This window comes from Lynx canadensis, chromosome D1 (assembly GCF_007474595.2).
Source record: "Lynx canadensis isolate LIC74 chromosome D1, mLynCan4.pri.v2, whole genome shotgun sequence".
NCBI classification, from domain to species: Eukaryota; Metazoa; Chordata; class Mammalia; order Carnivora; family Felidae; genus Lynx; species Lynx canadensis.
In genome coordinates this window covers 66,401,233-66,511,337 of record NC_044312.2, presented here as the reverse complement: position 1 = coordinate 66,511,337, position 110,105 = coordinate 66,401,233, and the positions used below count along the sequence as shown (strand labels likewise).

The 110,105-nt window shown below is 40.4% G+C and overlaps 1 protein-coding gene across 1 annotated transcript; it reads right to left on the bottom strand.

Annotated features, from left to right (window-relative positions):
• Window positions 1–1,221: 1,221 nt before the first annotated feature.
• On the bottom strand, window positions 1,222–80,319 carry SWAP70 (switching B cell complex subunit SWAP70). Its single transcript, XM_030331652.1, is given in 15 exon segments — window positions 1,222–2,439; window positions 2,765–2,861; window positions 3,831–4,029; window positions 9,865–10,031; window positions 11,622–11,729; window positions 17,998–18,029; window positions 18,032–18,088; window positions 18,091–18,177; window positions 20,335–20,403; window positions 20,406–20,442; window positions 21,578–21,724; window positions 23,888–24,115; window positions 39,067–39,240; window positions 53,776–53,916; window positions 80,137–80,319. Coding segments are annotated over 15 exon segments (1,749 nt in total). The 5' UTR covers window positions 80,236–80,319; the 3' UTR covers window positions 1,222–2,332.
• Window positions 80,320–110,105: the final 29,786 nt, after the last annotated feature.

Here is a 110,105-nt window from a genome sequence, read left to right as displayed (position 1 = left end):
GCAGTGCCTCTTCCTCACGTCCACATGGCCTCATGTTAACCTGATCCTCGCTCCATGAGGCATCTGTGCTTTGCTGACACTCCTCTGAAGGTACAAGAGGCTCTGCCAAGTGGAACAGGCACCAGTACAAGGTGTGACACCAGCTGGGCAGTAGATCTGAATGCTCATTTCTTAGCAGCCGCTGAATGGTTCTGATGGACCCTCCCTCTTGTGAAAAGAAAATCAAGGTTGTGACAATCTTCCTATTTCACACTTCAGCAACCTGCCTCACAAAGACTTTAAAACACATTCAAAGCAATTCCCTTTAGATCTGTGTTTAAAAATGCAAATTTGTAATTTCTGAAGCACAGCGCCCCCACACAGGCTGTGCCAAAGCTCCTGCCCTCCGCTATCCGCCAGTTCACAGAGCAAGCGGCCTCTTTCCCTCCCATTTCTACCAAAGAGGTCAACTCCTGAGACTCCGTAAGGGGAAACCCTGACCCCTACTATTGTGTTCTGGACAACAGAATTTGCCTTTCCTGAGCAGGTTTTCTCAACCTTGACACTACAGACATCTCTGTCCAGATGACTCTTGGTTACAGGGAACTGTCCCATGAATTGTAGGATGTTCGGCAGCATCTCTGGCCCTCTACCCACTAGATGCCAGTAGCACTCCCAGTTGTAACAACCAAAAATGTGATCAGATATTGCCAAATGTCCCCTGGTGGGCAAAATCGTCCCCTGTTGAGAACCACTACAGTACAGAAAGATGTTTAAAAACACCAGCCAGTGTGCTGTCTCCCTCTAGAAGGGAAAGAGCATGGGTCGCCTTAGTCCACCCTAGATATTTTAATCTTGGCAACCATGTGAGACTAAAACAAAAAACCACACTGTTTACTCTGGTAAAACTGAAACAAAAACTAAAAGGCATAAAAAGAAAATTCGGGAAAGCAGAGTTAACAGGATTCAGAGGTAACAGCAACAATGAGGGAGAAATCATCATCGTAAATTCCCGTCTGTGAATGCACACATCTGCCATGGTTTCCCACATGAGTGACTCAAGCACCAAACACAAAGCCATAGCTAACGTCATCACTGCACTGGTTCGGGGGTCCAAGCTCCAAACTGTGTTTGCAGGAAGCATCCCTAAACTCAAGTCCATCTCGTTATATGAAAATACACAAATGTACCCTACTGTTCTATTAAATCAGACAGTTTAAAATGCATGCTGTTCTGGTATTTTTATTTTCTTACTCAGTCCATTTTACTAGAAAAAAAACAAACATACAAAACATTTTTAATATATCTTAGAAAATTAGCAAAAAAATTAAAGTTCAGCATATTACATTGTACAACATTTAGGTAAGAATGTTTGAAAATTATAAATATTTGTTCCCTCTCAACATAGGACATCATAAAAATACATTCTTAAAACTTTTTTCATGTATAATTCCTATAAATGATCATATCCATATTTATCAAGGAAAAGGCCTAATCATGACAAACTTCCATATACTCCTGGAGTTTTCTGTACAGTAACTACAAAAGAAAAAGCAAGGGGTCTGGCAGCACGTTGACCCTTAAAACCTTTTTAAACATTAGGAAGAATTCAGTTAGTATCAAATTATCATTCCAAATGGGATTTACTGAGTTCATCTCTGCGCTGATTCCTAAGTATCTATCTTAGCCAAAGCCTCTTTAATAAGGTGTTTGCCTCCTTGAGCTTAGTGCCACTGCAGCCGGGAAGTAACTCAGCAGCACTGCATTCAGCAGAAACTTCTGCACAACTGCATCCATGGACTGCGCCCTCTTAGCGGAGGCAAGATCCACACGTGGCCAGGGACCGCTCTGTGGGAGCAGCTGGTCAAAAGTATCCATGGCAACCAGCATGCCAAGGCAAGCAGACTGGCCATGCACTCAAAGAAGGAAACATGCTGCCACAGGAAAGGAATGACCCCAGTCACTCAGGTTCTGATTATCCAGTAATCCTGACCCCACACCCCCATGCACCTCAACATCAGCAGCTGATGGCGGCCACGGCGCGGTTTGCATGCTGCCTCAATCCCACAAGGACCTGAGAGAACTAAAGGGAATTTTCAGAAGCTAAAGTTTTCAAAGAGTAAATAAAAAGCTTGATAGTGTCGACTTTTTTTTTTTTTCAGGTAAGCCCTTATTTTCAGGAAGATAAATAAGAAGCCTTCCTTAGTATATTGGCCTGAGAGAAGGCACTGAAGAAAGAATGGTTAGAAGCAGCAAAGCCAGTTCCTTTGTCTTTAGCATCAAGCTTTCCAGCTACACCCGGAATCTGCACAATGGACGGGACTCCTGCCAGCTCGTCGCTCGGGTCACTTGGTCACTCTGTGTTCTTCTTTCCTTTCCAGTTCTTCTCTCTCTCTTCCAGTTCTGCCTGGGTGAAAGCTGCGGGGCCCCAGTTAGTGATCAGGTGAGGGTTTTTTGAACCTAAGGAACAAACACACATTAAATATTCTTCACATTCTTCAATGAACATTACCATTTTTCCAGATAAAATAGTAACTTTCTACTTGATTTCTTCTCTGAGGAATATCCATAAATGTCACACCAGCCAAAACAACTAGAAGATGTATGCAAGGGAATCAACTGAGCCTTCTTATCTAGTACAGAGCAAGTTATTCAAGAGAAATGGGCCCTAAACAGTGTGATTTCTGTATATTTGGGCTCAAGAGGATTTTTAGCACAATTTAAACACACAAATAAAACAAGAATAAATTGGATAAATATCTTACTACTTCAAAGAGCGTGTTACCTGGCTCTATCAATCGAATTAATCCTTCATGCTGGGCCACTTTGTCCTTCCAGCTCTTGGTCTTACTAGTTGCCATCTCCAGCTTCTTCTTAACTCCCTGAAACAAAGGTAGATGTTAAACTATGCAAACACACAGGCAGTTTAAGACCAAATAAAAATGCTTGGGCACTTACTCTGTTCTTGTGGATTATCCCATGAAATCCAGCCACTCGAAGAGGCAAGAACTATTAATCACCCCCATTTTACAGATGTGGAAACCAGGATGCAGAGAGCTTGGGTAACGTGCCCAAGGTCACCCAAAGGACCTAATGACACGGCTACACATGAATGCGTAAGATCCTTGTGTACGCATTACGGCTCACCACCCTCGGCCCCAAATCCAGTCTTGCACATGACACCAGGGTGACTCTCCTCACCAGCTGGCACGACTTCAGTTTTGTCAGTAAAGGGCACTGAAGGGTCACTGGAAGAAGGGGCTCTGCTCCCAGGTCCCACTGTGCTCTTCTCAGCAGCTCCTGTGACATGTGGGGCATCCACAGTGCTCACGCCAGTGGATTTTAGTGTCATTGCCCTGTGGGCTGCTTCCCCCAGTCCCCAGAGGACAGCTTCCCAGTCACGGCTTTTCTGCTGTCTGTGGGGCCAAGGCCATGCCCTCTCCAAGGTCTAGATCACAGCAATGCGCAGAAGGGGCGAAGAGCAGATGTGTTCCCTTCCTGGGTGCTCTGCCTCAGTCTCAGAGGCAGGGGCTGCTTCATGTACGTGCCATTCCTGTATTCGTAGAGTCTTCTTTACTGCTTCGTAGGTAATCCCCTGTTATAGTTAATAATTGTTTATATTAAACTTTCCCTGTTCAAATTACTGTGTGCCTCTTGACTGGACTTTACCTGATACACCTCACCACCTGTAAAAACTGCTTCTTACAGCTAAGCAGATACTGTTATTTCTAAATGTTTTTTTAAGTTTTGACTTTAATTCCAGTTAACAAACAATGTTACGTTAGTTTCAGGTGCTTCGATGTTTGTTTTTAAAATTTTAAATGGGCGTTTGCAGGGATCAGTTGGATTACCTCATACTGCTCAAGCGCTTGTTTCCGCTCTAGCTCAAGTTGCTCCAGCTGTTCCCTGGCTTCCTGAAGGGCCCGCTCTTTCAGGACACGCTGATTCTCCAGCTCCTGTTTCTCCGCTTCAGTTGTCTGAATGGCCTGCTGCTGCTCCAGGTGCCACTTTTCCAGTTCAGCCCTCTTGGAAGACTCTTCCTCCAGCAACCTGCAAGGTGGGGAGCTCAGGACCAAACCTGCGCAGGCTTCCATGCCCGACCCAGCGGATGACGGAGCCACCGAGAGCAGCAGACAAGACCTGATGTCATCTAATCCACCTCCCTCATTTTGCAAGTTGGAAACTAGGGGCCACAGAGGCCCTTATTCACAGCGCTGGCAAGGTGCCCCATGTGTCCTGCCCTGCTCCTCTCTGTTTCACCCTTTTTTGAAAAAATAAAATAAAATAAAATGACATTTATGAAAGGTTTAATGTGCCACAACTGGGCCAAGAGCTAAGTGTATTTTCCCAATCAATCCTCACAGTAAACTTAAGTGCTATCAACATTCACACTTCAACGATGAAGAAAGTGAGACACAAAAGTTAAATGACCTGTACCACATCATTTGACTGGCAGGTGGTAGGGCCAAGTTTTGAAATTTGCCTGGTTGCTACAACATTAAAATATTTCTCATCTGGGGGTGCCTGGGTGGCTCAGTCGGTTGAGCGTCTGACTTCGGCTCAGGTCATGATTTCACGGTACGTGGGTTCGAGCCCTGCGTCGGGCTCTGTGCTGACCACTTGCTCAGAGCCCGGAGGCTGCTTCAGATTCTGTGTCTGCTTCTCTCTGCCCCTCCCCTGCTCGTGCTCTGTCTCACTCTGTCTCTTCAAAAATTAAATAAATGAAAAAAAAATTAAAATTAAAAACATTTCTCATCTAGTACAAACATACTACCAAGGAAAAAGGTAACAAACTAATGATAATGAAAATGAGGGGGAAAGGAGCCAACAAAAGGCAGAATAAAACAGATACCACTTACTGAACAATTACTACATGTCAGATACCTGACTTCATTATTGCTAACCCCCCATCAATTCTGCAAGGTATTTATCATCCCTCCAGATGAAGCAATAAAAATTCAGGGTATTTAAAAGTATGTCGCACAGGTAGTGGTGAATTTTTTTTTTTATTTTTTTTAACATGTATTTATTGTTGAGAGACAGGGAGAGCATGAGCAGGGGAGAGGCAGAGAGAGAGGAGACACAGAATCTGAAGCAGGCTCCAGGCTCCCAGCTGACAGCACAGAGCCCGATGCAGGGCTCAAACCCACGAACCACGAGAGCATGACCTGAGCCAAAGTCGGACGCTTAACCAAATGAGCCACCCAGGCACCCCGGTAGTAGTGAATTTTAACCAAGGTTTGTGTGACTCTAAAATGTTATCTTGAATAACAGGCTACCTATCTAAGAATATCCAGTTACACAGGCATTTAAATAAAACTAACATACAGCCCAAACCTATACCCAAAGTATAGACAATGTACTTAGATGCCAGCCCAGGACAGGACACATCTCTAGTGGCTTGACCATCAGTATGCTCTTCTAAAACCAATGACTGAAGCCATAAAGTAACAGAATAGACACCCCTTATATCACGACTCCCAACTCCTCCACCCCCGGCCCCCACCACTGAAGAATTCCCTCTACAACATCCTGCAACGTGGTTATCCTACTGTGCTCAAATACTCTGTGGGATGGGCCACTCACTGCTTCAGGAATCAGGCGAGTTCACAGTGGGTTCACAAACGGGCACCCTCAATCCTTCGAAAGTTCCACCTCAACTAGGAAGAGCTTTCCCACCCACTATCCCTAGTTCTACGCAGGACCATCCACTCCCTCCTTAGATGTTTCCTGGAGTGTGATACCCACAACTGAACACAACACTGCAAATGTGGTCTGGCCATGTTTTTTCACTCACTCAGTGTGTATATTGTGCACCTTTGTGTGCTTTTCTAGACACTGGGGATACAACAGTGAACAAGACTGGAAAAGCCTGTTTCTTCATCCTAGGGGTGAGAGTATGAAGGGGGAATGGACATTTGCAGGTGTTCAGGCTGCCCAGTCGGAATCCCCTCCATGTGTCCAAGGAATCTGCCACAGGAGGCATCTTGATGGGAAGTAGGGCCCACCTCCCACTACATAAGCCACAGGCCCAACCCCTGCCCTCCTGCCCTGTGGCAGCCAGGGCACAGTGGAAGCCCGAGCTGGGCTTGGCTAAGCAGATGCCCTTCCTGGAGCTCCGACCCTGAAGCAACTGATGCAAAGCAGAGACAGTGGAGAATTTATCTTGCCGGTGGCGGCAACAGCCAGTGCTGCATGACAGCAGAAGCAATGGTGACTCCCAACACACAGTGCCAATGCTGACATCAGCGGCATCCTGGGTGGACTCTCCCCTTGGCCTGGTTTGGGCTGTGGTTTGGGCTGCTCAGCTTCCCTTGGTCCATGCCTGTGTTCAGGCCTGGCCACCTGCCTTTCTTTGCAATTGGTGAACTATTCAAGAACCTTTCAATTAACTATTTTATTGCTCTGGGAAACCCCAGTTCGTTTCTGTGGTTTCCAAATAAGACCCCTGAACAAAGACTAACTACTCTGTCCCTCGGTTTCCTCATTTATAAAAAAGGGATAGAAACTACATCCACCATCAAAGGTTTGTGGATGCATCAGTTGTGATAGTGCATGTAAGGTACCTAGAACTGTGCCGACCACATCTAGGTGCTGGATAAATATCAGCTTGTGTTATTATAGTAGGACTGATACCTCATTTGCTCCGAATACTTCGTATTCACTAACACTACCTGAGAGTGTATGGGGTTTTTGGCAATCGTATCCCAGGAAAGTAATACCATGAATCTTCTCAAAGTCTCCTGGATCCAAGACTCCTGTTGTTACTTTAAAGCTATCTCCTGGGGCACCTGGGTGGCTCAGTGGGTTAAGCATCCGACTTCGGCTCAGGTCATTATCTCCCAGTTCATGAGTTCGAGCCCTGCGTTGGGCTCTGTGCTGACAGCTCAGAGCCTGGAGCCTGCTTTGGATTCTGTGTCTCCCTCTCTCTCTGCCCCTCCCCTGCTCACGCTCTGTCTCGCTCTCAAAAATAAAATAAACATTAAAAAAAATTTTTTTGAACTATCTCCTTGGTCTAAAACCATCAGTCCAGCCTGTCAATAGATCTTTTTGAATGCTTATTTTGACATTCTATACATTATACATCTTCCTCATCTGCAAAGGAAATAAAGGAACAGAAACCAACACACTGAGTAACTACCAAATACCAGACATTACACTAAATACTGTGCATGCAGTTCCTCCTCTAATCTTCACAACAACCCTGCAAGGTAGGCAACTATCCATAATTCTATAGATAAGGAACTGAAGGCTCTAAGTGGTGAAGTGACTTTTCAAAAATTACAGCTAGAAAGTACCAGAACTAAGAATCAAACTCAGATCTCACTCCACAGCTTGGTCCCTAATTGGTTTCAAATATATGAAAAAGTAGTATCACATAGAAGAGTAGCCTCTATTAGTAGAACTTGGATTCATTCATTCATTCATTCATTCATTCATTCAAAAAATATCCCTTGGTCTCTCACTATGTGCCAGGCACTGCATTAGTTGCTGGGAATACAGACATAACTTAACAGATCTAAAAATGTAGTGGGTAAAAGTTATAATGGGGCAGATTATGGCTAAGCCCCAAGAACTTTCCAATAATTGAGTTGTCCAAATATTAAACGGTTTTCTTCCGAGGTCCCATTTAGAAGACTCTAGACAACCTTCAATATTACACATCAAAATAACAACAACTACAATTTAATTAAAAAATATATATACAGGGTGCCTGGATGGCTCAGTGTAGTTAAGCGTCTAACTCTTGATCTCAGCTCAGGTCATGTTCTCACAGTTTGTGGGATAGAGCCCCACATCGGGCTCTGCACAGACAGCACAGAGCCTGCTTGGGATTCTCTCTCTTCCTCTCTCTCTCTGCCTGTCTCTCAAAATAAATAATAAACTTAAAAAAAAAAAAATCATGTGCCCTAGATGGCTTAAGTCAAAGTTCTTGTATTTAAACAATTTACTACAAAACATATCTCTGAGGAAACTTCAAACACTGACAGAGAAATGACTATCTTCTAGAAGAACAATGAGATACCAAATATTCTGAGAATGACTTGCTATTGCTTAAAGAAAGGTCAGGAAAGTTAACTAAAAAGCCCTCTACAAACGCCCTCAACCTAAGATTATGATTCAGTTCAGCAGTGCTAGACATAAATGTATTACTCAACTCCATGATGCTTTCCTTTGATTTTCAACCCAGGAAGGCCTACCCAGAGGAGTGGGAGCAAGAAGAAAAGCCCCCTCTGACAATCTGACAAAATGTCCCTCTGAATCAGGTCCAGCTTCTGTGACTTCAGGAAAGAGGCAAATCCACCTCACGTAAAAATGACCAAATTTTATTCATCTCAAGTTCCAAAAACTAAGATGAAAAACAAATTCAGAATTCAGTAAATTTAGTAAAATTCACAAAATGGCCTTTGCACACCAAGTTCTCTAATTTCAACTTACTGGAGCAGAGATGCATGTATTGGTTATATTTGTATTCCAAAGGTTGAAACCATTTTGCAATTTACTTAAATCAGATTATACAAAATAATTAGCCCAAGCTTTTTAAATAACAATACCCATGCCTGGCTCCTATCCAAAGATAATTTGATTCAACAAATCCAGGACACTGATTAAGAAATACTATACTAGCTTCAATGACCCAAAATTGTCTCTCACTCAAAACATCACTCATTCTACAAACTCAAAATAATACTTTAATAAATTTCTAGAACAGGGGCGCCTGGATGGCTCAGTTGGTTAAGCATCCGACTCTTGATTTCTGCTCAGGTAGTGACCTCACGGTTCATGAGTTCGAGCCCCGCATTGGACTCTGCACTGACAGTACAGAGCTTTCTCTCCCTCTGTCTCCACCCCTCCCTCACTCGCTTTCTCACTTTCTCTCTCTCTCTCAAAATAAACAAAAAAAAAGACTTGAGGAGTCTGGGTGGCTCAGTGGGTTGAGCATCCAACTTCAGCTCAGGTCATGATCTCACAGTTTGTGGGTTCAAGACCCACTCAGAATTGAGATGAATTCTCAGACACCATGCTAATGTTGTGGGGGTTGGGAGTGGGGGGGACCCTCCATCCCATCACATTAAAATTAAGAACCATAAAAGACATCCCCTGACAACACATCTTAAAGAAAGCAAATGGGGAAACAAGTTAGAAACTGAAAGAAGATAGCTCAAATTTTCCCTTTGGGGTTTTTATTCTACTGTGTCCTCCCTGCTGCCATGAACACCACAAATTGACAGTTCTCACCTGAGATCATGACTATCATAAATAATAAACCTGACTTTTAAAGCTCTGAGGAAAAGAAGAATCTAGCTTTCAAGAACTTCTAAAACTGAGGTGCCTGGCTGGTTCAGTCAGTAGAGTGTGGGATTCTTGATCTCAGGGTCATGAGTTCAAGCTCTGTATTGGGCACAGAGCTTACCAAAATAAGAAACTTCTAAAACTAAGGTTTCAAGTAATAATTATTTAAGGAATGTCACCAATCCTGAATGACCAGATGGAAACTGCTTAATTCCTCATTATCCCTCGAAAGTAGCTGTAACTCTGGCCTGAAACAGGCCTCCACACAGTGGCCCTCTCTGGTCTGGAACGTGTTGAGGAAGGTTCTCACCAGAGATGCTCCTGGGTCCATGGACATTCTCATTCTAGACATGGACATTCTCACCAAACAGATCCACCAGACTGCTCTAAAATAGATAGAAGGCCTGTCGATAGCCCCAGAAGCAAGGGCCTTCCAGTGCCATAGATGGAGAATAAACAACTCAACACGCCCAGCCTCCAAGGTCTCTCCAAAATAGCAGAGACACTCCTCCCTCTTCACCAGGATGTTAGTCATTCCTAGAAATTCCTAGAAAAGTACATAAAGGCACAGTATACAAACTGATCTGGCACCTGGCCTGAAGCTTCCGCACAGTCTCTTCATCTTGCCGGGCCTGTCTCTCATCCTCGAGAGCCTCCTGCAGCTTTAGGTACATGTCTTCCAGCTCCTGTACTCGCTGCAAATACTGTTCCAGTTCAGAGGACTTCTGAGCAACCTGTTCTTCCATCTGCTGTCTGATCTGATGATATAAAAGGGTCATGTTTAAACTCAGGTTAACTTCACCCTCAGGGAAACTCTCCCACTCCTAACACCACAGCCTACCTTGCAGCTCGGCAGGGTGGGCAGGGCCCTGTCCTTCGCTCCTGGAACTGAAGATGGAGGAAGGAGGGCACCACACCCAGTACCAACACTAAGACCCAAGTCCAGGACACACACCCCAAGTCCAGGACGCAAAGTACACCCCAGATGCTGTGTTCCTGCCCTCTCTGAGTTTCTATCCCTTCCACTCTACACGTTAAGATTCAAGAGTCAAGAAAAAAATCATTCCCCTGTATAATTTCTCCTTAAATTCCTTTTTGTTATAAAGCCACAACCTCTTTACCCACAATCTTCTCTAAAAGGAATGAACCTCTGTCCAGTCAGAAGAGCCCAAGGGTTACAATAAAGGGGAAAGGAAAGACAGACCTGCAGAGTCCTTGGTGCTTCCCTGGCTGCCTTGAGGCCCCTCCACTCCTGCCCTAGGGCACCTCCAGTCCTGGGGGGCCTCACGCAGCTACGTTAGTGCCCTAACAACTCAATGGTTTCTCCCTTCTGTATTAAAGTTTTGAATCTCTGCCTTAAAAATTGAAAGACAAGGACATCCAAATGTAACAGCACACACATTAGTGTATGTGTCTGCGGTTTATAAAATATTCACACTTGCTCACATCATCCTAAGAGTCATGACAGATCACATGACAATGCCTCCAATTTAAAGAAGAGAAAACTAATGCTCAGAAGAAGGAGCAGAGAGGGAAAAAACCCAGACGTTCTGGCTGTGCACACAGCAACTCCTTCGTATCACATCTGCCCCGCTTGTGCACTTTCTCTCATAAAACAAACATGTCTGTTTCAACTCTAAGCAACAAAAAGTTACTTAAAAAAACATCATGAGCAGCTATTTAATGGGCACTGGACTCAGTACCCTCCCACAAATTACAACTCTGTGTAAGAAGACCTGTGTTCTAATTAACTATCTAACCACCTAGGGCAACCTGACTCTTGGATGTCTTGGGGGATGGGAACCTCTAAGATGAATCAGAGCTGCCAAGAGCAGCAGACCAGAATTCCTATATTCTCATGATTTCAGAACCCCCCCCCCCACTTTGCTCGTTACAGAAGAGAAAGGTCATGAAACCCATGCTTACTTTTCCCCCTAGCTATTTATTTTCCAAGCCAGGCCTTTCTGAGAAGGAAAATAGGATGCTGTTAATAATTATATCAGGATGGCAAGGACTGTCCCAGGCAAACCAAGAGATACAGTCACCCTAATCACAGTAGTTATCACCCTATTCCATGAATTTCTATTCTGGGGTCCTAAAAGCAAGATTTATGTCTTTTACCTTTATATCCTGGCATGATGCCTAGCACATAGAAGGTGCTCAATAAAACCATAATGAACAAACACAGAACTTCCCCCAATAGCCCACTGCATGTCTATATAGCATAGCCCAGCTGACAAGATGGCCTCACTCCAGTCTCCCAGGCCTTGACCCCTCCCCCTTCACCCAGAAAGAACCACTGTGAGCTAATGCAGCAGTGTTCCCAGGTTCCCAGCTGTAGCACTCACAAGCTTCTCTCGCTCCAGCTCTGTGCTGAACCTCGCCTGTAGTTCCACTTGAGTCTGAAGGCGTTTCTTTTCTTCTTCTGCTGCACGAGACGCTGCTTCTTCCAGTTTCTATCCAATCAAAACCCACCCAGAGAAAAGCAGTAAGTAGGGGCGCCTGGGTGGCTCAGTCGGTTGAGCGTCCAGCTTCGGCTCAGGTCATGATCTCACGGTTCGTGAGTTCAAGCCCCGTGTCGGGCTCTGCACTGACAGCTCAGAGCCTGGAGCCTGTTTCAGATTCTGTCTCCCTCTCGCTCTGCCCTGACTCTGCTTGTGCTCTGTCTCTCTGTCTCTAAAATAAATAAACATTAAAAAAAAAAAAATTAAAAAAAAAAAAGCAGTAAGTATTAGAGTGGAGGTGTATTAGGAAAGAGAAATGGCCACACCTAAGTACATGGGAAAAGCAAAACATTCTTAATGTTCAATCAAGCTAGAATAAAAACCTTTAGATCCACTGGAATTCCATTCCAACAATTTTCCCAGTGAACATACAGAATGAATTAGGTAAATGAATGACTTGTTAAGTCTGAACAACATTTTGCAAAAAAATTTTGTATAGTCATGGAGTTAAATTCACTTACAAATGCATTCGTGAGGTTCAACATCTATTTCTTCAGCTCCTTCTACAGTTTTGTCATCTCACACGTTACTCCTTTAAAACTTTTACCAGAGCTTGACTTCCAGAGGGTGGCAGTGAGGAGCTCCATGGACCCATTTCCCAGCAAAACACCCATAACTGGTGAAAATAATTTCAAAAAACCCCCGAAAAACAACCATTTAAAGTCTCCAGAAATTAAACCAATTGCATATAGCAAATGGAGAAGATTTATCCAAAAAAATGAGGCAAGCCTAGAAGACCAGAGGGTACCACCTCTACCTGGTGATGGGCTCAGAAAGCAGGGGTATCACACCCAGAAAAGCAGACCACTAGTTTCTGCCACCAGCTCCAGAGCATTGGCACAGAGGTTTGCCTAGGCAGAGATCTGGAGCTCTCCCCAAAAGAAATGACATTATTTAAAACAGATGTGTGGAAGTTCAAACTTAAAGATGCTCTTGAAAACAATGGAGATTTTAAGGAATAAAGAGGAGGCTCATAGCTCCAAGAGACCAACAAACTGTAAACCACACACCAGGTGGAAGTTTAACAGAGAGAACCAGTTACAGAAAGTAAAGAGCCCTCATGTAATAGGAATAAGTCTCAAAGACTACATATGGGCTTGAATTTAAATAATATCAGACTGTGGAGCAAGTTAGGCCCCAAGCCCTTGTTGAAAACAATAGGGCTCTAACAGCTAGATAGGATAGCAACAGAGGCATACAGGTTAACAGAGCGATTAGAGAAAGAAACACACAAAGAGAACCTTAACATCATGGTCACCTCAGGGTATCTCGTACATGCCCAAGGCTGTGCCTCTGATGAAGACCGTCAGAGGCTTCACAGTGTGAAGAAACAGACCTCATTGAAACAGCCTAGCCAAGTCAGGAGACAAATGAATAAGCAACAACAGGCCCCAGGGGGAGGGGAGAAATCTATATACAGAGTTGCTACAATATATTGTCTAAAATGTCCAGTTTTCCAAATGGAAAGATATTTCACGCTCGTGGGTTGGAAGAAGAAATATCGTTTAAAATGTCCATACCACCCAAAACAATCTACAAATTTAATGTAATCCCTATCAAAATTCCAACAGCATTTTTCACAATACTACAAGAATAATGTTAAAATTTGTATGGAATCACAAAAGAAGTGGTTTGAAAAAGAAGAAGAAAACTGGAGGTATCACAATCCCAGATTTCAGGATATACCACACAAAGCTGTAGTAATCAAAACAGTATGGTATTGGCATTAAAAACAGACACATAGATCAACAAAACAGAACAGGAAACTCAGAAATAAACCCACAATTATATGGTCAATTAATCTAAAACAAAGGAGGCAAGAATATGCAATGGGAAAAAGTCTCTTCAACAAATGGTGTTGGGAAAACTGGACAGCAATATGCCAAAGAATGAAACTGGACCACTTTCTTACACCAAACACAATAATAAACACACAATAGATTAAAGACCTAAACATGAGACCTGAGACCATAAAAATCGTGGAAGAGAGGGCACAGACAGTAATTTCTCTGACACTGGTCATAGCAACATTTTTCTAGATACATCTCCTGAAGCAAGGGAAACAAAAGCAAAAATAAACTATTGGGACTACATCAAAATAGAAAGCTTCTGCACAGCACAGGAAACAATCCACACAACTAAAAGAGAGCCTACTGAATGGGAGAAGATAGTTGCAAATGATATATCTGATAAGTGGCTCATATCCAAAATATATAAAGAACTGACACAACATCAAAAAAAAAAGCAAATAAGTAAAAATGGGCAGAAGACATGAACAGACATTTCTCCAATGAAAACATACAGATGGCTAACAGACACATGAAAAGATGCTCAACATCACTCATCATCGGGGAAATGAAATCAAAACCAAAATGAGACATCACCTCACACCTGTCAGAATGGTTAAAATAAAAAACACAAGAAACAAGTATTGGCAAGGATGTGGAGGAAAGGGAACCCTTGTGCACTGCTGGTGGGAATGCAAACTGGTGCAGCCACTTTGGAAAAGAGTATGCAGCTTCCTCAGAAACCTAAGCACAGAATTACCATGCCCAAAGAATACAAAAACACTAAGTCAGAAATATACATGCACATCTCTGTTTATTGCAGCATTATTTACAATAGCAAGATATGGAAACAACCCAAATGCCCATCAACAAATGAATAGATAAAGAAGTGGTATGTGTGTATGTACACATACACACACAATGGAATAGTACTCAGCCATGAAAAAGAATGAAATCTTGCCATTTGCAATGTGGATGGATCTAGAGGATCTAGTACAATGGTAGGTAAAATAGAGAAAGACTAATAACATGATTTCAGTTATATGTAAAAATTTAAGAAACAAAACAATGGAAATAAGAGAGAAAAAAAGACTCTTAAATATAGAGAACAAACTGATGGTTACCAGAGAGGAGGTGGTGGGGGAAGGGTGAAATAGGTGGAAGGGATTAAGAGTACACTCATTGTGATGAGCACTGAGTAATGTGTGGAATTGTTGAATTGCTAAACACTTGAAACTAATATGACACTATATGTTAATTATACTGGAACTTAAAAAATAATTTTTTTAAATAAATATTAAAAATAATAATAGGGGGCGCCTGGGTGGCGCAGTCGGTTAAGCTTCCGACTTCAGCCAGGTCACGATCTCGCGGTCCGTGAGTTCGAGCCCCGTGTCGGGCTCTGGGCTGATGGCTCGGAGCCTGGAGCCTGTTTCCGATTCTGTGTCTCCCTCTCTCTCTGCCCCTCCCCCGTTCATGCTCTGTCTCTCTCTGTCCCCAAAAATAAATAAAAAACGTTTGAAAAAAAAATTTTTTAAATAATAATAAAATAAATGTCCAGGGAAAAAAGCGGGCAATAGAAGGGGCCCTGGTGGTGGATTTAGCAAAGATTTCATAAAAGTTTTATGTTCAAAGAACTCAAGGAACCAAGCTTAAGGAAGTAATAGAAGGTATAACAATACCCTATCAAATAGAGATTATCAATAAAAAGATATAAATTATAAAATAACCAACTGGAAATATGGAGTTTAAAAGCATGATAACTAAATGAAAACTTCACTAGATGTTTTCACCTTACATATTTGGGCTGCAAGAAGAATCAAAGATCAATTGATAGAAATGCAATTTGAAGAACAGAGAGAAAAGGAATGAAGAAAAATGAACAGAGCCTCAGAGAAATGTGGACACTATTAAGCGTACCAACATTCACATAATGAGAGTTTCCAAAGAAGAGGGAAGAGAGAAAGGAACAGGAAAAAATGTTTAAAGAAATAATGGCTGAAAACTTTCCCAATTTGATGGAAAACATTAACCGACAAATCCAAGAATTCAACAGATTCGAGGATAAACACAAAGAGATATACACCACACCCATCATAATAAACCTGTAGAAAGACAAAGTAAAAAAGAAAATCCTGAAAGCAACAGGAAAAAAATGATTCATCACACACAAGAAAACATCAATAAAATTGACAGATGACTTCTCGTCAAAAACACGTAACTGTTCTGGGCAAAGTACTGTAAACAGAAGTGACACTTCTGAGCTGGAGTAGTTAACTGCCAAACCCTTGAACACTTTTTCCTCTGTTACAGTGATTAGTAAGATTTGAAATAGTAGCTGTTGCATCAGCCTGGATTTCATAATTGTAAGTGTATATACTCTGCTCCAGCAATCCCATTTCTGAGAATTTATTCTAAACACATACAGTAAAACCTTGGATTGCGAGTAACTTGTTCTGCAGTGTTCCACAACACAAGCAAACATTTCTAATAAATTTATTGACAAATGAGCAACGTCTTGCAATACAAGTAGTATGTGATGCCGAACATCACATGATCATAAATGAGTCAATGGTTCTTGAAATTCACTTTGAGAAACAAGTGTTTGTATTACAAGCATGTTTCTGGAACAAATTATACTCACAAACCAAGGTTTTACTGAATTATTAGAACGTGTATAAAAATGATACAGGTACAAAATAATTCCCTGTAGCATTGCCTATTTAATCAAAAGAGTAAAATAACCCAAATGTTCATCAACAGGGGACTGGCATTGTTTTCTAAATTTCTCTTTCTGATAGTCCATTATTAATGTGTATAGACGTTACAGAATTTTGCATATTTTTTATTCTACAACTTTACTGAATTTATTAGTTCTAACAGTTTTTGATGGAGTTAATAGTTTTTTTCTATATATATATCATGTCATCTGCAAATAGTGACAATTTTACTTTTTACTTTCCAATTTGCAGATCTTTTCTTCTTTTTCTTGTCTAATTGCTCTGGCTAGGCCTTCAAATACTATGCTGAATGAAAGTGGTGAGAGTAGGTGTCTTTCTCTTATTCCTGAGCTTAGAGGAAAAGCTTATGATGTTAGGTATGGGCTTTGTATGCATTTATTATTTGAGATACATTCTCCCCACACCTGCTTTGTTGAGAGTTTTTAACATAAGTCAATGTTGAATTTGTCAAATGCTTTTCTGCAACTATTGAGATGATCATATGATTTTTATCTTTCATTTTTATAATGTAGTATATCGTACTTATTAGCAAACAAGATTAAAAAATGTGAAATGAGACATAAAAAAATAAAATATTGGGGAGGGGAAAATAAAAATGTTGAGCTTGAGAATGGGATCAAACTTAAGTTATCAACTTAAAATAGTGTTACAAATATAAGTTGTTATATGTAAGCTTCATGGTAATCACAAGGCAAAAACCTATTTTAAATATGCAAAAGATAAAGAGAAGGGATATAAACATAGCACTAAAAGAAGTCATCAAACCATAAAAGAGGAGAGCAAGAGAAAAAAGGAACAGAGAAGAACTACAAAAACAGCCAGAGAACAATCAACAAAATGGCAGCAAGTACCTATCAATAATTAATGTAAATACACTAAACTCTCCAATCAAAAGACAGAGTGACTGAATAGGGTTTAAAAAAAATTTTTTTTAATGTTTGTTTATTTTTGAGAGAGAGACAGAGTGTGAGCAGGGGAGGGGCAGAGAGAGAGAGACACACACAGAATCCGAATACAAAGCAGGCTCCAAGCTCTGAGCTGTCAGCACAGAGCCTGACATAGGGCTTGAACTCATGAACCACAAGATCATGAGTTCAGACACTTACCAGACTGTTAACAGTCAGACACTTAACAGACTGAGCCACCCAGGAGTCCCCAAAAGTATTAAAAAATTCTTTGTGAGTCTATTCAGAGGATATCAGCACAAAGTGTGGCATTTCCATGGACTGCAAAGGGAGAACCCCAACAGAAATGAGGGGGCTTATACTGTGAGCATCTCCCATACTCCAGGGCATAGGTGCTACATAGGAGGACACAAAAGGGTCTCTGATCTTGTCGTTAGCAGGTGTTCACTGATGGAAGGCAGACAGGCTCAAGTGCCCATACACTGGGGACCCACTACCACCCCAGACCCATGATATAACTGAGCAACAAGGTTTCCCAATGAACATCAATTATTCTTGTTGTTTTCTGGTCAATGAAATGTCTTGCTGACCTGAGATCCTCATACTTCCAAGGCTGGAAAAACCAGATTATCTCACTTAGTAACCCAGACACACTTCCTAAGAAAACAATTAACAAAAAAATCTCTCTAAAATTGCATGAACCTGGTCTTGGTAGAACCAAAGCTTGTAAGTAGGAAGCTGTGGCTCCTGCAATGAAACAGAGCGCCCTCCCTCAGCCCATTCCCACCTTCCTCACGGTCTCCAGCTCCTGCTGCTTATTTCGTTGGCAGTCTGGAGCTCCTTCATCTGTCGCTCCAGTTCCTCCTGTTCAGCAGCAGCTTCTTCCGGAGTTCTTTCCGACGTTGGCGGGCTTCTTTATGTGGTGGGGGGCTGCCCAACTTCAACAGATGGATAGTAGAGTGAATGGCTATAAAAAGTGTAAGATAAAAAACGGAATATACTGTTTATTCTTTGTAAGCCTAACATAAACATGGCACATTGGGAAGAAAACCAGAGACCCAGTGTAGATTCTGATTCTGCCACTGAGAAATGGTGTGACCTTGAGCAAGCCACATAACCTGCTGCAGAATCAATTTCCTCATCTCTAAAATGAAAGAGATGATTTCTAGAGTCCCTTCCAGCTCTTAAATTCCGTAACTGTACATCTGTGCTTAAAAAGATACTTGATTCGGGAATATCACACACATTTGAAGAACTTCAAATACTTTCAATTAATTCCCTTCTCTCTATTTCTCAAAAGGCCAAATAAGAACAAGACATAGTTAGGGTTGAGATTATTAGTTCCTGATATCTGACTTGCTACCTGCTGGGTTTAGTCTGCCCCTTATCTATGCCTTATGAAACCATCTCCTTATACACTCCCTTCCTGAGATGGTAATAATAGCTACCAGTTATTGAATAGTTGCTATATGTATACCTTTTATATGCATTATCTAATTTTTACATATTTTCCTGATTGTTTGAATTATTTAAATTTAATTTTTTGAACAGCTAATACTCTCACATTGTTCAAATTCAAAAGCATAAAAAGATCTACAGGAAAAGTCTCCCTCCTATTCTTATCCCTAAGTACTGGGTTCCCCTCTCCACTACCAACTAATGTTAACAATTTCTTCTGCATCTTTCCAGAGATATTTTAAGCATATGCAAATAAGGAGGTATATATATACGTTCCACCTTCCTTTGACATAATACACCCTTCTGAGCCTTGGTTTTTTTCACTTAATTTATCTTGGAGAGATTTCCATTATCAGTACATCAAACATTAAACATAATGTACCTAACTCCACTGTGTTACTGTACCATAATTTATTCAACCATTTCACAATTAATGGATACTTAGGCTGTTTGCAATCTATCACAAACATTTCTGCAATGATGTGTCTTTTTTAAAATGTGCAAGTATAGGGGCACGTGGGTGGCTCAGTCGGTTAAGCATCCAACTTCAGCTCAGGTCATAATCTCACAGTTTGTGAGTTCGAGCCCCACGTCGGGCTCTGTGCTGAGAGCTCAGAGGCTGGAGCCTGCTTCAGATTCTGTGTCTCCCTCTCTCTCTCTCTGCCCCTCCTCCGCTAGCACTCTCTCTCTCTCTCAAAAATAAATAAGTATTCTAAAAACATTTTTAATGTGCAAGTATATCTTCATTATCTAATTATTAGCCCTCACAAAAACCTTGAGAGGTAGGTACTATTATCCCTATTCTACAGAAGAGGAAAAACAGCTACAAAATTCCTAACTCAATTCAAGTGACCAGAAAAAGGACTTAAACCTAGGTGCGCTTGCCTCAAAACCTTAAACCACATCGAAATGACCACAACTTTCACCATAACAGTATTTTACTTATGTCCAAGAATACCATATTCGGAATCCCTTTTCATGATTTAAAAAAAAAAAAAAATCTCATTGGAAGGCCTGGGGGGCTCAGTCAGTTAAGCATCCAACTCTTGGTTTCAACTCAGGTCATAATCTCACAGTTTGTGAGTTCGAGCCCCACGTCCGGCTCTACACTGACAGCGTGGAGCCTGCTTGGGATTCTCCCTCTCCCTCCCTCTCTCTCTCTCTGTCCATCTCCCACTTGTGCTCTCTCTCTGAAAATAAATAAATAAGCTTTTAAAAAAGTTATTAAATCAAAAGTTTGTGTTCTTGAGATAATTATTTAAAACTAGTGATTTCTTGTGAAAATAACAAATCTTGAAAATTATTGGAAATATTCAAAAGCGACTGTATTATTCCTGTTTTCTGTATTATTAAAAATTCATGATCATCACTTTAAAATTCTTCATAGTCCTTAAAATGGGAAATTCCATTATCTTTAAATAATAAAAGTAAAAAAAAGAAACCCTAAAATGTATAGTTTATAATTTTCCCACAAGTTCATTATACAAATGAAATTGATGAAAAATTGGGACTTCCTTTCACTTTATTTTTCTTTCAGTTACTATGCTGCATGTAGAAATAACCTACAAATGAGGGAACAATGCCTCATGAGATTAAAATGAGATTTTAAAAATACAAAGTCAGAGCTCTCAAGTTATATCATGACAAATAATAAAAATTGCCTTACCCTGAATCCACTCCTGTTTCTTCTTCTTATCTGAGGCACTGATTTCAAAGGTTTTATCAAAACATTTATGAGAAAAAGGCATTTCTTCCCATCTTTGTCAGGCAAGGACTAACAAAGAAAGCAAAATTAGTTATTTTTAATTTTATTTCTAAGCATTGAAATTAAGTTCAATCTGAACTATTTACACAAATCTTGCTGAAATTCAACATCAATAAAAAAAGTCCATAAGAGCATATTTCTAATTTACAAAATGCTGTCCTCTAGGCAACATTACCTATGGTAATAAATAACCCTGATTAGCATACTTCATCTGGACTAGGAGAACCACCAACACCTGATAGGGACACTATGCTTTGGCTTTCCTAAGCACAATGACTCTTGTACGTGAGCACATCCTTTATAGGAACCCTGGAAGGTATACCCACGTATTGACTCCAATGGGCTATGAGACTTCTAAGCCAGGGTGATTCCCACATCTGCCTGATGCAGATCCACTCTCTTTGACCTGGGATGTTACTGCTAGCAAGCTGTAGCTCCTCTCCTATATCCTTATAAGTAGACTGGTATGGCCTATGATAACCTTGTGAGTATCCATGTGTAGTTGAATCTAAGAAGACCGCTTAGTGGGCAGTACAAACCCAGAGGCATTAATATATCTATACTATTTCATCCATCAAAATACACTGTCATTTATGAGTGAGATGTTAGGTATTTTAAATGTTCTTCAAGAAATACAAATATGGTGATAGTTTAGATATAAATTAAAACTCAAATTACTGTTCTTGAAGACTTCACTTCTTTACCAAATTAATATCTGGGAATAAAGTGTACTGAAAGTCACCCAAAATACTCAAAGGTAATGCTCCCATTTTCATTAGTTTTATTTACTATACTCAAAATGGCCCAGATGTCATGGTATATTCATGATTTCAAACACTGTCTTACTGAATAATTTTGTGCTCTTTTTTATGACTCCATTTTATTCAATAAATGATTCCTTAAACGTACAAACAAATCTGATTTAATCCCTATACTTTTTCCGTAAGATAGAAGATAAATTCACATTACAAAAAACTTTTGTCAGTTATCTCTGGTTTTTGGTTCAGAAACTATGGCAACTGTATGCCTATGTTATTTTAGAAATGTAAATTTTAAGATTCTTTCAAGACTCTAAAGTCTAGAAGGAATATAAAACACTTGGGCAGCAGGGGGCAGCAACAGAAAGAAGTAACAGTAGACTGACCTCCACACAGCAGTTTTCATCCAAGAGAATGTCTCCTTTCTTATCTTTCAGATCTTCACCCACATAATAAGAAATTATGTTGGGTTTTAGTACAAACCAGCGTTCAGTCCAGTTTTTCCGTCTATGGCCTTTTTTCATCATGTAACCCTATGAAAGATTAAATTTTATATAAATATCTGTTCTTTTTCTTATAAGAGCTGATATCTCTTCCTGAATACATGAATATCAGTGGTTCTTGACCTCTGGAGATCATGAACCCACTGAGGACCTATGAAGGCCAGGGGCACTATACCCAGTCAAATTCATGCTAATACATGCACACAAAAGTTTGCACAGAATTCTGGGCATGCAGAGACAACCCCTCTAACTCCACCCCATGCTACATACAGAGAGTAGCCTTAGGACTCCTGGTGCTAAAAACATTGTGATTTTTTAGAATTCCTTATCTTTTAGGGATACCTATTGAAATATTTATAGATAAAATGAAATATCTGGGATTTGTTTCAAGATACAGGAGAGGCAAAAGTAGGAGGGTAGGATTAACTATGTGTTGGTAGTTACTGGGGCTGGGTGAATGGTTTATGGGGGTTCATTTACTATTCTGTCTATTCTGATTAACACACACACACACACACACACACCCTAACAGTGATTCTCAGCAACTAAAACCTCAATCAATGAAAATATTAAAGTTGGCCAAATATATCTTTCATCCAATCACCTTCTGGCACCAACCTACCCTTCCTACCTGACCTCTCACTATTCTGGAGGATGAACTCCTCCAGATGAGCAGAAAGGAAAAGAACTGGACCAAGTAGTTAGGATTCTAGCTTCTACACTTGCACTTCTATACTTTCTTCCCACAAATCAGTCACAAAGGTATATAACTCATATTTTACTTCAGCAAAATTATAATTATAGGCCAAAGCCCTTCAGGGTTGTCTGAGAATAGATGAATTTTAAATAGTAAATGTACAAGTGCTGATACCCTATAGCAGACTATTCATTGTCATTATATAATATAAGCTTGACTGTATCGTTTGGTTATTATACCAAGTTCTAATCATATTACTTGTTCAGCTTCCTCATCCTTGGACATTTAAGCAAAAGCTATCTCATATTGAAATTCATCTGTAGTCCAATTATCCTGCCATCCTGGTGGGCCTAGAAGTCCTCTTTGGACACAGACCATGTCTCACATCTCTTTGTAGCACCAAAAACCTATACAAATGAAACCTCAATTAATGTTTCTTGATGGGTTCAATTAGGGAAAAAGAGCAAAGACACAACTTCACCTACTGAGCAAATAAAGGACCAAAGTAAGGAAATCCCAAATTGGAATTATTATTCAGTATAATAATGTAAAAAATATGAAAGAGCCGCTAAAAAAAAAAAAAAAAAACATGTAAATTCTATTTAACAATCATTAAGCATTCCATATTTATATCAGATGCTATGTAGGTCATAATCTAACAAGATAAATGCAACTTTGCTATATAAAGGTATTTACTCCAAAAATAAGGGTATTTTTCTAATTTTATAAAAATATATAGGGGTGTCGGGGTGGTTCAGTCGGCTAAGCATCTGACTTCAGCTGGGGTCACAATCCCACAGTTTGTGAGTTCGAGCCCTGCATCAGGCTCTCTGCTGTCAGTACAGAGCCCGCTTCAGATCCTCTGTCCCCCTCTCTCTCTGCCCCTACCCAGCTGGTTCTCTCTCTCTCTCAAAATAAAGAAATAAACTTAAAAAAAAAATAAAAAAATTAAAATATGTAATCATATGCATACATTCATGTATAGAATCTAGTAGTAAATCCAATCAACAAGAAAGGAATAAAGAATAAAATAAAATTTACAGGAATCCCACAATCCAGGAGTAATCACTTTTAACATTTTGGTGAGCATCCTTCCAGATAGCCCTACACATATATATCACATTACATGAAAGGGATTACAATATACTTCCTGTTCAACAACCTGTTTTTTTTTCTCTGAACAACATGCCATGAGGATCTCTCAGATCAACAAGTATGGATGTACACGTGACATGAAAGTACTTTAAAGATAGTTTGGAAATGTGGTCATTTAAACAATTCTTTCAAAATAGCAACTTCCCGATGCTTAAGTATACTTCAAAATTGTATCAGTAATTTTTTTTTAAGCCTAATACAAGACTGGGAAAATAAGAAACTTTATTCTTGTTCTAAATCAGTATAAAGGTATAAATGACTTATACTCAAATGAAAATGTCTTATTTCAAACATGTCAAAGTCTAAAGGTAAGGAGAAACACAGTGTTCCAGGACTCTTACCTGTTTCAACACATCTAATATAAGCTCATTAAAGACTTCATTAATTGCCATGGACACCGTCTGCCGATCCATGCCTTTGCTAAACTGTCCATTTCCAATAAGTTCAATCAGTTCCCACACAGAAAGACCATCTTTACTGTCATCAAAGTTGATTTTATAATGTTCAAATTGTTCCTGTTGCCAACCTCCTCCCATAGCTTCTGTAAGTTTCTTAAGCAGGTATTCAATCTATAAAAAGAAAAATTTTTAATTATTAATTCCTAGTAAAAAAAATAATAACTTTTAAACTTAGGTATGTATCCATGTTATTTACACTGATAAGGTCAACTTAGGAAATGTTCCTTTTTAGTTTCAAAATTATATCTTTAAAAAATCATGATATTATCAGAGGAAAGGTATAGATAAAATGCCACTAGTCCTGTATTAACCTTATAGAATAAGGACCAAAAACTGAGGGGCACCTGGGTGGCTTAGTTGGCTAAGCATCCAGCTTTGGCTCAAGTCATGATCTCACAGTTCATGAATTTGAACTCCCAAGTCGAGCTCTGTGCTGACAGCTCAGAGCCTGGAGCCTACTTCAGATTCTGTGTCTCCCTCTCTCTGCCCCTCCCCCACTCGTGCTCTGTCTCTCTTGCTCTCTCAAAAATAAAATAAACATTACAAAAAAATTTTTGAAGGAATCAAAAACTTATAACCCTCTAATAGTATAGTATATTTGTATACTATAGCAGAACTAAAGCAAACTGTACACATACACTTAATTGATGTGGTTTGACTACTCTCTGTTGGATAAATACTTAAATAGAATATCGATCTTACTGAATTAATATGCAAGTATTAATTAAATAAGCATCTCAAATTAGTATTTACAACTTAGTCCCCAATTTATAAATTTCCCACATAAGCCAATTATTTGAAATTTATGATGCTTCCTCCCATTATAACATTGACAATGTTGGAAACAATGGCCAAATTCCTACCCTGGGCTGAAAAAGCTTATTAAATCCTGAAAAACATACCTTTGTGTAGAACAGTAGAAAATATTGCTATTCAAATAACAGCAGGTAAACAAAACAGGCAATAATACTCACTGAATGAGAAACTGCTATCTTTTGGAAAGCCTGGGTTTCCTACAATGCTATCAAAGTCAACACATCCAAAAATGAATGCGTCACCTCTACCTTCCAAATGGCTTTCCCTTCTATTATTGATTTCAGTTGGGAACAACACCATTCACCCATGCCAATCCTTGTTCCCTATTCCTTTATTCCAAATCAGTGATAAAATCCTACTGTTTCACTTCCCCAGATCAGTGCTTTTCAAACTGTAGGTTATAACCCAACACAAAATCAACTTATTACATAGTCACCAGCATCTTCTTTAATTGAATGAAAATATTTGAGTTTACTCACAATAAAGACAAATGTTTTGTGGTTAGTTTGGTGTTGTGGGTATGCCTATGTGTGCTGGTCATGAAGTAATATCTTCCTATGGGTTATAGTCAAGAGAGAATGAAAAACTTTTTCCCAGACAATTCTCAAACCCATCCCCTCCTACTCCATCTACCTTGTTCAGGCCTCCCAGTTGGCATCCTTGCCTCCAGCATTGTTCCCTTGTATCTATATTCTGCCAGAGAAATTTTTTCAAAACATAACCTGAGCCTATCACCTCTCTCTATATTTTTTTATGTTTGTTTATTTATTTATTTTTGAGAAAGAGAGAAAGAGAGATAGAGAGTGAGCAAGGGAGGAGCAGAGAGAGACAGAGAGACAGAGAGACAGAGAGAGAGAGACAGAATCCCAAGCAGGCTCCGTGCTGTCAGCAAGAACCCAATGCAGGGCTCAAACTCATGAACCGTGAGATCGCGACATGAGCTGAAACCAAGCGCTGGATGCTTAACCAACTGAGCCACCCAGGCACCCCTCACCTCCCTCTTTAAATCCTGTCCTGGTTCTCTATCACCTCAAAGATAAAGGCCAAGTTCTCCTGTGTCCCTTGGTGACCACCATTCCTCCCTCCCATTTACTATCTCTAACATGTCTTCCACTATGCCCACTGCAGATTTTACACACTTCACTAATACCACAGATCAGGGGTCTCGAGCTTCTTCTGTAAAGGGTTAGGTAGTAAATATTTGAGGCTTTGTGCATCTCTATTATAAGTTACTCTTTGTTTGGGTTTGTTTTTTACAATGCTTTAAAAATGTAAAAACTCTTCTTAGCACATGGGCTAAACAAAAACAGGCTACGGGCTACATTCAGCAGTGAGCCATAGCCATAGTTTGCCAATACCTGTCATAGATTATAAGTTTACCCATTTAACATACTTGTTTATGCTTCTATGCCTTTCCCCACCGTGTCCTCTCTGTCTTGAATACCTCTCCTCATTTCTGCACCAAGCTAAATGGTATTCGTTCAAATTCTGTGTCGTCTAGGATATTCCTATTCAAAGTGAGGTATGAACAGCAGCATCAGCATCACCTAGGTTGTTAGAAATGAAGAATCTTGGACCCCACCAAAGACCCAAAAATCAAAATCTGCATTTTAACAAGAACCCAGGTACTTCCATATGTACATTAAAGTTTGAGAAAGCACTACTCTAGTAAAACTGCTCTGACCAACCCTAATCCAAGTTAGGTGTTCTTTTTTTTTTCCCCCCCAAAATTATTTTGAGAGAGAGAGACAGAGGATGAGCACAAGCAGGGGAGGGGAAAAGAGAGAGGAAAACAGAGAATCCCAGGCAGGCTCCATCCTGTCAGTGCAGAACCCAATATGGGGCTTGAACCCACAAACAGTGAGATCATGACCTGAGCTGAAATGAAGAGTCAGATGCTTACTCAACCTAGCCACCCAGGCACCCCCAGGTCAGTTGTTCTTCTATGTCACTCCACTTAGCATATTGTACTGAAATTATCTCTTAATCATTTGGATTCCCACCATTTTCTGAATTCCTTATAGACGGGACCATGTCCCACCTATCTTTGAATATCCAGAACTTAGCACCATACCTAGAATGTGGTAAAGCTCAATTACTGTTTATTAAACTGAAATAAACTAAGCTAAGCCTCAATTTTCTCATCTATGAAACGGGCATAACAACACTTATCATATAGTACTACTATGGGGATAAAATGAGACAAATACTGATTATTTTGCACAGTGTCTGACATGGTAGGTACTCCATCAATGTTATTTCCTTTTGTATTCAGTGGTGCATTATTCAAACATTTTTTTTTTTAATTTTTTTTTTCAACGTTTATTTATTTTTTTGGGACAGAGAGAGACAGAGCATGAACGGGGGAGGGGCAGAGAGAGGGAGACACAGAATCGGAAACAGGCTCCAGGCTCTGAGCCGTCAGCCCAGAGCCCGACGCGGGGCTCGAACTCACGGACCGCGAGATCGTGACCTGGCTGAAGTCGGACGCTTAACCGACTGCGCCACCCAGGCGCCCCTATTCAAACATTTTAAATGACATTTAATTTTTTTATTATTTTTTTAAATTTAAATCCAAGTTAGTTAACATGTAGTGTAATAATAATTTCAGGAATAGAATTCAGTGATTCATCACTTACATTTAACACCCAGTGCTCATCCCAACAAGCATCCTCCTTAATGCCCCTCACCCATTTAGCTCTCCCCCCACCAGCCAACACCCCACCAGCAACCCTCAATTTGTTCTCTGTATTCAAGAGTCTCTTATGGTTTGTCTCCCCCTCTGTTTTTATATTATTTTTGCTTCCCTTCCCTTATGTTCATCTGTTTTGTATCTTAAATTCCACATTATGAATGAAATCATATGGTATGTGTCTTTCTCTGACTTACACATTCTAGTTCCATCCACATTGTTGCAAATGGCAAGATTCCATTCTTTTTGATCACCAAGTAATCATCCCTTGTGTATATATACCACATCTTCTTTATCCATTCATCAGTCGATGGACATTTGGGCTCTTTCCATACTTTGGCTATTGTTGATAGTGCTGCTATAAACATTGGGGTACATGTGCCCCTTCAAATCAGCACTCCTGTGTCGTTTGGTTAAATACCTAGTAGTGCAATTGCTGGGTTGTAGGGTAGTTCTATTTTTAATTTTTTGAGGAATCTCCAAATTGTTTTCCAGAGCGGCTGCACCAGTTTGCATTCCCACCAGCACTGCAAAAGGGTTCCTCTTTCTCCGCATCCTTGCCAACATCTGTCATTGCCTGAGTTACTAATTTTAGCCATTCTGACAGGTGTGAGGTGGAATCTCACTGTGGTTTTGATTTGTATTTCCCTGATGATACGTGATGTTGAGCATTTTTTCATGTGTCTGTTAGCCATCCGGATGTCGACTTTGGATAAGTGTCTATTCATGTCTTCTGCCCATTTCTTCACTGGATTATTGGTTTTTTGGGTGTTGAGTTCAATAAGTTCTTTATAAATTTTGGATACTAACCCTTTCTCCAATGTCATTTGCAAATATCTTCTCCCATTCTGTCAGTTGCCTTTTAGTTTTGCTGATTGTTTCCTTTGCTGTGCAGAAGCTTTTTACCTTAATGAAGTCCCAATAGTTAATTTTTGCTTTTGTTTCTCTTGCCTTTGGAGACATGTCAAGTAAGAAGTTGCTGCAGCCAAAGTCAAAGAAGTTGTTGCCTGTTTTCTCCTCTAGGATTTTGATGGCTTCCTGTGTTATGTTTAGGTCTTTCATACATTGAGTTTATTTTTGTGTCTGGTGTAAGAAAGTAGTCAGGTTCATTCTTCTGCATGTTGCTGTCCAGTTTTCCCAGCACCATGTGTTGATGAGACTGTCTTTTTCCCTTTGGATATTCTTTCCTGCTTTGTCAAAGATTAGTTGGCCATATGTTTGTGGGTCCATTTCTGGGTTCTCTGTTCTATTCCTTTGATCTACGTGTTTGTTCTTGTGCCAGTACTATACTGTCTTGATGATTACAGTTTTGTCATACAGCTTGAAGTACAGAACTGTGATGCCTCCAGCTTTGGTTTTCTTTTTCAAGATTGCTTTAGCTATTTGGGGTCTTTGCTGGTTCTATACAAATTTTAGGATTGTTTGTTCTACCTCTGTGAAGAATGCTGATATTATTTTGACAGGGATTGCTAAAATTACATTTGAGAGAGGCACCTGGGTGGCTCAGTCAGTTAAGCATCCAACTCTTGGCTTTGGCTCGAGTCATAATCGCAGGGTCTTGGGATTAAGCCCCACATCGGGCTCTGACTGAGCATGGAGACTGCTTAAGATTCATTCATTCATTCATTCATCCTGTCCTCCCCACCCCCTCAGGATTCCTGGGTGGCTCAGCCGGTTAAGTGTCCAACTTCAGTTCAGGTAATGATATCATGGTTTGTGAATTCGAATCCTGAAATCAGGCTCTATGCTGTCAACACCAAACCTGCTTTGAATCCTCTGTCCCCCTCTGTTTGCTCCTCCCCACCCCTCTAAAAAAAATAAACATTAAAAAAAAAAGATTCTCTCTCTAATAAAAATAATAATACCAAAAAATTAAAATGTAAAAATAAATAAAAGAATGTTACCTATAATTTCCACTGCATAAAGACTCTGTAAATATTTTGACAAATATGAGGAAAACACAGAAATAGTAAGTCTAACTTGTTATAGATAAGATTGTGAGTTAATTTTTCTTTCTCTCCTTTGCACTTCTACTAATTTGGTTATAAAGCTGTTTGTGAAATAACATATTTTAGCAGAAAAAGAATGCCAACAATAGCAAAAACATGCTTGCAAAGAAATGTACATCCACAAAATATCACAACGTCAAAAAATATCAAGAGTTCTAGTAATTAAATTTGATGAGACACTATAAAGTCTTCTAATATGGAAATTATCTAATCTCCTAAATCAAGTATATAGTAAGTAGTCAACAAATATTTACTTGTTGGAGAAAAACACACTTAGGTCTTTCCTTTCCCTTGTTGGAGATATAACATCTACTGTTATCAGATATTATTATTTTCTTGGTTTTTAAATAGAAGTAACAAGGATCAGGGGTGCCTGGGTGGCTCAGTCAGTTAAGGGTTTGACTTTACCTCAGGTCATGATCTCACGGTTTGTGAGTTCAAATCCCACGTGAGGCTCTGTGCGGACAGCTTGGTGCCTGGAGCCTGCTTCAGATTCTGTGTCTCCCTCTCTCTCTGCCCCTCCCCCGCTCGCAATCTGTCTCTCTCTCAAGAATAAATAAACATTAAAAAGATTTAAAAAAAAAAAGAAGAAGAACAAGTAACAAGGATCAGGGCACCTGACTGGCTCAGCTGGTAGAGCATGTGACTCCTTATATCAGGGTTGTGAGTTCAAGACCCATGCTGGGCATAGAGCTTACTTTAAAAAACAAAAACATAGGGGGCGCCTGGGTGGCGCAGTCGGTTAAGCGTCCGACTTCAGCCAGGTCACGATCTCGCGGTCCGTGGGTTCGAGCCCCGTGTCAGGCTCTGGGCTGATGGCTCAGAGCCTGGAGCCTGTTTCCCATTCTGTGTCTCCCTCTCTCTCTGCCCCTCCCCCGTTCATGCTCTGTCTCTCTCTGTCCCAAAAATAAATAAATGTTGAAAAAAAAATTTTTTTTTAAATAAAAAAAAAAACAAAAACAAAAACATAGGATGCCTGCATGTCTCCACTGGATGAATGTGTCTCAGTTGGTTGAACATCAGATGCTTAACTTTGGCTCAGGTCATGATCTCACAGATTGTGAGATTGAGCCCTGCGGAGGGCTGGGCACTGATAGCACAGAACCTGCTTGGGATTCTCTCTCCCCTTTCTCTCTCTCTCTCTCTGTTCCTCCCCTGCTCTTGTGCATGCTCTCACGTGCTTGCTCACTCTCTCTCTCAAAATAAATAAACTTTAAATAAAAATGAAAAAAAAAAAAACAATTTCATTTGTGCCTAGCTGGTTCAGTAATTACAGCATGTAACTTTTAATCTTGAAGTTGTAAATTCAAGCCCCAACTTGGGTGTAGAGATTTCTTAAAAATAAAATCTTTAAAGAAAAAAAAAAGATGTAGTAACAGGGATAGTCACTGGAGGAGAGAGAAAGAAAATGGTAAAGATTAGAGAGAAAGAAGAAAAAAGGACAGAATGTACCAAAAAAAAGGAAAAAAGATTAAAGACAAGAAGAGACTAAAGAGAGACAAGAGAGAAAAAGAAAGTTAAAAAGGACATTAAGATGAATAATTGCCCAAAGTAAAATAACTTAAAGGCATTAACATGCACAGAAGTTCAATCTCCCTAATGCAGTAAAAAGAAGGGCCCATGCTGTCTGATCACAAGGTGGGATAAAGGCAGTACAAGCACAAGTAGAAGTGTTAGTAGTAAGGCCAACAGAAGCATATGCATGTGGTCACGTGGATAGGCATGACAAAATGGTGCATTGGACTGACCATTCATACTATAAATCGGGAAACAGCCTTAGCTTTTCTTCATCTACTGTGAATATACATCCACTGTGAATATACCCAAGTCCCTCCCACTCCAAGCTTCAGTTTCTCTTGTATATCCAATGGTCTTTAATAATGTTAGTAACTGAGAGTACCTGTTAGTAGCAAACTCAGCTCTAGAGGCAGCTTCCTTGGTTCATCCTAAACCTTTATGAAGGTGCGCACTCCCAAACCCTCCTGAGTTTGTCATCCGCACCCAGCAACTGCTCAGCATTCCCAGTGATTGTCCCAAATAATCTAGACTTATTTCCTGCTGACTTTCAACACAATCATATACTTATCATTACCAAATAATTTAAGGATCTCTTAATTCATTATATTGGGCCAGGAAGAGACAAACATTCCCACTCTCAACTATTCAATTACACTAAATAATAAATCACGTGCTGCCGGGTTAGTCTCGAGTGGCCTGCATCAATTCTAAAAGCTCATTCAGTTTCAGGAAGCAGCTTACTTCCTCCTTCCAAGCAAGTTTCACCAAAAATAACAAAAGAATAAACTTTCAAGCTGCATGTGATTTTCAAGGGCTTTGGCTCCAAAAATCATGTTGTTAAAAGCTCTTTCCCTGTCATCATTAAAAAAGGGCCTTTACTGGTTTAATAACAATTTAGGTTTTATTTCATTCACTAAGGATCTCTTAAAACTATTTCAGTTTTGATATTTAATTGCATCAAAGCAATTCTTCCAAATAAGTCCACAACAGACACATCCTGTTTTGTCCTTGGCTCTGCGGAAAATGAATGCTAATGAAAAAAACTATACAGACACACATTTCCAGGAATATCATTTGACAAAAATTAAGGAACCATCTTAAATGGGAACATACTATTTCTTGAATTATGCATGGTGTAAGTCACTTAAACATTTATTTAATATTTTTGATACTACTTTCTGGGTCATGGGAAACTGAATCAAAATCAAACATTTATACCACTTATGTTACTCATATAACTACCACTGTTACTTATATCTTATATAGCATTAATCAAAACTAGAGAATAAAATCTCAGTTAAAAACATTCTGGACTCAAACAAAATACAAATAATTATTATGGTAGATGGATGACTGGAAACATAAAAATTACCTTAAACTTATAAAACCTAAAAACTGTTGGTAAAATTACAAATTAAACTCATATATGCACTCATGACAAATTAAGACATTACACTTCAAAATTTATTTTTAAAATTTATCTATCTTTACATTAAATTTTACTAAAACCTCTAAGTCTAAAACTAGTTCAAAATATGGGGCTTTTTTAATGTTATTAAAGTATTTAGGAAGGAAACAAAATGTAACAGAGAATGACCACCTTAAGAAATATTATGACTCTAGTATTTTCCATAAAATAGTGTGATCTTGAGTTTACAGTGCTTCATCCAAGGACAGGAGTTGTGCTAAGAGCTTAATACATAGCCATATTTTAACAGGAGGCTGGTTCAGCAGCCAGACAAAGCAATTCCACATAAATCTGTCCTGATGATTCTTTCTCCAAATAAGTACTTCTGGCCACAAAGAAAGGATCTATAAAACTAACTCTAATTCTAAATCTAAGCAGAAGAAATGCTGAGAGGGTTAAAGATGTCAAAACAGAGTAATAAGTCCAAACAATAACATGACAAGGTATGCTGCCTGGCTATTCTAAACAGAGGCTATTCCCTTCTGGAATGAGATTAATTTGTTTAGAAGAAACACAACCAAAGACATTCCTAACAGCCTGCAGAGCCTTGGCAGGGCTCTAGAGTACAGAAGTGGATACAGTCATGGTACACCTCAAGGCTCATGTGGGTCCCAGTTCTTCAGGCCACCTGAAGCAGTTTCTTAGGCAGAGCAATCAGGAAGCTAGTGCTGACCAGCTCCCTTCATAGCCCATGGCTCAACAATGATTTAAAGCCAATGGCAAGTCCTCCATATCAAGCAAGTGCCCCCTTGAGGAACAAGGTAAGTTTCCTTAGTTACTAAGGAAATTTCTAACACTGAAATCAGGACAAGATCAATTTCAAGTCTACCATGAATATTTTAGTGATGGTAAGAGCCCAAACATCACAGGTAAGAGACCCACTCCACCTCCAATTCCAAAGAAAACACAAATAAACTTAGAACACTAAGCGTAACTACAAAATGTTTTAAAAGACAACACTGGAGATTTTATTAGCATAATTCTTCCAAGCAACAGCTAGGTTTTTAAAATACCACCAGAGGGTACCTGGGTGGCCCAGTTGGTTAAGCATCAACTTCGGCTCAGGTCACGATTTCACAGTTCATGAGTTCGAGGCCCGTGTAGGGCTTTGTGATGACAGCTCAGAGCCTGAAGCCTGCTTTAGATGCTGTGTCTCCCTCTCTCGGTCCCTCCCCCACTCACATTCTGTCGCTTTCTCTCTCAAAAATAAACATCAAAAACATTTTTTAGGGGCTTCTGGGTGGCTCAGTCTGTTAAGCGTCTGACTTCAGGTCACGATCTCACAGTTCGTGGGTTCGAGCCCCACATCGGGCTCGTGCTGACAGCTCAGAGCCTGGAGCCTGCTTCAGATTATGTGTCTCCCTCTCTCTGCCCCTCCCCTGCTCACGCTCTGTCTCTCTCTGTCTCTCAAAAATAAAAAATAAATGTTAAAAAAAAATTTTTTTAATTTTTTTTAGGGTGCCTGGGCGCCTGGGTCAGTTGAGCGTCCAACTTCAGTTCAGGTCATGACCTCACAGTTTGTGAGTTCACGTCCCACGTTGGGCTCTGCTGACAGCTCAGAACCTAGAGACTTCTTCGGATTCTGTGTCCCCCTCTCTCTCTGCCCCTTTCCTGCTCATGATCTGTCTCTCTCTGTCTCTCAAAAATAAACATTAAAAAAAAATTTTTTTTTTACTTTTAAATACCATCAATACATCTTTTTCAACACCTATCAATATTCCACTCCTTCTATATGTCTCTGTATTAAGCTAGACAATTTTCATGGACAAGACTCCATAACACATTTTATTCTTCATATCCCCCCCTTTTTTTTTAATGTTTATTTATTTTTGAGACAGAGAGAGAAAGAGCATGAACGGGGGAGGGGCAGAGAGAGAGGGAGACACAGAATCTGAAACAGGCTCCAGGCTCTAAGCCATCAGCCCAGAGCCCGACACGGGGCTCGAACTCAAGGACCACAAGATCGTAACCTGAGCTGAAGTCAGACGCTTAACTGACTGAGCCACCCAGGCACCCCACTTCATATCCCCTTTAACATTGACACACTATCACATCATTATTGTTACTAAGCACTAAAAAACTGTTCCCACCACTACGTAAAACTGTGTTCTACTTGATTTCCAATGACCACCTAATTGGTAAATCCAAGGGCAACTTCTCACGTATCGCCCTCTAATTTTTCTGTAGCATCTAATGCTAGTAACTACTTTTCTGCTTCTTAGAACTTTTTCTTTCTATGGCACTCATGACTCAATACTCTCCCAGTTCTCCTCCTACCTTATAGACTATTCAATTCAGCTTCCTGTACCAAAACTACTTCCTCTTCCTGTTACAGAAACAGTCCCAAGGTTCCGTCCTAAGCCCTCACTTCTCCCACAGTGGTTTCTTCCTCCTTGATCTAACCTACTCCCATAGCTTCCCCATCTCTGTCTCCAGCCCTAACTTCTCACAAACTCTAGAAGTGTAATTCCAGTTGAATACAGGACAGCTCCACAAGTATGTCCCACTTAAAATACCAATGTACCCAACCCATCATCAGACACCATATCTCCAACTTATTCATCATCCTGTCATTCACACATAGACACTATTTAGTGAGCACTCATCATGGGGCCAGACATTATGTTAAATGCTTCACATATATCAACTATTTTAGTCCTCACAAGAGTCCAATGAATGAAGTAGCTGTCCCCATTTTACAGATGGGGAAACCCAAACAAAGAGATGAGTTAATCTCTTCAAAGTCACATAGTTAAAATGTGGTACAGTCAGGATTTAAAGCAGGCAGTCTGATTTCAAAGATCATGCTTTAAACAACTACACTCTATTACCTCCCGATTGCCCAGGCCTGAAACCTGCCTATAGGCCTACACCAGGCACTATGAACTTTTAGCCCTGTCACCTCTAGGTCCTTCCCATCTGATCTTCTTTTCCATTCTCACTAACATCACTATACTTCGGTCCCCATATGCCACTTACCTTCTCTCAACTTCCCATCTCACATCTCTCCATATTTCATCTATTTATTTGACACTCTCTTGCTTAAAAATCATCAGTGGCTCAGGGTGCCTGGGTGACTCTGTCAGTTAAACATCTAACTCATGATTTAGGCTCAGATCATGATCTCACCACGGTTGTAGGATCAAGCCCCATATCAGGCTCTGCGCTGACTGTAGAGCCCACTTGGGGTTCTCTCTCTCCCTCTCTCTCTGCCCTTGCCCCACTCTCTCTCTCTCTCTCTCTCTCTCAAAATAAATAAATAAATATTTTAAAAAATCATCAGTGGCTCACAGCTCCCCATTGCCTACAGGATAAAGTCAAAACTCCTTCTAGCCTCATCTACCACCATTCTTCTTCCTTCTAGCATATTCCAGTTAGACAGGGCATGTGTCATTCTTTTTGACTGCCTAGCAACGAACCCCCTTCTTACATCTAGGCAATTCCCTACCTCCCAATACAGACAATAAAAATGCAAATGGACCCTTTCCAGGACTCCTTTGCAACTATCTCATGGTACCTGACAAAGGCCATACCAATTACATGTGTTATCCTCTGACTATGAACTGAAAAGTGGGCACAGAGAATTCTCTCTGGTAGCAAAAACAGTTGCAAGAAGATCAGAGTTCCTGGGCTGCACCAAATGTTCAGGGCCAGAGGTTTTCCATGGCACAAGTACAATACCCACCCCCTGGTGGCAGCAGTTTTTCCTCCAGTGAGGAACTGGAGTGACCAGGATAGTTCCAGAATGATAGCATTCAAACCTGGTCTCAGCCATCATGACAATTCTGTGAGCTACCCAATATCCTTTTTAAAAATTCCTTTTTGGGGGTACCTGGGTGGCTCAGTCAGTTAAGCAACTGACTTTGGCTTAGGTCGTGATCTCACGGTTTGTGAGTCTAAGCCCCGCACTGGGCTCTGTGCTTGACAGCTCAGAGCCTGGAGCATGCTTTGGATTCTGTGTCTCCCTCTCTCTCTGCCCCTGCCCCACTCACACTCTGTCTCTCTCTCTCAAAAATAAACATTTAAAAAATTAAAAAAAAAAAAGAACATGCCCTTTGCTTTTACAATTTTGTTCACTCATATAATTTTGCCCACTGTTTCTTCCACCCAGAATTCTTCTCCATTAATCAAAATTCTTCCCATCTTTTAAGGCCCAGCACAAGTGCTAATTTCCCCATAAACTTAAGAGCTAATACTAAATGAGCACTTTCAGGGCCAGGCATTCTCCTCATCTGATCTTCACAAGAAGAGTAAGAGGTAGATACTAGCATTAGTCTTATTTTATAGTTGAGGAAACTGAAGCAAAAACAAATGAAGTATATTGCCCAAAGTCATAGAGCTAGTGAACAGTGATAGAGCTAGAAGTCAAATCCAGGAAATCTGACTCCAGACCCCTGCCCTTAACCAGGGAACAGCAAAAGCCAGTCCACAAGTCAACTCTAGCCCAGCAGCCAAATCTGGCTCATGGCATGTTTGTATACATCCATGATCTAAGACCATTTCCTGCATTTTTAAGTAGTTGGGAGGAAAAAAAAAAAAAATTTCATGATCCATGAACATCACACAAAATTCACATTTCAAAGTCCAGCAATATTTGAAGTACAGCAACAAACATAGTGTCTGTGGCTGCTTTCACACCATAACAGCAGATTTAAGTAGCTGCAACAGAGACAGGATGGCCTAAAGGGCCACAAAGCCTCAAATATTTATTGTTTGGCCCTTTATGGAAAAAATTTAAGACCTTACTTTTAACTACTACATTGTCTGTTAAAAAGCTTTCCTTGATCCCTTACTTCCCCCAAGCTAGAATAAATCTATCCCTTCTCTGTATTTGTATGCCCTTTGCATCTCTCTTGTAACAGGTAGTCTATTTTGCTTTAAATTACATTTGACTTATTTTTTTCCTTGAGCAGACTACAAACTCCTTGAAGGCAGGAAGTAATCTTTTGCACTTTGCATTACTCTTGGTGCCTTGCCTATTGTTGGCAGTCAATAAATGCTTGCTGGCTTTAAATAAAATTTTGTAGTGTGCACTTTTAAACAAATTTTCCTAACATGAATATGAATCACAGAAATCACAGACTAGACTCTCTATTGGCAGGATGGGTAACAATAGGCCTCAATCACTGCTGATAGCTATCTAAATTGGTACAACCTTTCCAAAGGGTAATTCTACCTGTTCATCAAATACCTTGAAAGTGTGTTTTGGGGGTGCCTGGGTGGTTCAGTTGGGTAAGCATCCAACTTTGGCTCAGGTCATGATCGTGCAGTTCGTGAGTTCGAGTCTCACGTCAGGCTCTGTGCTGACAGCTCAGAGCCTAGAGCCTGCTTCGGATTTTGTGTCTCCCTCTCTCAAAAATAGACATTAAAAAAAATTTTTTTTAAGTGTGTTTTTTAGGACTCAGAGTTCCACTGTTGGAAATCTGTTCTAAGGAAATAAACAGACTTACATGCAAAAATGCAATAATAGTGGTCATAGGAGTTAACACATTTACTGAGTACCTATTACATACCAGATATTGAGCTAAGTCCTTTAAATGCAGAACCTCTATTTAGCCCTATTTTATTTTTTAAAGGTTTTTAATTTTTGTTTTGTTTTGTTTTTGAGAGAAAGCAGGGGATGGGCAGAGAGAGAGGGGGAAAGAATACCAAGCAGGCTCTGTGCCATCAGCACAGAACCCCATGCAGGGCTCAATCTCATGAATTGTGAGATCATGACCTGAGACGAAATCAAGAGTCAGACGCTTAACCAACCGAGCCACCCAGGTGTCCCAGCGCTATTTTATAGATAGGAAATTAAATCTCAAGAGGTTAAATAATTTGTCAAAAGTTAAGGAATGACAGGTTGTTGTTTTGTTTTTGTTTTTTTTTTTTAAGGGGAGAACTATAGCTAATTGTAATTCTTCATATTAGTCTTTTTATATTTATTACTGTAATAAGCATGTATTACATATATAATTTTTTAAGGCAGTAAGATAGCACAGAAATCTTACTCCTGTATTTTTTTTTTTCCTTTGGAAGCTAGGGAAAATAAGTCAGAACAGAACAAGCAAAATATTCTTGTTCATTTACTTTGGAAAGAACAATAAAAAGTCACCATCCTGGACTTTGAAACGAGAACAGTATTTCCTCACATAAAAACAGCCTTGAGAACAACATTGTGGATCCTATGTGTTTCCCAGATAGTATCACTCAGCCAATTTTGCCCTGCTTTCCTAAAATGCCATACTAGTTTGCCAATATGTAAGGAAACAAAAAATTATGTTGTGACTTGTACTGAATAAAAATTCTTTGGATATGAGGATGGATTCATTCATAACTATAGCAATTTGGAGAGGAAAAGTCCCACCCTATCTACAAATCTCCAGGGGTTATTACATGACCCCAAATCACTAAGTCTTGGACTTTCTTGGATTCAAGCTGTTTTGCCTCTGGTCCAAAAACACTAGTCCAAGATCTCCCTCTGTATCTACACAATTTGAATTAAAACAATACTTCCAAGCTAGATCTATTAAATGCTATGATGGCCATGTAAGAACTTCCCAGAGCCACACCTTACCTCTTCTGGCACAATAATTAATGGATACTTGTCCTCAGATAAAAAGTTGAAAATAACCCATACTTTAAATGCATCTTCTTCTGTAATGAGCAAGGGGCTCTTGGTGAGGTTTTTTTTGACACAGAGGGTCCAACACATCCTATTGAACTCAATCTTGTCAAAGTTGTCTTGGACCTAAAAAAGAATGAGTTAAAATTTCAATGAAAAATATCCAATGAAGGAGGAAAAATTCCAAAATAAGCAGAATATAAGCCAAGTAAAACAGATACAGGCTTCCATTCTAATCAATCCAATTAACTAATAATCCAATTAATGAATAGACATTTTCTATTTTTTTTTTAAACGTTTATTTATTTTTGAGACAGGGAGAGACACAGCATGAACAGGGGAGGGTCAGAGAGAGGGAGACACAGAATCTATCTGAAGCAGGCTCCAGGCTCTGAGCTGTCAGCACAGAGCCCGACGCGGGGCTAGAACTCACGGACTGCGAGATCATGACCTGAGCCGAAGTCAGCCGCTTAACCAACTGAGCCACCCAGGCGCCCCGACATCTTCTAATTTCATTTGCTTGTGTACCACACTTTCAAAGGCCCAATTAAGAATGTTATAGTTAGCCTGACACTAAAGCAATATCTATCTGCCCATATCACTCACTTGGCACATAAAATACTAGCTTGTTGAATAGTTATTTTTTCACATGTACACACTATCTTCTAAATAAAACTACCAACCCTGGTACAGAGGAGTGGAGAGTGTCAATTACTCAGTATGAGCCACATACTGATATCTCATCTTTACCCACATAGTCAAAGAAGATATTTTTTTTTGGAAAAAACTTAAACTGAAATTCTAAAAAGACAGTTTGCCCTTCAGTCATTCAATCATGCAATCAACATTCCCTCAGGATCTACTATAAGCCAAGTACTATGTTACAAATTAAGGATATAAAGATGAAGAAGAACTTGGTCTCTGCTCACAAAATATTCACAGTTTATTAGGGAAAACAGATATGCAAATAGACAAATTCTAATATAACACCATGTGTAATTCAATAGTTTTTCACTCATTCAAAAGATAAAATTTAGATAGTAATTATGATCTGCCAGAGACAATGCAAAGATACTTAATGTAGTAGTAGCCCATGTCTCCAAGGAATGACAAGACAATTACAATACAGTGTGATAAGTACTATAATAGAAATAAGCAGAGGGTTCTGTGGGAACACTGAGGAACTAACCCATCTTAAGAACTAGGGGAAGATTTGCAGAAAAAGTAACATGACAACAGAGTGGAATTCAAAGGATCATTAAAAGTCAGTTTATAGTCACTATGGAAAACCATATGCAGGATCCTCAAAAAATTAAAAATAGGACTGCCATACAATCCAGCAATTCCACTTCTGGAAATATAATAATATATATATTATAATATACATAATAATCCAATGGTAACAAAAACACTAACTCAGGTAAATATCTGTACTCCCATGTTCACAGCAACATTATTCTCAATAGCCCAGACATGGAAACAACCTAAGTATCCATTGATAGATGAATGGATAAAGAAATTGTAATACACACACACACACACACACACACACACACACATATATATATAATGGAATATTATTTAGCCATAAAAAATAAGGAAATCCTACAATTTGCAACAACACGGATGGAACTTGAAGGCACTACGCTAAGTGAAATAAGTCAGAGAAAGACAAATATTGTATGATCTCACTTGTATGTGGAATCTAAAAAAAAAAAAAACTCATAGAAAAAGAGATCAGACTTGTGGTTACCAGGAGCAGGTGGTGGGGGGAGGGAGAACTGGAACAAGGTGGTCTAAAGATACAAACTTCCAGTTATAAAATAAACAAGTAGAAGGGAGGTAATATACAACATAATGACTATAGCTAACACTGCTGTATGACATAGAAAAGTTGTTAAGGATATAATACATCCTAAGAGTTCCCACCATAAGGAGAAAATGTTTCCCCTTTATTTTTTTCTTCCTTCTTTTCTTTTTATTGTATGTGTATGAAATGATGGATGTTAGCTGAACCTATTATGGTAATTATTTCACAATATATGTAAATCAAACCATCCTGTGAGGCTTAAAGTTATTCTGTGATGCAAGTTAATTATTTCTCAATAAAACTGGGGGAAAACAAAATGTAAACAGTTCAAGAATGGGGTAAGGAGAGTTCTAGGTAGAACAATGTGAGAAAGCCCAGAGGTGGAGACAACCATGGTCAGTTCAGAAGTATTGTAGAAGTTTAATGTGAATGGAGCACTTGGTGCTAAAGAGTGGTATGATTCAAGGCTATTTTGTAAGTGCAAATAACAGAAAACACCCTGGGTTCCTTTAAACATAAAAAGAATTCATCGAAAAAACAATGGGTAACCTCAAAGATCCAACACAAGGGATGGAAAATCTAGGCTCTGAAACTAAGTCATTACCGATGTAGGCTAGTCAGTCCAAATCACAGCTGAAACTATGCATGGTAAGAGTATAGTACAGACACCACTGCCAATGTAACAAGAGGCCATCACTGCTGCCACTGACCCAGTCTTTGATCCTCTGTGTCACTCATGAGTGTCTGAACTTTTCAATATCTGAGATGTGAGACAGGTCCTTCCCCCACCAAGCACTGTGCAATTTCCTAAACATAAGAGTTCAGATACTGGGCAGACAAAAAATGATAAGTGACCCCTGCATGGAGCACAGCTAAAGACGAGGCGAGAGAGAGAAGTGAAGGCCAGATCATAAAGAGCCTTATAATCCATATTAAGGAGTTAGGATTTATCTGTACTGAAAGAGTGGATAGGAGCACCATATACAGCCTGCATTTTAAAAGCCATATTCTGCGGGGCGCCTGGGTGGCGCAGTCGGTTAAGCGTCCGACTTCAGCCAGGTCACGATCTCGCCGTCCGTGAGTTCAAGCCCCGCGTCAGGCTCTGGGCTGATGGCTCAGAGCCTGGAGCCTGTTTCCGATTCTGTGTCTCCCTCTCTCTCTGCCCCTCCCCCGTTCATCCTCTGTCTCTCTCTGTCCCAAAAATAAATAAACGTTGGAAAAAAAAAAAATTAAAAAAAAAAAAAAAGCCATATTCTGGGACAATAAGTAAGATGTACTAAAGAAGGCAGAGTGGCTGGCAGGACAATATGTGCAAAGCATTTCTGTTTGGAGAGATAGAAACAAAGCGTTATGTGTACCATAAGGAAGAAGTCACTAGCTGACTACACGGAGAAATTTCTCTTGATCCCTGACTAGGACGTGTGGTTGGCACACCAGTTCCCCAGGAGTAGGACGATATCCTTTGTGCTCTGCCTGCAGTACCCTGTCTCAGTCTGACACCATTTCTCACACCACAATCATACACAATTGATCCCTTGAAGGGAAAGCAGTAGTTGCTGCTGCAGCATCTTTTTTTTTCCTTTTTCTTTTTTAACACCACTTATGAGGACTTAGCATATGCTTGGCATTTTATATGCAGTTGCTTTCTTAAACTTGATATTAGCCTTGTAAGGCTAAATATTGCCCCTATTTTACAGATCAGGAAATAGAGGTGCAGAAATATTGAGTACTTTTACCAAGTTCACATGGCTTATAAATATCAGGAAACAGAAGTTCAGAAAAATTGAATACCAAGTTCATGTAGCTGGTAAATATCAAAACTAGCATTTAAATCAAGGTTCAAATGCTGTCTCTTTCCACTATGCTAAACTGCTTATAGAACTCAACAGATGGAGGACATCTATATAATGTAAGACACCTCTATAGGACTAGTTTCACAGGCCACCACCATCAACTCTATCCACCTGCACCCCTAAAAAACACTAAGGGGAAATGACATGTACACAAAAGCATATAGGCTTACCTGAGGAACAAGAAGTGATTCTATGTGGATTATGTGATGAATTATAGGATTCCTGAGGGGGAGTGCCTAGATTTATGGCTAGAAAAGCAAACATAGACCAAATCACAAACAGCTTCATAATTTTAAGAAACAGTCCATAAGAAACTCCCAATTGAAAGGTTTTAGAGCAGAGAATGAGTAGGTCATCTACTGCTCAGATTAGTACTTTGCAGAAAAGATGGTATTTGAAGCGGATCTTGAAGTATATTGAAGAGTATGAGGATAAGTAACACAAAAGACAGGAAAAGAAATGGCATAAGCAAAGGTATGGCAGAAACATCACACCAACCAAGTCTGGGAAACAGATACAGGATGAAGGAGACAAAAGCAAGACAGAAGGAAAGATAAAGTTTTCAATTATGAGCATCTTCAACCTGTCTAGTAAGACATTCAGATGGAGGTGTCCAAAGACAAAGAAGTGGAACTGTAGCGAATGAGGAGAGGCAGACTTGTCAGTCAACTGCCTGCTGATGATGACTGAAGCCATGATGGTCAAGTGAGATCACTGACAGAAAACATAAATCAAGAAAAGAGATGGGATCAAAAAACAGAACATCAGGGGATACAGACATTACAAAACTAGAGGAGGAAGAGGAATTATGATGACCGAAAGAACAAAGTGGCAGGAGAACCACAAAGATATGAAAATTGAGTGAGGAAACAGTTAAGGAAGTTTGATCAATAGTGCCATGCTACAGAGATTAAAAAGGAGTTAAGAACAGACCACTGGTTTTCCAATTTAGGGGTTACTAGTTACCTTCAAGAGAGCCAAGAAGTTTGGGTAAAAATCAGATTGCAATGGCATTAGAAACCAAACAAATTTTCCATAAATTTTCCCAGGAAATAAGTAGTGGCTTTTTTTTTAAATCAAATTCACTGTATATTACTTAATTTTAATAAGTTGTCTGTTGGCTTATTCCTTCTCTAAAATATAATGGCACTATTCTTTAGTTTAATCATGCTCAATGGTAAAAGCATACTAAATGATGGCATTTACATCTTTTTAAAAAAATACAAAATGAGATCATGTATGAAAAGCTCACAGCTAACATCATACTCAACAGTGAAAAACAGTTTTTCCTCTAAGATCAGAACAAGGCAAGGATGCCCACTCTCACCACTTCTATTCAACACAATACTGGAAGTCTTAGCCAGAGCAATTAGACAAAAAAAGGAAAAAAGAAATGTAAAGCATCCAAATTAGAACGGAAAAAGTAAAATTATCTGCCAATAACATGCTCTTTCTTTTATGTAGAAAGCTCTAAAGATTCCACAAAGAAAACCTTTTAGAACTAATAAATTTGGCAAAGTTGCAGAACACTCAGAAATCAGTTGGCAAAGTTGCAGGATACTCAAAAATCAGTTGTGTTTCAATACACTAACAATAAACAATCTAAAAAAGAAAATTTTAAAATCCCATTTAGTAGAGCATCAAAAAGAATTAAATACTTAGGAATAAACTTAACCAAGAAGGCAAAAGACTTGTACATTGCAAACCACAAAATGTTACTGAAAAAAATTAAAAATGATATTAATAAATGGAAAGACCTCCAGTGTTGATGGGCTGGAAGACTTAATATTGTTAAAACGTCCATACTACCCAAAGCAATGTACAGATTCGGTTCAATCCCCATCAAAATCCCTGTGGCATTTTTTTTTTTTTTTTTTTGCAGGAACAGAAAACATCATCCTGAAATTCATATGGAATCTCAAAGGACCATGAATACCAAAATAATCTTAAGAAGAACAAAACTGGAAGCTTTATACTTCCTAATTTCAAAACATATTACAAAGCTACAGTAATCGAAACAGTATGTATGATACTTAGCATAAAGAGAGACATATAGACCAACAAAACAGAGAGCCCAGAAATAAACCCTTATATATGTGGTCAAATGATCTTTAACAAGGATGCCAAGACTACACATTGAGGAAAAGATAGTCTCTTCAACAAATGGTGCTAGGAAAACTGAATATCCATACGCAGAAGAAAATGGACCCTTACCTTACACCATACATAAAAATTAATGCAAAAGGGAGTAAAAATCTAAATGTAAGACCTAAAACTATAAAACTAGAAGAAAACTAGGGGAAGAGCTTCATGACATTGGAATACACAATGTTCTCTTAGATAGGACATTAAAAGCCACAGGCAACAAAGCAAAAATAGAGAATCAACTACATCAAACTTAAAAACTTCTGCATACAATGACAACAATCAACAGAGTTGTACAATGGTGAACCAGTCCTTGCTACCCCAGAAGTTACACTCTAAGAGGCATATCAGGTATCAAAAAATAGAGCAACAAAACAACCATCTATATGATGAAAATGTGCTAAATGCTACAATGGGAAAACACATTACAGAGCAGCAGGTTAGCTCTGGGAAGGGCAGGGTGCAACCTGGAGAACCCTCCCTAAGGAAGTGAGGATCAAGCTGAGACCTAAAAGATGAACAGGAGTTAGATGCATGTTTTGGGTAGAGGAAGCCTTACAGAAGAAGAGGCAACATGTCTGAAGGCTCTGTGGCAGGAACAGTCTTGGTAATATGAGGAACAGAAAGAAGGCCAACACAACTGCAGAGAAGGGGACAATAAGGGGAGAGGAAGAAAAGGAGGGCAGAGAGGTTGGCAGAGGCCAAATCAAACATGGCCCTGTACACCATGATAAGGATGTTGCACTTTACCTAAAAACAACAGCAAACTATTGAAGGGTATAGGTTCAATATCAAGTGCTTGCTAAATTAAAATAGATCTATAAATTGAAAACATCACAAGGTCTGTTCTACCTCCAAAAGATCTAGGAATCTATGATTCCATACTCTACCCCATCTAAGATTGCAAACTGTGCTCCAAAATCCCAGTTTATATCATACATAATAAATTGTCTCACATCTTTTGGAAAACTAATAATGGCTGCCAATGGTTTCAGGGTGTCCAAATGGAAGATAATATCTTAGAAAGAAATATGTAGAGTTGTTCTTATTTTCAACATATATATTTCTTTTCACTAAAATCCATACAAGATAGCAATACTATTTATAGATCTCAATTCTGACTCAAAGTTCTGAAAGTATTTACAAAACTAAAATCACGTGTTCTCTAAACTAGAATTTTCATCCAAACCAGCTAAAGACTAAAGTTCCTATGGCACAGAGTCAGTTCTCAGAAGACAGGGAAATTGGCCAATTTGATGCTTTAGACATTGGTTGGAGAATATGTTTTCTCAGAAAGCATTCATACTCTTCAATCAATATTTCTACTTCAAATAATCTACCCCAAAAAGGGAATCAGAGTCAGATAAAGATTTACGTAGGATAGTCACTATTATTTATAAAAGTGGAAAAAAATAAAAATAAAATATAAGCCCACCAAAAAGGGAATCGTTATAAAGTCATGGTACAAAACGATTATACAGTCACTTAGTAGCTGGGTAACCTTAGACAAGCATTTTAACCCAAAGCCCAGTCTCTTCTTCAAAATGGTATTAATGATGGTACTTAACCCATGGAGTTAATATAAAGAATTAATTAGAACATTTGTTTAAAATATTTAGCATAGTTTCTGATACATAGTAAACTCTAAATAAATGTTACCACTTTATCTTTATATTCAGGTTTTAAAAAAATTTAATGGCATGGAAAAGGCAATATTTATGTCTTCAATATGATCCAAATTTGAAAAACAATATATACAAAGACAGCTAAAAAAAACAGACTTAAAGCAAACAGATCAAAATGATAATAGTGACTGCCTTTAGACGGTAAGGTTATGGGTGATATATGTTTTCTTAATAAATTCCTCTTTTTTCTTAATTTCTAAAAATAACCTGCTTCCTTTACAATTAAAGAAACTGCTTTTATTATAATATTTCACATTAATCATCAGGAAGATTCAAATCAAAACACAGTAAGATACCATACTTCATACTTACTAGGATGGCTAAAATCAAAATGATAGAAAATAACAAGCACTGTGAGGATATGAAGAAATTGGAACCCTCATGCATTGCTGGTAGGAAAGTAAAATGTGCGTCTGCTTTGGAAAACAGTTTTACAGATCCCCAAAACGATAAACACAGAGTTGCTGGAGGACCTGGCTGACTCAGTTGGTGGAGCATGCAACTCTTGATCTCAGGGTTATGAGTTCAAGCCCCACAAGGGGCATTAAGCTTACTTAAATAAATAAAATAAACATAGAGTTGCCATATGACCCAAGAATTCCATTCCTAGGTAGTATACTCTTGGGTTAAATACCATCATCATCCATTTTAAAGAGAATTGAAAATGTATATCCACACAAAAACCTGAACATGAACACTCCCAGCAAATTTACAATAACCAAAAAGTGAAAACAACACAAAGATCCATAACCAAATAAACGTACAAACAAAAGGTAGTATAATTATAATGAAATATTCAGCCATCAAAAGGAATGAAGTGCCATCACATGCTACAATGTAGATGAATTTGAAGACATTATGCTAAATGAAAGAAGGCAGACACTAAAGGCCTCATATTATAGGAGTCCAGAATAGGCAAATCCATAGAGACAGAAAGTAGATTAGTGGTTTCCTAGGAGTGTGGGGAAGGAGAGAGTGAGTGCTAGTGGGTACAGTTTTCTTGAAGGAAGGTGGGGGAAATATTGTAAAATTGGCTGTGATGATGGCTGCACAAAAAATGTGACTATACCAAGAACCACTGAATTGCACACTTTAAATACTTAAATTGCATGGCATGCGAATACTCAATAAGACTGGTTATTTGAAAAAAAAATTATTTAAATTATATCACTCTTAGACTTGTATTGCTGGCCACAGTACTCAAGGGCATAAAGTCATCCATAGTTTTTATCATTTAACCTCTTTATTCACTCAGAAGTTTTTAGTGCTGTATAACTTCACTAATATGATGAAAATGTAGAGTCCAACTTGGCCGTTGTGCCAAAATAATACTATATAACTTTCAAGCAACAATGAAAGAAGAAATAACATGGCTAAAGGACAGTAAGAAGAATTGCTCAAAAACATAGTCTTGGGTTTTTAAGAGCAATACGACTTCCTATTAAATGATAGTTGTGGGGCGCCTGGGTGGCGCAGTCGGTTAAGCATCCGACTTCAGCCAGGTCACGATCTCACGGTCCGTGAGTTCGAGCCCCGCGTCAGGCTCTGGGCTGATGGCTCAGAGCCTGGAGCCTGTTTCTGATTCTGTGTCTCCCTCTCTCTCTGCCCCTCCCCCGTTCATGCTCTGTCTCTCTCTGTCCCAAAAAAAATAAATAAACGTTGAAAAAAAAAAAATTTAAATGATAGTTGTTAGGCACACATTTGAAGACATTTTGATTGCTGAAGGTATATTCATTCAAGTAACAGAAAACTGAAACCTCATTTTATGGAAGAACTGTAACTGACATGAACATCAAGCATCTGATGTCAGCCTAGGAAAACAATGCAGAGGCTACTAACCTCTAGAGAAGGGACATTGTATTGAACTGAAAGGTTTCTTTTTTTTCTTTTATATGTACGTATGTTTCCCAAAAGCCAAAGGCCAAAAAAGAAAAGGATTATGGTAGAAAAGCAGCATTTTCCCCCATAAGGACTTGGTATCTTCCCAAAGGATTACTGGTTTAAATCATAATAGCGCAGATCAACCTTTAATATGCGGAATCAGGGAAAAGAATTGACAATGATTGAACCCAAAAGCCTAACAGGCTATTAAATCTCATGCAAGAATTAGGTTGCCACATAAATATGCTAAAGCAGACTAGCTTTTGATGTAGTCTATTGGGGATCAGTAGTGAAAAGGTAACAATATACTGCTTTCTTCAATTATTCACTGTCAGATAATCCAGGTATAATGTCTCTTTGCAAAAAGAAAGAGGAGAAAGTTCACAAAAACACTCTTCCTAGATGTTTATAGAATTCCATTCTTCACTAAAGGAGGAATTTAACAAACAAGCAAAAAAATTAAAAAGCCAACACTCAGGGAAGGCAAAATATCTGATACAAGAACATAAGCATATTAATCATTTGATGTCTCAGAAAAGCTGAAAATCAATTCTATCAATGTGAAGAACAGGAATGATAATCTCTGAAGAAGTAAATACAGAAATCAAATGGAAAAATTACTTTTTAGAAAGTGAATTTCTAGGGGCGCCTGGGTGGCGCAGTCGGTTAAACGTCTGACTTCAGCCAGGTCACGATCTCGCGGTCCTTGAGTTCGAGCCCCGCGTCGGGCTCTGGGCTGATGGCTCAGAGCCTGGAGCCTGTTTCCGATTCTGTGTCTCCCTCTCTCTCTGCCCCTCCCCCGTTCATGCTCTGTCTCTCTCTGTCCCAAAAATAAATAAAAACGTTGAAAAAAAAAATTAAAAAAAAAAAAAAAAAGAAAGTGAATTTCAACATAATTTATCTCTTGGTCCCAACCCCTTCAGAATAATTCTAGGCAAAGGCAGAAAACCTCTAAAACAACCTGGGGGAAAACTGAGAAGAATGAACACTAAAGAACACCAGATACTAATCAATCACAAGAAAAGAATCATCTTAAAAACACTTAAGGGGGCACCTGGCTGCCTCAGTCGGTAGAACATGCAACTCTTGATCTCAGAGTTGTGAGTTCAAGTCCCATGTTGGGTGTAGAGATTACTTTAAAAATAAAATAAAATTGGAGTGCCTGGGTGGCTCAGTTAAGAGAAATTAAATGGCTCAGGTCTAAAATCTATCTAACCCCTGGGGCTCCTGGGTGGCTCAGTCAGTTAAGCATCTGACTCTTGATCTCTGTCAGGTCATGATCTCACAGTTCATGTGTTCGAGCCCCCCACTGGGATCTGCGAGAATGGTGCGGAGCCTGCTGGGGATTCTGTCTCTCCATCTCTCTGTTCCTCCCCCACTTTTGCTAAGACTCTCTTTCTCTCAAAATAAATAAATAAACTTTAAAACAAATCTATCTAACCCTTATCAGTTAGGCAACATTATGCTCTGTTTCCTCGTGAGCTAATTGGAAATAAGTCCAATTATGCATTGCAGGATTAACATGAGGATCAAATGAGATAGTATACATGTGTGTGTCATACACATATGTATATGACACAGACATATATATCACATCTTGCAAATGTTTGATCATTACTTTATATCCTCTTTGCATAACTGATGACCATCTCTACATTTTATGTTAACATTCTCCAGTTACTATTGGCCTTTTTTCAACAAACTTTCAAAACAAGGCAATAATCTTTGCTCAATTTAAACCCACACCATGGAAACCCTGGCTGCTTTACTTGGACTGAAGGTCTGCCAAAATTCCACTCCAGGTGGCTAAGCAATAATAAACAAGAACTTACTGTTTCATCACATCCTCACTCATTTTGTGAATAAGTTTTTCTCCAAATTTAGTGGCTAATTTTGAACTTTTAAAATACTGCTATATTTTCTCCCCCAGTTAAAAAACTTTAAAAAACCTAAATATGGGTGCCTGGGTGGCTCAGTTGGTTAAGCATCTGACTCTTAATTTCAGCTCAGGTCATGATCTCATGGTCCTGAGATCAAGATTAGGATTCTCACTCTCCCTCCCCATCTGCCCCTCCCCTGCTCCTGCTAGCTCAAAAATAAGTCAATAAAATACCTAAATACCAAAACAAAAAACATTTTAAAACTTAAAATTCAAGATATTTAAAGAAAGTTACACCAATGAGAAAAAAATGCAGTATTAAGAGTACAGCACTTCAAGATATGAAACCATGTTTCTCTATCCATTCGCCCACCCCACACAAATTCTAGCACTGAAAAGGCAATTTTCAGATTTCTGAGAATGTCCCAATGTTCTATTTATGTTTATTTTATTTTTTCATTTTGGAGAGCACGCACAAGCAGAGATCATGACCTGAGCCGAAATCAAGAGTTGGACACTCAACTGACTTAGCCATCCAGGCACCCCTGTTCTATATTTTAATAACGGACATAATTTTTAAGATTAAACACATGCACACAGCAGGTCATCAAACATTTGCAGAATTTAAGACATATTTACTGGGGCACCTGGGTGGCTCAGTCAGCTGAGCATCCAACTTGATTGAGTTCAGGTCATGATCTCCATCTTGCAGTTGGTGAATTTGAGCCCCACATCAGGCTTGCTGCTGTCAGCCTGTCAGCACAAAGCCTGCTTCTGATTCTGTCCTCCTCTCTCCCCCTCTCCTGCTTGCACTCTCTCAAAAATAAATAAACATTTTTTAAAAAGACATATTTACTTATAATACAACTACAGACCATAAATGAGCCACCTGATCAATGAATAGAACAGCAAGCAGCCAGGAAAAAACTCCAGAAAATAGTACAGCATCATACTATGAAGTTTTAATCAGTTTCTGTACAATTTGATTAAAAGATTTTTTATTGAGATATAATTCACATACCATAAAATTTGTACTTTAAGGTATACAATTTGGTAGTTTTTAATATATTCACAAAGGTTTGCAACCTACCTAACTCTGGAACATTTTCATCATCCCAAGAAGAAACCCCAAGCCCATTAATAGTCACTCTCCATTCCCACCTCCCATCAGCCTCTGTCAACCACTAATCTACATTGTATCTCCATGTGTTTGCCTGTTTTGGACACATGATATAAACGGAATCACATAATTTGTAGCTTTTGTGAGTTTGATTAAATCTTATATGTCATTATGATGCGGTTTCTCTCTTTTTTTTCCTGATTACTAGGCATGATCAAAGCAATGTTACCATCTTTTCAGGAGAAATACTTTAAAAACGTAACACAGATACACATAAAACAAACACACAAAGAGCAGAAAATTGTATTGTGAGGCTGATATGGAATAACAGATACAGGTACAATGAACACTACATAAATGAACACACTGTAATCTTGACAACCTTTGCTATAAAATTTCTGAAAAACATGTAATTTTAAAAAGAATCCTCACCAACATTTTAGCATTTTCCAAACTACTAATTTAACTTATTACCATAAATTTTAATTACTGCACTTTACTATTATGAAAAAACACTAAACTATAAAAAATGTATACAGCAATAACAATCCAAAGAAGTCATAGAAACAAATATGCAAATAGTTGTGATATTTAGGTGATGGGAAAATACAGTTTTTAAATGTTTTTAAGTTTGTTGTTTAAGTAATCTCTATACCCAATGTGGGGCTCTAACCCCTGACCCCAAGATCAAGAGTCACATATTCCTCTCAGTCAGCCAGGCACCCCTAAACATACTTTATTTTTAGTTTAAACGTATTATCATTGTCACTTTTTGAAAGGCATTTTTAAGGGCACCTGGGTGGCTCAGTCAGCTAAGCATTCGACTTTGGGTCAGGTCATGATTTAACAGTTCATGAGATCGAGCCCCATGTCAGGCTCTGTGCTAACAGCTCAGAGCCTGGAGTCTGCTTCAGATTCTGTGTCTCTCTCTGCCCCTCCTCCACTCATGCTGTCTCTCACTCTCGCTCTCTCTCTGTCTCCAAAATAAATAAACATTTAAAAAAAGGCATTTTTAAAATACATCCAAAACTTTTCAGGCTCGATGTTATAAATAGGCAAAAGCAGGAATTTCTCAACTGTTCATGTGAATATATGACTACTTCCATATCTAAACTAAATATATACAATATGGAAAGATGACACTAACATACTGTTCAATTATAAAAAATAATTTGAAGAACTATATGTATAGCATCTTAGCCATACGGAAACAAAACACTATCGCTTATATAGGTGTGTGTTTGCATGTATATATTTAAAAGATATTCACCAAACTGTTAACAGTGGTTACTCCTGGAGAATGAGTCTAAAAAGAGTAAAGGGACATTCACTTTTTATTTCACATATTTTTGTATTAACTGCCTATTTAATAATAAGAACATGCTACCTTTCATAATTTTTTAATCACTAATATTTTTAATTACTTGAAGGTGCCAACAGTTTAGAGTATTTTCTTCTAAAAAGAAATCAAAGTACATTAATTCAACACCTTATGCCAATTTTCTTTTTTGAGAGAGAGAGAGTAAAGAGGGGCAGAGGGAGAGAGTGAGAATCTTAAGCAGGCTCCATGCCCACTCAGCACAAGTTCGACATCTCAATCTCACAATCAGGTCTCGATCTCACGACTGGGTCTAAATCTCACGACCGTGGCATCATAACCTGAGCCAATATCAAGAGTCAGACATTTAATTGACTGAGCCACCCAGGCACCCCTTTTTGTGTCAGTTTTTAATTACCCAAACCAAGGGAAAAATTGAACATGGCAGCAAATGCCAAAAGGTTATATTTGGCTTCCAAATATATAATAGGTTTTTGTAGATCTTCACTCATAATATACCCCACAAGAAGCATCTGAGTGGTACCCTGAAAAGTCTATGATGAAAACTTGGCTGTACAATAGCTATTTAGTAAAGATAATTAACATTACCTTTAGTATTCACAGTTTACCCTAACATACCCATTCTTTAACAATCATTGCCAATACATGTGGAACCAGAAGTTAACAGCACTCTGAGAGAAGACAGTTACATAGACTAATAGAAAATACAGGTAGCTCTTAATTTCAAATCAATGAACCAAGCTGGAAAACATCAAACCAAGTTTTAGAAGAGAGGGGAAGAAGAAGAAATAGGAAGCAATGTCTCACATTCTTTCTTTCCTTTCTGATTTATCTCATGATGGCTCAAACCTGAACTCCTCAGTGAACTCACCAAAAAGGGGCTCTAGGACCCACTTGAAATGTGCAAATCAAACAGGAAGAATCAAACAGGAAGACATTAGAAGCATACCTTTTCCAAAATGAACTTGTTTAAATACGGCATGTAGCCCTGATTGGAGACGGGCCCCTCATCGTCATCCCTGAAGTGCTCTTCAAGGGCAACAGGGTCATGTGGAACGTTCAGCACTGTGCACAGGTTATGAGAAAGGACCTATGGGGGAAAGAAAGTAGTTTAAAGGCATCCACTACCCAGCACATGGCAGCTTCACTGAACACAATGGCTCAGTGTGTGTTGGTCCTGCCCTAGGGAGAGAAAAATGGAGAATAAGCCAGCAAGTATCAGGTGAGTACTTCTTGGCTGCCAGCTCCTCACTTGGCTGTTACCTCGTTCCCTCCCCAGTGTTGGTTCACTTCAAACAAGTCTCTGTTACATACCGACAATGAGCCGGCTCCAAGCAAGATCTGTGACTACACATGGGAATAAAAGGCACGGCATAGGGAATACAGTCAATGATATTGTAATAGCACTGTATGGCGACAGATGGTGGCTACACTTGTGGTGAGCATAGCTTAACATACAAAGAAGCTGAATCACTATTTTGTACACCTGAAACTAATGTACATCGTGTTTCAACTCTAGTCAAATTAAAACAAAAATTTTTATCTGTGACTATAATATTCCTTATAGTTTTTTATTAATTGGCCCACATTAGAAAGAAAAAGGAGGTTAAGAGCAAGAGGATGTTTTCAAAATTAAACTTCTCCCCAAGTAGAGCAGTGTCAGAACCGTAAGAGAAAGAACGTGGTGCTGGGCAGCTGCAGCACAGGGTTCTGGACAAAGTGACTGACCTGAGCCACTCACATTTCTCTGGGCTTCAGTGTTCTCACTTGTTCAACACAAAGGGCCAAGTTAATACACAAATGTACCAAATATTAATTAGCAATCTCTAAGTGTCCAAATGTCTCTAAAATTCTACGATACTAGGCTGTTTTCAGCATAAATATAAAAGAACATGAATATAAAAAGCGAAAAGAAATCAAGTGCCTGGTTTAGAAAGAGGAGAAAAATCAATTGCAAAATATCTCAGAAGTCACCAAAATGGTTGAAATCTTTTGCAGAAAATTTGCATTCCATATATAAAGCATTACTGGTCTTGGCATAACCTAAGTGCATACTTTAACAATCAGGTAGTTGAATTAGTAGTTTGGGCTATCTCAGTACTAACCTCATTTCATATTAAATGAAAATTTCAAAATAAAACTTAAATCCCTCCCATTTCATTTGTGCACTCTAAACAAATCAAAAATACATAGCTAAGGCTATACTTCCTTCAACAGAGAATCTTATCAGATGTTAAATCAGATGTTAAAATATTCCATATTTTCTCAGCTCTACGCATTTAATCACTTGAAGAACCACATTCATCTCATTGAAGACTTTCAATGCCATTAACCAAGTCACTTTTTTCTACATACACATATTTCAGTTAGGATTTTTTAAGATGAAAAAAATTTAACCTATAAAAAGAATATTTGCATATCTTCTCTCTATATTTGTTTTGTTTCTCAAAGCTTCATTTATGTGGAGATCCTTTTCTACATGCTCTGCTGGTTTTAAGGAAGTAAGTAAAGTAAAGGAAGTAAATTCACAAATGGTTATAAATGAAGTAATGAAGACTTTTATCAGCCCCTACAAAGCAGGCTGTGTTTCTCAAGCAAAACCTCTATTTGCCAATAGTAGAGCACATGAAAAGAACACGGTAGAGCTTTTGCTGAAGAATCTTGCACCACAGTCAGCAAAGACCCAAATAGATATTTCCTTTCACTATTTACCTAGTAAAACCTAGGGAGTAATTATCTCCTCCCAAAGAGGTTCTGTGAGGATCAACTTCAAGAATATAAAGTGTTTATACATTTTTCTCTTTTTTTTTTTTAATTTTTTTAACGTTTATTTATTTTTGAGACAGAGAGAGACAGAGCATGAACGGGGGAGGGTCAGAGACAGAGGGAGACACAGAATCTGAAACAGGCTCCAGGCTCTGAGCCATCAGCACAGAGCCTGACGCGGGGCTTGAACTCACGAACCGCGAGATCATGACCTGAGCCGAAGTCGGATGCTTAACCGACTGAGCCACCCAGGCGCCCCTATACATTTTTTTTAAAACACTTTTCTTTATTTTTGATCGACAGAGTGGGAGCAGGGGAAGGACAGGGAGAGAGAGAGACACACACACACAGATCCAAAGCAGGCTCCAGACTCTAAGCGGTCAGCACACAGCCTGACGCAGGGCTCGAACCCACGAAGAGTGAGATCATGACCTGAGCCAAAGTTGAGGCTTAACCGACTAAGCCACTCAGGTGCCAAGAATATAAAGTGTTTAAAAACTGTAATGTACTATAGAAGTAAGAGTTTAGAGAAATAAGCAATTTTCTCAGATAAGGGTCAAAGGTCATTCAAATTTGAAATCATGTAGGACTTTAATCAAAGTAAAAATTCCCAACCACTGGTTAAATTCTGGTGTGTTCATAAAACAATAAGGAAGCTCCCTGTGGATACAAAAAGATATCCAAAATAAAGTGAAAAAAACAATATGCTTAAGACTATGTATAGTGTGCCATCTTTTATGTAAAAGAAAGAAAAAATGAGAAACTCTAAGAGGATATGTAAGAAACTAATAACAGTAGGGGGAAGACTAGCTTGATGGTAGACCAGGGGTAGAAGACTTTTCACTGTACCTCTCTTTTTCTTAAGTTTGAAAAAAATTTTACCTATTCAAAAGTGTTCTAACTATTTAAAAATTACACAGGTATTTTTAAAAAGTGGCTGACCTAGGGGCGCCTGGGTGGCTCAGTCGGATAAGCGGCCGACTTCAGCTCAGGTCACGATCTCACTGTCCGTGAGTTCGAGCCCCGTGTCGGGCTCTGGGCTGACGGCTCAGAGCCTGGAGCCTGTTTCAGATTCTGTGTCTCCCTCTCTCTCTCTGACCCTCCCCCATTCATGCTCTGTCTCTCTCTGTCTCAAAAGTAAAGAAACGTTAAAAAAATTAAAAAAAAAAAAAAGTGGCTGACCTAAGGTCATACAGCTAAATCTATCCTTGAAGTCTATATTTTTTTCTTCTACATTAACCTATTCTCTAGAGGTTAGGTATAAAAGGAAGACATATTCCACAGCAATGTACCATGATTAACAGATGAGTGAGTGAAAAGTAAGGGCAATAAATGAGTTCAGAAAGGAAAAACAATGTGTGCTAAGGTGACTTCACAGAGGACATGAAATGTAACCTAGGCCTTAAAACAAGGAGAGCTTTTTGGATAGGAAAGGGCAATTGGAGGCTTTCAGATAGGGAAATAACATGAGAAAAGTAGATGATTAATTTAAACGCTTCAGGGTACAAAAAGAAGACACCAATCTCTCCCACACCTCCCTTGCTCTACCTTTGGGTTTCACAGATCTTCCAATTAAAGTCCTGGCAGGGTCTTTGGATGCCATATTGTCATCTTTTTTCATCTGACAGATGATGAGTACTGGCTCAAAGAGATAAAAATGTATTAATTTTTTTTTAAATAGGGTTATTTAGCAGAACTGAGACTAGAACTCAGGTTTTGTAATACCTGGTCCAACACTCTCTAGTAATAAGGAACATCATGGTTTTAGTTCTCTAAAATCAACAATGTTCTTTGTATGTGTAGGTGCTTGGTTCAAATCAGTGATCCCCCTAAAGATTTAGATTTGAACTCTAGACTTCAGTCTTGGACAATTAAACAGCACTTTCGTGAAACAGGGATAGCGGAATTCAATGACAATTTTCTTAACCGCCTTTATCTTTATCTTTATTTAAACAAATAGTGAGAGAGACAGGACTCAATAGTAACAAGGACCCCGGAGGAGACCTGAGCACCAGCCCTGTTCGTGCAGTGTGTTCCTGTTCAGTGGTTTGCCACTTGCTGCTTTATAACGGTTTAATGTTTTGCTGTTTATTCGCTCAGCCAGCATCCTTACTGCAGAATAATTGTTAATCTTGCTTCTAACAAAAAAAATTTTTAAGTCCAATCCTTAACTGTCAACCCAAACTCATTTTATGAATTTAGCAAAAAGAGCTATAATTTGATCAGAAATTCAGCTTTTTTCAATATGGCCTAGAATAGGGAAGTCTTCAAACAAAATAACAAACTGGATAATAGTTCAATGAAAAGGTTTTGTTACTAAAAGAGAAACAAACCATTGTGTGCTATCTTTAAACTTAAAAAAAAAAATTTATGAGCAATTTTTTAAAAGCCTAGACAGTATCTCAAGTTTTTTTAAAACAAAAAATAAAATGTAGAAAGAAACCAGAATCTTGAAGGCCAGAGTATAAACTACTAACAAGAAGTAAACACTCCATAAGCTTGTCCAGTAGGTTATTATGCTTTTCAGAGTAGATTCATATCATCCATCAGTTGGTTTTAGTCTTGCCCCTGAGAAAGTAGGTATTACTACTATTTTACAGATGAAGAGGCTGAGTCAGAAATTACGAGATGTGCCCAAATCACAGAGTTTTATGTGCAGTGAAACCGGGACTAGAACCTAAGTCTCCTGCTCTTTTCTCATTTGACCTTTTCTCATTTACCACTTTCCTTCTCTTTCTGGAAAAACAGAGAGCCCTATGACTGTGTAGCTGTCCATGCACGTTGTAGCTAATTTGCAGTGATGGACTGACTGATGCTCCCCCAGCCCTACCTAGTCAGCTCTCCAGGACCCAACAAGATGGCTCCACTACTTTGTGGAGCCGAGTTAAATCCACTGGTGAAGAATATATGTCAGAACACTGGGACCATTCTCTCTCAAGGGGCCCCCATCTCCTAGTATCTACCTTTGGGGGAATGAGTTCCAAGAGGGACTAGCCCCCTCTGCAGATGAGGAAGCTGGAAAGCAGATCAGAACAAAAGCAATCGGGAGGAAACAAGGCTGCAAGTTCTCAGTATGTATAAGGACTGCCCCTGAATCACTCTAATCAGAGTGTTTGCAAGTTTCTCAAAAAAGTTGAATTTATGCAACTTCAAATGCCAGCTCCTCCAAAGGCCATTCTTTTAGCGCCCACATGATTGCTAAGCAACTTTGTTCTCATTCCCCTGATTTGAAGAATAAACTATTGTCACTACAATAAAAGATCCACGTCCATGCCAAAAACCCATCTCTCCCATTCTTTCATAGCCATTTACTATTGCTTCTGCAGGGGCTTTGCTGACAAGAGATGACTAATTAACTGCATGAGCCCTGTTCGTTGGTCTGTTCCTGTTCAGTGGTTTGCCATTTACCCTTTTTATGTGCTTTGCTCCAACTATCATGAAAATGAAATCAAGGATGATGAACGACTAAATGGTGTTTTAACACACAAGTGCATAATGTTTACCCTCCTCCCTCCCAAAGATGTAGAGATTATAAAGGTCCTCTGAAATGTGCCCCCCCCCCACACACACACACAAGTCACAGTTTCCCTTTACAGGATGTGCGTAATGGACAAACTTCAACACTGAAGAAAAGGGGGGTGGGGATCTCCATTCCAACAAGCTTATCTGAACTAACACAATCATAGAATTAGAACTCATAGTAAGCAATCTTTTTTTAAAACATGAAAATTCCTGTCTGATTTATAAAATTTCATGCTAATGGCGAATTACCAGAAAACTCTTCCTAACAATGAACCAGAATGACCAATTTCCTACCGGTATTATGCCCTGCCTTAAGAGCATTGTCTTAATAGAGGTCCTGCCCCTTACCACATAGAGTCATTTTCCCTTTCCTGACAATATCCTTTCATCCTGCTTATCACTGTTTTAAGTCTTGCTTGCTTTCTCTTAAATTATCTTCATTGTATTCAGTCTCAGAAATCTCAAAGTCAATGTTGACTCAGTCCCTAAATGCAATCACCATCCTAGACACTTTTACCAAATTAATTTTAAAGTAAGGCTTCCATCACATTATCCTCTCATCTAAAATTCATCAAAAGCCTACAGAAGCAAGACCCAAATAAGTTCTCAGCCCTGTATTTAAGTCACTAGACAAGTCAGGCCCTCTTTATCTTTCTAGCTTTTTTTCCTGCTGCTATGCACCAACTGTACAAATCCCACCAAACAAGTTACTCACTGTATCCCACCCAAACTCTGTACCACCCCCCCTTCCCTCAAGACCTTTGCTCCAACCACCCTATGCCTCCATTTCTACCTAAAATAAGTGCCATCCTTTTCAGAAGCCTCCACCACCCAAAATCAAGACAGGCTTTCCTCACTTTGCATCTCCCAATCACTTTGTAGCTCTTATCTTATACTACCACACATGATTTTGCTCTCCCATAAGATGGTAAATTTCTGAAAGAAAGGCCCATGTCTTACCTATCCTTGCATTCCCAAAGCACCTAACATGCTATTCAAAAGGCAGAAGGCTTTCAATAAATTGAAATAAATTTCAATAAATGCTGAACAAATTCTTTCTAAAAATTCTTTCAACAGTAAAACCATATTATTTTAATAATGACAACAATCTTAGGGAATGTCCTACTCCTATCTCCTTATTTCACAGATAAGAACACTAGGGCCTGAGGCTTAGCCTAAGTCAAACACTGATTAGTAACAAAACAAGGATGAGAACCCCAGTCTATCCGCCTGTCCCACAATAACAGCATGCTAGAACATTCCCTTCTGTCTAGTTACTGGGTCATTCTCCGCAAACTCTAAGAAACCTTTACTGGCCCTCCTCTCCACTGAACCCCTATTCAGCATTTGAATGAATGACTTCATATGCTAGCAGTATCTCAAATACCTAACTGCAGCTCAGTGATGGAGGGAACCTTTCATAACACTTATATCCACATCCTTCACAGAGACTACTAGTAAGAGCATAACACTTATGAACAGACTATGGCAGCATATCTAACTCAAAACCACCTGTTGTGATGTTGTCCATAGACTATATGCCACTAAACTACCTACAGTAAATGCTACAGGATTGCATTCTAAATGAACCATCTTTAATAAGTTATTTCAGATACTTCATTAACTTATTCCTCTTCAGATATCAAACTGACAATATCAGTAAATTTGACCACATAAAAAGTGTTTTAATTTCCCTTTAAAAAGAGACACCATAGGGGTCCCTGGGTGGCTCAGTTGGTTAAGCAGCCAACGCTTGATATTAGTTCATGTCATGATCTCACCGTTCATGAGATCAAGCCCTGCATCAGGTTCTGCCCTGCTTGGGATTCTCTCTGTCTCTCTCTGCCCCTCCTCTGCTCTCTTTCTCTCTCTCTCTCTCTCTCTCAAAATAAATAAAAATAAATAAACATTAAAAAAAGAGACACCATAAAGACACCATAAAAAGGCAGATAGCTCCAAAATTCAAATTACTCTTAGAAATTAAGTAAAAGATGAAAGCCTATTTAAAAATGGACATGGGGCGCCTGGGTGGCTCAGTCGGTTAAGCGTCCAACTTCAGCTCAGGTCACGATCTCGCGGCCCGTGAGTTCGAGCCCCACGTCGGGCTCTGGGCTAATGGCTCAGAGCCTGGAGCCTGCTCTCGATTCTGTGTCTCCCTCTCTCTCTGCCCCTCCCCCGTTCATGCTCTGTCTCTCTCTGTCTCAAAAATAAATAAACATTAAAAAAAAATTAAAAATGGACATGTATGGAAAATTCACAAAAAAAAAACTAATGACTAATAAAAATAGGAAAAGATGCTTATCCTTACTAGTAATCAAAACAATGCAAATTAAAAGAGCTATTACTTATTGCCTGAGTAACAATACCTGGTATTTAAACAGATACATAAGGGAGTAAGGAGTGCCACCACTCAACACTGGAGAAGGAATAGAGAAGGTTTTCTCCATCACTACTGACATTTTGGACCCGATAATTCTTTATTCAGGGAGCAGGGGGAGGTGTGTCCTATGCATTATGGGATGTTTAGCAGCATCCCTGGCTGAGAGCATCCAAACATCTCAAATATCTATGAACAGGAAAGTGGTTAAATAAAACATGATGCATCAAAACAGTGAAATAGTTCACAGCTGTTATTAAGAATGGTTGTCTGGGGGCGCCTGGGTGGCGCAGTCGGTTAAGCGTCCGACTTCAGCCAGGTCACGATCTCGCGGTCCGTGAGTTTGAGCCCCGCGTCGGGCTCTGGGCTGATGGCTCAGAGCCTGGAGCCTGTTTCCGATTCTGTGTCTCCCTCTCTCTCTGCCCCTCCCCCGTTCGTGCTCTGTCTCTCTCTGTCCCAAAAATAAATAAACGTTGAAAAAAAAAATTTAAAAAAAAAAAAAATAAAAAAAAAAAAGAATGGTTGTCTGTATCTATGTGCAGTGATAATGGAAAGATGACCCTGGGGTGCCCAGGGTAGCTCAGTCAGTTAAATGTCAGACTCTTGATTTTGGCTCAAGCCACGATCTCACATTTTGTGAGATTGAGCCCTGCCCCACATCAGGATTCACTCTGACAGCACGAGTCTGCTTGGGATTCCCTCTCCCTCTCTATGTGCCCCTCCCTCCCTCCCTCCCTCTCTCTCAATAAATAAACTTGAAAGAAAGAAAGAAAGAAAGAAAGAAAGAAAGAAAGAAAGAAAGAAAAAAAAGAAAGAAAAGGATGACCCTAACACTTGTTCAAGAAAAGAGATTACAAAAGCATATGAAATATAGTCCCATATATATGAAAGGATATATATGTATGTGTATATGCATGTGTGTATGCGTACAAAGCAAGGAAGGGGAGGAAAAAGGAGGGATACAGATGTTAGAAAGACATTCACTGAAAAGTTAATTGCATCTGCCTTTGGTCATGGAATTTTCAGTATTTTACCTTTACCTATATACTTCAATGTGTTGTCTGAATATTCTATGTATTATCTTTATAATCAGAAAAAGTGAAATTTGTAGGTTGTGGAAAATTTTTAAATGAAATATGTCTAGGGGTTCCAGCTAGAGAATACCAATAAAATTACAAAATATGAAGAGAGAGATCATTATAGGACTAAAGAGTTGATAAAATTAACTCCGTTCAGTCACCCAAAAGAACTATCCTTTGCTATGTCTCTTGAAGAAGCCACTTAATGGGCAACAAAATCTCCCAATGTAGGATAGCTTCCTTAGATTTCAGCCTCCCACTGGACTACAGCATAAACAAATGTCTTTAAGAAGATCAATCACTTGGGGTGCCTCGGTGGCTCAGTCGGTTAAGCATCCGACTTCGCCTCAGGTCATGATCTCACAGCTTGTGAGTTCAAGCCCCACACCGGGCTCTGTACTGACAGCTCGGAGCCTGGAGCCTGCTTCAGATTCTGTGTTTCCCCCTCTCTCTGCCCCTCCCCTGCTCATGCTCTGTCTCTCTCCGTCTCAAAAATAAATAAAAACATTTAACAAAATTAAAAAAAAAAAAAAGAAGAAGAAGATCAATCACTTAAAATGGGACACCTGGATGGCTCAGTCAATTAAGTATCAGACTCTTCATTTCAGCTCAGGTCATGATCTCACAGTCATGGGATTGAGCCCCGCATTGGGCTCAATTGGGCTCAGTCTACTTGGGATTCTCTCTTTCTCTTTCTCTTTCTCTCTCTCTCTCTCTCTCTCTCTCTCTCTCTCTCTCTCTCTCTCACCCCCTCTCTCTGCCCCTCCCCTGCTTGTGCTTGCTCTCTCTCTCAACATAAATAAACTACAGAAGGAAAAAAAAAATTTTTTTGAAGATTTAACTCCAATAAGTGTCTGTCTCTGTCCCACCACTCTGTAAGTTCCATAAAGGGAAGGTCTATATTTTATCCATCTATGCAATATCAAAACCTAATAAAGTACCTGATGAGAGAGTACCTGATGTTCAACAAATGTTTGCTAAATGAGCCCCATTTAAGAATTTTCTTTTCTCTCTTTCTCTTTTTTGTTTTTGTTTTGTTTGTTTTTGGTGTTTGTTTTTGTTTTGTTTTGTTTTGTTTTTTTGGTTTAGTTTGCTTCTCCATCTTTACCTAGTTCTGGGTCTTTGGATTTATTTCACTATACTACAACTATATTCCACGAGAGAGAATTTTTGTTTTATTGGAATCTCTAATTCAGATCACTTTTAGAGTAAAAAACAATGCCTCCATTAGTTATTAACACCACCAGAACTAGCAGGCATAATTCATCTGACTGAGGTCTAGTAAATCAATCCAGTTCCTCAAAATTTGAGTAGAGATTTTTGAGGAAATGACTCAATAAGAATAAGTGTTAAGAGAGAACTCTATAACAGAAGAGAGAAAAATTAGTACAATAGTTCAATATAGTACAATCTTCTCCAAAAGAAAATCTCAAGCCACAGTGTACACCCAAGGTAATGTTAAAGATCACAAATCTGAGGTTTAACTTTGCTGTCCTCTCTTCTAACCACTCTGTCTTTATGGTCTCCATAATATGGCTTCCATCCCTATCAATCTCATGAAATTTCTTTTTCAAAAGGATTCTGTGGCAGACAGAGATGTACTACTCAGATCCCTCAAGAAAGGAACTGCTACCCAGCTACAAGGACTGTGGTTAGCTAAGAGCCTCCAGCTATCAGTATTTTCAGGGTCCCCCTCAGCCAATGGACTGAGCAAGATGGTGGCATCATTTGCTCCCAGTTTTGTCAAGTCCCTCTGTTTGACAGTTCCTTTTCCCAATCTTGCTTCCTCTTTTTTTTTTTCCATTGGTGTTTCTCCCCAATAACCCTTTTGCACTCCCAACTCTGTCTCAGCATCTGCTTCCTGGAGAACCCAACATGGGACAGATACCTTCTGAACAAGTCACTCTCCCAAGTCTCTGGCACTTGGCAATCTGGATCATCCCCCTTCTCTTAGACTTATTTTGGTTCTTCTCCTTCCTCCACAAAGGTGCCTACCTCCCTCACCCCTCATTCTCCCAATGTGGACATTTCCCAAAGCTCAATTTTCAGTCCTGCGTTCTTCTTTCTCCTTATTCCCTTCTTCAAAAGTGCTTTTATTCGGACAACGCTGTCACCTCTGTTCTAATAATTCTCAGTTCTCCTTCCAGTTTTGCCCTGTCAACTGAACTCTGATTTATATCTCTAACTAATACTAGATCTGCTTCACATCCAAAAAATCCAAAGGAGGACTCATCATCCTTCTCCCTAAAACAGGTTTCCCACCCTGATTCTGACTTCGGCACTACCATTCCTTTAACAACAAAATTATGGAATCTCCTCTTCTTGTACCTCTTTTACTTACAGTTTACCCTACTGCTAAATCTAATTCAGCACCCCCAATGCCAGCTCCTCTCTCCACTGAGTGAGGTGCTCTATCGGCTTAGGGCTAACCAGAGCATGTAACGCTGGGGAAACAGGGGCTCCTTGCCCCCAGCAGCAGGTCCCATTCTCCCTTCTGAGACCCCAACAAAGAGCTGCTGCATAGCAAACACTCAACAGGATATGACTGTGGTAAACACATCAAACTAACATAGTTAAATTAGAAGGCTAACCTTCAAAGATCTCATCTGGTACTTCACATTTTACAAATGAGAAAACAAGCCCAGCCAGAAGTGACTTCCCACGGCCACACAAGTATCAGAGCACAGACAGATTTCCTGACTCCCCAACTAGTGCTCTCTTTGAACTTTTTCCTGCATTTCCAAGGGACTACTTTCCAAATCTTTCATCACGGATATTCTTATGGATCAGTTTGACACATCCCTTAAGGTCAGTGACAAATGTCTCTTCCTCTAGAAGCATTCTCTGGCCTAACTCCTCTAATCCTCGCCGTAAGCAAGGTAGGTTCCCCTCTTCTATGCTTCCAGCACTTTTTTTTTTAGGTGAAAGTTTAAACAGAGTAGGAAAATTAACACTTGTCATTATACAAAAATTATAGAATTGATCTTAAAAAATCACTATCTTGCAGCCACCAATGAAATAATTGATTATATGCCGGTGTCATGAATAGATTCCACAAGCATTAGGGGAAATGTGTACTTTCTTTATCTCACTATATTTGAGTTACCAGTTTACTGGTCTGTATCATTCATAAGACTAAAAGTTCTATAAAGGTAAGGAGCGTATCTGTTTTGATTCCTACCGCCACCATCCCAGTCTGGCATTCATCAACTTACTCATGAACTGTTACAGAGCTCCCCAATTGGTTTCCCCATCTTCAGCCTCTCACCTCTAATTACCACACCCATATCATCAGAATAACCTCAAAACTCTACCACTTTTATATCTACCCAAAAGTTTTAGTAACTTCTCCGCTTTACAGGATCAGGTCTGAACTACTGGTTCTAATACAGTCAGCCAACAAATGTATGTTAACCATCTATTCTGTCCAAGAACAAAAATATCTAAAATGTAGCCCAACATCCATATGGCAAGGCAGATAATGTTCCATCCTCCCAGAGCTGCTTATGCAATGAAGTAGAATACCTTCAATACTGTCCATCTAACCAGAACAACTTTTATCCTAACTAGTATCACTTCTTCTGGCTAGTACACCATGTTCACATACACCACTCTCCTGATCCAAATCAAACATAGTTGATTACCAAACAAAGCTAATTATTCCTGAAGAAGCAAAAGGTATAGAAGGCACAGAAGAATCCTAAGATGAAAAAATCAGTTTTTCCAAAATTGTAGCAATGTCTCCCTAATCACAAGATCTCATTATATATGAAATTCAACTATATGCAGATTTACTCCTAAATACGTTTCCACAATTAATTCTGAGAATTGAAGTTTCAAGTAGACACAGTTTAAATTAAAAAAAAAAAAAAGGAACCTGAAGGTACAATGAGATGAAGGAAATAAAGCAGAAAGCAGAGCAGAAAAATAGATTTATGAAATGAATCCCTGGGGAAGATAAAGGAAGCTGAGACAAAGGGCTACCTCAGACTTATGTTATAGGAAAGGAACCGGGACACACATAAGAGAGACTGTGTAGGCAAGTTGGAATATCTCGAGTCCCAATTGCTAATTATCCACTGAGGGGATAAATATAATAAAAACCCTCCTGTTGGGAGGGAATGAGAACATAGCTACTCTGTGATGGCACAGAATAAGTGAGAAAAGGTCATTCAAAGCCTCTTCTGTCTCTAGCTTCCAGGTACTATGTACCTCAAGATTATAGTGAGACCCCAAAGGAAATACAAAATGGTGATCAAGAAGGTTAAGAACTCTGAGTCATAAGATTAGAAATGCACGGGGCGCCTGGGTGGCGCAGTCGGTTAAGCGTCCGACTTCAGCCAGGTCACGATCTCGCGGTCCGGGAGTTCGAGCCCCGCGTCGGGCTCTGGGCTGATGGCTCAGAGCTTGGAGCCTGTTTCCGACTCTGTGTCTCCCTCTCTTTCTGCCCCTCCCCCGTTCATGCTCTGTCTCTCTCTGTCCCAAAAATAAATAAACGTTGAAAAAAAAAAAATTTAAAAAAGATTAGAAATGCACACTAGCGCTTCAGATGGAGGGCCATACGCATACACACAGTGCCTCACAGTTTGTGTATTATCTTTAATAAAGTATAAGTTTACATGTTATTTCAAAAAAAAAATAACCCAAATTTCCAAGTTATCCCATTGAAAAGTTATTAGCAAATAAGAAATGAAGAAAGGAAATCACCCAGAATCCATTATTACCATTTTAAGATTTCTAAATGTCTCTTACATGCTCTTTATTTGGAGAGCTGTCTTTACTGCTTTGTTTTGGTAAATATAAAAAATATTTACAAAGACTTTTATAGGCTCACTCCTGATTCCAATCCCCTAACCCCATTTTTTGTAATCAGATTTTTAGTTCCTCAACAGAAATAACATCTACCACAGTGATTAATAGAAACGTAACACTAAAGATTAGGGAGAAAATATACATGCCAAGTTCACAAGAATTAACCATATTTTTACATTGTGTTTCACACAATAAAAGCCCTTTACTGCAACTTGCTTCCTTTATACAGTTGTCCTACTTATGCACAGGAGATATTCCAAGATTCCCAGTTGATGCCTGACACCATGGATAATACTGAACCCTAGATACGTGTTTTTTCTGATACACACATACTGCTTCCAGATCACTGCAGGTAACTGAAACCATAAAAATCGAAACTGCAGATAAGTGGGGACTACTGTATTTTCAACTGATACATTGGCCAGGCTCAATTACTTTTGTAACTAGTAAAGTTAAACATTTTTTGAGGCTAAATGCCTACATTGGAACAGAACATGTGACATCATTCATAAGATACATAAACCAACTGGAAAGCAAAGAATGAAAGATATTTTGTTGAGGGGTGCCTGGTTGCTCAGGCAGTTGAGTGTTCAATGTTGGCTCGGGTCATGACCTCATGATTTGTGGGTTTGAGCCCCACATCGGGCTTGCTGCTGTCCGTGCAGAGCCTGCTTTGGATCCTCTGTCCCCCCTCTCTCTCTCTGCCCCTCCCCCACTTGCATGCTCATTTAAAAATAAACATTTTTTAAAAATTATTTTTAAAAAGATATTTAGTTGGGGCGCCTGGGTGGCTCGGTCAGTTGAGCAGCTGACTTCGGCTCAGGTCATGATCTCGTAGTTCGTGGGTTCAAGCCCTGTGCTGACAGCTCAGAGCCTGGAGCCTGCTTCCGATTCTGTGTCTCCCTCTCTCTCTGCCCCTCCCCACTCATGCCCTGTTTCCCTTGCTCTCAAAAATAATAAATAAACATAAAAAATTTAAAAAATACATTTAGTTGAAAATCTATCATTGAGAAACAAATAAAGATTAAAACTACCCATGTTGTTGGGGCGCCTGGGTGGCTCAGTCAGTTAAGCATCCAACTTCAGCTCAGGTCATGATCTCACAGCTCATAAGTTCAAGCCCCACGTCCAGCTGTGTGCTGACAGCTCAGAGAGCCTGGAACCTGCTTCAGATTCCGTGTCTCCCTCTCTCTCTGACCCTCGCCCACTCACACTTGGTGTCTGTCTCTCTCAAAAATAAATAAACTTTAAAAAAAATTTTTTCTTCAAACTACCCATGTTATTTCCCCAAAATTTTTTTCCACTTAGATCCTCTTTTACTTCAAAAGGGCACAATTTAAAACAAAACACTCTGTTTCCAAAAACAGGATAAAAGTGCACAGCCAATAAGCTTATTTCAAGACATTTCCAGGAATGACATGTAATTCACACTGCAACCATAATTGCAAAGTAAAGTTATAATAAAGGTTGCAGAAAATATCACTACACTTTGCTATATTTAAAAGAACAACACTGGGGCGCCTGGGTGGCTCAGTTAGTTAAGCGTCCAACTTCAGCTCAGGTCATGATCTCACACTTCGTGAGTTCAAGCTCCGTGCCGGGCTCTGTGCTAACAGCTAGGAGCCTGGAGCCTGCTTCAGATTCTGTGACTCTCTCTCTGCCCCTCCTGGCTCACGCTGTATCTCTGTCTCTCAAAAAATAAATAAACATAAAAAAAAAAAAAAAGAACATTTACTATAACAATAAGAGTATTAATTTTAAGGTACATTTTGATCTCTGGAAGGAACATAACAAACTAGTTATAATGGTTACCTCCAGGGCAGGAAAATAGTGTGGGCCAGGGGTGGGAAAAAACTTACTTTTCACTTTTGTAAATGCCCTTTGAACTTTATGAATTGTATACCATATGTATATATGAACTATTCCAAAGTTTCTCTTTAAGGTGCAAGTGTTTAAATAACAGGCTTCATCATCTTACCTTCTTGGAATTACATGTATTTTTTTTTTTTTTTTTTATTTTCGGGACAGAGAGAGACAGAGCATGAACGGGGGAGGGGCAGAGAGAGAGGGAGACGCAGAATCGGAAACAGGCTCCAGGCTCCGAGCCATCAGCCCAGAGCCCGACGCGGGGCTCGAACTCACGGACCGCGAGATCGTGACCTGGCTGAAGTCGGACGCTTAACCGACTGCGCCACCCAGGCGCCCCACATGTATTTTTTTTTTATGTTCTTTTAATCCCAGTAAAATTAATATACAGTGTTACATTAGTTTTAGGTGTACAATATAGTGACACAATTCTGTACATTACTCAGTGCTCATCCCAATACATGTACTCTTAATCCCCCTCACTTATTTCATCCATCCCCTCTCACCCACCTCCCCTCTGATAACCACCAGTTTGTTCTCTATTTGTAAGAGTCTGTTTTGTTTTTTTTCTTTGTTCATTTGTTGTTTCTTAAATTCCACATATGAGTGAAATCATATGGTATGTCATTCTCTGACTTAGTTCACTTAGCATTATGCGCTCTAGACCCACCATGTTGTTGCAAATGCATATAGATATATATTTATCTATAGATAGATATATATATGCACATCTTTATCCTTCATCTATCAAAGGACATGGGTTGCCTTCATATCTTGGCTCTTATAAATAATGCTGCAATAAACAGAGGGGTGAATATATATTTTGAATTAGTATTTCATATTTCATAAATACCCAGTTGTGGAATTACTGGATCACATGATAATTCTATTTTTAATTTTTTGAGGAACCTCCATACCATTTTCAAGAGTGGCTGCACCAGTTTGCATTCCCATCAACAGTACACAAGTGTTCCTTTCTCTCCACATCCTCGCCAACACTTGCTGTTTCTTGTAGGGTTTTTTGTTAAGACTTTTTTTTTAAGCTTATTTATTTATTTTGAGGAGAGAGAGTGCACACTAGCATGAGCAGGAGAAGAATAGAGAGAGAGGGAGAGAAAGAATCCCAAAAAGCCTCCATGCTGTCAGTGCAGAGCCCAGCGCAGGACTCAAACTCACGAACCGTGAGATCATGACCTGAGCCGAAATAAAGAGCTGAACACTTAACCGGCCAAGCCACCCAGGGGTCCCTTAGAGATTTTATTTTTAAGTAATCTCTACACCCAACTTAGGGCTCGAACCTACAACCCCAAGATCAAGAATTGTATGCTCCACTGACTGAGACAGCCAGGCACCCTTTTGTGTTTTTAATTTCAGCCATTCTGACAGGTGTGAGGTGGTATCTCATTGTGGTTTTGATTTGCATTTCCCTGATGATGAGTGATGTTGAACATCTTTTCATTTGGCTGTTGGTCATCTGTATGTCTTCTTTAGAGAAATGTCTGTTCATGTCTTCTGCCCACTTTTTAGTTGACTTTTTTGGGGTTTTGGGTGTTGAGCTGTATAAGTTCTTTATATATTTTGGATACTGACCCTTTATCGGATATGTCATTTGCAAGTATCTTCTCCCATTTAGTAGGCTGCCTTTTATTTTTGTTGTTTCCTTCACTATGCAAAAACCTTTTACTTTGATGTAGTCCCAATTATTTATTTTTGTGTTTGTTCCCCTTGCCTTAGGAAACATACCTTAAAAAACGTTGCTATGGCCGGGGCGCCTGGGTGGCTCAGTCGGTTGAGCGTCCAACTTCAGCTCAGGTCATGATCTCACGGTCTGTGGGTTCGAGCCCTGCGTTGAGCTCTGTGCTAACAGCTCAGAACCTGGAGCCTGCTTCTGATTCTGTGTCTCCCTCTCTCTCTGCCCTTCCCCCACTCATGCTCTGTCTCTCTCTGTCTCAGAAATAAATAAACATTAAAAATTTTTTTAAAAAATGTTGCTATGGCCAATGTCAGAGAAATTACTGCCTGGGCTCTCTTCTAGGATTATTATGGTTTCAGGTCAGAATTGCATGTATGTCTAAGTAACACTGGAAATTTATTTTCTTACAGCAAGACCACTGAAATTCTAAATAATCTGAAGATCATTTTATTTATTTTTTTTTTAATTTTTTTTTTTAACGTTTATTTATTTATTTTTGAGACAGAGAGAGACAGAGCATGAACGGGGGAGGGTCAGCGAGAGGGAGACACAGAATCTGAAACAGGCTCCGGGCTCTGAGCTGTCAGCACAGGGGCCCGATGCGGGGCTCGAACTCACGGACCGCGAGATCGTGACCTGAGCTGAAGTCGGCGCTCAACCGACTGAGCCACCCAGGCGCCCCAATAATCTGAAGATCATTTTAAAACATAAATAAGTAGAGAAGAAAATAATTACTGCCTCTACTTCAAATAATATGCCCTATATCTATTTCCATTGACTTCTGCAAATTTACATCATAACCTAAACGTAACAATGTCTGCTTCAGATGGCATATACATAACATACAGAATCCACATACAAATGTCCCTCATTAAAAATATATATACTACAGGCATCTGGCTGGCTCAGTCAGTGGAGTGTGTGACTCTTGATCTCTCGATCATAAGTCCAAGCCCTACATTAGGTGTAGAAATTAATTAAAAATAAAATTTTAAATACACACACACACACACACACACACACACACACACACACAAAACAAGAGCATAAACACCAAAACTAAACCAAGGACAAAATAGGTGGAAAGAAAATTGTACCATTCAACTCAATATTGACTTAGCTATCTATACGTACCTAGTAGTACCTGCCTACAGATATAAAGGAAAATTTCCACCAATCTCAGTAGTTTTCTTTTTTTATTTTTTTAAGTTTATTTTTATTAATTTTGAGAGAGAGAGAGAGAGAGAGAGAGGACGCACGCACCAGCGGGGAAGGGGCAGAGAGAGAAGGAGACAGAATCCCAAGCAGGCCCTGGGCTGTCAGTATGCAGAGCCCAACGCAGGACTCAAATTCACAAACTATGAGATCGTAACCTGAGCCAAAATCAAGAGTTGGACACTCAAATGACTGAGCCACCCAGGCACCCCAATCTCTCAATAGCTTTTAACCTCACATCAGTTATAGTGTATACTAAAATTGCATTCAAAACAAAAAATAGTCTTATAGTTTGTTCTAAGGAAAGACTATTCATAAATACAAGTTTAAAAGCAAGTGAGAATGTGTTTCTGAAGATTTTTTTCCCCACCGTTAGCCTATTGATACCTACTTCAGCAGCCAACAAGTAGATCAGTACACATAGGAAAAGCTTAATTTAAAATAATAATTCAGGGGGCGCCTGGGTGGCTCAGTCGGTTGAGCGTCTGACTTCAGCTCAGGTCATGATCTCATGACGGTTCATGAGTTCGAGCCCCGCGTTGGGCTCTGTGCTGACAGCTGAGGGCCTGGAGCCTGCTTCAGATTCTGTGTCTCCCTCTCTCTCTGCTCCTCCCCTGCTCACACTCTGTCTCTCTCTCAAAAATAATTCAGGGGCACCTGGGTGGCTCAGTCTGTTAAGCATCCAGCTTTTGATTTCAGCTCGGATCATGATCTCATGGTTCATGAGTTCAAGCCCTGCATCAGGCTCTGCACTAACAGTGCTGAGCTTGCTTGGGATTCTCTGTCTCCCTCTCTCTCTCGCTCACCCCGCTTGCTCACTCTCTCAAAAATAAATAAACATTTCGGGGCGCCTGGGTGGCGCAGTCGGTTAAGCGTCCGACTTCAGCCAGGTCACGATCTCGCGGTCCGTGAGCTCGAGCCCCGCGTCAGGCTCTGGGCTGATGGCTCAGAGACTGGAGCCTGTTTCCGATTCTGTGTCTCCCTCTCTCTCTGCCCCTCCCCCGTTCATGCTCTGTCTCTCTCTGTCGCAAAAATAAATAAACGTTGAAAAAATAAATAAATAAATAAATAAATAAATAAATAAATAAACAAACATTTTTAAAAAAAAATAATTCAGTTTAATGTCCTCCTGTATCCGGCCTGAAAAATAGAGTAACACCAAATCAATACGACAACTTAAAAAATGAGTTGCCTTCTAACAATCCAATTGCAAATTAAACTAATATAGCTGATGAATTCTATGGGGGTACTCAGGCCGAGTGTTGGTGGGGTAAAGACTTGTACAGCTGCAACTCAGGTGGGGAGCCAGAAAGGCCACAAGTGGAGCCCAAGAGAAAAAGGTCTTCTGCAGAGGGTGCAGAGATTCTAAGGAAAAAGCCCAAGGAGGGCACAAGGAATGCAGAAGAAGGAGAAAGAATCAAGGTTAACAAAAGTGAGGCAGAAGTGGTCCCCCCTTTTTTTGGAGGGTGCAGGGAACAGGGGGTTGGGGGAGTACATTAATGAAAATCAATAAGATACTGACCTACGCAGACCTCATAACTGGTTGTCTCAACAAGGAAGCACCAGTGTGACTAAACAACCCTAACATCTTGCCTCTATAGTAGCTTATGCAAGTCACAGATGGTTTTCAAATTCTGTGTTCCATATTTTTATCTTACTGATAAATTTAATGAAAGTCTATGTTTGCAACAACAAAATAATAATTATATAATTATAATATTATATTGTTAATTTATTCTTTGGACTTCAAGTTTCAAAATTTCTTGAAGTAGTGGGGTGCCTGGGTGGCTCAGACGGTTAAGCGTCTGACTTCGGCTCAAGTCATAATCTCGTGGTCTGTGAGTTCAACCCCTGCGTCAGGCTCTACGCTGACAGCTCAGAGCCTGGAGCCTGCTTTGGATTCTGTGTCTCCCTCTCTCTCTCTGCCCCTCCCCGGCTCATGTGCTGTCTCTCTCTCAAAAACAGAAAATGAACATTAAAAAAAAATTTTTTTTTAATTCTTGAGGTAGTAATTTTGGTTTTACTTAAAAATATGGTATTAATTAATAAAAATTAAGTATAAAACATAAGATTTTTGTACTAAACTTGGGACCCTAAATGAAAATATTTAGTAGCTATAGCAGTGACTCAAACACACATTTATCTCAACAATTACCGTACTGCAAAGTAATCTCCTTAAAAGTAAAAACTAAGGGCACTGTTGTGGCTCAGTCAGTTAAGCATAGGTCATGATCTCACAGTTCGTGAGTTCGAGGCCTGCTTCAGGTGAGCTCAAGCCCTGCACTGGGTGAACACTAGCCCCACTTCGGGTGAGCCCTGCCTCTCTTTCTCTTTCTCTCTCTCTCTCTCTCTCTCTCTCTGCCCTCACTCACTTGCACCCTCTCTCTCAAAATAAATAAATAAAGCAAAAATAAATTTATTCCCAAGATGATGCCAATATTCCAAACTTTTCACAACTTCTCTTTAGAGAAGAAATATGTAGTTTATAAGCTATGGCAAGAAAGAATCAATCTCATTACTTTACAATCTCCAAAATACATGTATAATAATAATAACTCTCAAAGATAATAGACCATGTATTCCTTGAAATCTCTTCTCCTTCAGCTCCAGTGTTGCCCCAAAGTGGTTCCTGCTCTCATTTCTGGTCCCTTGGCTTCTATTCTTCCTCTCACCACCTACTCTAGCCATTGCCCAAGACCGTCAGTTAATCTCTCCTCTCCTTTTCCCAAGCTTCAACTACCAGATCCTGTACAGACAGCCCCACCCTTGCCAAGGACATCACCTCCAACAAGGACCTCAAAAATAAAACAAAATAAACAAAACCCTACATGTTCAAAGTTAACTTTCGTTTCTTTTCTAGCAGTTCCTTTTCATAACTTTCCTGTTTCTATTAAAAACCACTACTATCCATTGGTCATCCACAGCTGAAATGTGAAACATTTCTGACTGTGTCCTTTTCATTTCTCTTCATACCCAGTCATGAGCCCAGGCAAGTAGACAGCAAAATTCCTTCACCCACCATCCCCTACTTGTCTATCCTTACCACCTCCAGTCTCCATTACCTCTCATCTGGGCTACTGCAACAGTTTCCTAATTCCAGTATGCCCAATCCACTCTAACCTAGTACACATGCTACAGCCCAAGTGACTTCCTAAAGTGTACTGATGATCATGGCCCATCACCTCTCAGAAAACTTGCAGGCTGTATGGCACCTACCTAACTAGCCTGGTACTCAAAGTCTTCCATGCATATTAACTGCAATCTATTTCTATAGCTTTATCACCAGCAATAACTCTCTCTTATATATACGTACACACACACTTATATTCTACACTGCAATCAAAATAAATTAGACAGGAACAAACGCCTGGGTGGTTCAGCCAGTTAAACATCCCACTCGATTTCAGCTCAGGTCATGATCTCACGATTGTGAGATGGAGCCCCGCATCAGGCTTTGTACAGACAGCATGCAGCCTGTTTGGCATTCTCTCTCTCCCCTGCTCTCCGCTCCTCCCCACTCATGGATGGGCTCATGCGCTCTCTCTCTCTCTAAATAAACTTTAATTAATTAATTAATTAATTGTACAGAGGTCCCCATAAATGCCTGATTAATTTCTGTCAGCTGCAATACTTCACAGGGATGCCTTGGGGCTAAGAGCAGTCAACAAATATTCATTGAATGAATGAATGCATGAATGAATAGAATAAACATGAATGAACAGAATCCTGCATTTCTATATAATCACATCCCACCTGTCTTCCCTAGGAGTTCATTTCAAAGGAGCTTTTTTCATAAAATAATCCCACCAGTAAGAAGTAATCACCTCCTCCTCTAAAATTTCATGGCCCCTTATCTTCTAATCCACTCAACATCCTCTATCCAATAATACTTATTTCTTAGCTCTACCACCATACTTCACATTGCTTAAGGATAAGGTAACTGAGTAATATAATCAAGAAAGAAAGGAAGAAAAGAAAAAGGAAAAAGAAAAAGAAAGGAGGAGAGAAAGGGAATACCAACCTTCTCTAATGGTTGATTATTTTCTTAATTTACCTACAAAAATTTAAACTCTTTGAAGGCAAAGATTTGTATTTGGCTTTCCCCCCTGCCACCTTTACTATCATCCTTAGCACTGGACACAGTATCTAACACATGAATTATCCATTACATAGTTAGTGAATATCCATTCACTGTGTCAAATATTGTGGAGGTAATTCGAAAAGACAAATGTCAAAAATATTTTAAAATGCCCATACAGTTTCACAAAGTGATAAATTTTAACACTTGTTTTGGATATATAATTTTCAGTCTGTATTTAATAAAACCAATTATATGATATTTCCTCCAAGGAGATATTAACTCTTAAGAGCCTAAAAATTCTAATCTTGTTAGGAAATTAACATGGTACCTTACACACAGTAAACACACAAAAGGTTATTGTATGAATGAATGTATTGTATTGAACGAATGAATGAATAAATTAAGGCAAAAACTCTACTCCTAGCCAATAAATCAGCGAACGTCAAACTTCAAAGTCAAAACAAAAAGGAAAGACCTAAATAGAATTTTTTTAAATATTTTCCATTCCAGAAACACTGGCAAGATGGACAGAACTAAATCAATTCCAAAGTCTCTCAATTAAGTAGACAAGAGACAAACAAAATACAATTGCATAGTTGCATTATCAACATCTTATGGGTGAAAGGTATGTACTGGGATTTAATGCTTCTTGCCAAGCCTTTCAGTCAAGAATCCTCTTTTTCTATAAGCAGCCATAAGGACAAGTTTGAATGGAGCAACAAAAGTAACAGAAAACATCTCATTTATGTCATCAATTAAAAGAGGAAAAATGAGGGCACCTGGATGGCTCAGTCAGAGAAGCATGTGACTCTTGGTCTCAGGATCATGAGTTCAAGCCCCATGTTGGGTGTAGAGATTACTTAAATAAATAAAACTTTAGGTGTGCCTAGGTGGCTTAGTCAGTTAAGCATCTGACTTTCGGCTCAGGTCATGGTCTCATGGTTCAAGAGTTCGAGCCCCACACTGGGCTCTATGCTGTCAGCTCAGAGTTCACTTCGGATCCTTGTCTCCCTTTCTCTCTCTGCCCTACCCCTGCTCACACACTCATGCACCCTTACTCTCTCAAAAATTAAAAAAAAAAAAGAAAAAACATTTAAAAATAAATAAATAGGGCGCCTGGATAGTTCAGTCGGTTAAGCATCCGACTCTTGGTTTTGGCTCAGGTCATTATCTCATGGTTCGTGGGTTCAAGCCCCAGGTGAGGCTCTGCACAGTCAGCACAGTCAGCCTGCTTGGGATCCTCTCTCTCCTCTCTCTGCCTCTCCCCTGCACATGCTTGCTCTCTCACTCTCTCTCTCTCTCTCTGTCTCTCAAAATAAATAAATAAACATTTAAAAATACATAAAATTAAATTAAAATTAAATAATTTATTGGTGGTTCAAAGCAAAAAATTTTAATATTGTTAATATTTTCAATGTGTGTAAGTTAATAAATATGACAGCTGCAACATAAAGCAGGGAGAGTAAAGGGACCTAAATAGTGATATAGTTTCCACATTCCTCCTAAAGTTGTAAAATATTAATTTTAAGGAGACTGAAAAGTTAGGTATATATTATAATCTCTAGAGTAATCATTTTAAAAACTACAGAAAGAAATACAGTCAAAAATTCAGTGTTATTAAAATGAAATATTAAAATATATTCAAGTGGGGCACCTGAGTGGCTCACTCAGTTAAGCGTCCGACTTCGGCTCAGGTCATGATCTCACAGTCCGTGGGTTCGAGCCCCGCATCGGACTCTGTGCTGACAGCTCAGAGCCTGGAAACTGTTTCAGATTCTGTGTCTCCCTCTTTCTCTGACCCTCCCCTGTTCATGCTCTCTCTCTCTGTCTCAAAAATAAATAAATGTTAAAAAAAAAAATTTAAAAATATATATATATTCAAGTAATCTAAAAGAAAGAAGGAAAGAAGAAACAGTGAAACAAAAAATTGGAAAACAGAAACCAAATAATAAAATAATAAAAATAAAATTTAGGTTAGCCCTAAATCTAACCATATCAATAATTACATTAAATGTAAATGGTCTAAACACAATTAAAAGATAGAGACTGTCAGTATGGATTAAAACACAAGACCCAACTACATGCTATCTAGAAGAAATCCACTTTAAATATAGTGGTATAGGTAAATTAAAAGTAAAAACAATAGGGGCACCTGGGTGGCCCAGTAGGTTAAGATTCTGACTCCTGGTTTCGGCTCAGGTCATGATCTCACAGCTTGTGAGACTGAGCCCAGCATTGGGCTCTGCACTAACAGCATGGAGCCTGCTTGGGATTCCCCCCCTCCCTCCCTTCTCTCTCTCCCTCTCTCTCTCTTTCTCTCTCTGCTCCTCCCCTGCTCGTGCCCCCCCCCAAATAAATGAACTTAAAAAAAAAAAAAAAAAGCAAAACACAGTTCTATACATAATCACCAAAAAGCGGAAATAACACAAATGTTCAAGGGTGAATGGATTAACTTGGGTACAACAATACAATGGATTACTTAATAAAAAAGACTATTAATACACACAATAACATGGATGAATCTCTAAGGCATTACCCTGAGTAAAAGAAGCCAGTATCAAAAGGTTACATACTGAATGACTCCATTTACATGACACTGTGGAAAAGACAAAACTTAAGCAATTAAGAATACACCTCTCACCAACTGGGGGTGAAAGGGCAACATGAAGCTTTTTGAGATGACAGATCTGATGGAAAACTGATTTTGGTAGTAGTTATAAAATTTTATACATGTGTTAAAACTCATAGAACTGTACACCAAGAAAGTCAACTTCATTGAATGTTAATTTAATTTAAAAGTAAAATAAAGATTAGGAGAATGATCTCTGTGAACCCTTCCAGACTATGATTTTATGAATGAGAAGGAGAGGAAAGGAAGATGGGGAAGGAGGAGGGAAAGCAAATGCTAAATCCTACTGGCCTAAAAACCACACTCATAAGAACCTCCTGATTACTGCACAAAATAAACAAAGCAAACCCAATCTTCATAAATTCATTCCCAGAAGAGGCTAAGAAAACCAGACATTCAGATCCAAACTGTGCATATTAGAAAATGCCTGTGAATGGGTCTTCTTGTCTGTTTCTATATTTTATACTTCCAAGAAGCTGCCAATTTCTCCTGGCTAAGTGCCACTTTCCCTGCTTGGGGTTACTCAACTTACAAGCATTCCTTTATTTATACCTTACCCTCTCAATGATGGGGTCTTTGGCAGTCCCAATAAAGATCTGCCAGAAAGATCAGTGCTCCTCACCCGGAACCAAGGTCCCTGCGGGGCACAGCACACGCGTGACTGACCTGAGGACGCTAGGCAAGGAGGTCTTCCTCACTAGTCAGAAACCGTCCCCCCCACCAAAGCTCCCAAAGTTGAAGCCGATGGAGACCGGGCTCTGGGAACTTCTCCCTCCCCCCGAACAGCCAGAATGCCTGGGGTGCAGCTGGCCGTTTCAAGGGCTGCCCTGGTGTGGAGCGTGCGCTCCACAGAACGCTCAGCCCAGTGACCTTGGGTAAGTCCCTCCTCTTCCAGAGTGCAGCAGTAATCTGGGTACGTTGTCTAAGGGAGTTTACCACAGCCCTGTCCGAATCGGAGATTTTCTGGATCGCCCCCCCGCCAAGAGCCCGGCTCGCCCAGACCCCATCGCTGCCTCACCCCCCTCATCCCCCCACCGTCACGAAGAGCCTTGAGGAGACTAACAGCCGGCCCGAGGGCACGGCCTGAAGGCAAGAGGAAAGCAGAACAGCAAAATCCTGGTCTCTGGCCCCTCTGCCCAGAGCAGGCCGCCGGGCCGCATTCCTGCCCTCCCCTCCTTGGGGTCACCACTAGCCGGGGCAGTGGAGCGCGCACCGGGTCGGGGCCGGGTGGGGGACCGAAGCGAAAGGGGGGGGGGGGGGGGGCGCCCACCTTGAGCTGGGACTTGGAGACCTTGCCGCTGTGGTCCAGGTCCAGCGCGGTGAAGGCATGCCAGATGGCCTTGAGCAGCTCGTCCTTCAAGCCTCCCATGGCCGCGGTGTGTCTATCCTGACTGCCAGCCTCCCTCGCCGACCCTGGGGCGAGTCTGACGCCCCTCTACCGCCACCGCCGCCGCCGCCGCCCGCCCTGCAGTCACCTGACCGTGGCAGGCCCCGCCCCCACCAGGCCCCGCCCACTCGCTGCTTGCCCGCAGCCTCGCGCACTAGGGTGGGAGCGTTAGGGTGGACCGGACTTCCCACTCCTGCGGGCGGGAATACAGGCCTTCTTGCAGGCTTAGACGCAGAGCACTACCCCGCATGCCTCTCGAGTTCCCCAGACCGTCTCGGGCCACCTTCGGGGCTCGCGTGCCCCTAAACAAGACCCGCATTCCGAGTTAAAATATGAGTCGGCGAGAGCAGCCTCCCAGCTTCAGTCCGCGCTGCTCAGTGAAAAAGGGAGCCCTGGACCAACCAGTCCCGCGGACGCGCCACTGTCTGAGGAGAACTAACAAGAGCCGGAAAAGTCCCCGAGCTGGGGCTCCAATGCTAGCGCAGTTCCTAGCCAGAGAGGATGTAGAGGGGGAGGGGAGGCAGGGAAGGGGCGTCTGAGGGAAGGTTTATATTCATTTTTCAAACGTTTCCTGATGCCTACTATGTAGTGGGCTCTGGGGGCCCAGAGACTAGGTTTAAGGTTGGTTTAGAAGCCGCGCAGTCAGGCAACCTTTTCTTTCTAATCCTCAGTTGTTCTGGGTCAGTTTACAATTTAGAAAGAGTTTGACCCTGATTATTCTGCTGTTCCTGGTGTTTCTGTGCTGGCACAAAAGGAGTTATGAGAGAATCCCAGCAAATCACTCCACCCATTTTACTAGTCAGGATGGGTGGACCATTTAAAAGTACACGTCCAAGACTATAAGAGCGTCCTCCTCATTGTAGATGTTCAATTAATATCTGTTAACAATGATCACCTGAGCTCTGTGGGCTTCAAATTCTCCACATAAAAATGAGCATGTTGTACCAGATATTCTGGGGGGGCGGGGGGGGGGGGCTTCTAAGGGTCACATCCTAGGATAATAAGGATTGCTGGCTGACTCCAATCTGATTAAGTCACCAGGCACAGTGCCTTGCCTCTCCAATCCAAGACTGAATCTGGACGCTATGAAGAGAACAAGTGCCAAGAGTTTTCAAAGAGATAATTCTCAGATCAAGTTTGGCTTTGTTTTCCTCTTTTATGTTCCTAAATGCACATATACGTACCTTATAAAAAAGGAAAAGTTCATATAAAGGAGGGGGATTTGGAAAAAGCAGAAAAGGAAGAAATTGCTCAATGAGCTTGAGCCCAAAGGAAACTTGGCGGGGCAGAGGAAAGGGTAGCCTAGGTGAAGGGAAGGAGCAGAAGTAAAGGGGCTGCTGGTCCTTCACTGTGAGGGCTCTTGAGGCCCTACCCTACTTCATCACCATTTGTCAGGATTTTTCTTGCTGTGTCAGTATTGTTTCTATCATTTATCTTCCCCAATTCCAATCCAAACCTGCCAGTCAGCAAAAACACATGATTCAACCTTTAATTTTTGAATGCCAACTCAGCTTTCCCTGGGTAGTGACAAAAAAAATAAATAAACTCTCCTAATTCTCAGGGTTCAGCTTAACCACTAGATGGTTCTCTCAGTATCTGTTAGCACCAAATAAATATTTCAAAGCATTTTTTAATGATCACATGACTAGGACATTCTGAACTTCCACATTCCCATTTCTTCCACAATCTCAATTCTCATAATCCAAACAAATTTTAAAAGCAGAATGATGTCATGAAAAGAACTGTGCTTTGGAATCTAACAGATTATATTAGTTGTCTATGGCTGTGTAACCAATTAACCCTAAATTTAGCTCAAAACAATAATAAACGTTATTTCAAAAAATAAAGGAACATTGTATCATATTTTTTCAATGACAGGGATGGGACACATAATTTGTCTCTTTAATTCATAGTTGTTCGGATGAAGAGGAGCTCTAATTAAAGACCCTCATACACCTGGACCCGACTTTGATGTGATCCTAGACTTCAAGCCAATTCCATGAAAGGGACATGAATTGTAGTGTCTGGAATGAGGTGAGGACTATGGTGGATAATGTCCAAGATGGCAGCAATTAACTGTGTCCCTCTCTATGGATCCATACTGCTCTAAATATCAAAAGGCAAATCTAATTCCTCTCCCCTCAGATATGAGGTGGACTAAGTGGCTTGTTTGGCCAACAAAATGTGACAGAAGTAGCAGCCTGGGACTTGTAAACCAGGTCATAAAAAGGCTTTCGACCTTAACCTGGATTCTTGGAATTCTTACTCTCGGAATGCTCCCTTTTGGAACCTTGCTGCCATGCTGTGAGAAGCTAAGGACACATGGAAAACCACAAAGAGAGAGAACAATGCTGGCCAGATCCCAGCTGTTTCAATCATACCAGCCTAGACACCAGATATATGAATGAAGGAGCCATCTTAGACATTCTAGTCCAGCAGACACTACATGGAAAAGAACCCAAACCTGAGACATATGACCCCAGTCAAGCTGTCCCTGACATCTCCAGCCATTTTCTAGCCAATGCAGCTTAGGTCCCAGACATTGGGAAGCAAAAACAAACCATTCCTTCTGTACCCTGCCCGAACTTCTGGCCACTGAAGCATGAACATAATGAAATGGTAGTTCTTTCATGCCACCAAGTTTTGAGTGGTTTGTTATGTAGCATTAGATAACTGAACAACGGTGAAAAGATATGTTCCCAAGATAATATTTCCTTCCCCTGCCCACCAAAGAAGATTCTGCCTTGGCCTGCTCATTCCTCCCCTCCCCTGCCTTCCAAGAGAGTCCTACCTTCCCAGACTAGTTCTTGAGTTGTTTCTTGTCAGGGAGAATTAGGAAGAAAGGAAGAGAGAAAGACCACAATGCAGACATTTGGTGGGGGAAAGGACAGTTGTTGATAAGAAAGAAAAAGCAGCTCTAGTGTGTGAAGGTAGTGGGTGAGAAAAGGGGGATTCTAACAGGTCTCATGGAGGACTACATATTTCCATAGTGTTTGAAAGGTATAGATAAAGGATTTGAAACCCATTCAAATAGTTTTGACTAGATAGACTTTGTTCTCTCATTTAAGACTAGCTTAGTTATAGCTAATACTCGTGGCTTTCTAAGTGTTACAAACAAACAGCATGCCCTCCCCTTGGACTGCATTCCAGACCATCCTGTGTTTTTCTGCTAAGTGCTACGAAGGGGAAGTATGGGTTGATATGAGGGTGTACACAGGTGAATATGCTGCTCTGTCGGGAACAGAGAGGGCTGCAAACGAGGAATGACAGTGAGGCTGAGTCCTGAAGGATGAGTTGTAGCTAACTGGGCAAAAGTGAGAGAAGAAACTTCCACCAGACAAATAACAGCCTAGACAAAGCACGGTTCAGTCAAGAAACCCAAGTGAAAGAAGGTGTGGAGAACAAAGGCGAGAGGAGAGATGTGAGAAGAAATTGGAGAGGCTGGGATCTAAGGCCAAATAAGCCAGGAGCGCCAGGCCTGTCAGTTAGGTCTGTAGAGCTCTTATCTTCCCCAGGGGCCTGAAATACCCTGAAATCAGTGGCACAATCTGGCAGCAAGAAGCAGAAATGCTGAACAACTGTGCCTGAAGTTGCAGATGTGGGAGTGGTGTCCAGCCTCTGGCCACTCAGCTGCTGATAGCATCTTCATTACTGCCATTACCCCACAGCTTTCCTGTGGGGTACCCCCACAGCTTTTGCGGGGAAACTTCTGGTTCCATGGGAAATTTCATAAACCAGTCCCAGAATTTCAGTAGCACCTCAGGGAGTCAGGCCTGCCCCACACCCTCAGACCCAGGTGAAATTGCAGTCCCCTCACCTGGTAAAAACAACAGCCCTTTCTGCCTCATGAGGGTGTTATTGTGAGGAACAAATAAGATACCATCTGTGAAAGCAGACATAATCACTAAAGCCTATCCAAATGGGAGGGGCAATAGTGACGAACAAGAAGGAAGAGAATAATAATAGAGTTCTGATGCCAAGAAGGACAAAAGCCTCTTGAGGCTTTAGGGCTGGGCGGTTTGCTCAAGACGCAAAAGCAGCAAAATTTGACCTTTTAATGATAACTGTGTGACAGGGCTAATTCTGAAAGCCTTCTCAGACATTAGCTGGAGTTTTAGCCGAGCCCAGTAGTCCATGGAATATCCTGATTTAATGATCTCCTACTGAGAAAAAGGCCAGATCTACTGACTCACAGAATGCATGAAAATCAATGTCAATTTTACCCACTGAGGATGGGGATGAGGGTAGCCTTCTCTAAGGTGAAGACTGAGTCTTGAAAATTAGTTGGGGCACCTGGGTGGTTCAGTCAGTTAAGCATCCGACTCTTGGTTTCGGCTCAGGTCATGATCTCATGATTCATGGGATCAAGACCCACATTGGGTTCTGTGCTGACAGTGCAGAGTCTGCTCAGGATTCTCTCCCTCCCCCTCTCTCTCTTCCTCCCCTGCTCACATGCACGTGTGCATGTTCTCTCTCTGTCTCTCTCTCTCTCTCTCTCTCAAAATAAATATTTTTTCAAATATAAAAAAAAAGTACAAAAATTAGTAAAAGTTTACAAACAGCCGTAGAGGAGAAGGAAGGGCATTCTAGAAAGAGGTAGCTGAATGTGCAGAAGTATAAAATCCTCCCCCCCAAAAAAAGAAAAAAAGCACACGGGAGATGAAGGGCTGAGGGAGAAAGAGGAATGTAGAATGGTATTTTGGCTTGGGGCGCCTGGGTGGCTCAGTCAGTTAAGCGTCCAACTCTTGATTTCTTTCGTCTCAGGTCATGATCTCACAGTTCATGAGATCTGGCCCCGTGGGATTTTCTCTCTCCTTCTCTTTCTGCCCCTCCCCTGTTCTTGCACATGTGATTTCTATCTCTCAAAATAAATAACTAAACTTTAAAAAAAAATGGTATTTTGACTACATGATATTGTGATTCACAATAAGAAATATATACAGTTGACCCTTAAACAATGTAAAGATTAGGGGCACCAACCACCTCACAGCTGAAAATCTGCATATAACTTTTGATTTCCTCAAAACTTAACTGCTAACAGCCTACTGTTGACTGGATAACATAAGCAGTCAACCTACATTGTGTATATGTATTACATACTGTTTTCTTACAATAAAGTAAGCTAGAGAAAAGAAAATGTTATTAATAAAATCATAAGTACTTACTATGGCCTGTGCTGTTTAAAGGTAAGCTGCATTTGGCCTTTATCCAATATCTGGCACAGAACTCCTAAAACCCATGAATATCCTAAGTGATAAGAGTGATTAAATTGTCTTTTGTTGTCATTAATGAACAACTTTTGGAAAACACCTAAGGATGAGGGCTGGTTTCCATTAGAGCCAACCATATTATTAGAAGGTTGCAACTTTCGGGGCGCCTGGGTGGCGCAGTCGGTTAAGCGTCCGACTTCAGCCAGGTCACGATCTCGCGGTCCGTGAGTTCGAGCCCCACGTCGGCTCTGGGCTGATGGCTCAGAGCCTGGAGCCTGTTTCCGGTTCTGTGTCTCCCTCTCTCTCTGCCCCTCCCCCATTCGTGCTCTGTCTCTCTCTGTCCCAAAAATAAATAAACGTTGAAAAAAAAAATTAAAAAAAAAAAAAAAAGAAGGTTGCAACTTTCAGTCCCACTCCTTGACTGAGGAGGGGAGAGGGGTTGGAGGTATAACCAATCACCAATGACCAGTCATTTAATCATTCATGTGTATGTAATGAAACCTCCATAAAAGCCCCAAAAAACAAGGTTTAGAGAGCTTCTGGGTTTGTAAACCAGAACACACCCATGTGCCAGGCCCCAAACTCCACAGAAACAGAAGCTTCAGTGTGCAAGACCTCACCCTATGTATCTCTTCATCTGGCTATTCATTGACATTCTTTAAAATCTTTTGTAATGGGGCGCCTGGGTGGCTCAGTCGGTTAAACGTCCGACTTCAGCTCAGGTCCCGATCTCACCGTCCGTGAGTTCGAGCCCCGTGTTGGGCTCTGGGCTGATGGCTCAGAGCCTGGTGCCTGCTTCCGATTCTGTGTCTCCCTCTCTCTCTGCCCCTCCCCCGTTCATGCTCTGTCTCTCTCTGTCTCAAAAATAAATAAAACGTTAAAAAAAATTTTTTTAAATCTTTTGTAATATACTAGTAATCTAGTAAGTAAACTGGTTTCTTGAGTTCTGTGAGCCACTCTAGCAAATCAATTTGACCCAAGGAGGAGGGGTATAGGAACCTCTGATTCCTACCTAGTCTGTCAGAAACACTGGTAATAACCCATGCTTGCACTGGTGATTGGCATCTGATTTGTAGGACTTAGCCCTTAGCCTATGGCATCTGATTCTATCTCCAGGTATATCATGTCAGAATTGATACTGGCTGGTGTTGGAGAATTGCTTGGTGTAGGGAAAAAAACCCATGCATCAGAACTGGTGTCAGAATCATAGGCTAAGACACCTTGGTCTTTGCAGTCAGAAGGATGACCAAGACACGGGTTTTGTTTAGGTAGCACTGAATCCAAAAGCCAGGCAGAGCTGGCTAGTGAAATCTACTAGATTTCACTACTGGTAAAGACTAGACAGAGGGGAGGAGAATTTGGTGCAAAAGCAGTGGTGCAGACTACTAGGTATTTATCCAAAGGATACAGGTGTGCTGTTTCAAAGGGACATATGCACCCCAATGTTTATAGCAGCACTATCAACAATAGCCAAAGTATGGAAAGAGCCCAAATGTCCATCGATGGATGAATGGCTAGAGAAGATGTAGTATATATATACAATGGAGTCTTACTCAGCAATCAAAAAGAATGAAATCTTGCCATTTGCAACTATGTGGATGGAACTGGAGGGTATTATGCTAAGTGAAATTAGTCAGAGAAAGACAAATATCATATGACTTCACTCATATGAGGACTTTAAGAGACAAACCAGATGAACCTAAGGGAAGGGAAACAAAAATGATATAAAAACAGGGAGGGGGACAAAACATAAGAGACTCATAAATATGGAGAACAAACAGAGGGTTACAGGAGGGGTTGTGGGAGGGGGGATGGGCTAAATGGGTAAAGGGCACTAAGGAATCTACTCCTGAAATTACTGTTGCACTGTGTGCTAACTAATTTGGATGGAAATTTTAAAAAATAAAATAAAATAAAAAATAAAGGAGTGGTGCAGAAATCAGGGAGAGCAGCCAAACCAAAACTCCAAACCCAAGGGTGGGAGGCAGAGCCTGAAGAAGTGCTTGATTTGTACATGGTTCCAGTGCTCAAAGACAAGAGTGTGACCTGAGGGCTTATGGGTAATGTCCAGCCTAGGTGTGACATACAAGTAGATGAGTGGGCAAGAACAGCTAGAGAAAGCAGAAGATGAGATAAGGATCTAGGGCCCAGGGAACACCAAATTTTAAGGAGTGGTTTGAAGAGGAGTTAATGAAAAGCCCTAAGAAATTTCAGCCAGAGAGATCCAAAGCCTCCCTAGCCTCTACTATTTCTCACAGCTCCACTCTCCCTTCACAGTGCTCCTTGTTCTTGAGTTAATTCTTGATCCTTCCCTTCCACCCTCTCCATCAAAACTCCTCTTCTTCTGAGTATAGGAAAGCAATCTAAATTAAAGCAATCCACATTTGAGTTTCAATGACCATTTCTTCTTTACCTTCAGCCAGTCCTTGAGTGGTAACCTCTAAATGTAAATTAGGGGGCGCCTGGGTGGCGCAGTCGGTTAAGCGTCCGACTTCAGCCAGGTCACGATCTCGCGGTCCATGAGTTCGAGCCCCGCGTCAGGCTCTGGGCTGATGGCTCAGAGCCTGGAGCCTGTTTCCGATTCTGTGTCTCCCTCTCTCTCTGCCCCTCCCCCGTTCATGCTCTGTCTCTCTCTGTCCCAAAAATAAATAAATGTTGAAAAAAAAATTTAAATGTAAATTAATCTCCAATAGGTAAACTTTCAGCCCACTTGGAAATGGCAAAGAAAACTTTGGCTGAGGCCATCCTGGCTATTTACTTCAGCTTGGGGGAGAGAAGCAGAGGAGAGAGTTGAAAGCAGCTATGAAGCCCCTCTGAAGTCTTAATTTAGTGACACTCATATGGTCATGCCCCATTCATAATGGGGAGCATCCACGTCTCGAATCTGGTGGAAACCTCTAACTGACAGGCAGGCATACCTAGAAATTCTGGGAACTCAGACAAGCCAAACACTGGTGCCCTAGGTGTGGTTCAGTTTCAGATTGAATATCCTTCTTGCTTCTTCCCCTTTATTGCCTCTCAGCAAGGACAAAACAACTTAGGCCCTCAGACGCCACACAGGAAACTGATGGAGAGAGTAGTAGAGAAGAGGATATCTCTCTCTGCCCATCTTCTCCCTCTGGGAATACCATCGAACATCTTTTCTTCTGATATAGCCATTATGAAAAACAGTTGGGAGTTTCCTCAAAAAATTAAAAATAGAATGAAATCTCATGATCCATAAATCTCACTCTGGGTATATATCCAAAGGAAATGAAATCAGTATCTTGGAGAGATATCTGCATATCCATGTTCACTACAGCATTGGTGACAGCAGCCACAATACAGAAACAACCTAAAAGTCCATTGACAGGTGAATGGATAAAGGAAATGTAATACATATATAATGAATTATTCAGCCTTTGCAAAGAAGGAAATCTTGACATTTGTGACGATATGGGTGAACCTGGAAGACATTTTATGAAGTAAAATAAGCCAGACACAGAAAGATAAATACTGCATGATCTCACTTATATGTGAATTTAATATAGTCAAACTCATAAAAGCAGAGAGTAGAATGGTGGTTAGGGGGAGAGAAAGGTGGAAAGGGGGAGAGAAAAATAGGGAGATGCTGGTCAAGGGGTACAAAGTTTTACAAGATGAAAGAATTCTGGAGATCAAATGTATAGCATTGTGAATATAGTTTACAATACTGTATTGTAGACTTGAAATTTGATAAAAGAATAGATCTTAAATGCTCTCAACACACACACACACACACACACACACACACACACACAAAGGTGGCAAGGTGAGATGATGTATATATTAATTAGCTTTGATTGTGGCAATTATTTTTAAGTGCATTTTTATTTATTTAAGTAATCTCTACCCTCAATGTGGGGCTTGAACCCTTGACCCCAAGATCAAGAGTTGCATACTCTTCTGACTGAGCCAGCCAGGCACCCCTGACAACAAATCATAGACATTATATATATACAAATTTTATTTGTCAATTATACCTCAATAAAGATATGGAGAAAACCAGCAATATCCAAAAGAACAAAGAAAACAAACAAATCATCTTTTCTTCCATTCTTCACTCCTTTCCTTTCTTCCTCCATGCCTGCGTTCCTTTCCTTCTTTCTTTCTTCCTTCCACAAATAAGCATTGAGCATCTTCTCTGTATCAGGTATTGTGCCAGGCACTGGGAATCCAACAGTGCGCATGCATATAGCCTCTCCCCTCAGACTCACAGTTGGGAGGAAGTTCTGTCCCTTTGGCTGGTGACTTGAAGGGCCCTATGTGGGTGCAACTGCCACTTAGTTACCATTCCAGAACTGCTCTGTAGGCACTCCTGCTCCTTCCCATATTTCCAATCTTTCCCCATATCTCCATCATCTAACTTTCAATATATTGGTAGAGTCATCCAAAAGTTTTACCTCCCAGGAAGGGAAGGATTGATTTTGCAGAGTCAACTTTCTTTCTTTATGACATTTAATTAATACGCCATCTTGTAACACATTATCAGACACTTTTTTTTTTTTTTTTTTTGAGAGAGAGAGAGAGCGAGAGCGAGAGTGAGTGAGAGTACAAGCAGGGGAGAGGCAGAGAGAAAGAATCCCAAACAGTCTCCATGCTCACAACCGTGAGATCATGACCTGAGCCAAAATCAAGAATCGGATGTTTAATCAAAGCACCCAAAGCTTTTAACCCAGGTTTTAACCCAGGCACCCAAAGACTCTTTTTTTTTTTTTAACCTGGTAATTATATGACCATGAGGTTAATCATTTTTTTTCCTGTTCTTAGTACAATCCCTGCTTTTTACATAAATTTTGGCTTACTCACAGTCCGCTGCATACACTCCTCCCTCGTTACACACAGAGAAATACATATTTATACTTTATATGCAAAATATACACAACAGAAGAAACAAAATGGCCAAAAATATTAACATCTACTTTCAAAATTAATACAAATTTTGATGCATTTTATTATATGTATCCTTTTGTATTATAGTTACTTTTTAAATAGTTCTTTTAAACTTTTCACTTTGACTCACGAACTTTTACAAATGTATCACTAACTAATTATTCTTTTTGATGCTCAAAAGAATCACAACGTGGCCAGTGGGAACCCTCTTATATTGGCTTTGTTGCCCAATCAGCATGATTTCAAAATTTTTTGGAAGCATCCTTTTCTTGGATGTTACAAGCCCCTCTTGATTTTCCCCTGCTCCAAGACATGGAATTGACAATGCTTCAAAAAACCTTGGTTTCTTCTTAGGAGCAGAACAGAATCCAAAATCTGGATATTGGGTGTGTAAATCAATTTGGTAGTGAGTAAAGTTGTTTCCAGGTGACAGACCCAAAGATTTTTCTTTTTAAATCCATCAGTTTGCATTAAAACTTTCCATTTTGGGGGCACCAGGGTGGCTCAGTTGGTTAAGCATCTGACTTCAGTTCAGGTCACAATCTCACAGGTTATGAGTTCTAGCCCCGCATTGGGCTCTCTGCTGTCAGTGCAAAACCTACTTTGGAAATTCTGTCACCCTCTCTCTCTGCTCCTTCCCCACTGTCTCTCTGTCTCTGTCTCTGTCTCTCTCTCTCTGTCTCTCTCAAAAATAAAACATTTAAAAAATAAAATAAAATAAAACTTTCCATTTTTATCCAGCTGGAAATTACTTTTGTTCTAACATAAAAATATACTTCCTTAATTTACCATATACTTCCTTTTTTAACCTCTAGCCAAATCTATAATTATAACCTCTTCTTCTTTATAATTTTTATTTGAATCACCTATCACTATTCAGAAGTCTCTTGATTAGTGCAAATTTGTTTACATTCTTTTTTTGGTCCAGAGTAAATTTAGTAAGAAAGGTTTTCCAGTTAACTGTTATTATCTATACCCTGGTTACTTATAAATGACCTATGTTCTGCCTCAATTCTAATCCTTTTTGGAGGCACCTGGATGGCTCAGGCAGTTGAGCATCTGACTCTTGATTTCAGCTCAGGTCATAATTCCAGGGGTTTGGGATTGAGCCCTGCCTCAGGCTCTGTGCTGAGCATGGAGCCTAAGATTCTCTGTCTCTCCCTCTGCCTGTCTCCCCTGCTTGTGCCCCCCCTCTCTCTTTCTCTCTCTAAAAATAATAATGATAACAATAACAAATAACCTTTTTTGCAAGAATCTTGATATAAATATAAAATAAATTAATAGTTTAGTATTGTAATCAAGTAAAACTTGATAACAAAGCAACTGACACATATTTCATGATTTGTTATTGTGCTAATAAGATAATCCAGCATGTATGGAAAAGTTTATATAAATGATGATAATTACACATGAAGATGGTATGTTAAGGGTCAGATGGTAGAAGAGATGGAGAAAAATTAGAAATACGGGAAGGAGCAAGTTACTCTGAGGGCCCACTGAAGAATTCTGGAATGGTAACTCAGCAATACCAACATAGTGCCCTTCAAGTCATCAGCAGAAGGGCCAGGGCCTCCTCCCAACTAGAAGTCCAGGAGGGAAAGGCCTACCTGCATGCTCATTGTTAGGTCCCCTGTGCCTGGCACAATATCTGATACAGAGAAAATATTCAACACATACTTGTGGAAGGAGGGAAAGAAGGAAGGGACGGGGAGGGGCGTCTGGGTGGCTCAGTCAGTTAAGCATCCACCTTCGGCTCATGTCACCATCTCATGGTTCGTGAGTTTGAGCCTGGCGTCGGGCTCTGTGCTAATAGCTCAGAGCCTTGAGCCTACCTCTTATTCTATGTCTCCCTCTCCCTCTGCCCCTCCTCCACTTGTACTCTGTCTCTCTCTCAAAAATCAATATGAAAAAAACGAAAATAAATTTAAAAAAAAGAAGGAAGACATGGAGAAAGGAAGGAAGGGAGGGAGTGACTAATATATATGGCATGTTTATATTTCCGATCATTCCAAACAATTGGGTCAATACATAACAAAAAGCAATACAACCAATTATGTAATACTAAGTAAAACTTTAAAAATACATAATTTCAGGAAATTCCCTGTGAAAGGTGTAGGCATGACAAGTAACACTGATAGAGCAAGTAAAGTTTTTAATTTTTAACTTTTAATTTTATTTTATTTTAGAGAGAGAGACAGAATGGAGAAGAGGGTCAGAGGGGGGGAAAGAGAGAGATAGAGAGAGAATCTTAACCAGGCTTCGTGCTCAGCATGAAGCCCAATGCTGGGCTCTGTCTCACAAGCAGGAGATCATGATCTGAGCCAAAATCACGAGTCAGATACTTAACTGACTGAGTCACCCAGGTGTCCCAAAGGTTAATGATTTAAAGGAGTCAAGCTTCTACATAGTGTTCCATTTGTATGAAATGTCCAGAATAGGCCAAGTCATACAGACAGAAAGTTGATTGGTGGTTGAGTAGAGCTTGGAAGAGGGGGAAATGGAGAATGACTGCTGATGGATTTCTTATGGGAGTGATGAAAACGTTCTAACATTGATTGTGGTAATGGTGGCACAGCTCTGAAGATATTGAAAACCATTGAATTGTACACTTTAAATGGTGAATTGTATGGTATGTGAATTTTATCTCAATAAAGCTGTTATGAAGGTGGGAGCAGCCTGATGTCTGCCGGTTCAGATTTAGAAGTTGCCACTAGCCCCCTGTATGGTCAAGAATCAACTATAAATAACTCCAACCTATTAAAATAGCCAAACACAAATAACCTATAACCTTGGCCAGTATGAGGTGGTATTATTTTACTTTGGGATCTAGTGGTATTATTTTAATTTGGGATCTAGTAAAATTACTGTAACCCTAGAAAAGTATCAAAATAATTATTACTTATAAATATAGAAATAATGAAAAAATAAAACTGTGGTTTTAAAATTTTCAAATTCGATTTAAATGTAGCTCTAGCCTTTGTGATTATTTGACTTTTGTGTTTCTGTCGGCCCTTTGGTGTGTTAGGATGTTTGAAATGTTCAGAGAGAGTGATCATATTGTATTTATGAATGTAATTTGAGTTGTTTAAGGGAATTTAATTACATTGTTGCAGTGATCATGAAGATAAACTCCCCAGCACTCATTCACTCTGGGATAATTAGTAAAAGCTAAATGGCAGTCTCATTCTCCTTGCCAGCGATTGGTCTAGGAATAGGCATGTGGCACAGCTTTGATCAATGAGTTGTAAGTCAAAGTTCACCTAGGAATTTCTGGGAGAGGTTTCCACCGTTTTGTGCCCTGCCCCCCACATGTTCCTAAGAGGAAATAAAAGAGTCCCACCTCCTTCTCTGAATTGTTGTGTCTGGATATGATAATGTCATTGCAGCAGCCACATTGTGACAAGCCCGAGGGTGCTGCCAATACACGGAGAAGGGCAGAACCCAAGAGAGCCACAACAAAATGGAGCTGGACCCCAGCTGTACCACATCCACAGCCCACCCCACCTCAGGGCTTCATGTTGTATGAGATAATACATTTCCTTGTTATTTAAGCCACTTTGAGCTAGGGTTTTCTGTTATTGTCACCCCACATAAATATAAGTTGCAACCCAGAGATAGTGCTACTAGGAATTTATCCAAAGGATACAGGAGTGCTGATTCATAGGGGCACATGTACCCCAATGTTTATAGCAGCACTTTCTTTTTTCTTTTTTTTTTAATTTTTTTTCAATGTTTATTTATTTTTGAGAGACAGAGAGAGACAGAGCACGAGTGGGGGAGGGGCAGAGAGAGAGGGAGACACAGAATCTGAAGCAGGCTCCAGGCTCTGAGCTGTCAGCACAGAGCCCGACACAGGGAGCTCGAACTCATGAACTGCTAGATCATGACCTGAGCTGAAGTCAGATGCTTAACCGACTGAGCCACCCAGGTGACCCACAGCACTTTTAACAATAGCCAAATTATGGAAAGAGCCCAAATGTCCATCAACTGATGAATGGATAAAGAAGATGTGGTTTATATATACAATGGAATACTACTTGGCAATGAGAAAGAATGAAATCCTGCCATTTGCAACAACATGGGGATGGAACTGGAGGGTATTAGGCTGAGTGAAATAAGTCAGTCAGAGGAAGACAGACATCATATGTTTTCACTGGTATGTGGAACCTGAGAAACTTAGCAGAGGACCATGGGGGGGAGGGAAGGGGAAAAATAGTTTCAAACAGAGAGGGAGGCAAACCATAAGAGACTCTTGAATGTGGAGAATAAACTGAGGATTGATGGGGGGTGGGGAAGGGGGAAATGGGTGATAGGCATTGAGGAGGGCACTTGTTGGGATGAGCACTGGCTGTTGTATATAAATGATGAATCATGGGAATCTACCCCCCAAACCGAGAGCACACTATATACACTATATGTTAGCTAACTTGACAATAAATTAAAAAAAAAAAAAAATCAATGAGTTAAATAAAACACCTGAAAGCATAAAACTCCTAGATGTAAACAAGAAAGAAAGTTCCTTGATAAATAAATAAATAAATAAATAAATAAATAAATAAATGTTATAATCAGGATTTAAATGTAAAACATAATTTAAGAAATTTTTATTTTCTAAGTTTTATTAAGCTTGTAAATTTGATAAATTGTGCATCTGTTGTCTTGATACTGGAAGTTGCAGTGTTCCTCTGCACACACAGAAGCCCTTGGACTTTAAACAACCTAGAAATAGTGCCAAGAGATAAATTTCAAATATGGATTCATCCCCTGGGGGCACCTGGGTGGCTCAGTTGGTTAAGCGTCTTACTCTTTTTTTTTTTAATTTTTTTTTCAACATTTATTTATTTTTGGGACAGAGAGAGACAGAGCATGAACGGGGGAGGGGCAGAGACAGAAGGAGACACAGAATCGGAAACAGGTTCCAGGCTCTGAGCCATCAGCCCAGAGCCTGACGCGGGGCTCGAACTCACGGACCGCGAGATCGTGACCTGGCTGAAGTCGGACGCTTAACCGACTGCGCCACCCAGGCGCCCCAGCGTCTTACTCTTGATTTCGGCTCAGGTCATGGTCTCACAGTTGTGGAATCGAGCCCTCTGTGGAGCTCCATGCTGAGCACAGAACCTGCTTGGGATTCTCTCTCTCCCTCTCTCTCTGCTCCTCCCCTGCTTGTGCTTTTTCTCTCTCAAAATAAGTAAAATAAACATTAAAAAAAATTTTTTTTAAGAGAGGGATTCATCCCCTTGATCCTCATATGAAGACCTGCTGGTAACATGACACATGTATTCAACTGTAGCATTAAGTATAAACTCAGAAAAGACATAATCAGCAGAAGTCACAGATACTGACTTCTTCTGGTATCATTTCTGGTGGAGGAAGAGAGGTTATAGGAAACACAAAGGAAAAAAACACTAGTAGCCATGCTCTCCATCAATGACCAAAGAGGATTTCACAGGCCAAGAGTCCTTAACTCAAATGCCTTTAGGGTTCAGGCAATTTCTGTGACTGAAATTGAGTGGAAGTGAGGCAGAAGGAAATGGTGATCCCATCTGCAGGGAGCACCTCCCCACTCAGACTGATGATGCTAATATGAGAAAAACCAACAGCTTCGGTGTTGCCAGATCTTCCCTTTTCCAAGAAAAGCCAGAAACCTGGATCATGTGAATTTTTAGACCAGGGCAACCAATTCAAGTTCAAAAACAAAAACAAGACATTGTGTAGCCAAACAGAACACATCTATAGGCTATCCATGGGCTGCCAGTTTGCAAACTCACCCCATACGTTTGCAGCATGTCCATAGAGTAGACAAGTGAAAAAGTTGAGACATCTGCCCTGTGTTGCCAGGGAGAGCAAACATTTCCCTCCCACAGGTGCTTTTTAGACATTTACATTCAGGGCCACATAGCTGGAAAGATGTGATTCCTAGCAACAGCCCAGCAAGAAGAATTACCTGCAAAACACAAGGCACCTACGGAGTGATCTGTTTACTTGGGGCTGTTTAAATGTTGTCCTCTGCTTAAATTTTGAAGACCGACAGGACACACAATTTGCATTTCAATCCTTGCCAGAGCCAAGTTGGGTAACAGGGATTAGCCACCAATGTGATCAGTCCTGCTGAACTCCTTTGCTGTGTTCCTAGGCTTTCTAAACTAGGAGCAACCATTCACTTGCAAATGAAAAACTGAGAGAGACTGAGACTGCTAGCCCCAGTGAGATAGGAGTCTTAGGAGAGCTGGAGTCTCATCACAGGGGTCTGGAGATTCCCAGCATCACCCGGCACAGTCGGTGGTCTGCAGGGATCACACAACAAATATTCTCTGGTTTCTTGAAGATTAGAATAAACCCAAGGCCTGTGAATGCCTCTGACTCACAGAAAAGTGTGCTCATTTTCATGGGTCTATTTGTGTATTATTTTAAAATATGTGTGATATGACACATTATAGCAGGAGGAACTTAGGTTAGATATTAAGAACAATTTCCTGACTAACAGGTTCTGAAACATTAGAGCAGGTTACGAATGAGGAAGTAGAGGCTCCATCTCTGCTGGACATTTCCGCTAGGGTAAACGCCTAATTCTGTTGGTCAGATGTTATCACTGAAGTCAGTGGTGTTTGTGTGGTATGTCTTCTCTAGTCTGCTCTTCACTCTTTTTTTTTTTTTTTTTTGGTAAAGATTTTATTTTTAAGTAATCTTTATACCCAACTTGGGGTTCAAACTCACAACCCTGAGATCAAGACTCACATGTTCTACTGACTGAGGCACGCCCGGCTCTTAACTCTTTTTTTTTTTTTTTTTTTTTTAATGTTTACTTATTTTTGAGAGAGAGAGAGAGCCAGCAGGGGAGGGGCAGAGAGAGAGGGAGACACAGAATCTGAAGCAGGCTCCAGGCTCTGAGCTATCAGCAGAAAGCCCAATGCAGGGCTCAAACCCATCAACCATGAGATCATGACCTGAGCTGAAGTCAGATGCTTAACCAACTGAGCCACCCAGGCGCCCCCCCTGCTCTTCACTCTTAATAAGAGCTGCCATGTATAAAGGGTCAACATGCTCACTGTTGTAAGTCCCTTATCTTCCTAAGTCCTCATAGAAATCCAGTAAGATAAATTATCCCCATTTTACAGATAAAGAAGCTGAACCTCGAGAGATGAAATAACTTGCTGAAGTTCACCCTGGCAGGGCTAGAATTAGAACCTAATTCTGTGGCATGACTTCCAAGCCCAGGCCCTTTCTGTAAGGCCATGTTGCTGCAGGTCCTTTGGCAGAGCACCTATGACTACCTGAGGGGAAAAGAGACCAAAGGCAGGTTCAGGCAAAGAAAATATTATCCAAAACAGTTATGAGAGCACTGCTGAGGTCCAAAGAAGAAACCAGTGTCAGGAATAAAGATAAGATGCCAACCAAGGAGGAGACAGAGACACAAAGGGGAGGCAAGGTCAGATCCTGGAAGTCAAGGGATATCCTTCTAGAAATGAGTTTGCACTGACTTGGACAGTCTAGGAAGTGAATTAGTGAACAGGGAGTTCCTTTTAAGCAACACCCAGCTTGTGTTGCCAAGCCTGTCAAGCACCAGGCTGGGTGCTGCTGACCCGCCCAGCTCAAATTTTCCTTTGGTGACTCCTGACTTGCTAACAATACCCTTAGACAATTCCCATTCCCACTGTCCCGCCCACCAGCAATTGTCTTTGATGTACAGGAGCTGAAACACTGTTTCCAACAATGACTCTGCAAGGTAGTCAGGTGTTTATGTTCACGTTCAGAATACCTGTAACTGTGAAACTTCCCTTCTCTAAAACATTGTCCCTTTTGTTTCTGCCCTGCTAGGGCCCGGGTTCCCTGAATAGCATCATTGCTACAACATAAGAGAGGGCAGGCTGAAAATTAGTGGGCCCCTACAACCCCGATATATGAACGTTAAGCCACACTGCCTTTCCTACTTAACACTTGTGGCTGAAAAGAGTTTCTCTATTGTAGAATCAGCCAAAGAGCAGCTCCAAGAAAACTCTGGAGAGTTTTCAAGAGATAATCTGGGTCCCTTTTTCGTTCTATTGAAGTATAATGAACATACAGTGTTACATTAGTTTCAGATGTACAACATAGTGATTTGACAATTCTGTACATTCCTCAGTGCTCATCACCAGTGTGGCTACCATCTGTCACCATACAATGTTATTACAATCTTCTTGACTGTGTTTCCCATGCTGTACTTTTCATCTCTGTGACTTATTTATTTTATAACTGGAAGTTTGTACCTCTTTTTTTTTTAATGTTTATTTATTTTTGAGAAAGAGAGAGAGACAGAGCACGAGTGGTGGAAGGGGCAGAGAGAGAGGGAGACACAGAATTCGAAGCAGGCTGCAGGCTCTGAGCTGTCAGCCCAGAGCCCGAGGCAGGGCTGGAACTCACAAACTGGGAGACCATTACCTGAGCTGAAGTCGGATGCTCAACTGACTGAGCCACCCAGGCGCCCCTGGAAGTTTGTACCTCTTAAGAGCTTGTTTTCCCAAACTCCAGTTGGCCTTAGCAGCTCCAGACTCTGTGCTCAAATAAGAAATCTAAGGAAATGAGCTTAACCACAGAGACACAGGAGAACAGACTCACTGGGCTGAGCTTCCAGCCTTTCGACTAGAACTCATAGCCACTTCCTTTCATCGAACTCAAAACTTCCTGGAAACTCAGGCCTCCGGGATCAGGAGGCAGGCCCAAACCTACCCTTTGGTCAGTGCCTTTGGGAAGTTTCTTCATTCAGTCTGTGCTTTCCCGAAGCACATTCCTCTGTAATAAGGGCAGGGAGAGAAAAATAAAGAAGAAAATAAACAAACAAACAAACAAACTTTTCTTTTTTCTGACTGGTCTTAGCTTGGCCAGGTCAATAAATCAATGCAAGGACACATCTGCCTGAAATTATTTCTCTCACCCCACTCTCCACTCACTACGGAGAAAACCAGAGCTGTCTTATCTATGACTCCAGTGGAAGGCTAAAGCTCTCCAAAGCCTTCTCAGAGTTTGACCTATGGATTAACAGAATTCTGGGGAATGCTTTGGATTTAGGTTCATTCAGTTATCCCACAATCATTTATTGGGTAGCACCTATTTTCTAGGTGCTGAGTTAGGAGCGGTGAGTACTCCAGAGATGACTACAGCACAGACCCTGCTCTCTAGCTGCTCAGGGTGTGGGGGGAGACAAAGCACGACTTAGATGAGTGTAGATAGAAGGGAGAAAACGCTAAGTGCCACAAGAGAGCGAGAACCACATAATAATCATTACTTATATTTGAATGGGACTTTCTGAAGTCCGTTTCCTTCTATCAACTCATTTGTTCCTCAGCACACCCGTGGAGGACATCTGCTGTGATTCTTGTTCAGTATCCTCTCACTGTCCTGATAAATGTAACCCAACTTCTCACTGGAGAATCTCCATCTACCCACTGTCATCCCGTGTGCTGCTGCCAGGACAACCCCCAATATCTGAGGTAGGACAAATCTCCTGGGTCACAGCCAATCTGAGCATCCAATTCTCCTGGCTGTAGTGACCACCTCAGAGACAGGAACATGACCTAAGGAAAGCAACAAGAATTTAGTTGGAACTTCCGCAAAAGAAGTTCTCAGGCTTGTCCCCTGCAGTTGAAGCAGGAAGACTCTGGATTCTGGGACTACTGCCAGCTGTTTTGTCACTCTTTGAACTTGAGCCTGAAGGAGGCAGTAAAAGGCAGAGCTGACAGAACAAGAATGGAAATGTCCTGATGATATCATTTGAGCTTTGAATTCACCCATGCCTGAAGCCATCTCTGTCCCTAGACCTATGTAAACCAATAAGTGCACTTTTGTTAGAAGCAATTTGGTTTGGGTTTTCTGTCACTCCAAACAAAGAGTCATAAAAAAGGTTCTAACTCTGTGAGATAAATATTTCCATCTCCATGTTATAAAAGAAAAGTCGAAGGTCACATATGTAAAAAAGGGACAGCTAAGAAGTAGCAGAGCCCTGTCTGGAGCCCACAAGTCCTGATATCAATTTGCAGGACTTTGAAAGACAGGGTGGGGGCGCCTGGGTGGCTCGATCTGTTAAACATCTGACTTCGGTTCAGGTCATGATCTCGCAGTCAGTGAGTTCCAGCCCCACATCGGGCTCTGTGCTAACAGCTCAGAGCCTAGAACCTGCTTCAGATCCTCTGTCACCCTCTCTCTCTGCCCCCTAACTCGCTCATGCTCTCTTTCTCAAAAATAAATAAAACATAAAGAAAGAAAGAAAGAAAGAAAGAAAGAAAGAAAGAAAGAAAGAAAGAAGAAAGAAAGAAAGGTTGGATTTCACCAGAGCTGATGGCAAAGGTATTATGGGTAAAAGGAGCCTTACATGCAAGATTGTGGATATGAGAAACTCAGGGTAGCTGGACAATAGCAAGTACTTCAATTTCTCAAATGCATGGAGTGTATAAGAAAAGATAACAGAACATATATTTATGAATAGAATGTTTGGGGAACTTGTAATTTATTCTGAAGCTCAAAATTTTCCAAATGACCAGAGAGAGAGAGAATGAGTGGGGAAGGGGCAGAGAGAAAGGGAAACACAGAATCTGAAGCAGGCTCCAGGCTCCGAACTTTCAGCACAGAGCCTGACGTGGAGCTCCAACTCATGAACTTGGAGATCATGACCTGAGCTGAAGTTGTACGCTTAACTGATTGAGCCACCCAGGCACCCCTCCAAATTCCACTGTATTAAAGATTGACCTCAAGTGACCAGAACTCAATTTTGGCTAGCTTAGTTGTACAAGATCTTGAGGATGAGGTTTATTGGCCCAGGAAAGAAGACTCAAAAGAACCCAGTGAGGAGAAAGCATCAAACTCTTTGCTTTGAGTTCCAAAATGGTAGCTTGAAACCAGGACAAGATCTCTCTGAGACTGAAAGCAAGAAAGGGAAATTCTCAGGAAGCAGAAATCAGAGTCAAAGCTAGCATGGTGAGCAGAATCTGAAGCTGGAACAGAATAGGCCTTACAGATTAAGGATGAGATTTTAACATTGATGTGGCAACAGAAGATGGGGCCTTGTGCCCTGGCAAGTCCTAGACTTGTAACAAAGGTCCTACATGCTCCCCATAGGAAGATAGAAAAAACCTGTTTACCAGCCAGGGGAAGGAGCAAGAAAACTTGCCATTGGCCTGGGTCACAGGGAGAAAAACAATCATCTGTGATAAATTGGAACCCCAGGGCTGTTTCTGCACTAGCATGGGACCTGAACTCACAGGTATATCAGGTCCTGTGCATTATCCATCAGGTGCAGGTCACAAGATGTTGAGCAATATACAAACAAATTCATACTTAGATAGCATAATAAAATTGGAGAACATCAATTACAAGAAACAAAAATCTATCATCTATGAAAAAGGACAAGAGTACCTACAAAAGACTAGCAAACTGAATGTAGTAAGCTACTTATCAGCGACAGTTATTGCCAGAAGACAAAGAGAGATCTTTTTTTTTTTTTTTTTTTTTTTTAAAGAGAGATCTTAAAACTGCTAATCTATTGACCTGCAAAGGACAACAAGAATGAGAATCAGGAGAGTGCCAGGTAATCAAGCAGAGTGATGTTTTAAGAACCAGGCAGTGGGGCGCCTGGGTGGCGCAGTCGGTTAAGCGTCCGACTTCAGCCAGGTCACGATCTCGCGGTCCGTGAGTTCGAGCCCCGCGTCAGGCTCTGGGCTGATGGCTCAGAGCCTGGAGCCTGTTTCCGATTCTGTGTCTCCCTCTCTCTCTGCCCCTCCCCCGTTCATGCTCTGTCTCTCTCTGTCCCAAAAATAAAATAAAAACGTTGAAAAAAAAATTAAAAAAAAAAAAAAAAAAAAAGAACCAGGCAGTAAGGCAGCATTATTTACCATAACCAAGACATGGAAACAACCTAAGTGTCCATCAGTGAATAAATAGATAAAGAAAATGTGATTCACAGACACACATGCATATATATACAATGGAATATTATTCGGCCACATAAAAGGAAATCTGCCATTTGTGACAACATGGATAGATCTTAAGGACATTGTGCTAAGTGAAATAAGGCAGAGAAAGACAAATACTGTGTAATTTCACTTATATGTGGAGTCTAAAAGATAAATAAATAAAAAACTCATAGATACAGAGAACAGAGTGGCTACCAAAGGTGAGGGTTGGAGGAGTGGGCAAAGCGGGTGAAAGTAGTCAAAAGGTACAAACTTCCAGGGGCATCTGGGTGGCTCAGCTCGTTGAGCATCTGACTTCAGCCAAAGCCATGACCTCACAGTCCATGAGTTAGAGCCCTGTGTTGGGCTCAGTGCTGACAGCCCAGAGTCTGGAGCCTGCTTTGGATTCTGTGTCTCCCTCTTTGTCTGCCCCTCCCTGGCTTGTGCTCTGTTTCTCTCTGTCTCTCAAAAATTAATGATGTTTAAAAAAAAATTTTTTTAGAAAGGTACAAACTTCCAGTTATAAGATAAATAAGCCATGCCGATACAACATAGAGCATGATAACTAATTAACAATACTGCATCATATATTTGAAAGTTGCTAACATAATAGATTTCAAAGGTTCTAATTACAAGGAAAATATTGTAAATATGTGTGGAAATGGATGTTAACTAAAACTATTGTGGTAATCATTTGCAATATATACATATGTCAAATCATTATGTTGCACACCTAAAACTTACATGATGTTATACATCAATTATATCACAATTAAAAAAAAAAAGGCAGTAACTTATGTCAAAACCAGCCAAATAGTCAAGAACGTTAGGACAGAGAAATGTCCATTAGGGTTGGCAACATAGAGATCGTGAGTGAATCTGACTTAATGGTTTCAATAGAGGGGTAGAGGACAGAAAGCAGGTGTCAGGAGGTTGACGTCAATACAAGGAAGTATATTTATATCTCCAAACCCCCTTTGCTTCAAACCCCTTTGCTTCACATAGCAATGACATTTAAAATGTAAAAAAATTTTTTTAAATTAAAAATAAAAATTATTTTTTAAAAAGACATAGCTAACTCTTACATATCTCCATGAACCAAAAATGGAATAGAAACACAGTACAATGAGTGGGGTGAAGTCTCAGGCTTAGGGATTCTAGGTCTAGAAATTGGACAGTGGCAGCTGAGCAAGAGTTCAGCTTCTGTGGGGATAAAGTGCTCCCCTCAGTGTAGGAGACTGATGCTCACAGCTTGAGACCAGAGGCTGATGTAGGCTCCACAGCTTATTTCAAAAAAAAAAAAAAAAAAAAAAAAAAAGCTGAAGAAAATAGCTGTCAATTTGTGGGTGCTGACTTTATTTGAGCCCAAGGAGGTAAGGAACAAAGAGAAACTGTCAAGTCGTCTTGTCTACTGGCTCCATAACTAGATCTGCCATATCCCTAATATCCAGGGGTGGAAAATCATGATTAGGGGCCCTGGCTCTGGACTGATGACCAGACAGTCAGATGGAGGCATCCTGGGAAGGGAGGAGAGAAAGTAAGAGAAACAGAGAAAAATCAAACAAAAACAAATACTTTCTCACTCAAAAGCTTACAAATCGTAGTTCCAAAACATATGAAAGAACGAATGGTGAGGAAGCTAGACTTTGAAATTAACAATCCAATCAGACATTTTCTCAAATTTTCTCTGGAAATTTGGAAAAGAGTATAAAAAGACTTTAAAATGGTATGTTGAAAATGTTCAGAGATGAATGTACACCGTTTCAAAAAGGAAAGTGTGAAGCAAAAATAAGCAGAAATGAAACAAATATAAATGATAACCAATTAGAAATCCTTGAAATGAAAAATACCCTAGGAGTGCCTGGCTGTCTCAGTCAGTGGAGCGTGTGACTCTTGATCTTGGGGTCGTGAGTTAGAGCCCCACGCTGGGGGTAGAGATTACTTAAAAAATAAAATGAGAAAAGAAGAGAAAAATATCCTAATTGAAATCTAAGAGGCCATAAATGGGAGAAATTGTAGAGTCATCTACTCTCAAAGAGTATATTAGAAAATTGGAAGAGAGAACTGAGGGACTCACTCAGAATGTAGCTTGAGATAAACAAAAAGAAACAACAGTTAAAAATATGAAGGGAGTGCCTGGGTGGCTCAGTCAGTTAAGAGTCTGACTCTTGATTTTGACTCAGGTCATATCTCATGGTTCATAGGATCAGGCCCTGAGTTGGGCTCTGTGCTGACAGCACGGAGCCTTCTTGGGATTCTCTCTATCCCTCTCTCTCTGTCCCCCCACCCCGCAAAATAAATAAATAAACCTTTTTTTTTTTTTTCTTTAATGGAGTATAGGGGCACCTGGATTAAGCATCTGACTCTCGATTTCTGCTCAGGTCATGATCTCAGGGTCATAAGACCGAGTTTCTGCATCAGGTTCTGCACTGGGTGTAGAGCCTGCTTGAGATTGTCTCTCTCCTTCTACCTCTCTCTCTCTCTCTCTCTCTCTCTCTCTCTCAAAATACGGAGAATAGATTAAATATGGTTTAAAGGTTTAAATATGTATATAATAGGAATTCCAGAGAAAGAGAATTGAGAGGAATGACAGAAAAAAAACAATCTTTGAAGAGAAAATTGCGGAGTTTTTTTTTTCCAGAATTGAAGAAAAAGTCCTAGGAATGAAAGAAATTTACACTCAGCCAAATTATTATTCACACGTGTTGAGGGAGGGGGAATCTCATCATATAAAAACTAAGAAATGGTGGGGTGCCTGGGTGGCTCAGTCGGTTGAGCATCCGACTTCCGCTCAGGTCATGATCTCGTGGTCTGTGAGTTCGAGCCCCGCGTTGGGCTCTGTGCTGACAGCTCGGAGGCTGGAGCCTGCTTCAGATTCTGTGTCTCCCTCTCTCTCTGCCCCTCCCCTGCTCATGCTCTGTCTCTCTCTTTGTCAAAAATACATAAAACATTTAAAAAAATTAAAAAAATAAAACAAGAAATGTTTGCTACTCACAGGGCCTTACTAGATGAACTACTAGATTTTTATTCTAACACATACATCTGTTCATATGTTAGCATCTCCGAAATCATAATGTGTATTACAATCAACCGGCAACTTTTATTCTTAGTTTTGTTTTCTCTTTAAAATGTCTACATTTTTATTTGCTTAGTTTTCGATGTACTTATCCTAATGTGCCATTGGACATTTGATCAGCTGTGCAAATCTCCTCTCCAGGATATTTATTCCCCTTAGGGAATTTATTCCCCTCCTCTATCTGTTCCATCTACTTGAAGAAGTCTCCCCTGGAGGCTTCTGACTTGCTCCAGGACGTACCGGCTGTTCTCAAAGCCTGTGTCATCATCGTCACCTTAGATTTTCCACTCAACATCATTTTTGAGGTTTCCTTCTCTTCTCTCTTGTGATGAAGACCAGTTCTTCTGGTTCCCATTATTCCTCCCTCTTGGTTTATCTCCTTGTTTTGGTGTAGCTAATTCTCCTGTTATGTCCCAACAGTGCACTGGAAATAACATTTTTTGAGACTTTGCACATCCGAAAATATTTTTTTCCTACCCTCACTTGATAGCTTGGTAGGGTTAGAAATCTAAGTTGGAAATTATTTTTTCCTCAGCGTTTTGAAGGCATTTTCCCATTGCCTCATAGTTTTCCATGAGAAAACTGACAATTCAGAGGCATCCTGATCCATGAGCCTTTGTGGAAAACTGTTCTTTCTGTCTAAAAAGGTTTTGGAAACATCTCCTTGCCCACACTGTTCTAGAATTTCTCCACGGAGTACCAATTTTTATTCATTGATTTCTGGCACCTGGGGATTTCCCTTTCTTGCTCCCAAGCTGTCTTGCTGATATCGTCCTGTCTCGGGGCTTTAAATACCATCTATAATGACAACTAGCAAGTTCTATATCCACACCAGACCTCTCCAAACCTGCATAGTTAGCTGCTCCTTGACATCTTCCTGGGTATGTCCAATAGAAACCTCAAACTTATCATTTCAAATCTGAACTCCTAATATTCCCCCTAAACCTGCCTCTCCCTCAGCCTTCGCTTCTCAATAAATGTCATTTTTCCACGTGCTGAATCTGAAAACCTCAGAGTTACCCTCAACTCTCTGTTGTGGCACACCTGCATTCAGTGCTATCGGCAAATCCTCGCAATCCTACCTTCAAAACATACCCAGAAACCAGTGAATTCTCACCATCTCCATTGCCAACACCTGGTCCAAACCAGCATTGCATCTTGCCTCAATTATTAGTTTTCAATTCAGTGGTATTAGACTGTCACTGTGGTTGCCCCCAGTAAATTACAGCTGCTGTATTCATGTTCTTAAGGGGCCCCTCCCCTCAAATCTGGGCTGGCCCTGAACCCTGCTTTAAATAAGAGAATGTGGGGGTGCCTGGGTGGCTCAGTCTGATAAGCGTCCCACTCTTGATTTTGGCTCAGATCATGACCTGAGCTGAAGTCAGATGAGCCACCTGGCCACCTGGGCACCCCCAGACTTTTACATTTTTAACAGACTGTTAAAAAACAAAAAATGAGAAGAATACACGACAGAGACCATGTGTGACCTGCAATGCCTAAAATATTTACTATCTTGCATGTTACAGAAAATGTTTGCCAACCTCTGCCCAGCACAGTCTGGCCCCTTGATGACTCTGGGTTCATCTCCTCCCCTTGCTCGCCCATCCCTGGCACTCACCTAGCTCCAGGCAGACTGGCCACCTGGTCATTCCTTGCAGTTTCTTGCAGTTACTCCAAACAGCCAGGCACGCCCTTGTCCTGAGGTCTTTGCTCTGCCTTTTTCTCTGTCTGGAATGTTCTTCCCCCAGTTAGCTGTCCAACTCCTCTTCCCTCAGGTCTTTATTTGAATACACCTTCTCAGTGAGGCCTTATCTGACCACCTTATTGAAAATTACTATCCCCCTGAATCCCTAAATCTCTCTGCTTTATTTTTCTCTATATCAGGTCACTGTTGAATATGTATTTTTTACTTTTTGTTGCATTGCTTATTTTCTATATTCTCCCACTAAAATGTAAATGTGTAGACAGGAATCTTTGCTTTCTTCACTGACGTATTCTCAGTGACTAGAGCTGTTCCTGGTGCATTGTGGGTACTCCATGTGTATTTCTTGCATGTCCTTATGAGTCATAAAAACAATCACATCCCTCTGTTTTCTGCATAGCACTTGTCACCAGCTGCAAATGCCATATGTCGTGGTCTGTCCATGAACTCCATGAAAAGTGGGAAATGCAAAGCAGTGCTCAACAAATATCAAGTGTCCAATGTAGTATTTATTCCATAAATAAATACACATCCCACACAACTTTTTTTTACAACTTTTTTTTAAAGTTTATTTATTTTGAAAGAGAGAGAGAGAACCCCAAAGCAGGCTCCAGGGGAGGGGCAGAAAGGGAAGGAGAAAGAATCCCAAGCAGGCTTCTGCGCTGCCAGCATGGAGCCCGACGCAGGGCTTAATCCCAGGAACTGTGAGACTGTGACCTGAGCCAAAATGAAGAGTCTGACACTTAACTGACAAAGCTACCCAGGAACCCCATCCCACACATCTTTTAAAAGAGTGAATGGGAGGGGCGCCTGGGTGGCTCAGTCGGTTAAGAGTCTTACTTCGGCTCAGGTCATGATCTCGAGGTCCGTGCGTTTGAGCCCCACGTCGGGCTCTGTGCTTACCGCTCAGAGCCTGGAGCCTGTTTCAGATTCTGTCTCCCTCTCTCTCTGACCCTCCCCCATTCATGCTCTGTCTCTCTCTGTCTCAAAAATAAATAAACGTTAAAAAAAATTTTAAAAAAAAGAGTGAATGGGAAGTAAGGAGGTAGAAACATAGTAAGTTAACAACTTTTTTATTTTACTTTTTTTAAAAATTTATTTATTTATTTTGAGAGACAGAGCATGTGGGGGAGAGACAGGGGCAGGTGCAGAGAGAGAGACAGAGAGAGAACCCCAAAGCAGGCTCCACGCTGTCAGTACAGAGTCCTATGTAGGGCTCAACCTCACAAACCGTGAGACCATGACCTGAGCCAAAATCAAAAGTCAGTTGCTCAACCAACTGAGCCATCCAGGCATCCGAAGTCAACAACTTTTTCAAGAATTTTGCTGTGAATGGAAGTGGAGAAATGGAATGGTGACTGGAAAAGGATATAGGGTCAAGGGAGGGCTACAAATGGGGATAAAAGGAATAATCCAGATTGACACATACATTATCAGCATAGGAAAACGAAGAGGATTAGGGAAACAGTTCTTGAAGAGGTAAGCAACAGGATGCAGAGCCTAGGAGGAGAGGTTGGCTCGTAATGGGCAGAGATCTTTCCTTCCCTTGAACTGACGTGTGGGGGGTGAAATTAAGGGGTGGGTGGGAGATTGGAGATTTGAGAAGAGAAGGCAGAAGAGTGTGGAGACACAGACCTTCCTAGGGAAATGTGAAGGGACAGCCAGGCAGTCATCAAGGGCTCATCTGGGGTCAATAATAATGAATTTCAACAAAAGCAGTCACCCCATTTGTAATTTTTCTTAAGCTGCATCCAGCTACTTGGTTGCAGGTACAGAGAAGACAGTTAGTTTCAGTCAGGGTGACTGCAGCAAAGCAGTGATTCTCAGTGCATGGTCCCCAGACCAGCAGTGTCAGAATCATTAAAAGCTGGTAAGAAATGCATATTCCCAGACCTCACCCCAGACCTCCTGATTCAGAAACTCTGCAATAGGGCTCAGCAATCTGTGCTTTTAGAAGCCCTTCAGATGATTCTAATGCTACACCCAGTCAAGGCTGATCAGCACTGCAATAAAAGGAAAGAAGAATGAGAGAGCTAAGGATTCTTATAAGGGAATAATTATAACGGCAGGCTATAGAGTCTAAATTGTAAAAGAAAATAAGGCATGAGGGGGCTGATCAATAATGATAAAGTGGTGACATCAATGTCTTAAAATATAATAAGATAAATAATTATAATATGGTGGATTTATGTTCTATTGCTGCCATAGCAAATTACCACAAATTAAGTGGCTGAAAACAACAGCTATGGTGGGACACCTGGGTGGCTCAGTTGGTTAAACATTTGACTCTTGATTTTGGCTCAGGTCATGATCTCACAGTTCATGGGTTTAAGCCCCGTATCAGGCTCTGTGCTGAGAGCTCAGAGCCTGGAACCTGCTTCAGATTCCGTGTCTCCCTCTCTCTCTGCCCCTCCCCTGCTAGTGCTCTGTCTCTCTCTCTCTCTCAAAAATAAATAAAAATAAACATTTTAAAAAAATCATCTCTTTAAACAGGAAACCTATAGTAAGGCTTTGTGTCTTCCCCTGCTCTATACATATTTCTGTTAGGTTTGAAGCACCACATTGGAAATGGGATAACTTGGCACATGTTGAGGTGTTCCAATTTAGATATATGTAGAATGGGTCCCAGGAATAATCACAAACTTTATTACTTCTTTCCGTTCCAGACTGCTGTTAAAGAATGGGCTGCTTCAGAGGCAGAATCCTGTGAGAGCAAAGCAAAGAGAAGTTTGGTAGGAAATACTAAGAGTGGAAGCATCTTCTATCATTGGGGTACAAACTCAGGGCAAGGCTCTCTTGCCTTACCTAGCCAGTCAATTTAGATCTAGAATTCAGGTGACATGTGTTTGATGGAAACACATGTGTATTGAAATCGAAAAAATAAAGCCTGGGGACACTTGGGTGACTCAATCAGGTAAGCATCCAACTTCAGCTCAGGTCATGGTCTCACAGTTCATGGGTTCCAGCCCCACATCGAGCTCTGTGCTGGAAGCTCAGAGCCCAGAGCCTGCTTTGGATTCTGGGTATCCTTCTCT